Source organism: Microtus oregoni, unplaced genomic scaffold (genome assembly GCF_018167655.1).
Source record: "Microtus oregoni isolate MIOR12 unplaced genomic scaffold, Mior012 000009F_ref0000495, whole genome shotgun sequence".
NCBI classification, from domain to species: domain Eukaryota; kingdom Metazoa; phylum Chordata; class Mammalia; order Rodentia; family Cricetidae; genus Microtus; species Microtus oregoni.
Window position 1 is genome coordinate 53,844,376 of NW_024543068.1, and position 144,179 is coordinate 53,988,554.

The 144,179-nt window shown below is 41.2% G+C and overlaps 1 protein-coding gene across 3 annotated transcripts; it reads right to left on the reverse strand.

The window, feature by feature from the left end:
- Positions 1 to 27,131: 27,131 nt before the first annotated feature.
- Snx13 (sorting nexin 13) lies at positions 27,132 to 119,760 on the reverse strand. Of its 3 annotated transcripts, none has more exons than XM_041657976.1 (26): positions 119,634 to 119,760; positions 87,502 to 87,614; positions 84,204 to 84,306; positions 81,685 to 81,774; positions 80,633 to 80,754; positions 75,919 to 76,040; positions 75,735 to 75,836; positions 74,498 to 74,586; positions 67,919 to 68,002; positions 65,114 to 65,252; positions 64,676 to 64,764; positions 62,359 to 62,458; positions 59,960 to 60,153; positions 58,698 to 58,802; positions 58,023 to 58,155; positions 54,838 to 54,875; positions 50,330 to 50,399; positions 45,623 to 45,762; positions 41,944 to 42,051; positions 40,283 to 40,393; positions 37,899 to 38,060; positions 36,901 to 36,972; positions 33,901 to 34,046; positions 33,619 to 33,687; positions 31,894 to 32,006; positions 27,132 to 30,500 (listed from the first exon to the last, which is right to left on the reverse strand). In XM_041657976.1, the coding sequence occupies exons 1-26, from the start codon at positions 119,646 to 119,648 to the stop codon at positions 30,253 to 30,255; spliced, it is 2,877 nt and encodes a 958-aa protein (XP_041513910.1). In that variant the 5' UTR covers positions 119,649 to 119,760; the 3' UTR covers positions 27,132 to 30,252. The 3 variants fall into 3 exon arrangements, with proteins under 3 accessions (XP_041513910.1, XP_041513909.1, XP_041513911.1); XM_041657975.1 differs by having other exon boundaries at positions 45,623 to 45,795; XM_041657977.1 differs by lacking the exons at positions 87,502 to 87,614; positions 119,634 to 119,760 and having other exon boundaries at positions 45,623 to 45,795; positions 81,685 to 81,767; positions 84,204 to 84,232.
- Between the last annotated feature and the right edge of the window lie 24,419 nt (positions 119,761 to 144,179).

Consider the following 144,179-nt stretch of genomic DNA (forward strand, 5'->3'; position numbering starts at 1 on the left):
TAAAAGAGAGCAGTTGCTTCCCCTTCAGTTAGAATCTCCGTGAGGTGAGATGTGGAAAGCGTGACCTCTGAGGAGGTAGGGGAGCCGGGAAATGGTCCCCCCCAACCATGGAGTTAAGAGCATGCTAGGAATTAAACTCCGGATCCGGTTTCTAGTCCAACAGCCTCACCCGTCCGCCCAAACTGCACGTGTCTGAGGTTGGCTCCGGGAAAACAGCTTTTAAAGGAATCACTAATGAATCCCCTCTGCTGCAGGGTAACTGTGGGGAAAGATAAACCTTTATTCCTTGTTCTTAGACCCTGTCCCTTCCTAGCTATGCTGCTACTGGTTATTTGCTTAAGCTGTTCCACCAAGTGAGGCGACACGCAGTGAGAGAAACCAAAATCAAAGGCTGTAGGAGCAAACTCTCCTGGCCATCACAGTGGTTGGTGTGACCCTGGGCCCTGGCTGATTGTGGCCAAGCAGGTGTATGAAAAGGTGTTCAGCATCGTTAACCATCAGGGAAAGGCCAAAGAAACCACAGTAAGCACACACCTGTTAGACTATTGTCAAAAATTTACAAAAATAACAGGTGTTGGCAAGGATGTAGAAGTCAAATTGTCCTCCAGCGCCACTGCTGGGAACAGAACCTGGGATAGTCACTATTGAAATCAATAAGGAGAATCTCAAAACTTAAAACTAGAACTTTGACACAGAATTCACCACTCTCATTTCCGCATAGCCACTCAGAGGAAATAAAATCACTATCCCCAGGAGATAACTGTACTTCCAACATCATTGCAATGTTAGACACAGTTAAGATCAGGAAATGTATGCACATAGACACATACATGTATATAGGTAGGCATGCATACATAGATATCTATACATATGCATAAATATAAAATTTGCCTAGCATGGAGAGAGACAGTGATAAAATATGGTCAAGATGGTGATAAGTACTTGGGGAAGTTAAAACTTCAGTGGAGTCTTCAGTCACAAATGGAACATTTAAATCAATTGTATACATGGTTTCCTGAACCAGCTCCAAAGAAGGCACAAAAAGATTGTAAAAGTCAGAGGTCCCAGCCTGTCTTCTGGACACAACATGACCATTACACTCACGAGCTTGGAGCAGCTATGGCTGCCTACACAAGCCCTTCAAGGGTCAAGCCAGACAGCATTCTAGTATGAAGGGGGAGTAAGGAGCTTCCTGAGTTCCCACCACAAACTGAGAAGGTATGAACAGTCGCAACATCTGCTGGGGAATGAGTCAGTTGTCTTCAATGATGCAGCCATGGTAGGTTGAGCCTTCGCCCACACCTAGGGCGGCACAGATTGGAATCCATGGTTTTGTTTTATTTTGTTAAAAGATCCTGGTGAGCTGTGTAGAGTAGAAGGTGGGATGAACCTAGAAGGAGTTGGAGGGATGAATGGTGTCGTATACAATCAAAATACATTGCACGATATTCTCAAAGAATTGATAAGTACTGTATTAAAATGCCTTATATTATTGCTGCTTGAAATAGTATTTATTCTTATTAGGGGAGAAAAATGTGGAAACAAGCAAATGTTTTTCAGCATATGAAGAAATCAAGAAAACATTCATGTCTACACAAAAGAATGTCACAAAGCCATGGACAGGAAGGAATCCTGCATCCAGGACAACAGGACGCTAAGGGACGTGAACAGGCAGTGTGATCTCAGCTACATGGCTACCCGGAAGACATCAGTCTCAAGGAAACAGGGTAGAGTAGTGGCTGTCAGAGTGAGTGACTGGCAGACATGGGTATGATGCCAAAGGGTCCATATATAAGAGGGTGCTAACTGCAAGGGAGGACGAAAGGATTGGGAGGAGGGCATTTACCAAACATACAATATATGTTGTATGTAAAAGGTGTAGAGAAGACAGGGAATCGATCTAGGTACCTATCGATGGGTGATAGGTAAATTAAATGAACTCTCTATAGATCTGAGAGAGAAAGACAAAGAGACACGATGAGAGATGGAGAGAGAGGCAGAGAGAGTAGCTGCCCCAGGAACACGCTTTCTTCCACTGGGATGCATCTTCCAGCAGCTCAGCTGTGGGATCTAAACAGCGCTCAACAGCACCACCAGCTGGGGACCATGTTTTCCGCACATGAGCCTTCTGGAGGATGTCTCCTGTGTGAAGAGGAGAAGGGCCACACACAACAGCTACCGCACAAGGATGGAGTGACATCAGCCATGGTGCTCCCTCCCTTCTCTGTCACACCTGTTTGCTCTCCTGCCAACAGATTCAACTCCTGCACACGCAGCACAGACACAAACTTATAACGTGACTCAAGCGGTCGAGAAATGCCAAAATGAAAATATATAATAAACGAAAGACAAAACACCCCTCCAACTGGAACAGCTGCCGTATCTGATAGGAACACAAAAGTCATAAAGTCAGCACAGATGCTCAACAAAGATCCAGGAAAACTGAGCACAAGATGCCTGACATGCCACCTTTGGTCTTCATCTCCTCCTGTTGCATACCGGAAAGACTTAGTATTTGTAAAATTTGGGGATATTGGATTGATGGAAACTGTTTTATGAATCACTTATTCCTGCTCCCAGGAGTCCTGCTTCCAAGCTTCGCCTGGAACTGCTGAACATACTACCTCTCCCGCTTTTAGGGAGACGTCCTTATCAACTTGAAGGTCTCCTTTACGCCTTGGAGGTTGTGACACACAGAAAGGAACCTGAGGTCTCTTTCTGAGGCTCTAAGACATTCTTGAAAGCTCTGTCCCTGCACTTACCCTAGATCAAGATATCCAAAACAAAGTAAACTCAAAAAGGTCAACAGAATCGGTGGCCTAGAGGAGCTGACCACAGCCAGCCTCTTCCCTCAGACACTCAGGCCGTTGCCTGCATATACAGCCACAAAGCCAGGTTAGCTGGTCACCTCTGCTGGCCTCCCAGCATCCAGCTTTCCTTCTGCCATCGTGCAGACTGCCGCTGCAGCGCACTGCACCAACTCCTTGTGTAAACAAAAGCACCGTGCTTTCCGGCTTGAGGAATTAGCTGGAGATGAAGGTGGAAAAGAAGCAGGGGTGGGCGGATGTTCGCAAGGTCGGCAGCCACATGCGGGAGACCTTAGAGTAAATGCTTACTGCACGGAACCCTGCCCACGGGATGGGGCACCAGGCCATGGATTCCAAGGGTGTTGACAATGCTGTTTTATAAATTTATGAGGAATAATTCCTGATGTTTTTCTTGATAGTTGATCAATTTACTCATTTCATGACTCTTTAAAATGTAAAAAGAAAAAAATTTGAGATACTATTTTGCTACTTAGCCAAGGCTGGCTTCCCCGTCTCCAAATCCCGAGCCTCCTGCCTCAGACTTTTTGAGCGCTAGGGTTCTAATCATGTGCTACCTCAATCAGCTGAGAATAAGAAAAGTAGTAAAAGCAAGGCTTGCCACAAGGCCTGGCATTAAGTTCATCCCAGGGACCCACATGGTGGAAGAGAGAACCAGCTTTGGAAAGGGGTCCTGGTCCTCCACCGGTGGGCGTGGCCTGTGTGCCTCCCCCTTACACACACAGAAATAAACATCAACTACAAACCTCTCTCTAATGGTGGAGACAAGGCCCCATCTATGAGAAGGACAGACGTGTTCCTTAAGCCACCTTCTTACAGCCAATACTTCAGTTTATCGCGTTCTACCTGGAGAACAAGGCCGACCTGGATGCAAGGACCACGTTTCCCAGTCACTTGCTTTGATGCTTTCTCAGTCCCTAAAGGAAGCTGGCGGTCTGTGCCTTACTCCCAGTGTCTTCCATTTTCTCCTTGTCTGCTGTTGGAGCACTCTCGCTGAGGACAAAGCCATAGCTGCTGCTCTCCAGCCACGTTTGGTGAAACACATCGGAGTTTTCGGGATCTAACAACCCTAGAAAAGGGAAAGCGATCCTGACTGGCAGACACTAGGAACGTTCTGGTTCTTTGGGGACGGGAGCCGAGTATTGGAGGCACCGCGAACCTGTGCTGCACCTGTGGAAGGCTGGGGAGGTCCCCAAACTTGAAGTTGTAAACAGACCAATGGCTGTTACCCTGAGTCGTCTTTCTTTGATCTGGCCACTAGAGGGAGAAGCTGCCTGACAGTTGGAGTCGTCGGTTTGCAAGTCGCTTGGCTCCCCCAGCTGTCCATCAAACTAAGAATTTCAGTTTTCAGTTGTCCTGAGGCCCTGGCGTATTGTAGAGAAAATCTGATCAAACGGTGCCCTTTGTCTTCTTTGAACCCAATAGAGTGAAAAAAAGAATTCTCCCGCAACCCCAGTTTGAGAAAGGATGAGAATTTAAACAAGAGTGCCAGGGCCTGAGTAACCGGAAGCAGCAGATCTGGGAGATGCTCGTTGCTGACCTAATACCTGTGATAGGAAACCTGACAACTGCACTACTTCCTAGGAGACACAAGACACTTGGGACAGCGTCCCCAAAGCATTTCCCGGCCCTGTAGACTCCTATGGCGATTTTTATAGAAAAAAAAGTTGTATCTTAAAATAGTCTCTTTAGACAAAAGGAAGGTCCTTAATTGAACTTCAGAATTACAATGACTAAAATCTGAAGAATACAATTATCCCAAAATGGTTATTTTGAGAAGAAATGATTCTGTGCATCTTCCCTACCATGTGCAGAGGGCTCCTTGCTCCACTGCTGCACAGAGGTCTGTAGAGCTTGTCCCTCCTCTAAAGAGATGTCATCAGTTCCAGACGTATACAACTCAAGTGTGGAGCCATAAGAAGGACGCTTATGAACTTGATGTTTTCTCTAACACAAAGTAAATTGCTAACAAATCCTTGAGGAATTCTTCAATCAAAATGAAAGTTAATTCTTGGACAAAATATACTATCTTCACTCAAGTTTTAAAACTTCATTTACAAAAGTGTCAAAGTAACTAGGAAAAACTTTTTAGTAGGAAGAAAGATGCTAGGAGCTGGGGAGACAGTCACATGCTCGACACATAAGTATCAGAGTTCGGGTTTGACCCCCAACACCCACGTAGATGTGCACATTGAAAACCATTAACCCCTTGAAAGAAACCTAAATAAGTAGGAAGGAATCCCAAGTTCACACGCTTAAAGACATTCTTTAAGACCTTTCATACTGGTTAGGAAAGGTGGGCATCCTAAATTGACCTCCAGATTCAACCCCGCTCCTACCAAACTGTCAGCTGCTTGTTTTCAGAGATTAACAAATTAATCCTGAGCGTTCCATGGACATTCAAAGAATTCTTAGCTGTTGTGAAATATTACTTTAACTATGTAAAATGCATTACATTTTGTCAAGTTGCAGAATTCTTCTCTGACTATGTGAAGATGTGGTGCATTTGCATATATGAAATAAAATTAACCCGCGCTCAGAGAGGCGGGGTTAGCAACTAGCTGACAGGAAGTAGAGGGAGGAAAATAGGGAGGGGCTTTAAGTTGGGGCCCTGTAGAAGGAGACAGGTTTCCTGGGACACTGGCAAAGAGAAGATGTTAGGCAGAGCTCACAGGTTTTTACCGGAGCCTTTGAGTCTCTAGTTTTATTAGAACAACAGAGATTTAGTTAAAGCTACCTTTAGTGGTAGTAACAGAGCATTTTCCAAGGAAACACAATTCTCCCCAGGCCACTGTGACAAACATTGTGGAATATTACTTTAAGTATGTAAAGATTTGTTACATTTGTTTATGTTGTGGAATGTTACTCTAGCTATGCAAAGGTGTGTTACATTTGTTTCTCCTTGCCTGGGTAAGAAACCTGGTTTGTCTAATAAAAAGATAAATGGCCAATAGCTAGGTAGTAGAGGGATGGGGGGCGCTGACAGGCAGAAAGAGTAAGTAGGAGGAAAAATCTAGGCTCAGCAGAGAACAAGGAAGAAGAAGAGGGAAACCCCAAGGGCCAGCAAGCCAGGCAGCTGCCAGACAGTTGGTGGGGGGAATCAGGAAAGTGGGACCTACAGAATGAAGGGAAGGAAAAAAACCCAAGGCAAAACATAGATGAAGAGAAACTGGTTGAATTACGTTTTAAGACCTTGTGGGGCAAGCATGAGCTAAGCTGGGCATTCATAACTACTAAGTGTCTGTGTCATGATTGGGGGCTGGGGTTTCAGGAAAGCTTGCTGCATCTCATGGCTAGAGTCTCTGAAAAGGAGAACCATGTTGATCGTCACACACTCCCCAATATTGGAGGCCACTGGTGCTTCATGTATGTGGTGTGAGCAAAAGAACAGACACGCACATAGACAGCCAGACCCGAGAGGCCAGAAACAAAGCCGTGTGTTTATGATCAACTGGCTTGTGACTAGAATCCCAAGATAATGTAATCGGAGAGGACTTTCAATAAATGGTGCTAAAACAACTTCTAGCCATCTGCAAAAGAATTAATTTAGACCTTTTCCCACATCATAAAAATATAACTCAAAGCAATAGCTGAAAGTGAGATAGAGGACAGAATCCTGGGCGGGAGATGTAGCTTGTAAACATTCCAACTTCAAATGAAGCAATAGTTTCTTAGATGTGACAGAGGAAACAAGAAAAACAAATACAAAATTGCTTTTAACCAAAATTAAAATATTTTGTACTACAAAGTGAATTACTAGGAAAAAATTTAAAAGAATACTCGCAGACTTGGAAATATTTAAACGTTACATATCTGATAAAGGTCTATTATTGGAACCCATAAGGAACTACAGGTGGGTAGTAAGAAGGCAAATCTGTTTTTAATGGGTCCGAGTGTGAAATACATTTCCCCAAAAACGAGGCACACGTGACCAATGAGCATGAGAAGACATTGTCACCCTTAGACACCGGGGAATAGGAATGACAGCACAGTGAGGGGCCACGTGCTCCCCTCAAGGACAGTGTGCTAAGCATACACACTTGGCAAAGCGCAGAGAAGCCAGAGCCAATGCTGCTGCTGAGAATGGCATGGGCCGCCACTCCATAACCAAGCTGTTTGCCAGCACTGAAGGGGGCCAGAGGGATGCGCCCAACAATCCCAGGCCTGGGACAACTGAGGGTGACTGATAATGCAAAGTGAACGCAGGATACTCCAGAAGCAGAAGGTCACACAATGTCCTGCACATGAATGTGCACACCAGTGCCCATGGTGGCATTTGCATGGTCCCCAGCATGTTTAACTAATCCCAGTGTCCTCAATGGACACAGAGGACACTGATGAACTAATGTCCCCATGAAACCAACCCACAGAGCCAGGAAAGAATTCAGGGTCAAGCTTTTTGGCTTCTTTGTAAACTTATTTACTTACATAACGTAACTACCCCTATTGATTTTTGTCTTCACATAATGGAGTGTTAATGTGTGTGTGTGTGTTTCTGTGTACTATGAATATAACTGGGTTTATTTACTTTTTTGCTTTATTTTAGTGTTCTTATACACTGTAATGTGTGCTTTTAAAACCCAGTCCATTGAAGCTGTCGGTATATATAGTGGCACTCGGAGGGGAGTTGCTGTGAGAAAGGTAGATAGGAAAACTCCCAACGGAGCAGCCCGAAGACCAGGGTCAAACCATGGCACTCTTGATGGGAATATACTTGTTAGCAGCAGCCTGGAAAAATCTGCCTCAGAGGAATGGGCTTCTGAGACATGCTGAGACCAATAGCATCTTTCTGCCCTGTCTAAAGCTAGAGGGATTTATAAAAATTCCAGCCGGCTCGTATTTTGAAGCAGAAGTTTTGCCCAACTCCTTTGTTGACAGCACTGGCAGCCAAACTGTAAGCAAGCCACCCCAAGTGGCCGAGATACGCTTAAAGAACTGCTCAACATTCTTAGCCATTAGTGAAATTCAAATCAAAACGACTCTGAGAGGTATCATCTTATACCTCTGAGAATGGCCAAGATCAAAAACGCTAATGACAGCCTGTGTTAGAGAAGATGTGGGGTCAGAAGGTCCCTCCTCCACTGCTGGCCGAGTGCAAACTTGTGCAGCCACTTCGGAAATCAGTGTGACGGTTTCTCAGAAAATTGGGAATCAATCTACCTCAAGACCCAGTGGTACCATTCTTGGGCATATACCCAAAGGACTCAATCACACCACAAGGACATTTGTTCAACTATACTCATAGCAGCATTACATGTAATAGCCAGAACCTGGAAACAGCCTAGATGCCCCTCAACCAAAGAATGGATAAAGAAAATGTGGTACATTTACACAATGAAATATTACTCAGCGATAAAAATCAATGACAATATGGAATTTGCATTTAAATGGATGAAACTATAAAAAAAATATCCTGAGTGAAGTACCCCTGACCCAGAAAGACAAACATAGTATGTACTCACTCTTAAGTGAGTATTAGATGTAACACAAAGGATACCAGCCCACAATCCTCAGCCCCAGAGAAGCCAGGTAACAAAGAGAGCCCTAAGAGGGACACACATGGACCCCTCTGGGAAGGGGAAATTGATGAGATCTCCTAGGTAAACTGTGGCTGGTATGCAAAATTAATTAATTAATTAAAAAATTTTGAAACAATTATGTACAGATCTAAACATAATTCTCAACAGAGGCATCTCAAATGACCGAGAAGCACTTAAATGTTCAACATCCTTTGCCGTCAGGGAAACAGAAATAAAAATGACTCTAAGATTCCATCTCAGTTTTGTCAGAACGGTTGAGACCAAATACAAGTGACTGGACATCTCTTAGAGCCAGACAAGACTTCCAGTGCAGGGATTAGGATACCAACCAATTCACAACACCTTCAACCTGCAATTAGTCATTTCTACAAGACGTGCTTGTGAAGGGGGCACGTAACTCGTGGAAGCAGCCTACCAATGACTGGGCCAACTTGTGACCTAAGCCACAAGAGGGATCCCATGCCAGACATTGCCTGGAAGACTAGGAACCAAAGGCTGGCTAGCCCAGCGACCTAGAATAGGACCAAACACAATCAGCAAAACAGCAATAAAACAAGTCATGAAATGATTCCTACTGATGCTCTGCTATACTTGTGGACCAGAGCCTGGAATAATCATCATCCGAGGGACTTCATTCAGTAACTGATTGGAGCAGATGCAGAGAACCACAGCCAAACCTCAGAAGAGCTCAGAGAATCCTGAGCGAGAGGGCACGGGAGGATTGTAGGAGCCAGAGGGGTCAAGACACCACAAGAACCCACAGCATTCCTTGGGGCCCGCAGAGACTGAATGAACAACCAAGGAACATGCGTGGATCTGACCTTATCTTCTGCACATAAGTTATGGTTCTGTAGCTTGGTGTTCCTGTGGGACTTCTATCAGTGGGAGTAGGGGTGTCTCTGACTCTTCTGATTGATTTTGGGATCAATTTCTTCCTACGGGTTGTCTCGTCCAGCTTTGATATGAGGGGTGTGCCTGGTCTTGTGATAACTTGATATGCCATGTTTGATAACCCTGGTAGGCCTACCCCTTACTGAAGGGAAAGGATAAAAGGATGGGGAGAGGGGATAGGAAGGAGGATTTCAGTTGGGATGCAATATATAAGAGACAAATACATTTAAAAATAAATAAATAGCCTGGTGGGGGTGCGCATGCCTTTAATCCCAGCACTTGGATCTCTGTGAGTTTGACGCCAGCCTCACTTACAAGAGCTAGTGTCAGGACAGGTTCCAAAGCTACAGAGAAACCTTGTCTCAAAAAAATAAATAAACAAACAAATAAATAAATAATAAGCATATATGAATGAGAAAAAAATAACATATGGCCATCACATTTCTTATCACATAAGAAATAGAGCTCTCCAACCTCTCTCTGGAAAGGAGGGAGCAAAGCAACCCAGGCCACCTTGTCTCCCACCACAGCCAGTGACAGCAGAGGAATCCTGGGAGAGCCAGAGCAGGTGTAACTTAGCCAGCACCTGCAGCAGCTCACCCTGCAGAGACCTAAACTGGAAAGGATGGGGCGGGGGAGGGTGTGAGTAAGATTCCCCGTGTGGAGGAGGGCTTCGTGTTAGCACGGTGAGGCAGAACGGATGCCTGTGACAGAGTTATTGGTGGCTCTTTTGATCATCAAATGGAGCGCTGTCACAAATCACAAAGATAAAAGACAGTTTCATCCACAAGACTGCGCTGTCTCCAAACATCTGGCCTGGGCAGGATCAGGGGTGAGTGTCACTCATCCTGCTGTGGATGGAGCTGCCAGACTGCAGGTGATGTGGGCCAGCTGTGCAGGCCCAGGGATTAACGAGCAGACAGGAGGGCTGGTGACCTGGTCACGCTGGTGTCGCTCAGCCTGGCTGGAGGAAATCATGTCAGACTCAGGCCATCCCTTCGGCCCCTGTCACTCTGTTAAGTTAGTCTTTTCTCATTAAAAGCCATTGTGTTTCCCTCTTCTCCTCATCCGTTTTTAAGTTTTAATTGTAAATCGGACAACCTAAGCTTCACTGTCTTAACCACCTCCAACTGCAATGCTCAGCTCAGCTCAGCTCCACACTGTGCTGCTGCCTCGGGTTGTTAAGAATGGAATAATCATTTCACTCTTTAACATCAAGCTGAGGCGCAGCCCTCGACCAAACACCCCAACAGAGAAAAGCAAACACAAAAGACAAGGTCTCTAGCTCTGTTTTCATTTGTATCTTAGGATGATGAACAGACAGCATGAAAGAGCAAGGCTAAGTCAACATACACATTCATACACACATACACACATGAACACATATACACACACACTGAAAGAGTGATATACACACGTACACACACTGAAAGATAGATATACACACACGTGCACACACATGCACTGAGAAACAGACACACAAATGTACACACACATACACACTAAAAGACACACACTCATGCCTATACACACTGACACACACATAAACACTGAAAGACAGACAGACAGACACACACACACAGAATGACAGGCAGGCAGACAGACAGACAGACACACACACACTCTGAATGACAGGCAGGCAGACAGACAGACAGACACACACACGCACATGCACACACGGCACTTGGATCCCACGGAACACTCAGATGCTGTGGACTCTGTTTGGTTTGTGTTCTGTCTGTGTCGTGAGAGCTTATAGCTCGGAATCCCCAGTCCTCCAAGAACAAGCTTCTTTCCTTGGCTCAGGCTTCCCAGCAGTTTTGTGTCTGTGAGGTCTCGGGGAGATGTTCTGAGCTACCTTCTCTGTTTTATTCAAATTCCTTCTCAAGAAAACAACTTCTAAGCCCAGGGGAAGCCTGGACAGTTGTCATGGGAACCTCCATCGCACTTTCCCCTCTAGAGGCAGAACTTCCTGCTGTATCACAGAATGAGGAAGTTTCTTTATTACCCGGATGTTATAGCAGTGGCAGACAGCACAGGCTCCAACAGGAAGCTCCGCATACTTCCTGCACAGGCCAGGCATCTCTCACTCTCTCCTCCTCTGTGCGCTCCCAACAGTCCCTTTATCAAGAACTAGAGCCTACTGCCAGCATAGCTTAGTACTCAGACACTTTCTGCCTTTAATGAAGCCATGGAATTACACTGCATCAGACTCCAAGGCCTACAGCCACTCCCCAGGCACTACCATCTGCCCAGCTCCATGCCCGCCAAACCAGACCTGAATGAAATAAGTACACACTGCGGTGAGATGCTATACCGAGACAGCTAAGTCAAAGTTCTCTGGGTCTGTTTACATGGGTCTTCAGAGACAATTTTATTCAGACATTCTCGGCAGCCCTTGGCAGGGAACCGGTTGCCTATCATTGCCTTCATTTACAGACCACCAAGTGTTGCTCAAGGAGGCGTGGACGAAAGGGCTAGAAAACTAGTGTGCCATGGTCTCTGCGGAAGCAACAGAGAAAAGGAACTTGGCCTGGCTGCTCACTTTTGTACACAGGCCCACCCTCACCAGGACCGTTCAACACTGGGCCGAGCCAACTGTCGTCTGTAGAGACAGCAATTGTCCTCGCAACCAAAGAACGGCATCTCCAGGTTTAGAGCAACCCCGGCAGGTGAGAGGCCACACTGCTCAGCCAGGGGAACCAACAAGGGCTACTCTTGTGCGAGAGGCTGACTGTTCGCCCACAGCTAGTCTGGGCTGGTGCAAACCAGAGGATTCTGGTCTCACCACTCCATCCTCGACCAGCAGAGGGGCCTCCGTCACCACCCATGTCAAAGACAAGAGGCTGGACTGCGATGATTGATTGATTGATAAGCCTGAAAGTCCTATTGCTTAAGAAGTAAAGGAAGCAAAGCCCCCACACCCATCCTTAAGGAATCTGCTTTACCACTTAATGTTGGAGGCCAGGAGGTTTGAAGGTCTCCAGTTTTCATCTAGATTTTGCCTTCTGTAACGAAAGACATTCGTTAGATTGGGGAAACCAACCTGTTGCTTTTGTTTACCAGAAGCAGCAAGGGAAACCAAGAAGTCTGCTTTTAAATAATTGCTATCAAGCAATATCTAAACAGAAGCACACAGGATCTAGACAGGGCTGGCAGATAAATGGTTAAATTATTTGGTAAGTTAAAAAAAATCACTTGAAAATAAGAGGTGAGTCCACATGAATGCCACAACAGTGTTCATGTAGCTCAGGGGAAACAAGGCAAGAAAGAGCCTCCTTCGGGTCTCCTTCAGGTCTTCATGAAGAAGCCATTAGGACCTACAAATGACCCTGGGGTGCTGTAAAACAGAGACCCCATTTAATGTTTATTTGATAGTTTCTGGTTTCAAATGCCTTTAAAAAGCCAGGGCATATACTTTTCTTTTGGAAATCAAAATGCAAAGAGACCACATCAAGTTCCCCAGCCTGAACCAGTCTGAACTCTACAGTTAGTATTTTTGAGTGGGTCAGGGAAGGTCGGGAGAAGCAGGTGAGTGATGGTGCCCTGGGAAAGGAGGCCTTCACTGCAGCTCACTTCAAAGGGTGTGCTGGGAAACAGGTGCGCCGCCCTGTAGGGAAGGTGAGGGACATTGACTGTGTTGGAAGGCACACGTGGCCAGGCAGGCAAATTAGGGGTTCAGAAGATCAAAAGGAAACCTGAAAATCACAGGTCACTCCAATCTGTCCCTCCCCACTAGGATTACAGCGCCAGGCAACTGAACGCCAGCACCTGACCCCTTCCAATCCTTTCAAGATCAGCAGCCGGGACTCCAGCGCATCTGTAATGGATCCCATGCTGTCAGTTTCGCTGCTGCCAAGGACAGCATATGTGGCAGCTGGAGAACCCAGCTCCATGGGCTTCAGATTCACAGAGGTAACTTGCATTCAACTGGCTTCTGTGCTTGTCTGTGCATCCCCCTAAGCAAAGGGTCTTTAGTCCGCTCACCAACAGGACTGGAAGTTTCTCCCAACTAGTTTGTGAATGCCCAGTTTGAACGAGAACAGCCTTGTGCCCTTTTGCCCTAAACATAGTCTACACACACATACATACATACACACACACACACACACACACACACACACACACACACACACAGCAGAAACATTTATAAATCTTTCGTGTATAATGGGATCCAGTTCCGGCACCTTACTTGCTAAGCCCCCCTGGTCTCCTCCCAGACATGGTGGGGGAGGCAGACAAAGGGGGAAGGTACTTTTTAGGTTGATTTAGATTTAATTTCCCACATGCAGTGTTAGCAGAATCAAGGAGTGAACGGCCACTGAGACTCGGCAAAGGGCCTGCTGGGAACAATTTCCTTGCACCTTATGAAAGGCGAAGTAGCCGACTCACTGATTCCTCTGATTACCTTTGTGAATACAAGCAATTCATAGGCTACTCTGCCCTCTGCTTCTCCCTGGCTAAAAACTTATACTCCCCATGGTGCAAATGAAAAATGTTTGCTAGGTCAACATAACGTCTTAAATAGGTGGCTCAAGGATTAAAAAAATCAGCGTTTTGTTCACGTGTGTCTTAATAGATCCCATTTCCAAAATTAAATTTTTGATTGACTTCTACTGTTTTTCTTTAACTACTAACATTGAAAACATATGTAAAATGTAGTCACAGTTTGAGGCCCCGTGAAGGAAAGGCCCTCCAGGCTGAAAAGAAGTCTTGTCTCTGGACTGGAATCACACTTGCCTGAGTTATAGAAGCTCCATCACACAGGCCTTCTCCTCCGCAGCCAGTGCCACGCTATCTGGATGGGCTAGAATAAAAACGGACTTCGTTCTGTGGCTAATGTGTGCAGTTTATCACACTTCCTATCTCATGTTGCATGGTTCAGTGTGTCCATCAGCAAAAGTTTACAAAATAACAAATCCAGCCCAAATCCAGCAGTTAAGCCCTGTTCTCGCTGCTCAGGGCCCTAGTCAGGTTTGCTTATTTGATTTGATTACAAAAGAGCAAATCAATAAAATGCTACCACCAGAAAAAATCCAAGCTGTGCCTGCCCAATAAACATATCCATTCTGCCACCAGAAAATGTGGCAGGATGGCTGAGAGAGAATTTACGTGATCAGATTGCGTGGGATTAAAGCTGACATGTAACCAATGAGGGGGAAACACCAGTCCTGGGTCATGAAACCCCACAGGGAAACTCCAATCACAGGATCATCGAGTGTGCTTGATTATCTTATCCTTCACATGACATCCTTTTGAGTCACCAGCAACTTTCCTTCCAATCCATTTCAACAGACCACTAGGAAAATTGATTCCTTATCTGTTCCAGAAGCTTTTCTGTCTTCCACCTGGTCCTACAGCTGCGTTCAAAATCACCACTCAGAGGCTTAATATTAATTATAACTGTTTGGCCAATGGCTCAGGCTTATTGCTGGCTAGCTCTTACATTTAAATTAGCCCATTTATATAAGTTTATATTTTATCACAAGGCTCATGGCTTGTTACATCACATCTTGCTTCTACGGCGGCTGCTGGCATTTCCCTTGACCCTACCTTCTTTCTCCCTGTATTCAGTTTGGCATTCCTGACTAGCTATATTCTGCCCTGCCATAGGTTGAAGCAGCTTTATTTATCAACTAATAAAAACAGCACATTTTCACAGCATACAGAAGGGCATCCCGCATCACTTACCTGAGTACTGAATATGCATCTTGTTCCTAATGGGAGCATGCAGGGAGCTTCCGTCCTTGGCTCCCTCCTCAGAGGAACTGGGTTTTCTTGATTCAAATCACAAGCCTGGAGTTCAAGTTCTGGAGAGTCTAGGCATAAGCACCAGAGCCTTCACTCCAGTGGGCACCATCAGAGTTGATATCACAGCCTCTCGGCGTCCATCTTCCCGTGCATCAGCTTGCAATGCACAAGCCCACGATGCCTCCGGCTCCAGCTCGCCTCTTTTCCTCCGCAGCCTTCTCTGTGTTGTTGAAGCAAGGGAAGCTACATTTCTTTAACGGTCAAGGATGTGCCCCCGAAAATGTTAGGGCCGAGCAAGATAATTTTCTACAGTTGCTAGCTCACGCATGCTCTCAGAAACCAGTCTTTGAGACAAGGCAGTGAGCAGCACTGGTGTCAAATGGGAGCTCGCTCGAGGTGCCCTGCCTTGAGGCCCTTTCTCGGCAGAGTCGGTCCTATTCCCTCGCCTCTTCTTCTCTGGAGTGTCTCCCAAATGGTGCACTCAAACACAAGTTTGGCTGGCTGTATTTTCTCTAGAAACTGATCAAAACCATCCCTAATATTTTAAACTGTAGCATGTCCAATCTTCATCTTAGATCGCAGCCTTACCCCTTCATGTCCCCCCGAGTTAAAGATGCCCTACACTTAAGGTGTGTCTGTTTGGTATTTATATTGAAGGATTGCCAGTTGGTGCTACGATTCTGTCTCTCTCTGCCTTGTCCTTTCCAGAGTTGCCCATCTCTCAGTTTACCATGAGGTCTGACAGGCCAGCATGGGGACAGGCTGTTTGCTCATTCCGTCCACACTGAAATTACATGGTGTTTGTCTGGGTCCAGATCCTCGAGGATGCATCACACGCTTGGGCATCACAGAACCGTTTCTAGTTCCTGGAAGCCCTTCCGTGTCTGTAAACCTGCCTTTTCAGTCCGGTCCTTGTGCACACGTTGACTGATTTCACTCAGGTTTACCATGACCCAGGCAGCTCGGTTCCCAGGACCGTGGATGGGGTAGTGAGAAAATGAAAATGGACAGACACACGGACATGTGTGTGAAGCTGGGGTTAGTTGGGATTCTTCGGCCACTACCACCACAATGGGGAAGCTCGTCAGGCACAGCAGAGGGGAGAGGTTAGGTGGTCTGGGAAGGAGGACTCTCAGGTGAGCCTTCTCAGGCTGTGAGCATCTGAGGGAAGAGCTGCGGTTGCTACTGCACACACTGGACAGTCATCCACAAACGCTCATCCTGGGACCGCTGAGGGGCATTTCCTCATCTCTCTCCAGTCTGACAGATACTAGTACTGGCTTTGCCTATCATCCCATGGGTCTGAGGCCTTCAGGGTGCTGTGCCCATGGTCAAAATACACATCCACTCTGGACTTTGCTTACTTGGGAGCTTCCATCTCCACTCCCTACAAGGGTTGATAATGGCTTCCAACTCTCAACCCACGCAAAGCCTGCACACTTTGACATCACAGCCGTCTACGGAACCCGTCCTCTGGAAATCTCGCTTCTCTTTATTCACTGAATATTAACTAAGGTGGTTGACCACAGGAGATTTGTCCCCTTAAGGCACTATGCACCTAGATCATGCTGACTCTGTCCAATGATTCAGATAAGATGTCTGTGAATGTATTAACCACCACTTCCTCTGACCATCAGTAACATTTCCCATCTTCCAAAAATATTGATGGGAAATAATACGAACAGAATCCTTGCTAATTGGCTGTTTTATTATACATGCACTTTTTGTCATAGGGGAGATAGTTAAATTAAAAACTAATCACGTGGCCACAATATAGCACTGAGGTCTTGTTATGGTTTCTACTGCTGTAGTAGAACACCACGACAAAATGTCACTTGCAGAGGGAAGGTTTATTTGGCTTATGCTTCCACATAGTACAGGAACTCGAGCAGGGAAGAACCTGGAGACAGGAGCTGATGCAGAGGCCGTGGAGGGGAGCTGCTTACTGGCTTGTTCTGTATGGTTAGTACAGAACCCGGAACCACCAGCCCAAGAGTGGCAGCACCCACAGTGGACCGAGCTCTCCCCCACAGATCACTAATTAAGAAAATGGCCTACAGCCCAATCTTATAGCAACATTTTCTTAATTGAGGCTCCTTTCTCTCTGATGACTCTAGTTTGTGTCAAGTTGACATAAAAACTAGCCAGCACCAGGCCATTACGGAATACCCTGCTTAAAGCCATACTGGGCTACATATGGAATTCTTTCTCAAAAATCCAAGGTCTGAGCATGTATCTCAGTATTAGTTCACTTACCTGCCCTGCACAAAGCTCTGGGCTTGTTCCCTGGCACTGAAAAATAGCAACAACAACGTCCTTACGCTTTAAGTTTTCTGTGCCATAAGTTGCCCCAAGTCACATGAGCACACCTGCACTTGCTTGGCTTCCCAAGTCTGAGGCTGTCCCGTGATCCTGAAGTTGCTTAAGGCCATGAAGTAATCAGGGTGCACTGGACTGAGGTCCAGATAACGCACCTTCCTTATCTTGCAGATATTTGAACTCAAGGATGTGGTAGGACAGAGAAGAGCAGAGGGAAGGCAGACTGGTCTACCAGCCGTTCATACTGGGTATTTCTGGCATTTGCTCAACTGTGCTCACATCCACAGCCAGTGAACACCACCCACAAGTGCTTGCCCTCTTGAGAGGTTTTCATCAAGCTAAGGGCACACTGCAGGTAAATCAGGAATATACCAGTCCTCTCCGATGGAAAGCAATGCCTATCCCAGATAAGACTGCTGAAGAGAGAAACGCAAAAAGTTAAATGTAAAATAAAGTCAGAGATGATCCAAAGCAATTCCTCACAAATTAATTTGTGACATGATGGGTATGGGAAAGTCACATACAGACTCACAAAGTTTGCTTCAGAATATCTGCGTCCCTGCCATGGCCTTCATTCTCTGTTTAAACTGGCAATAAGACAGTTTCAGTTTCATATCCTGGTTTTTCAGTAACAGAAACCCACTATTATGTTTTACACTGTCTTAGTGGGCAAAAGCCAGGGAGACACTAGCTCCTGATAATAAAGTATACAAATCCCACTCTCTTCAGTAGGGACAGTGCTGTTTGTGGATTAGTTTACAAATGGTGCATCTTTTTGGTTGTCCCAGTAACGAGGGAGCTGTACGGATGATATTCAAGGAGAATAGGGACTCAGGCAAGCTGACAACAGAAAAACTCTAGAAAATCATCCTTCTGTACACTGTGAGAATGTGTTGATATCCCTGTTAATAAAAGGCTGATTGGCTGATAGCTAGGCAGGCTTTTTCAGGTCAGAGAGAATGCTGGGAAGAAGGGCAGCGTCTCAGGAGTCAGGAGCAGATGCCGAGGGAAGAAAGAATGTACTGCCATGTGGCAGAGGGTAGATAAGAAATATGGGTTAATTCAAAACAGAAGAGTTAGCTAGTAACACACCTGAGCTACCAGCCGAACATTCAGGAGCGGCTGCTGGGACACAGAGAAACTCCACCTACACAAAAATGCATCCCACGTTCCTCAGAAGGTTCAAATATTGATGCACTTCCATTAATAAGCAAAAATACCCTATATTATTGCAACTGTCTCTAAACACTCAGATTTGGATCTATCGCTCTTTGCTTTATAGACAGTGCACATCAACATGCTTCTTTGAAAACTCAGAGACTGCAGAAGGTGTGTACCAAAAGGAATGAGAGCACTCAGTATCTTAACAGCTACCAGGTTGAGATGGTACAACCTAGCTGAGGCTCCCAAGGGTGCCTCTGCCGCATCAGGGCTCCCAGGGTCGCTGACTCCTGTCCTTGACATTGGTGCTCAGAATGGAAAGCTTCCGTGCTGAGGGTGCAGAGGCCTATCCATGCCGGTCTTAATTCCACAGCTCACTGTGCATTAGATCTGACAGTTTGGAAGCTGCCGGAGATTTTACTCTCTCAGACTCACAAACCTTTCAGGATAATGACTTTGCATCACAGTTTGTAACTTGCAATTAAACTGTCATTTCTTTTTATACTAATTCCTAGCAGAGAAAGTGGATCATGGAGATCAAATTTCCCATCAGAAGGGTAATTACAACAGCCAGGGTAATGCATTCATTTTAGAATTTTTTTTTTTTTGGTTTTTCGGGACAGGGTTTCTCTGTAGCTTTGGTGCCTGTCCCGGAACTAGCTCTTGTAGACCAGGATGGCCTCGAACTCCCAGAGATCCACCTGCCTCTGCCTCCCGAGTGCTGGGATTAAAGGCGTGCGCCACCACCGCCCGGCTAGAATTTTACTTTAACATTAAAAAAAAATTCATCCAAATATGTAGGTATGTTTTCCATAACAGCTAGCCATGACATACATTGGAAATACTTTGTGTCGGTCTGCCTGTCTGTCTGTATGTATGTATGTGTGCAGGTATGCATGTATGTATGGCGCTTGCATGCTCCAGGGCACATGTGAAGGTCAAAGAGCAGCATGCAGGAATCAGTTCTCTCCTTCCACCATGTGTGTTCAAGGGAAGGAACTCACATAGTCAGCTTGGCAGCAAACTCCATATATGCTGAGCCATCCTGCAAGATACACCATTCTTCCACAGCTCAAAATAGAATCTATAGATGGTCCTGAGACATCTTCCACTTCAAGAAACCTATGTAAAAGACCATGGTTGGATATTCCTTAGCAACGGTCACTTCAGAAGGCATCGTGGTCTGTCCAGGGGTCCTCAGGCACCTTTGTCCCCCTGCAAGGCCACAGTGCTTCTGTGGCCCTCATGTTGCCAACGTCCCGACGTGGAATTGAAAGTGGACCATCCCATTTGTCTCAGCCTTTTCAAACAATGGGGTCCTCTCAGGGCACAGTTCTGTGAGCAAGGGTTTCACTGCCTTAAGTCATGTGCAGGATGGCGATGAACCCTCAACCCCAACCAGACCCTAAAGGCCCCTCGTTTCATCTCTTGACACTTCAGTGGCCTATGCTATTTTTAGGAATCATTAAATCAATCTGATCTCTTCCTAGAAAACAAAGATCTCATTCTAAATTAGCAGTTAGGCTTCTAATCCTGTATCTCAGTATCCACACCTTGCGAATGATGGCCAAGTGAAGAACTCTCATCCCAAGACTGGCAGCACAGAGGTGCAATGCTGGAAGGAAGCCCTCAAGCAGCAGGGGGTGCTCTTCCAGATCAGTGCCACAGGTATGGCTGGTGATTCATTTGACAAAGGCCTCCAGCTGGAAAGCAGAGCACACCCAACGCTTTTAATGTCACTATACACTCCTATTGCTAAGTGTTTTATTCTCTCTCCACTGGTTAAAATTGCTAGAAGTACACAAGAGGATAGCTGAATTCCTAACACTAACCTTCAAGTTTAGGGACCCCTTGCCTCTTCCCCCTAACCCCAGGCATGGCCCACAGGCTCATCACAAATCCCAAATCCCACATGCTACAGGCCTTGTGCATGAAGCCAGTCCCCTGGAGCATGTGAGGAGAAGCGGGTTTAAAGTAATTTGCATGTTTGTGCTTCTTAAAGGAAGTGTGATTCCCATTTTTGTCAAGTTCTCCAACCACAAGGGCAAATATGAAAATGGGCAGATGGGTCACCCCATGGGCAAAGTCCTGAAACTGCAAATGAGGTTTGCCTATTTATGGATACCCCAAAAGGATCTCAGTACTGTCTACAGGGAGGAAACCATCTGAAAATAGAATACAGATTCACACAAGCAATAGGAAACAGCAGTTAGATGGAGTGGGGGGGCGGGTACAAAGCCCAGCCCTCTTTGTATTTTTAATTTTGAGACAGTAAATCGGCCAGGCAGGCCTTAAGCTTGCCACCCTTCTCCCCAGTTTCTCTTAAATCTTTTGTAATAATTAGTCTTGTAGGACACAGGGGAGAGGGGGTGGAGACAAGGGCAACAGAGCGAACGTCAGTGATAACCCCAGGATGTGTTGACTTGGTTTACAGTCTTCGAGAGAGACGTGAGTGCTTTGATGCTCAAGTACAAGGGTCACTGGCAGGAACCGCAAAGCCAATGACAGGTCTATAGAACACCAGGCATTAGCAGTAGCCCCATCTGCACTTTATGTAAAACTGTCCAAGCATTTCTCTATCTACAGGTCTAGAATCACGGCACATTAGCATCGGGCACACTGAAGTATTCAAATATTAGGTGAATATTGAGAATTTGTTTAAAACTTGATATTATCATAACTGATTTAACTTTGAAGGAGAATTAAGTCAGATATGGTACATACCAGTAATCCCGGTACTCAGGAGGATGAGACATAAGGATCGTGAGTTTAAGGACAGCTTGGGTAGCACAGTGAGATAATGTCCCGCAATGGGTCCTCTGGAGCCCTGCTCTGGGATCACCACACCGTGCACACATCAGCCTGTCATTCCCCAAGAGTTCAAAGGCCAGGAAGAGACTAGCACTCCCTGAAACCCCTCAGTCAGCAAGGCCCTGTGTCCTGAGACCTATCAGCCATTACCAGGACCTCTGGCCTCATTCACCCAGATGACAAAAGTCCCATGGTGCTGTGTGTCTGAACCAGTGTACCTGGAATGCAGCCAAGGTGTCCACTGTTTCAACAGGGTCAGCAGATCATGCTGAAACACATCAGTCTGTCGGGGCACCTGGACCGATCCCAGGACATGTCCTCTGTGATGCACCAAAACTTCTGTGCTCTGACCATCCATCAGGCCGTTTCCACGTCCTCAGGCCACTCCTCAATAAAATGGTGAGCCAGGGTGATTTATTTTAGAATTATGGCTCCACCCCCAGTCTAAGAACATAGGTCCTACATTAAAGCCCCTTCTAGCTACCTCTCTGTGCAAACAAAGCCTTGGAAGATCACACTGTGGTCAGCATCCAAGCTTTGGAGCTGACCACTGCTTTAGAGCATTGGCTTTGTCATCAGCACGGTGTGGCCGTCAATAAATACAGGAGCTTCAGTTATTAAACTACCACGTTATCTACTTCATAGTATTAATTTTTATCTTAATAGTCTCACTGTGATTTAGTTACATTTCAAGAATACAGATCAGGGCTTGCAGAATGGCTCAGTGTACAGAAGCACTTGCATGCTGGCGTGACAACCTGATCTCAATTACCAGGTCCCACATGTGGGCAGGGGAGAACCAACTCCTGCCAGCTGGCCTCTGACTTTCAAATGTGCACTTTGACATATATGTCCATCTACTCCACTGCTCGATTTCATGCCCCTCACACACCTCTCTCTCCCACACACAATGAATAAAATGAGTAAAAATTCAGTTTAACAGCAAATTTATAGAATTACACAACTCTCACCCTTACCTAATTTTAGACTATTTTCCTCACTCCAAAAAGGAACTTCATATCAATTAAAAGTTCCATCCTGTTATTTTCTTGCTCAGACCCTGGACAAGGCGACCCAGCTCTCAGCTCTGTGGGGTTCCTTCTCTAGAGCTCACTGAGACAGAACCGTGCCTTAGGTGCTTTTGACGCTGCTTTCTTTCCCTAGAGTGTTCTCAGGATCGACTCATGTCGAGACTATCACAGTACTCCACTTCACAGAGCTGGATAGCCCTGCATCACGTGAACATACCCACTCCTCTGCTGACATCTGTGCTGTTTCCATCTGGTGTTCTTATTAGAAACACAGTGCTGGGGGAAAGATTTGATAGTGAGGTTTTATGTGGAAGCAATTTTCATTTATCATGAGTACCAACTTAGGGAGAGAATTGTTAGCTCTTGAGATAATCCTCACAAAACATTTTGAAGAAACGGGCAAAGGGATTCCCAGAGGAGCATTTCATGAGCCGGTCGGCAGCCTCTCTCTCTCTCTCTCCCTTCTTGCTAATGTTTCTTACTGAAGACACACTGCTGAATATGGAGCCGTTTGCACGTTGGCTTCGTTCTTGCTCTCCTCACGCATCCTGACGGTTTCCATGTTCGCACCCTCTTGTGCTCCACCTTGAGGGACATCAGTCTATATCCCTTACCATAATTGTGCTGGGCAGTTTGTCTTTTTCATCACTGAGCTGCAGTTCTTCGTGATTCTGGACACACGTTTCTTAATATACACAGGAGCTGCAAATAGTTCCTCCCTGTAGGCTAGTGGTTCTCAACCTGTGGGTCATTACCCCTTTGATAAACTCTATCTCCAAGGATATTTACATTACAATTCATAACAGTAGCGAAAGTACAGTTATGAAGTAACAATGAAGTAATTGTATGATAGGGAGGGGGTCCCCACAACATGAGGAACTGTGTTTAAAGGTCACAGTGTTAGATGATGTGGGATTCCCCTCTGTATGCTTGATTAATCAAGAACTGCTTTGAGCCCATAGCAGAGCAGGGAAGAACAGAGCTAGGCAGGGAAAAATCAAGCTGAATGCTGGGAGAAGGAAGGCGGAGTCAGAGAGAAGCCATGGAGCTGCCACAGGAGACAGATGTGGTAAAACTTTGCTGGTAGGCCACAACCTCGTGGTGATGCACAGATTAATGGAGATGAGTTAAATTAAGATGTAAGCGCTAGAAAATAAGAAGCTAGAGCTAATGGACCAAGCAGTGATTTAGATAATATGGATTCTGTGTGGTTATTTCGGGAGTCTGGGCAGCTGGGAAACGGACAAGAAGCCTCCTACAACAGAGAGGAAGATGGAGAGCACACTGGGGGCTGCCCTTTTTCCTCAATCGTGGTCTTTGAGCCACAGCATTTTCATTCTCATGAAGCCCACTTTACTTTTTTCCCCTTAGTTTCTTGTGCTTTTAGGGCCATATCTCAGAAAACACTGCTCAGTCAGGTTAAGAAAGGCCCCGTGTAGTGCAGGTCTGGTGACAAGCGGTGGGATGAGTGTCCATAAACTCTGACCATGTAAATGTCAGCAGAAAGCGAGCAAGCATAGCAATGACACAGTCATTTGGGAATTCCTCCAGCTCTGCCTTCCACCTTGATCTGGGTGGCCCGGGTTCCAGGCCACTGTGCTCTGCCAGCTTCTCCCTTGGTCAAACAGGCCGGGTCTTTGATTTCAGACTGTTCTTAACCGGCTGTCTCTGGTCACCACCGGATCTTTAGTGAAAGCAGTGGGCCCCTCTCCTTGCTTACACTGGTTCTGGACTGTCCAGAAGAGGGCAACAGTCAGCCAGCAGAGACTCCCTTGGCCAGGCAGAACCCATCCTTCCCTGTGAACACACTCCCCTGTTGACGGAGGCTAAGTGTTAAAAGCCACGGGGTTTTCAGAGAACGTAAGACGCTTTCTCTACATTTCCAGCCCAGGAATTGACAAGGGGGTTTGATCAATTACAATGCATGTCACTTTCTCACACACCACCAGCTTCCGTTCTATAGCTCAACAGGAAGTCTCAAACCTTCAAACTCTCCCTTTTCTGTGGGATCTTGAAGCAGCCTTATGATGCTAACATGACTGTGTCAAGAAAACAGCCACAGGGCTGAGGGTTAGAAATGCCAGCCCCCTGACCGCCACAGAATGAGGATGCACAAAGTGCACAAAGGAGCACTGTGCGGAAGGCAGCTAGGAGGGGATTGCAGCTCAGCAGAATCACCAGCGCAAACTCTGAAAGCTTGCAGCCCGTGTCTCCTCTGGACCGGCTGATGGTGTTACAGAAAACCCATGGTTTACTTTTCAAAGACCCGGAATCTGGCCGATTTCCCTAAGGCTTCATACTTTAAAATCAGAGTCATCCACCAAAGGGGCCGGGGGCAGTGCTTCCTTAAAATGCTGCCGACTATCCACAGTGCAACCCAAGCAGCTTTATTAAGATGCAGCTCCAGAGCCTGGCCTCGCACGGAATGTTCACCTAAAAGGCCAAGGCTATAAGAGTATGGCTTCACCATTGGGACCCACATTGCCCAGTAAGGAAATAACACCACACACGTACTCGCACGCACACACACGTGTGCACACACAGCACACACACACATGCACACACAAGTACATGCACACACAGCACACACACATAGACACACAGAGAAGTCACATGCACATGTACACACACAGCACACACATGCACACGAACACACACACAGCACACACACACATATACACACACACACAAAGCAAAATATACTTGAACTTCTGTCAGGGTAGGTGGTGCCTCAACATTATAAAGGCAGACTGTTGCATGGCTTTGTCATGTAAACACATTCTGTTCAGTCCAGATAAGACACCAAGATAAGAGCAAAGAAATTACTGCATTGAAGTCAACCAAAATGAGTTGAACATCCAGTGGTGTGGGCAACTCCAGGGCGGTAACACCAAGCAAGGGCAGTCTCCTCCTCAAGGCCATCATTAGGTCCTTAGTGTTTGCAGAGAGGGGCAGGGAACGCACACTGCCTCTTGAGCAGTGTTAGTAGGTCCAACCTTTGTTCCCCCGCAGCCTATGACATCTGAGAATGGTCATATTGTGCTCGGAGAAAGAGTTCCATAACAAGGCAGAAGTTTATGAAATCAGCAAAACTTTCATTGTTTAGAACATAGCCATGACCCTGACGTTCCCATAATATTTATCTGAGGCCAGATGTTATTGAGTCCTTTATCTATATATCAACATGCTGGATAATCACAAGACAGTCCTGTTGACACTATGAAGGTCAAACCCTTTGCAGAAACCAGGCTGTGAACTGATGCTCCCCAAATTAGAAGCCACATCTGTGTTTAATTCTCTGCAAGGCAAACTCGCTGATAAGAGAACCTCTGCAATTGTCGAAACACCTACTATTACATAGGTCAAAGTCAAACTATCTTGGGCTGGGTCTCAGCTCCTGTCCTAGCCATTCATAGTCCACCTCTGAGTGCGAGCTAACAGCCAGCCTTCTGATTATTAGAAAACTATTTATGAAATGTACACATTATCAGCTTCCACTAATCCAAAGGCTAAGGATTCACTGGACTGTCTGAATCTTTAGCAGTCTTTGGCATAACCCACCTTATAGTCCCACCAATAAAACTGAAATATGTCTTGATTTATAAAACCTTCACGAAACTTACATGAGAACATGGTATTTTGAGTACACTAAATGTGTACTTCAGGCCACAGCCAGGCATTTTCAGCTCCGGAAGAAACTACCTCCTACTTCATTCGAGATAAGAGCTGCACTTTTGTGCCAACAAGGCCAAGGCCATGTAGACTGAAATCAGTAGGGCCAAAATTAGAACCCTGCGCAGTTAACTCCAGTCTGCACTCTTAAAAGCTCCAATACTTCCTTCTGGGAAAAACGATGACGCTGAAAGGTGGGGGAAGTGTTTTTATCAAAAGTTGCTGGTTAAAGAACTCATTCTCCACAGGAAGCGCACTATGAAAAGCATGAGGCTCCCTTCCGGAGCTGAAGAGCGCATTTTAATTAACCCTCATTTCATGTCTCTGGGATTCCCCATTTCAGGGACACCAAGGAATTCTCCGAGCAATGAAGCTTAGGAAATGGGGAGGCCCGGCAAGGCGCCCTGAACAAGGTTCTGGATGTTACCACTGTAGTATTCTGTGCAACACTAGACTCCCTGTCACAGCACATCCTAAAGGGACTGATAATTAGAGCATAGTTCTAAGAAATATTATGCCAATTCCTAGTGAGGTATTAGGTATTTATTTGATGTCTGAGCAGTCTGTGATCTAGGCCAAGAATGCTAAACGCATCTTAACCAAGCACATTATTGCATGCCGCATCAACTGTCTTTGAGAATAGAACATGCTGGGCGGTGATGGTGCAGGCCTTTAATCCCAGCCCTCAGGATGCAGAGGCAGACAGATCTCTGTGAGTTCGAGGCCAGCCTGGTCTACAGAGCGAGTTCCAGGGCGGCCAGAGCTACAGAGAAACCCTGTCTTGAAGAAACAAAACACAACAAGGCAAGAACATGTCTAAAATACCATCCAAAATTTGAATCTCAAGTGACATAAAATACAACTCGCTAATGAATTACTATTTCTCAATCTTTGTGTTTTGGAAAATCGCTATATAATTTTAGGTGAAAGGACAATATAAAGTTTCTTTAAGACTGTGTAGCCATAAAAGGAAAAAAATCAAATTCAGCTAATTTTCACTATTCACAGTAGCTCATCTAGATTCTTCAAACATGACTGTTCAACTTCAAATTGAAATTAAAGAACACAGAGATTGTAGAAACAAGACCATTGAGCAGGCATTTAAAAAATAACACGTATTACCAAGTAAACTCAATGAAAGTGTTTGTTAATACTTTATTAGTATTTTCTAATGGACAGAACATAACACAAACCAAATAAAAATTTTCATCTTTTTAGTTAATAAAAATAACTGACATTCTGAGGATTCCCCTTGTCAGAGGAGGGGAGCAGTGACAGAGCAGGTAGGCACGACCAACACGTATGTACAGTGATATGCACAAGGACATTTGCTAACAAACCCGAGAATGTGCTCTTTAGTTTTCCCTTAGAGTACAGGAGCCACGCTCCCATAAGCAAAATTTTCTACTGATAAAAGAACTTCACAAGGACTGACAAGACTTATAAAACAAGTCCTCAATTAAGGTGCAGCAACAACAGAGTGAAGTTGTTGGATTAACAAGACAGAACTACAGATCTCAAAACATTAAAAATGTACTTATTTTACAATTACTCAAATAGACATGCATCAAATAAAAATATTGCACAAAATTAAAACTGTGGATTGTGAAATTTAGGGTGTTCTTAATTTTTTTTTAAAATCGGTACACTTTTAGGTTACATTTAACTGTTTATTTTTCCCCAAGAATCTGCAGCAAAAACTTATAGTGATCAAACTGAAATATTCAAGAATTTTTTGTTTGTTTTAAATTAAGGCTAACGAAGTGCATCCATTGGTCAATGGCACGACTGTTTCCAGGAACTACATAGAAGACCCTAATTATAAGAAATACTCATCTGAGTGCTACATTTAATGTCACACAATCAGATTCTAGGTGAATGGGCTGTGTTGGTTTCTATGTAGTTATATATTACTTGAAAAAAAATCAGAAAATCCAAAAGAATGATTAGTTCTGAAGGTCCTTGCCTAAAGGCACTACTGACTTGAAAGCATTCAGAAACTCAACATGAGAAGACATAAAGCTTCTTCGTGTATGCTCATATGTGCAATAAATGCCCGAGATATAACAACGTTATTACATGTGGCACAATGTACTTGGCGTCTGGGTTAAATACACAGCTGGACCAAGTCACTCAACAGGTAATCCGCAGCCGTAGCACGGCTACACTCTCCACGGGAAAGCACAGGCAAGCAGACACATGACCATTTGACATTTCTGCTCCTGAAATATAAACTCTTCTCAAAAACTTATTTTAAAAACATTTGCTCAAATGGTTGTGTTTTCACTGTTCTGTTTTGGTATGGTTGCAGTTGTCTTGCAGGGCTATTAGGAGCACGTGCATTTTATATGACCTTTTTTCCCCTGGTTAACGGTCAGTTTTCTCATTTTACATAAAAATGCATTTCACATGTACACAGTAGCTCTTGCATGAATCCTTCTGTATATACTAAGATTTATTCATGTAAAAATATAATTGGAACGGGCAGGGACATGTATGAAGATCACTACTCTGGTGGCCACGCTGGCTCCCTACAGGTCTGTCTGACACATCCATTAAGCCTGGGGTAGAGGAAGGAAGGGGCTGGCAGGGCAAGGGCAGGATGTAAGGTGAGGATAAGAAACAGTTCTCCCACCAGAGAGACAGGGGCTTCTCCTTCTTGACAGTTGCAAGGAAAGGATTCTTATGCAATTCTGAAAGACATGCAACACGTTCTGAATATGTGCATAAGAGATATGCACAACAGCACTGATGAACATCAGAGCTTTGCGGGAAGGCTCCTCTCTGTTCGCAGGCTTTCCTGGGTGAGAAGGATCTACGTGAAAGCAAGACATGGGTATACTGTCCCAATCTCAAAGCTCCCAATGACCGGGACATCAATACTCTGTCTGACCTTTACTGTAAGCACCCAAACGTTCTAACTCCAGGATACTGGCTCGTGGTCTGAAAAGTAGCTTCACTATTTTAAGGTTTTAGTGTTAAATATTTGTAAAACAAAAAGAGCTGATATATCCCAAACCCCTAGTCATGGGAAGTATTTAAAAGTACAGAAATCCTGCATACATGGGATATGAAGACTTCTTAAAGGACAAATGGGGAACACCAGGAGATGTAAAGGCTTCAAAACTGGAGAAGGTATTTTGCTTCACTGATATATAAAATTATATTAGGGAGTTAAATGTATACACCAAAGGGTTTTGTGTACTAGCTTTATTTAGAATTTTACATTATGCGAAATATAAATAAAAGCATATTTTAAAAAATAGTACAGTTCTGTTTTCATTATTTATTTTCATATATGTACATATAGTAGAATTAGGCATTTGTATGTTTACATAGGACTATAAGCTCATTAATCCTTTGATTTGCTATGTCGGTAGTTACCTAAGGCATGTCTAGATCATATGATTAAAGTTATCATATGGTACCTTTTAATAGAGTACTGTTTAAATTTCCAATTTTTTGAAGAACAGAACGTATTTGGCAGTTCTTACAATAAATAATTCCCCTTCTATATAATCAGTAATCTGTTAAAAGATTTTTAAAAAATTTGAACTTATAAGAGAGCTACCACATGCTTCTTCTGCACAGAATGCCAAAGGAAAAGGAGAGAGTGGAGTACCATAAGAGCGAGTTGAGCCCTTAGAGCACATAAAAATCAATGGGGATTTATACCAATGAGTAATAAATCCAATCAAATTCTAGTTTTGATTGGTTCTATTTTATAGCGCTTTACTTTACACAACCAAACTGTAATTCTGGGGAAGGGTTATTCCTACACTAAGGGCGTCCTGTCACTTTTCCCAGACCTTGAAACATTTGTTATAGAGATGCTCACCTGCTGACCCACGTGACAGCAGGTCACCGAGGGACACAGCCCTCTCTCCCCCAGCCACACCGCAGTGTGCACAGTTAACAGGCTCGTGGCCGAGGACCCACTGCTGTGCGCTCCCTAGCTCCTAAGAGCACTCCGGCACTTCACCACTGGTGGGCAATGTTGATTCGTTTGGAACTCCAGTCTTGAATGAGACGGGGCAGTATCCTCTCAATGTTGCAAAGTATGCACCAAATCATTTAAGACACAGGATTCTCTCTTGGTAGTGGCTGGATTACAGGTGAGATGAGAAGGCCCAGTCTCATGGATGGACTAGGTCTGTCTGGAGACACGGTCTTTACTGGTGTAGATGCAACAGTACGTGAGTCACACCATTAGTCCTGGAGAAAAGCACACCAGGTTGACAGGCTCGAGTGTCACCTTTTCTGTAAAGAAGGCGCTTGAGTACTTTGAAGTTTCTGTTTATATTTCTGCATCTGCTTTGACCTTGAATGAAGTTTGTTGAAAAGTTCCCGGAATTTATACTGTGGAAATAAGGTTTCTAAAAAGCCTTCTAAGAAGACATACACCATTCTTCTGTTTAGCTGGTTGTGCTGAAACATTTCAAAGACACGAAGAATGCCTTTCCGTGTGGTCTCCGCTCCAATGATGTGCTTCAGTTCATCTGTAGGGAGCAGAGGAAACACACACCTTCATTCCGCAGACATCATGATCACGAACCCAGAATGTAAAGAGCCAGAGCAGAGTGAGATGTGAACAGCACCTGCATCCAGCACCGCCTTCCCACACTAGAGACAGCATGCACAGGAGCGTCAGAGCCGAGCTCTTAGGTTCCAGATTAGAGTCACGATCCTAATGCTCTTCCCTCAACCCCACGAATGAAGATTTCTAACAATCAATATCCTTATAAACATACAGATGTGTACAATTTTAGTTAAGCTGCTCACGGTGTGGAGATGCTTACAGTGAAACAAAGAAAACGTCCTTTGGACAACAATGACTGCAGCTGATTTTGTTCCTTGGGCAGGACAAGGATAGGGACAAGGAAATTAAGGATTATCCTGGGCAAACAGAACTTCAAAAAACAAACGAGAAAGAAGTAAATAAAAAGTGGTGAGAAATGAGGGTAGACAAACGGGACTGGGGTTTAGAGTTCCAGCAAGAGAAAGTGAAGAATAAAAAAGTTGCCAGGAGGTGGTGCCCTTCACCTTTAATCCCAGCACGAGGAGACAGAGGCAGGTGGATCTGTGAGCTTGAGGCCAGCCTGGTCTACAGAGTGAGCTCCAGGACAGCCAGAGCTGTTACACAGAGAAACCCTGCCTCGAAAAACAAAAGCAAAAATAATGAAACATTGTCACGACTATGAGGCAGGTTTGCTGGAGCTTATGTGGACAACATCAAATTACCACAGACAGAACGCTGGAGAGCTGTCTTTGAGCGTCCTTGAATTATTCATAAGCGACCCCAAAACAAAACCATTATTTTGCTATTAGAAATGAACAGAAAAATTTAGCAGTTTGCAGACTTAAAAGGCATAATACTAAATAAGCAAGAACCCCCCATGTTATCCCTCATACGTGGAATCTAGTCATCTGCGTGTCTGTGTGTGGGGGGGGTCTCAAGTCAGCCAGGCTGGTCAAGGGTCAGGGATAAAAAGCACATCTGTGATGCCCACTATATGCACTGCTTTGTGCATGCCAGGCAAGCAGTCTGCCAACTATACTCAAGTCTATCCTTAAAATAACAACAAACACGAGGCTGTCCCTACGCCGTGACCGACAGTCCATCCATCCGTCAAGTTCTCTTTACATAGCTCCCTAAAGGTTTCAAAGCAGCAGTCAGAGTCCTGCTGCTAACCACAGCTCTGGGGGGGCAGGGCTGTTGCAGAGGACGGCTCGGAGGACTGGCTAGGATGGACACAATGCCAAGCGCACTGCCCAGCAGACAGGAAGCCACTGTCTGGCAGTCAACAGAATAACAAAAATGATGTCAATATCAAAAAGTAATGTCAGAAAAAATACAAACACATCGAATTTTAATTAAAAGTGTTCACTCACCTGGCATAATTGCAAACAATTTTGTTTTTCCTGCAATCCTTGTTCTCATTCGGATTGCTTTATCTCTGCATGGAACAGTTTCTGCTAAAATGCCATTGGGCCAAAATGCATCTCTATTTAAGAAAATTAAACATTATTTGTAAAGATTTCATTTTGTAATGACAATAGTTGATAACATCATTACAAACTGCTAAGAAATGAAAGACTCAAAGCAAGACAGCATTAGAATTTTATATAGACAAATAACAAGCATAATCCAAGAGCAGGATTCAGTTGAAGTATAAAAGAATATACACACAAAGTAGCAGAAAAATTCTGGGCCCCTAGTACTTTGCAAACACTAATAAAATGGAAAGTGTGGATAAGCACATGACAAAGCAAGCACCTACTAAGCAAGCATCTTATACAAATGCACCCACAGCACCCTGAACTTGGAAAGCCCAGCAGCTTAACAGCCAGTCTGTCTCGGCTATGCCATCCCAATCCCCAGCTAACTCAGACAGCGGGAATCTCAAGTTGATGTCTACTGTGTATATGCCACAAACAACTTGTTCTCCATCTTCTAGTGGATTTCAATCCTGTTTCTTGATGTTAGTTCCAAGGGGACCTGAACTGAAAAGGTCTGGAGGAACGAGACTCCCTAGACAGTCAGAGTCTACCTTTTGACCCTGAGGCGTCCTCTCAATACTGCCATGTACAAATACACTAACTAAGCCCCACCATCACCACTGGACATGCCTTCAGAGAAATCATCTTAGTGAAAACTAGAAACACCTTGGCTATAAGGAGATAAAACCATCTTTGCTGTGTGAATGTTCTACATACTAAGACAATCAATCCATTCATCTCTAGAGAAAGGGTCCACCCATAGCTAAACTTCCCCAGTTAAGTACAATCTGAAAATTCATCTGCCCTAACTAAAATGAACAGGAGCTCCTATGCATGCCTGTCTTCATAGTTACAGAGGGGCTCACTTCTTTATTTGCTTTCTGCCTTACTCTGAAGAAACTGCATCTTATCTCTCCCTTCTCAGGGCCTGACAGGCAGAGTGGTCAACAAATTCTGGAGTATAAACGTAAAAATTACTGTCTCAATGTTGTTTAATTTGTACTGTCCTCATTTAAAGATTAAACCAGTGTCAGATACAATTTTCCAAAATCTTCACTGAGTGATTTCTATGATAAGAAATGTTACAATGTGAAAACAAAATAAGAAATGTTACACTTTTGAAACAGGGTTTTCAAGTGCCAAGGCTGGCACCTGAATTGACAACATAGTCAAGGCTGATCATTAACCTCTGATCCCCTTACCCCTCCCCTCCTCCAAATCCCACCAGACCCAGGTTTCTAATACTATTTCAACAATCTTAAAGCTATCTATGGGATAAAATCTCAGCTATCACTTTAATCATTTGAAAAATGTTTTCTTTGCACCTTTGCAAAGTTTAGAGAAGTCCATAGCTCCACAGGACAAGTGTTTGTCAGTTATCACATGTGCATATGCATATGTATATGTGCAGGGTGGGGTGGGACATGGGCCACAGTGCAGACACAGAGGACATCTGTTCTAAGTATCTCACCAGTCTCAAATATGCTTATAATTCTCATATGTCTTTGCTCATCAAAACTAGTGTCAAGACCAGGAAAGAAAGGAAGGCATTACGTTAAAAGACAATACGTATAGCAATTACACTCTGACTATACGGAAGAGCGTCTTAAGACATACCTGAATCGCTTCACCGAGTCAGCTACCTGTTCGGGCGAGGTCATCCAGTCAACATGGTCAACTATTTTCCTGGAAGGAAAGAGATCTGAATGAGCAATCTTCAAGTCTCAGCAGGCGAGTAGAACCACCACAAGTCTCAGAGCGACACTCTGAGTGGGGAGAATGGTCTTAAAAAGTTCTGAGGAAAGAGTCCCTGATCACGACTGACCCATTCATTCCCTTATGGAGGTCAAGGTTAAGGCTAGTCACCGGGCTCTCCATAAGGAAGCAGGGAGTGGCTACCTGTTAATGGTGTCCCCATACGTAGCTCTAATCAGCTGCTGCAGTAAGTTTTTGATATTCCTTCGTAACCACTGGTTTCTCTCTTTTAAATCAAACACTTCATCCATTAGAAGAAGCATTACCCGAAGTGGAATATTGTCATCTACCTGGAAAAAAAAAAAAAAAGAGAGAAGAAAACCCACAACAACTGGTGAGCTTCAGACTGTAAATGACTGTTGTACTGAGCAAACATCACCACTGGAGATGCCAGAGGAAAAGCTGACACAACATCTTAACTCAGGGAAAATGTGCCTACACATGACAGTTCTACATACTAGAATTTTATAACCCTGCAATGTTAAGTAATTTCTAAGATTCATGATGATAATCTTATAGAAATATAAATTAGTTCTAGCTTTTAGCAGTCTGGCAACATAATATTAAAATAGGTAATAATTTTCTGAAAATATTTTTTCATAAAATAAAAAAATTTTGGCTGGGCAATGGTAGTGCACACCTTTAAACCCAGCACTTGGGAGGCAGAGGCAGGCGGATCTCTAACTTTGAGGCCAGCCTGGTCTACAGAGCAAGTTCCAAAGATAGCCAGGGCTACACAGAGAAAACCTGCTTCTAAAACAAAACAAAAAAAAAAGGAAGAAAAGTATTCTTATTTATATTTAACAGCTGAAACAGAAAAAGAATATGTTTTTGCTTAATTAATGCTTTATATACAGTTTTTACAAACATATTTATGTATATATAAAACTATTTTCAGGAAAAAAGTTAAAGTACAATCTAGTAAATAATTAAACTATTATTATAAAACATATAATTTTTTGGAAATTTTATGCCTTAACTGGCATAAAATACTATGCTATTAATACTTTATATAATTGGAATAATTAATTAGTAAATGAAATTAGCAACCCTAAAAGAATGTAATTAGTACACCTACAAGTTCATATAATTTTTAGAAGACTTTTAGTCTCACATTGCTCTCTTTAGGCAGTTTTTATCTCACTGGTCTTTTTCTTGTACATTATGATTTCCAATTTTATGTTTTTATGGTTTTGTGCATGTGTGAACTTCTTGTGTTTTTTCTTCTTAAAAATTCTGGGTGTTTTTGTTTGTTTGCTTGTTTTTTTTTTTTTTTATGTGTAGCCTAGGCTGGCTTTGAACTCGTGATCTTCCTGCCTCCATCTCCTTCAGCAAATCCTACTGGTGTGCACCACCAAAAGGAGTGCCTGCTTGTCTTCTACAGAAAGAAAGGGAACACAGGTGGTAGAACTGGGTAGGTGGATTGTGGGAAAGGCTGGGACAAGATGGAGGAGGAAAATGCAGGATCAGAATATGCTATCTGGAAAGTTTTTATTAATTAAAAAAAATACTTTAATCACAAAAATCTCCAGTCAACAGTGCAAACTAATAATAAAAGGCAGCTGGAATGCTCTCACATGGGAATATGCGTGCCAGCAGAAAGCAGTTACTGACTAGGAACTTATCTAACTGCTGGCCATCTTCAAATTTCCAACAGTTTGATACCACTTTCCTGATCAATTACGTACCTTAAATAATGAGAAAAGGCAAGGATTTTACATTTTCACTACTGTGTTACAAGCACTGATTAGTGTAGTTCCTATGCCACAAATGGATAGATTATAACTTAAATACAGCTGAGGGAAGAACGACACACTTCATTACCGTGGTACAATAAATACTGCTAAATTATCTGAAGAAATAACAACATAAATCTGAAAAGACATTATAAAAAACATTAAACTATAAAATCCACCCACATAGTAAAAGATGTTACAGATAATACACATTAAACTCATGAAGTATTCCAAAAGAATCTTGAAGCAAAAATAATAATAATCAAGACAGTTTATTATAAACTAATCCATCTGGAAACTTAAAAGTGAAACTGTAACTTTAAAATAAATCTGCCTAAAAGACCAGAGCCCATAAACAAATCAAAAAACACAAAAGCTGAATCACACATAAACCAAACAATGGGTAAATGGTGCGTAGGCCAGCTGAGTGCTTATCCAATCATCAGAGAGGACGTGCAAATTTAAATGTTGCCATGGTAAAGCAAAGGGTTTGTAAAACCACAGGACAGCATCACTGTGACCCCAATGTTGGTAAATTTACATATAGGGCTCACACGCGCACGCGCACACACATGAGCGCACACACACTCACGCACACAGCAAAGAACTCGTACTCAGATTGTATCCATACTAATGAAACACACAAAAACAAAGACAACTGTGCCAATAGGAAAAGGGATGAAAGATTCAGACACCCACAAACAGGCCACTGAATGGGTGACAACATACATGCATCTACGTCAGTATGACCATGGCAAGGTTGAATGACAGATACAAATGCAGGCTCTCTGCAGAATGCAGGATATTAAAACTCTCACATACTGCTGGTGAGAATGATAGTGGTACAATTAGTTTTGGAAAAGTATTTAGTAGCACATATTAAATTTTAATTTATATAATTTATATACATTTTCGGACTCAGAAATTGAATTTCTAAGTAGAAGAATGTGTATTTATCTTTTTCAATTTTAAGATATGAACTAAAATGTCCATAGAGTTCTATGCATAGTCCCATATACAAACTTATAAGATTAAGCACACATCCTACAAAGACACAAACTCTGAGAAAAAACAACTGAAGGACACAGCACAGAAGACCTCACAGAGCTGAGCAGCGACGCTGGCCACGGAGCACCCCCTTTGTCGTCTATTCACAAGTATAAAATAAAGTATGAAAACCTCCAAGGCTATACTAGCACAGGAGGACAGTGGTTTCTAGGGTCCTGGTAATTTCTGGGATTTGTTTTTTTTTAAATGAAGAGTGCTGATATCAGAAATATGTTCAGTCCCTAAGGATTCACCATGTTTAACCCAACATGGGAATCTGAATGAATGATACACGCACATTTATTTTAGAAGCTCTGCCACCCTATGCTAAAACAGAACCACAGAGTAAAGATGAACTCACATTATCATCGAGCTGAGCTGAGACTCGACAATGCTCAGGATCTGAATCAGTCTTCGTAATTAAAGGAGGCACCTATACATTTAAAATGATAAAAAGTTAACACAGTACCCAGTGAAGTAACCCAACAGCATCATAACTCAAAGCAAAGGCAAGCACTGGATTTGACTTTTGGAGCAAATATCAACAAAGCTGAACATTGTCGACTTTGCACTGGGGATGGCCAGGAACAGAGCTCCAGTCTGCTCTTTCTTGAAGACCCTGGGAAGCGTATTATCAGGGTTAAGCAATTGACCAGTGATGTGATGAGCAGAAAGGAGGAAAACATCGACCATGTTTACAGCCTGGGAATCTGCTGGTGCTCTGCGCCAGAGGCAGCACTGCCACTCATGCCCACGTTCCAGTTGTCCACAACCACCATGAGGACAAAGCCCACTGAAAGTACAATGTTTAATGAAAAAGGAAATGCCTCTACCAGTAAGAAAAAGAAATCTTCATTCAACAATTATGTGTCTGTGTCATTCAGACTCACATGGAATTAGTTTGTAATTCAAGTGTTAGGTTTATGGGTTGTCTTTTACAGCTCTGATAACATACTTAACAAACAACTACATCAAAATGATTTTACGAGTGTGAGAAATGCAATAAAGGTCTCGGGATGTATGGCCCGGGGTGTATACACCACACTGGCCAGGGAAGACCTCTCCTGACTGACCTGATGGGCCTCCACTGTCTGAATCAGGATAAATTAAACTGTATATCTGAGTGAATATTAAGTGTAACTCATCCGCAAATACAACTTATTTATTTGAAAAGAAATCTACACCATTAGAGAATCAATACAGTCCAGTGTAGTAAGTTGATGCAAAATATTAACTTTGCTAAATTTACTGTAAACGAATTTTTAAAATTTTACGACAGACTGATGAGTGAATTCTTAGTGTCCCTTTAGCTTTTCGCTCCTAGAGACGTATGTCTGGCAGTTTGGGGAAGCTGCTTACCTTAAAGAAGGACTGCTTTATGTCCTGCCCTAACCTCTCAGACATTCTGCCTACGTTGTCGGACATTTTTGTCACTCCTTCTGCCAAGCTATCAGGAAGGGATTTGACTGCATTTGAAACATTCCTCATAGAGTTGCGAAGCGGATTTACAAAAGTGTCCATCTAAAGCAAAAAAGAAATTATATTCAGATCAGTTACACAACTCAGGAGCCTAAGAAAATATAGAAATATACCATGGGAAGACAAAATAATTTTCTTGTCAATAGTATGCCATTGCATTAAACATTACACACATACATGCACGCACACACACACACCTGTTGACTTAGTGTACTTTAGAATGTATCTTTATAATTCATATATGTGATTTGAAAATCTCACTGAGGATACTGTTAGGAAAGGAATATAAGCCTTCATTGTTTAATTATTGAAATTCTGAATACCTTCCCAAATATTGATACAAATAGAATTAACTATTGCAAACTTCCACCATAATCCAAAGCAATAGTGAAATATGAGCCATAGCATAAGACATCTGCCAAAGGGCTACAGAGAGTGAGATGAGTCAAGACAGACGCCCACTGCAGTGGACAAAGTCAGAAGGGGGCAGCCACCTGGGCCTTTTGATGTCAGACATGGAACTAGAGTTACAGACTCATAGTTTCCCTCCTGGATTTCGGTCTTGCTTTGGGATGTGGCACACTCTTTGTATGCTGTGAATATGTTTTATTATCATTGGTTAATAAAGAAGGTATTTTGGCCTACGGCAGGGCAGAATATAGCTAGGCGGGGAACTCAAACTGAATACAGGAAGAAAGTAGGCGGAGTCAGGGAGACACCAGCAGCCACCAAAGAAGCAAGATGTGAGGTAACAAGCCCTGAGCCTCATGGTAAAATACAGACTAATATAAATGGGTTAATTTAGGTTGTAAAAGCTAGTTAATAAGAAGCCTGAGCTTACAGGCCAGTTTGTAATTAATATTAAGCCTCAGAGCAGTTATTCAGGAACTGGCGGGTGGGGAGAAACCTCCAGCTACAGCTTGGATCCAACATCCCTTCCGACCCTCCTTCTGGAATAGTAAGGTGTATTCTGTGAAATCACATGCTGGAAGTTTGATGTTGGCTTTCAACTCTTACAGGGGTTTACAGTTAAAAGAATGCCTTGAGACTCAGAAAAGACTTTGGACATGGAGTTGAAACTGAAAGCTATGAAGACTGAATGCATTCTGCACTGTGTATGGCCACGAGCCTATGGGGGCCAGAGATGGAGTGTGAGGGTCTGAGTGAGAGCGGCCCATATATCTGAATACCGCTCCACAGGTGGTGAACTGCTTGACAAGGATTAGAAACATGGACTTGGAAGGAGGTGTTTTACTGGGGTAGGGTGCTGAGGTCTACAGGGTCAAGCTATCTGCAGTGTTCTGTCTTCTATTTGCAGATCCAGATACAAGCAGCCAGCTGTCCCTGATGCCATGCCTCTGCTCTGACACCATATGCTCCAGAGAGTCGTCCTGGTCTTTTACCACAGCCACAGAAAAGTAGGACAGCCACCAGTGAGGCTGAGGCTGATGTGCAGGCTTTATGGAGTATTCCTTCTTAATCAACAACACATAGGCAGAATTCCTTTTCTCTTTTGTTTCTCCAAGACAGGGTTTCACTGTGTAGCACTGGCTGTCCTGGAACTCTTTCTGTAGATCACGATGACCTGAACTCAGAGATCTGCTTGCTTCTGCCTCCTGATTCCTGGGTATTTAAGGTCTGTGCCACCATGTCCAGTTTGACATGTAGAATCCTAAAAACAGGACCTGGAGAATATCTACCAAGATTCACATTGAAAACAGGACCTTAGGAGAATATCTATCAAGTCTCACATTGAAAACTGCCTGTTCTGGGAAACAGCAACCACATCTCTGTTTCCAAGGATTGTTATCACCATCTTATGACCATCTGGTAGTCAGGTCTTCATTTCAAGTTAATGCTCTCCCTGTGTACCTCCTACACCCGCCCCCGATTTTGCCCACCAAATCTGCCACTTGGAAAGATTCTAGCCCTGAGCAATAAAAACCTTGTTTTCCTCCCATCCAATGCTGATATCCTGAACCCGACTTTTAGAGAGAGAGCGAGTGAGAGAGCGCCCATACACACATACACACAAACTTGTCTTTATTAACTGCTTGATTAATGTGGTTATGATGATTTGGATTGGTGGTCTTTCTCCTCCATCTTTAGGATTAACAGATATCCCAGGCAACAGTGCACGGACTGAAGCCAAGATGCCTAGATACACTTAGCATATCATTTTAAAACGTGTAAATCTGTATTTTTCTTTTATTAAAAAGGAGCCATGAAAGAATATCTTAAAAGGAAATTAACACCATGCTTACCTTGCGAGCAAAATCTCCTTTCCCTTTACTGTAGGCTTTGTTCTCAAGGAAATCAAACACACAGTGCGCCAAGGCTGGGGATGCTTTCATCATCTCAGGAGTCAAAAGTAGCTAACAGGGAAAACAAGGTAGTTCAAGAGGGTAAGATATCTTATAATTTAAGAATATAAAATACTTTATTTTCTGACTCCACAATTCAAACACAGTAGAAAACTGTTTCATATAATTATGCTGAAGTTTAACATTAATAAAACCAAAATTTTGATATACATAAATAAAAACTTTCAGGTGTTATTTAAAAAGTACAAAACAAAATACTGCTTCCACAAATGCTAATGAACTTAATATAGTCTAGCTTAGTTCGTTCTATACCACAAGGTGTGATACATCAGTTAAAAGTATACAGTAGAGCCACCATTAAAAATAGACTTTTAGTACTTCATTTGGGAAAAGCCATCAACGGTACAAACAAAACTAGAACCAAAACTGAATATTTTTCAGGCAAAATGTTTAAGAAGAGTTTTAGAAACGCAGCATTCATGCGTTCAGTTTCGAGTTCTCTTCCTGTCCTTTCAGTACAGACAACAGGTAAAAACAATTACAGTCATAGCAAAGCTAGTCACAGGGGTGAGTGAATATTTAAGAGAAGACATGAAAGGAAACGCTGCTAAACAAAATATTCAGTATATTATCTTTTAAATTTCACTCGATTCTAAGGGGAGTTTCCTAAATCTTTTTCTAAAAGATTTTTTTTTCTAAAAGAGCCATATGATAATTACATAGGTTGTGACCAATGAGTCCCTACCGTAACTATTCAAGTCTCCTGCTTATGAAGAAGATGGAAGGAAGAAGGAGGAAGAAAAGAAGGAAGAAGGGAGGGAAAGACGGAGAAGAAAGAAGGAGAGAAAGGAAGGAAAAGAAAAGAAAAGAAAAGAAAGAAAACAGCTACAGGCAACAGACAAAAATTCTTGCTCCCAAACAGGAGGAGGAGGAGCTGAGCAATGGACCCTGTGTGCCCTGGGGACGTCCTTCTGAGACACGAACTAGGATAAACTCCACCTGGGCTCCGCGTATTCAGGCGTAAAATGCATCTCTGGGCATCCTACCAGCCCATGCAATATGTAACATGTAAAATATGTTTTGCTGTTTCCTATGAGGAAATTTTACGACCAAGATGACGGATCCAAGAAGCATATTCAGGTCAACTTCTCTCTTGAACTATTTGGAGAACAAAAAATTGTACTGGTTTTTGTGGTCATGTGAAAAGTTACTATGTATTGAACTGGGAGCATTTAACTGTTGGGTATGGCATAGATGTATCTACATACAATAATCTGAAAAACATGCTACAAATACTCATCTAAACATAAAGAAACAAGTCTTGGTGCTTAAAAGAAAATGTTTACCACTAAATACAGAAATAGTTAATAAACTATTTAAAAGACTACATGTCAATTTGATACACTCCTCAAAATCGATTATTAGTCCACTATTACAGCCAAAATGCTCAGCTGTGTTTTCGTTTTTACTGCTAAGAGAGGCAGAGCCCCGGGTCACTGCAGGCCAAGCACATGCTATATCAAACTAACTCAATGAGGAAATCCACTCCACGTTTGTATCATCGTGAATGAAATCTATGAGAAATGGGAAAATGGCCTTACCTGCAAATAGGCATTTAAATCTTTTTTCCTCTTTTCTAAAAAGTCTCTGTCCATGTTGTTAAAAGTCTTTTTACCAGGGAGTTTCAATATGCTCGACAGATTTTCAAACTACAAGACAAAATACATTCGGAAGTTCTATTTTTAAGAGAAATGATTTCCACATAACAATTTCTCTACATGTCAAATGTATCTTCAGGTAATTTGAGGTTATATTTTCTTACATTAAACAAAACATCACAGAAATCATGTCCCCAAAGCCAAAAAGATAGTAACCTTTTATTAATAATAAAGAATATCAAACAAAGAGTAACAAAGGCAGGTAAAAATAAAAATGGGCATATGCCATATGAAGTCTCAGTTTGGCATTCTAATTTTCAGATTATTCACAATTTCATAGTAAAGCTAGTACTTTTCTTAGCAACTATTTGACTCATGAACAGAGTATTAAAGATTTAAAATTTAAAACCAAAGTTATGACATTATGGCTTTTTAATGTCATAAAAACTAATCTAATATTAATGATAATAAAATAATCACTGTAATATATTTCTTTAAAAAGCAGAAAAGACAAATTATTAAGTATAGGCAGCAACCATATTACAGCTTTGTATACAACTATAATAAGCATTAATAATTTTTCCTCACCATGGATTACACTATGAAAAAGCAATCCGGCAGCCTAGCTGCTACAGACTTAACATTTGGGTGCATCTTCATGGTCCATGACAGCAATCTGCTGCACCTTCTCAAGCACAAGCTCTTAGTACAGTGCTTGTTAACATGGTCTAAGAGCAGGACCTGAAGCTTCAGGTAGTCCCTTCCCTCTTTCCATATTAAATACACTGAAGTAAGCAAAGTTTTTAAAACCATCCTTTTTAAAAACTACATTATTTCAATAAAGAAAACTGATTCCTATTGCAGATCAGAGAAAGGGAGAGAGAATGAGGTTAAGAATCATTTGCATCTCAAGCTGGAAGATTCTGACAAACTGACACAGCGAAATATTTAATGGCTGTTTGGAGAGAGAACATGAGCCCGTTCACTGCACACTATATATGCAAAATAATTCCTTTGCCTCAGTCATTATCAAGAAGAAACAAACGGGTAGGGACAATAAGTTAAAAGTACAGTGCAGTAATGATAACTCACAAATCTGGTTATAAATAAGTCAGAAGAATAAGTCTTCATAAAATACAACATGTAAAACAGGCTGTCTGGTGCATCAATACCCCTCCCTTTTTTTTTAAATTACATTGTGGAAGTGAACATCCTATGCTATTTTAAAAGATAGACAACCTCCTAAATATTATTTATGTATATGACTCTAAATTACCCACTTGGCTTCCTTTCTTACCAAAGTGCAAGGGTCTGAACCGTTCCCCCAAGTTCACATGCTGAAGGCCTTGGCTCTGGACCCCGCACATAATCATACGTTCAAGACCAGGCCTTTCGTGAGGTCACTAAGTTAATCACTAAGTGGTAAGTAAAGCTGACTCTGCCATCCTCAGGGGAGGACAGCACACACACTGGGAGAGGCCATGGCCTTGTCTGAGACAACCTGGAAACCTCAGAAACCAAACCTGTCAACCCTGGACCTCAGGCATCCAGCTTGTAGAATGATTTCCAGCATGTGATTTATGAACAGAAATGCCAGCCGTCATTAAAATAACAATTTTTCCATAAACTTTAAAATGGTAACAAACAACAGCAGTACTTAACATCACAAAACAGAAAGTCTATGTTTTAAGGACACAGTCCTTTCTAAGTTATCTGCCTGGACATCAGCATTCTATATTACTATCATGAGAAAAGGCAATAAATTTTATATAAGCTATAAACACATACAGGATTATTTTGAAAAATAGAAAAATGTCCAAACAAGTAAAAATTGACACATATTAAATTAGAATGTCCTCTATAAAGAACTGCTATACTAAATATAAATCATAGACACTCTAAGCTCAAAGATTTTATCTTTGAACATTAAACACATTGGGTCTAGATTCTTAATACACCACTAAAAATTTGTTGAAGCAGGTTTGAAGTTATATTTTAAAAAGTCAAAATGTGTTAATTCTCAAACACATAACTCCCTTATTCAGTTGTAAAACAAATCTTTAATAACATCACTGGCACCAGTGTTTGTGCGCCCATGCAGACACGACGCTGTCTACAGCACTGTATACTCCTGGAGCAACGACGCTGCCTGTCGGCTTCACTGCTTCCCTGGAATTGGGAAGAGTCAGGCATATAAGACAAACTTAATAAATCTTTCAAAAATAAATGAATGGACAATTCTAGTCATCTTAAAATGCATATAACATTAAATTTTTAATTTTTATCGACCTGTTCATAAAGACTATTTATTAAGGTCTTTAAAGAAAATGATAGTTCATTTACTTATACTGAGAAAAAATATTACTCATTAAATTAAACAAAATGAAACCAATTTTAAAATCATTTCACTTTTAAGCACTACTTACTTACTTGTGCTAAGAGAAAAATAACAACTATCTGTCCACAGAAAAAATGTTCTATAAACCAAACTCCCACCAATGCACACTAAGTGAAACTGCTTTCGGTCATTAAGTATTTATGCACTGCTAAGTAGTTCAAGTGCATGAAGAGCTATGTGAGCTGCCTGCTTCTAGACAATGATCTGATACATAAGAAGTAAACAGCTTTTCTCTAACGGGAGTTGGAGAGTCCTTCATAAAAGATCTATTAACACAGAAAAATATAAATGAAAAGACATGCACAAAGATAATTACTTATTGCATTAAAAACAGTCCTATTACCAATAGAGAAGTTGATCAACAACCTCTTGTTTTTAATGTCAAAGCTCTTAGTTTATCCTACTCTATCTACTAAATATTGTAATGAGACTATCATGGTACCAACCATATTTTTTCAAATATATTAAGTCTTATTTCTACAGTACAATGTTATCTAAAATTCAATTAGGCATTATCTTAATTTTATTGACTTGATAATACTTATATAACTAATATTTAGATCAATCAAAGACTTTCAACGGGGAAGATAGCTCCACACATTACCTATTACATCTCTCATCTGGTATTGTTCTAAGAAGAAAAAATAGCTTTTCAAAAATAATCAAGAGAAACAGTTTCTTTTCATTCAACATTAAGTCTTTATAGTTACTTCCACAAAACAAGATTAAATTTAGTAAGAACTTAAAACAGTATTTGGTTAATGTCAGGTTCATTTTAGACTGTGGTTCAAAGTAACTTAAGCAAAGTGCCCAGGTTTCAGCAACATTGTTGGGTGCAAGTACCATTCAAAGTAACTGTAGCTTTAAGTTATGCCTCTGAAACCCACCACCGTGTTCAGATGGTCTTAGCAGTCTTCTTCCCCTCTACAAACCACCACATCTGCAGAGATCCCCCTTGCCTCCATCCATGTCCAAACTCTTCCAGTTTCAAGACCATGGTGCTTTGTTGTTACTTCGCAATGAGTGAGTCTGGTTCAAGTTTCTACATCTGATTTAGTGGTTCACTGCTTAAAACCATGCCACCAATTATACCAGTTATATAAAATATCAGTACCTTATTTTCTCTCATTAACTTTATACAATGTGAACATTCTTAGAGAAATGTAGATCCAAAGCTGAACCAACAAACAGTATAAAGGCCACAGGCTTTACAAACCTCATTACCTGCTCAGTGATTCTCATGTGGAAGTCATGGAAGTCACTGTAACGCCGGTAGGTTTTCCACATCTCCTCGGTGTTTAGGTTGCGCCGGTGTACAGTGATGGCATACAGCGCGTATGTCTTGCCATGATCATTACAAACGCCTGCCACAGCATATGGGTCATAGTCAGCATATACTAGTCATTTCAAACAAAATGAAGAGAAACAAAAGACACAAAAGGAGGAAGATGAAGAACAAAAACAAACAAAAAAGACACCATGAAATGAAGAATTTGAAATGACAGATGAAAGAATGCCATCAGAGGATAAAACAGATTCCAGTGCTCTGTGCTCACAAGTTCATGGTCTTCTAACAACTACAACGTAAGACAAGGTAAAGTCTAGTGATGCCAGCGGCCACTGCAGCTCTTCCCGAGAGCTTTTAGTCATTATTAAGAATGTTGCCACTGTCCACCGTACTACTCAGAGTTGAAGCAGTGGGGTCTCCTAAACTTCATACACCAGGAACCCTGGAAACATAACAATAGCCTTTACTGTTCATTTGCAGTTAACTAAAACCTGTCCAACTAAAGAACAACAAAAAAGCCAAAGGGTAAGGCTCATCTCCTGGTAGTTCTTTCCTTAGAACTACCAATTACATTCACTAACTCACAAATGGAGTTTGTTCTAGAAAGTTGGCAACAGCAGCAAGCAATAAATAAATAAATAAGCCCTCATCCCACTGACTTTCCATATACCATATAAGTCAGTGAGCCTTTGAAGGTGAAATCCTGTTCTACTTTGTACTAAATCAAGCTCTTCTCTTTCTAAGCTTACTGTTTGACTCTAGCTCAGTAAGGGTTCCTATGCTGCAACCCTTTAATACAGTTCCTCATCATGTGCTGACCCCCAACCACAAAATTGCTTCGTTGCTACTTCATAACTAATTTTGATACTATTATGAATCATACTGTAAACATATGATATACAGGATATCTGATATGCAACACCCAAAGGGGTCCTGACTCACGGGTTGAGAACCACTGCTCTAAGTCTCCAAAACTTCAGTGCCTCTCATGTGTATCTAGTGTGTATATACCTGCAGTAGTGCAAGCATGTGTGTACATTCATGTAGAAGCTAATGACCAACCTCAGATATGTTTCTCAGTCTCTCACTGGAGCTGTTCACAGAATGGACCTAACCTAGCTGACCAGCAAGCCTCACGGATACTCCTTTCTCCAGCTGCCCTGCAAGGTTTCCAAGAGCACACTGTACTGCTATGGTTTGACAGGATGCTGGGGCTCTAAGTGACCGCCCTCATGCTTCTGTGGCAAACACTTTACCAACTGAGCCATCCTTTTTCCTCATGGCCTATGGCACCTGCACACTTCTTTCCGCCGTTTTCACAACATTGCCACACGTGGCAGCCAACATGGAAGTTTGGCCCTTCTGCTCAAGTTCTTAACTGGACATCCATCTCAGTTTTAGCCACTGTATTTCTTATTTTACGTTCTCTCCTTGGTTCTTCTTGTCATACTTACCTTAGGATTTATTCTCCTGAATATTTTCAATATATCTACACATTACTAAGATTGTCATTTCTGATTTTTCAAGAACATAACTTTCCTTACTGTGGCTCCTGTTTCCTCCTGGAGCTGCTTTCTGGGGTTTTTTTTTTTGCTTTTTTTCGAGACAGGGTTTCTCTGTGGCTTTGGAGCCTGTCCTGGAACTAGCTCTTATAGACCAGGCTGGTCTCGAACTCACAGAGATCCGCCTGCCTCTGCCTCCCGAGTGCTGGGATTAAAGGCGTGCGCCACCATCACCCGGCTTGAAGCTGCTTTCTGAAATCCACTTTCAAGCTCGGCATCTCAGAGCTCTGGGCTTATGAAAGAAGTCATAAGGAAAGCTGTTGCCACTCTAAGTGATTTTCACAGCTAGCCTTCTGTATACTTCAATTTAAATGTGCTTGTACTGGTATATACAGACTTTTTTATCTTTGTTCTTATTCTCTAGCCACTACGGTACATCAGTTGTTTATATAGCACTTCATTGTACTGGGTTTCCAATCTAGAGATGATCAAAATATATGGGGTCAAACGTGAACACTCTATGATTTCATGTAGGAGAACAGAGCATCTGTGGATGGTGTGCTATCTGAAGATTCTGAAGGCCAGCTACACTAACGCTCTCTGGACTGAGACGCTGGGTGTGTGATGACAAGGACAATGACACTCATGGTGGCACATAACTGGTGCTTTGCTTTGGAGGACTATCAGATAGCACTCCCGACTACGACTTTCCATTTCTCAGTTTTCATACATGAATCTAAACTAAGTCCTCCTAGTTCTTGTATCTCATCAATCTGTCCTCTACGCCACTGAGTGAAGGACACAGTTCTGCTGTCCCTAAACTGAGGGCATAGAAAGGTCATCCAAATCAGGACCATGGTCTTTATGCTACTGGGAGTCTGGCTGGGCACCACTGCTTCTTCACTCCCAAGGGCTTCTTTCTCCTCATGGCCATGGTACCTGTACACTTCTTCAACTAGTTTTCCAACACTGACATATGTGGAAGGCATGGCAGCAGTTTAGGCTATAATACTAACCAAAACTCTAAGACTGATATAATGATAGATTACAATGATCCATTGTGAAAAAAATGAAAGAGAGGTTTTAGAGCTCGCTAAATGTTTTGCTGTCTTTCAAATCATCTCACAAAGGAGTTCTATATACCTTCTTAATTATTTCTTAATTATTTTAAAAACATAGAAGTAGGTATCTATATTGCAAAATATACATGAACAAAGCCTCATGCTAAAATGTGCACTTCCTACTTAAAATTTGTCTTTCCTTACCTTTACATATATTATCAATATATTTTATTTGGCCAATGATAATTATACTGATGATAATATTAGTAACAGAAATGCTCTGATCATCACATACTACATACACATTTTAGCAATATACAATGCTCACATTATACCGTCAACTTGCTCTTACAGACTTAGGCATATCAAATAATAAATGACTTTTTCATCAAGCTAAAGATTTGGCTTTTTAAAACACAGTGGCCAGAACAATCAAGGATTGGCTTTATCAATTGTGCTCAAGGGCTATTTGAAAAAGATAGCATAGAAGCCAATCAGGCAGCTCACTACAACCAACGATGAATTAGTGAGAACAAGGAGACACCAAAGATCAGAAGAGACAGTGAACATGTAGCAAGACACTAGAGCAGCAAGGCATTGAACTGTAGTTTTATGCTAAGGTCATGAGATCATGGATCAGTGTCCAGTTGGAAAAATAGATAAATAAGCACCCAAAAATGATGCCTGTCACACAGAAGCCATTACCAGTAGTTAGATACACCCACATAGCTATCCTATGAGACAGGCATTTCTACCAAGGTTCCACTTGACAGGACAAGAAATTCTAGCAGAGACCTCACAGGAGCTCCTCTAACTGGAGCTACAGAATGAAGTCTGAGCCCAGCAACTGGTCAAGAGCTGTGCTCTTAATCCCACAATATGATACTACTTCCCCAGAAGTTCTGTATGTTTGAATGAGGGAAAAAGCAATTTACTAAAAACGTTTTGCTTTATGCTTTCATGCATTTAAAGGATATATTGTTAAAAATAAACAACTGATAAAACAACAAGAAACTTAGAACAGCCTAAAAAGAAAAATATTAACACTAAAGACATGGGCACAAATGTTCTCTTCTAGACATAAAATTTAGTATTTCTAAGAAATAAAAATGCCTATTACATGAAAAGACATGCATAAAATTAGAAGACAAGCCAAGAGAGAACATGAAGACTTTCTCTAATTCTTTAAAAATCTATGGAAGAAAAAGGTGGGACAAGTGCTTTAAAAGTTAAAAGGAAAAATAACCAGACCTCTACTTTAATTGACAATGTGTTCTCTAGTGATATCCCCAAAGAAAGTAAAGTGTGTATTCACTACTCGTAAAAAGTGAAGGATCCACTGACTGATAACTTGTTCCAGAAATCTAGCAGAAAAGAGGAGAAGTGAGTCCTTCGCTTCATTAATATAAGAAAACAGAGCCATTTTTTAAAATGCAGATCATTATGTCTCAAACTATAATTACATGTCAAAATCTCTTTTCAAAATCTCAAATGTAAATTAAATGAAATTTAATTGAGACATGAATCTCTGTATAATTCATCAAGTATAGAAAATCACTCACTCCTACTCTCTAGGACAGTGAGAGGCTGGGGAGAAACCGCCATGAAAACACCATCAGCACCATGTAAGACTACCTATCGCAAGGTCTTAGGCTGCTCAACTCACGAGAGCATCTGCGAGGTTCCATGAGAAATGTGCACAAAATCCACCTGTCCTGACTATCTCTGCCAACTCCTGAGTGCATGAAAGCAAATACAGACCTAAGAGCTCTGTGAGAAAGAAGTGGGAATTAGGAAAGGGACTGTCAGCAAGACTCAAGCACAAAGAGAAAAAGACTGGCTCTGGAATTTACTTTAAACGATAAAATGCTTAGAAAGTAAGCATTTTCAAATGTGGCAACCCGAGAGAAGAAAAACATCCAAATACACAAGCAACCAAACATCACAGGACTTAATCAATTTGTCTTAAAAAAAAATCAGAAAACAAGATCTCAAAACAAGCTGAACGCAATACTAAATGTGCAGGTAACAGGGCTGTACAATAACCCGTCTTTAGTGGGAGCAGCACAAGGCCTCTTACCAGTGTCGGAAATGTAGGCATGAAGCTGGCCAGAATCGTCAGAGGACATATTTGAAAGGTCATCCAAAGACTGGAAAAAAAATTAGGGAATAAGCTTTACAGGAGAAGTACGAGGCATTCTGTATCAAAGGTCTACCATGTGCACGGCCACACACCGAGACCAGCAGACTCTGCCTTTCTCTGAGTGAGCTAGACGGGGCTAGCTAAGCTCCTGTGCTCCTGAAATAGGGAGACTAAGGCTGCAGCCTTGAATCGGAGGCCTGCCAGAGCCACACCCAAGACCCAGTATTAAACAAAATAAAAAAGAAACTAAAAAAACCAACTTAACATATCACAATAGTCTCTTCATTACTTATCCACATACAGTAACTTAGTTTCAATTATAGACAATATAAAGGAAGAAAATTAAAAATTAAAACTCTTTATAACAAGAATTCTTAATGGTGAAATACACTTCAGACAGATACATTCCTTAGCATTTTCATTAACTGAGAAATAATCAGTTAACTTATCTTACCTCACACAAAAGGAGGGTAAAGACACCTGCCTCACAGGGTATATGAGATTGAGAACATATGTAAAGTATTTAGAAAACTATTATAATAATTAGCCATTGTGACTACTTAGCAAACGGATGTAGATCCAGACTAAGACTTTTGTTAGTAAAGTTTATAATGCAACAAACAAAATCATTACTGATTGATCAACAATTAATTTAACTATTAAACTAGGAAGCTCATATTTTAAATCACTTGGTCACATACATATGCACCCCCACACAAACATATCCAAGGCAGACAGGACACACAGAGACAACAAAACCAGGCAACCTGAAGCTGCTCTCTGAAGACCCTGCCTGCAAGGTCCTCCCTTGATGCCCCCACTGCTCGGACACACCGCTCTTCTCCACCTACTCCTTCTGCACAAGGTGCTTATCGCAACACTGTCTTTCCTTTTGGGCACAGGATTTGGTACTTAGCAGTGGAGCATGCACTTTGCCATCTGGCTCCAACAAAAACCCCTCTGCAGCTACTCTCTCTCTAATAAGATTTACGCATTAGTAACAGTCCCACCTTTGTTAGGGCACAGAGAAAGTGAAAATATTTAGGAAAGACGTGAAACACATATGCTTTAAGTGTTCCTGTGGCTCATACTACAATGTTTTCTAAACAGAAAATGCACAATCAATAAATTATTTTACATATTCAATATCTACCTGTAATTTATAAACTATACATTCTTTCAATAACAGCACAGAAATTCACAAAATAATTTTTCAAAAATAAAGCATAACAATCCTCTTTTATATTACATATATGGCAAAATGATAAAAAAAACCCTCCTAAATGTTGTTGCAATTATCATACATAAGTAAATAACAACTAGACTATGAAATTCTAAATGGTAAAACAGTATTAACTCCAGAGTCACATCTAATTTGGAAAAAGTACTGTTTGGGAAAAGAAAATTGTGATTTTAAAACAAGCGCATTAATATCACCCTAAGATCATCAGTTTATATAGTAATCCCTGAGCTAACATTCTTAAACATCTTGCACGGAAAAGAAAATGGCTAATTTGTTCGTTTGTTTTCTAATTTTATGTTATGGCAAAATTTAGACTTCGAGCCGGGCGGTGGTGGCGCACGCCTTTAAGATCCCAGCACTTGGGAGGCAGAGGCAGGCGGAGCTCTGTGAGTTCGAGACCAGCCTGGTCTACAAGAGCTAGTTCCAGGAACAGGCTCCAAAACCACAGAGAAACCCTGTCTCGAAAAAAAAAAAACAAACCAAAAAAACAAAAAACAAAAATTTAGACTTCAACATTTTTACTCCCTCTTCACTGCTTTTACGGATTGCTGTCCAGGCTGACACAGTCTGCAGATGCCACTGTGCCCAGCTAGAACTACAAACTTTGTTAGCTCAGCAAACACAAGCGCACCACAGTCTCTGGTGGAGGTGGCAGCAGTCATGCACCTGTTGATCTCAACGGTCATATGTCAACAGTCAAAGCATTAAGTGCTTTCGCTGCTCAGTATATTACAATCAACAACTACGTTTAGTTCATAATTCTATTTTTTAAATTTAGCTAGACACTAAAATTTGATTCATATCATAAAGCAAATATGAGTGACTCCAGCTACACAAAAGCCTAAATTTAAAAGATGTATGAGCTAAAGATAGCTCAGAGGTTAAGAGCACTGGCTGCTCTTCCAGAGGTCCTGAGTTTAATTCACAGTAACCACATGGTGGTTCACAATCATCGATAATGAGATCTGGTGCCCTCTTCTGGCCTGCAGGCATGTATAACAGTAGAACACTGTATACATGATAAATAAATAAATCTAAAAATTTTTGGTTGAGTGGTAGTGGCACACGCCTTTAATCCCAGCACTTGGGAGGCAGAGGCCAGTGGATCTCTGTTAGTTCAAGGCCAGCCTGATCTACAGAGTGAGTTCCAGGACAGGCTCCAAAACCACAGAGAGAAACCTAAAAGCACTTACTTCAGACATGAAGAAAAAAATATCACATTTTATTACTGCTTAAACATTTGTATAAACAATATAAATATGAATATTAGAAAATTTCAAACTGAGAAAAGTTTCCAAGGTTTGCAAAGTTTATAGGTATATGATGTAAATTATTGCTAACACTGAATGCTCTAAAAACAATTCTTTTTCGTTATGACACTCTGAAATATAACAAGTGAAACATTTATAAAGCATTTTAGAAGTTATAAAGAATCTGGCATGCCTATGGCTGCTTTGCTTCAGCTGTTTTGCAAGTTATACTCTATGTTGAAAAAAACATTTACTCAATGAAGTTATTTCCAAATAAGGAACAGTATAATTCCAATAGATCTCTAAACAAGTCACAATAAACCTCTGAACTTATTAGAAAATTTGAAAGAAAAAAAAGAAAGAAATGCAGGAGTAAAAGTCATCCTTCACCTCTACACTATGAGCTGAGCATTTCACAGAGCACTAGACTCTCTTCCTAACAGTACTCCAGGAGACACGTCATCCAATGGCAAGAGCAGATATACAGGAGAAAGACTATGTTCATTATGGAAGATACAACCAGTTATTGCCAGGGAATTTATATGCTAAAAACTATCATTCTTAATTCTCTTAAATAAGGTATAATTGATAGAAAATTCTGACTACAAAACCCTTTTTGTAAGAACTTGAATTGTTTTGGTGCACACTCTATACATATGTGGCAGCCTGAATGAGAATGTCCTCCATGGGTACACGTGTTTACAAGCTTAGCTCCCAGTTGGTGAGCTGTTTGGGAAGGAGTAGCAAGTGTAGTCTTATTGGAGAAAGTCTGTCACTTGGGTGAGCTTTGAGGTTTCCCAAGACCACCCCAGGCCCAGTCTCTTGTTTTGGAATACTTTACTGTGTAAAGATGACATTTGTTCATGCTGCAGAATATTACTTTACCTGTGTAAAGGTGTGTTGCATTTGTTTCATCTAGCCAGCCTAAGCCACCTATTGGTCTAATAAAAAGTTGAATGGCAAATAGCTAGGCAGGAGAGGTATAAGCAGGGCTGGCAGGCAGCATAAATAGGAAGAGAAATCTAGGCTCCAGAGAGAAGAGAATTAGGGAAAGAGAGGAACACGCCCAGGGGAAGTCAGCCAGGCAGCTGCTGCCAGCCAGCCATGAGAAAAACAGTGAAAGTAAGGTAGACAGGAGGGAAGAGAAGGCAGTAAGTCTCGAGGGAAAAGGTAGATAAAAGACAAACAGGTTAAATTATGTTTAAAGAGTTAGCCAGAAACTCTAGGCTGAGATTTCAAAACTAATTAGTTTCAATGTCATAGATTTGGGAGCTGGTTGATGGCCCAAAAAGAAATGACCTGGTACAGTGTCTGTCTCCGCCTGCACATCAAGAGGATGCTCTCAGCCACTTCTCCAGTACCGTGTCTGCCTGTCTGATGCCACAATTTCCCTGCATGATCATATGAATTAACCGTCTGAAGCTGTAAGCCCTCAATTACGTTTTCTTCCAAGAGCTGCCTTGATCAGTGTCTCTTTACAGCAACACAACAGTAACTAAGCTGAAAGTCATTTAACAATTCACTATTTCTTTTGAAAGTGAGAGAAAAGTGATTTAAAGCTTTAAGGGTAATAAATATATGAATATACCGTTTAAAAATGATAAAAATAATTCCTTTTCTTTTTTCTTTTAAAGACATGGCCTCACTATATAGCCCTGGCTGGCATGAAACTATGTAGACCAGGCTGGCCCTGAGATCATAGAGATACCCCTGCCTCCAATTTGGGATAAAGAAATCAGTTCCTTTATAAAATTCAACTGCAGCTATGCAGGTTTGATCTATTCACCATTTCTTAAAGATGAAACTCGAAGTTACAGATGGATGTCTTACAAACTCAGCATTTCTTTTAAAACCACAATGTCTTTCCCCTCTGTGGGGCAGCTTGACGTTTCTCACGCGCACCAAAAGCCTGCCACGGTATTTTCATTACAGTACCTATAAGTAGTACTTACCAAATTTATACTTCCTGTAGGAGATCCATTAAAAGATTCTACAAAAGAAAAATAAAGATTAACACACAGCAAAAAAGTTCAAAGTTGTTACTTTATGTAGGTCTAAAGGTCAGTAATACAGCTCAATAAGAGCAGAGAGACAAAACAGAGGTGTTTTACACTGCTAAACACCTGACCCTTAACTCTCCAACTACCATGCCAATTTAACACTGAAATGAGAATCTGCACCCGACGGCACACACTCCCGGGCGAGCACTAGGTCACAACCCTGACTGTTGTCACTCGGTCTCTCCTGTGTCACACGCTGTTTAATGCAATGCGAGTGTCTCCGTTTCCAGGCAAGAACCTAGAGCCAAGCACACTAGGTAACTGCAGAATTATTTCTGACTTCTGACTCTGGGGATTAAAAATATATCAATAGTATCAGTCTTCAGTGTGAGATACAAACACACAGGTTTTTAAAATATCTAATTGTTTCATCATAAATTCAGCAAAAAACATTGCAGTCTAGTTGATGAAATCATTGCATGTAATGCCATTTAGTTAAGCAATCATGATGAGAAAATAATTTTGTAATGAATGTTGGAAGTATATAGCTAGGCTTGATGATGTGCGCTTATAGAGACAGAGACAGAGACAGAAACAGACAGAAGAAAAGTGATCACAAAAATGCCAAGACTCACAACTTTGTATGTCTATTTGGGGGAAAATGCAAGTGTTAGAATAAAAACAAAAAAATGTAAGTAAACATTGGCAATTAAGTAGCAACTATTAACACTAATGACGAACAATGATGTTTTCTTTCCCTTTGGGTTTTACTATGTATCTAAGCAAATTAAACTTTCAGTTATGGTGTCTCTGCTATGGTAAAACATTACTCATATACAATTTAAAGTTAATCTACCTTTTCCAGGTCTTAGTAAATGTATAAATTTGATTAGTTAGATGAATCTTCAAATAGACCACACTACTTGTGCAGTTCTAAGAGGAGTAGCTGCTATCGCCTTCTACCCTCAATAACTTGTTAAACAAAGAACATTTCTTAGCTCCCCAGAACTCTGATCACAAAAAATAAAAATGGGAAATTTCATCTAGAAATATTCTTGGTTTATAATCAGATGATTCCTAAAGTAAATAAATATACCGACTGTTTCCTGTCCCTTCTGTGGCGTGGCAATCTCTTTTGTCTTGTCACTAGAGAAAGGTTTCCAAACTACGTAACAGTGTACAGAGATGTAAGAGGTAGGAGCTCAAGAGAATGTGAGGCCAAGGGGCTGAAACCCATGGTTAGAAGACAATAAAGCTGACAGCCATTTAAAATCATGGTGCAGATTACACAATTTTATAATTTAAAAATTTTATAATTTTAAAACTGGCTTTCAAAATTATTTCTGAGTATAAAAATCTATCAGTTAAGATATGAAGGTATCAGAAAGCACTGAAGCATTATCCTAAAAAGACACACACATAAACATGGGTAAGCAGACGGCTAAGTTAGAAACCCAGAACAACAGCTGAAAGGAGAGAACTGACCTGCAAGCAATACTCCTGACATCCACAGGTGTGACATATGTATGACACACAAACACACACTATAGAATTACAAACTACAATTAGTGATTTAATCTGGATTCAATCAACAACTGATGCATGAGAGAAGAGTGTTCACAGTCTTAACCTAATTTTTTTATATTTACTTATTTATTATGTATACAATATTCTGTCTGTATGCCTGAAGGCCAGAAGAGGGCACCAGACCCCATTACAGATGGTTGTGAGCCACCATGTGGTTGCTGGGAATTGAACTCAGGACCTTTGGAAGAGCAGGCAATGCTCTTAACCACTGAGCCATCTCTCCAGCCCCTCCCCTATAATTTATGTTGACATAAGTACACGGTTTGGACTGACTGGGTAGAAACTGAGTTAAAACAACATGCCAATTCTACCCACATAGAACATATAAGCTCTATTAGTATCTTCAGTCATATAGCACCTAAGGTAACTTGATCATAACTCAATTTATCTTGTTCCATTCCGAGTTACACAACAAGCCCACTTTAAAATTACTAAGATAATTTTCAAATGGATGAAATTAATAGTAAAGACTTTACAATAGTTATTTTAGCACGGTGAGCTGACAGACTGCTTTCTCAAACTTCACAGAAGAGCTACCATTTTCCAGCAGCAAAGAAACACAGATAAACTGTACAGCTCCACTCCTCCTCTCCCTCCCTTAGCTACACACTCATAGTTTGAACACTCCAGTGGATTAATGCACGGAATCGTGGTGTCCAAAAGTCTATGCACAAGTAAGTGATCATAATCAAAAGATGTAATTAGTTCTACATTTTCCAATTTCCTTTATCTTTACATTGCTTATTTATTCAGAACATAGTAGAAAGCCGTTCAAATCTTAGATAGCTAATTGCTCCTTAACAAAGTTTCCAAATGTAATCACAGTAAAACAACCACTGGACCTAGGAACTCATGTCCGAAGGCCTCATGGTCCACCAAAACAAGGATTTACAGCCTTTATGTGTGTGCTTTAACTCATAAAACATTTTCACACAGAGAAGTTTGTTTAAAAATGATGAGTTAATTACTGTATGATGATAGGACAGCACAACTGAGAAAATGAGGCTTACAGTGAATAAACTATCTGACATAAGGAGTAAACCATAGAACCACGGACCGACCTAAGCACACCCTGCGCTTACATGTGAACATCACTACAACAGGCTGGTAACTCTCAGGATCAGCATTTGAAAAGAAGTAAGCAGCTGGAGAAATGGCTGGGGGTTTTCTAGGTTGAAAGAAGGCGCCCACAATGTGTGAGCTCTAGACACGGAGAGGAAGCAAACAGCTCACATTGCACACGGCTTTACAGCGGGCAGCTTCAGAGCGCCCGCTCTCCTCACTTGGTCCTCACGGTTACTGAGTACAAAAGGGAAATCATCAGAAAAATATTTTGGATGATCCATGTTAAAAAAAAATTCTTATTCTCATATTCCCTTATAAGCTTTAAAATATAGTACAGTTTACATTTGGGTTTAAAAACAACTTTTATCATGTTTAAAAGGTCACTCTTTTGGTAATTAGAATGCATACTGAGACACACAAACACACACACCAACACACACACACTCACACACACTCACAAACACACTCACTTGCTACCACCTTACCTCCATCCCCATCGTCTGATCCTCTGAAACTAGGATCTTTTAACATGTCAAGCTCAGCTAACATCCGCACATAGAGTGCATTCTGCCTGAAGGAAGGATAAAATCTTTCATCCCGCAGCATCAATTCATATACCTGTTGAAATAATTGAGGTATTCAAAATGTAATACATATTAATGATTTTGCTACATAAAGTATCACATGGCTACACTATTTTTCTATAATATATCATAACTTAAAAGGTATCAACAATAAGATAGTTTAATAACTACTATGATATTCTGAACCCTCCAGCGACTAAAAGGTTCCTACCTTAATAAAAATTATGTGATATTATGACATTTTTATGCTATGGAAAGTAGTGCTTTCTAAGAAACAAACAAATACATATATGAAGACATATTAAGATGAATTTTTGAGGCATGCTTTTTTATATACAGGTATCTATTTACTGAATTCTTAGACAAGTATCTGGCTCTTACTTCATATTAAACAAAGCAACCCAAAATAAGGATTTTTCTAAATGGTCATTCAAAGAAATAAAATAATCATTTATATTGCTGCAGCTAAGAGTTTTTACAACTCTAGTACCTTTCTAGTAACTATTCTACCTAAAAAAAAAAAACAACTTGTATGTACACAGAAATACTTTTTCAAGAAACATGAGATATGAATACCTTTCTTTGAATGTCATCAAAGATTTCTGGAGTTGGATCTTCATGATTCAAAGTATCTGCTAATTTTGCTACTAAATAGTCATCAACAATAACTCTTGGAGATGCCTAACAGAGAAAAATATAATGATCTTTGTAATTCCTAAATATACACAGGAGATAAGAGAAGTTAATAACAGGATCACATCGCTTAAAGTAGTCAGCAGACAAGAAGCTTTACCAAAGGCACTGAGTATTTAAGAAAGCTAAAATAGAGCTACAGTGCTTTGTTCATCCTGTATGTTGCAAAAGACTAACAAAGAATTTTTTAAGACTTGCTTAATTATGTGTCTAAGCATTTCTTTTGTGTATTCTATGTACTCCTAGTGCCCAGAGTTCAGGAGAGGGTGCTGTACACCTGGGATGGGAGTTCCAGACAATTGTGAGCTGCCCTGTGGGTGCTGGGGATCGGCCCAAACCTTCTGGAGAACAGCCAGTGCTCTCACCCGCTGAGTCATCTTGCTAGCATTGGCAGACAGATTTGTTCTTGATTTTTATTGAGCAAATTTGTTTATACATTACTCCAGAACTGGAAAAAATGGAGATAATTCTACCGAAGGTTATTCAAAATCACTATTAAGGATTAAGGAAGATTTACTTAAGACATAGTTACACAGTGTTAGGCACACAGGATACACTATTCCCAGGAGTTAAATCAGTCAAGCCGTCAGCAGTTGGGTAGGTATGACAGGACTGACTGATTTGACACCAGATAACCCTTCCGAGTGTCTACTAAAAGACTACCATTACCCTAAATCTACTTTAGTGACCAGTGTTGGAGGCCAAGTCCCAATGTGATATGGGAACAAAATAAATCTTAAAGATAAACCTTTCACTAGAATGTTCATTTCAAAACATATGCGACAGATGCAGAAATACAAAACCTGACCTTTCTTTTCAAATGGTGCTGGGACTGAGCTGAAGGCCTTGTGCAAGCCAGACAACTCTGTCTGCGGTCTCCTCTATCCTGCTGACTTCTGCTGGCATGGCCATGAATCTGAAGGAACTACCAGTCTCGACTTCCATGAACTTGGACATCCTAATTTGATTTTATAAAACTGGATTCCTCTCCTAAACAATGAGAATCCAAATGCACAGGAAGGCTATCCTTAGGGTTAACCAAGGTGGGGTCACTGAAGCCATCATGCCCAACACAGTAAGGACCACACTGAGTATTATGAATGATACTGCCTAAGACAGAAACAGTGACCACAATAAACGCTTACCTTCTCAGACAAATACTGTTCATAGATTCCAACAGCAGCTGCTCTTAGCAGACCTTTGGTTTGGTTGGTCTGCTGTTTCCCATCTCTCTGATGACTTGATAAAACCTCTAGCTGCTGCTGAGCTGTAACCCGGTAGCCTTCTACTGTCATCCAGAAGAAGAGATGTGCCTGACCTCCAGTTTGCTGCATGTAATCTACCAAACAAAAGCATAGCAACAGTTATTAACGTCATACTTTAGGTTCATATTACTGTTTGAAAATAAAAGGGTTGTAGTTTCAAATATCCAAACTCTAAGTGGACCAGAGAAAGTCCACGAGCACCCAGTCAACCCTACTGAAAGAACTACGGGCAAACAACTGAGGAAAGCTGAGGTCAGGAGACAGTCTCTCCAGGGTCGTCTAATGCTAAACGGTCAGCCCTGAAAACAAACCTGAGTAACCACACAGGACGAACAGCGTGCATGCATGTGTCAAGGAATATATATGTATATGCAGATCGTGCAGAACAATAATTAATGCAAACAGAGATCACTAATTTGAAAGAGAGCAAGGTGGGATATATGAGAGGATTTAGAAGGAGAAAATGATGGAATTATATTAATCTCAAAAGAGAAGAAACAAGTAAAAACAAAAGGTTTAGAAAATCTCTAATGTCAAAAAGTAACTATAAATTGGTTAAGCTAAATAACAATTACATAGGAAACAGGAAAGCTTTTTGTATTTGTTTTTGAGATAGAATCTTGCTAGCCGTTCAGGCTGGCCTGCAACTTAAGGTCTTTTCCCACCTAATCCTTCTGAATATGGGCATAAATGGGATGTTTTGAGGATAAAATTCCTACTGAACTTGCTATGTATGATTTTATATAAGTAACTACTTCATCAACATTTATTTATTCTGAATAAAGATTAGTAATAACATGTAATTTTCTAGGTATATTAAAATTAAGATTAACGTTGTATGAAACCACATAGACTTTGATCACACAAATAATGATTCAAAGATTCACATATGCTGGTTATGTTTACCAGATAAAAATAATTTTAATGGCCGGGCGGTGGTGGCGCACGCTTTTAATCCCAGCACTCGGGAGGCAGAGGCAGGCGGATCTCTGTGAGTTCGAGGCCAGCCTGGTCTACAAGAGCTAGTTCCAGGACAGGCACCAAAAAGCTACGAAGAAACCCTGTCTCGAAAATTAAAAAATAATAATAATAATAATAATAATAATAATAATAATAATTTTAATGTCATATTAACAAAATAATATGTATGAATTCAGGGCCAGCCTGTTCTACGGAGCTAGTTCCAGGACAGCCAGGACTGTTACACAAAGAAACCCAGGCTCGAAAAACCAAAAAAAAAAAAAAAAGAAAGAAAGAAAGAGTAATAATAACCATTCAAATTCATTAATATTTTAAATTGTTAAACTTCAAGCAAGATAGCGGAATAAAAAGACAACTCCACCATGAAGGACTGGCAGGGTCTGTCTGATGGAACTCTGAAAGGAAAATTCTGGGGTGAAAGCTGGATGGCTGAGGTAGACTGAGGGGCCACTGGCAATGGCACCAGGATTTATCCCTACTACTTTACTGGCTCTTTGGAAACCCATTCTCTTTGGATGGATACCTTGCTCTGCCTAGATATAGTAGGGATGGCCTTGGACCTTCCTCAAAGCAATGTGCTTTACCTTCTCTGAGGAGTGGATAGGGTGGGGAGGGGGAGAAAGGTGAAGGGAATGAATGGGAGGAGGGGAAGGAGCGGGAAGTGGGATTGGTATGTAAAATGAAAAAAAAAATAGTTTGTTTTGATAATAAAAAAAAAAGAAAATTCTGAAAGCCAGGATAAAGATCTGGAGAGGATAAACTGGCTAAAATGTAAAATGGTACAATCTCTGAAAAATAAGTATAGTGGTTTGTCAATGAACGAGCAAGACAATTATGACTGACTACTTCCACATACTGTTATATACGTGAAAGAACGTAAAGAAGAATCTCAAAAGGCTGCTTCTGCATACATACATTACAAACTCACGCTCACTAGAAGAACGATGAAAGCAACCCAACATTCCCATGGGGATAAATGGATATACAAAAGGTACTGAGGGGCAGGGGAGGTGAGTCCACATGTGTGTGTATGTATGTGACACCCTGAGAAAGGAGGAAAATTCTGACATATGCTGTAACATGGAAGACACCTGGGGATGTGCTAAGAATGGAAGCTGATCTCTTTCAAAATTAGTAACAGAAGAACCACTTTAGAGAGATGGCAGGATATTAAATATCACTGGACTATATACACTTAAAAGTATCATATTTTAGAGTTTTTGGGTTACTTGTATTATACCACAAATTTAAAACCAAAAGAATTAATGTCTATATTATTTAAATAAAGTTTTACCTACCCATAAAAAATTGTAGTGCAACATTGTCTACAAGAATGCTGTCCAGAGGGACTGTACAAAGTTTGCCAAAATTTGCTGCCAGCTTCACAGTATTTATTTCCTACAGACACAAACGGATCATCAGTCATTAGGGTCGGATGTTTATAGAAATATAAGGGCAATGGAACATTCTATCAAAATGTGACAAACACTCCCCTTTGCATGTATGTTGGTTCCCAATAAAATACTCTGTTGAGAGACTCTAAATCAGTACTCATTTTAAGGAAATGTTATCAAATAATCACTTAAAATGTAATAAGCGTTAATTGTCCCCAATATAAAATATCCTTTATCACTGTATTTTCATGTATTCTCTATTTCCACACATTCAGTGTACAACAAGCACCTCAGTAGATAAAGCCAAGAGTATGTTTGAAGGCTTTTCATTTCCATGTGGAGGTGAGAGGTTACTTCCGTGGCTGCTCTCTACCTAGCTTGAGAAAGGACCCGCGCTGACCCTGAGCTCACCACCACCTACAGTAGCACTCGTCACTACTCACTACTACTCGTCACTACTCGTTACTTTAACTTCCATTAGCATTTATCCCATAGAAAAACCATTTCCAAAGAGCAATGCTGCTTTTAACAGAATAAAACCTCTGCTACTGATAAAGAAATTTTCTTTTCAAATTATATAAATAGTGAAGTACATAGTCAAAGCAATAGAACAAGATGGCTACCTACAGAGAGAACTTTAGAGAAAAGGTTAAAAATGTCAATAACATCTGGCGTCAGGCACTGTGTTGCATACAGCGATCCTGCTGGGTACTATCACACCTGCTTGTACAGACAAAGAAAACAAACATCAGAAAGGCTGGCAACTGTCATAACTGATGATGCACATGGCAGGGCCCGGCCCACTGTGGGCAGCACCATCACTAGGGAGTTTAGTCTGCGCTGTGTAAGGAACTAGCAGAGCAAGTCAAGGAGCAAGTCAGGAGGCAGTATTCGTTTGTGACTTCTGCTCCAGTCCCTGCCCTGCCTTCTCTTCATTGTGGACTGCGACCTGGAAGTGAAAGTCAGAGTCTTTCCTTCCTCAAACTGTTTCTGATGAGTGTTTATCAGAGCAGCAGAGGATAGAAGACACATGCCTTCCACGCTCGTCTCCAGCCCCCTCCAGCGGTCTGCATGCCGACTCACTCAAACACCGTGGCTAGCAGCAGACCAACATAGCATGCTGCACCATACCTGGCAGGACGATGTTCACATTAGATGTTGGCAGTGCGGTGCTGATGTTACACATACTACCACATCACTCTCAATAAGCTCATCAGCAGTCCCACAAATTAAACCTCTGTGGCTTCTAACAGTCATGGTCAATATCTGGTGCTTCTGGGACAGTTATCAGCTGTAGTTGGGCGCCAATCTGTAGTAATACGAGCGGCGGGGCTGCATCCCCAGCACCCCGGCAGCCTGGCTAGCTTATGCTCCGAAATAACAACAAACAAACTGTATTCATTTAATCACTGCTTGGCCCTTTAGCTCTAGCCCTTACTGGCTAATTCTGATATCCCGATCAACCCATCTCTAATAATCTGTGAGCACCGGTCTTACCGGGAAGATTCTAGCCCACGCCCATCCTGGTCGGAGCTTCATTGCATGTGTCTGCCCAGGAGCTGGGAGCATGGCGTCTCTCTGAGGCGTCTGCTCCCGAGAGGAGAGCTGTGGAGTCTGAGCTCACTTCCTCTTCCTCCCAGCCTTCTGTTCTGTTTACTCCTCCCACCTATCTTTTAACCAATGAGGGCCAAGCAGTTTCTTTTTATTTAACCAATGACCTTCCTCCATCAATCAGCGTCACCTTCTCATCATCTAAACTTCACTTACTATCACTTAGGACAGACCTCCAGGTCCATGGCTCCACAGATATCCATCCACAGGCCAGGAGCACTTCCAGGCAGTGCTGTAATCAACCTTCCTGAACTGCTTTACAAAGTATCAACTGTGCTCTAGCATATGAAGCTATTTCTTTGGGGGGCAAGCTCCAGGACCTTAGTTCAGATCCCCAGGACTCACATGACAAGGCTGGACACAGACTTGTATCTGCAACCCAAACACTGGGTGGGAGCATACACACAAGGGTTTCTCAGAGCTCAGCGGCAGGTGAGCTCCAGGTTCACAGTAATGTAGAAAGCAACCATGGAAGGCACCTCTAGTCTGTACATGGCCTTGAGCATGTGTATGCACATACCCACACGTTTTAAGTCCTACTGTGACTTTTTGCCACAGACTGGGGTTTTATTTACAACTAGGCATTATTTCAAAAGTATTTTATACTTACTTTGCCTGACTGTAACCGCTGTATTCTTGAGTCACATACTTTCTTTACAAATAATAAGCTATTTATTTGATTTTTAATAGTGTTAATATCTGAAAGAAAAAAAATCATTAAGGGCTAAAAATGGTTGTGATATTTCAAAAGTACTTAACACACACTTATTATTTACAAAATAATCAATAAAGCAATTTTGCTTCAATAAAAAAACAATATGAAACTTTTCATAACATCATTTTCTTTCAAATAAACCATACCTATTATCTTTAGGAACAACTGCAATAACATCATCTTCACGTTCACTCTAAGAACATGTTAGTACAGGAAGGAAGACTGAATTTGAGCTTTAAAACTAGAAGTTGACGATTCCATTACATAAATTAAAATTGTTATTAAGGATCTGATAGTCTTTGAAGAGAGCCCTGTTCAGAGTGAATCACTTACCATCACCAGCTGTATCTAAAGATCTAAGGTACTGTAGTTCCTCTGCCGCCTTATCTCTGACTGCTTCTAACTCTCCAATATTGTCACTTAATTTAATAATGTTCATAAAGGCCTCATAGTTGCAATTTGAATCACGGATCTGAAAATAGAGTTTTAAAGGACAGGTAGGAGAGGATTACTTCTTAGGAGAAAAGTACAGCACTGAATGAAACCATAGGTCAGGCACCACAAAAAAAAAAAAAAAAAAAAAAAAAAAAAGACTGTACCAAAAGGAAAAATAGTACATTCAAGCACTTACATTAAAATGGGTCACATACCATTAACAAAAATGATTAAGCTAAACATACTACAAACTGAAGAGCACAGAGTCGTGCTCAGAAAGAGTGCTGACAGCAAGGAAATCAAGGTGGGTGGAGGTGAAAAGGGAAGGCCTGAAGAGCAGAGGGTGAGCAGCAGGGATGGAGTAGGAATTCCATAGTGTTACAAGGGTTCCAGTTTTGGCTCTGAAGGAAATGAAGACACTAGGCTTAAACAGAATAGGACTAGAGACAATATACTATGCTGCTGTATAAACACCAAACGCAGGCAGTAAGTAGAGAAGAAAAGGAGAAGGCGCAGGTAACACATGCAGCAGGAGTAGTGGGGGCTCTGGTAAGAAAGGTATGATAATGTTCTTTGTGCAACGTCTTAAAGTTAAAATGTGTTTGTTACGAAGAGTACCGAAGGCTGACAAATCAGAGGAGAGTGGGGAAGGAAGCCACAAGGGCTGCTGTAAGCAATGGCCTGAAGGACAGTGACGCTCAACCTACTGCAAAGCAAGACAAGAGACAGACCACAAGAGAGGGTCAGGGAGCCATTAAGTGTCCCAGTGTTAACACTGAGTATGCTTTAAGGCATTATTCAGGAAAATCAAGGCAAATATGTGATTTACAAGTCACTGACAGAGAGATGAGAGTCAAGACCAGGAGGCTGCATGGGAAGTGCAGAGAACGAGTATGAACTGAAAAGGGAAGCTGTCACAGAGCTAGCAAACTCAAAACAGCAAAAGACAGAAAGGGCAACATTTGAAATAAAAGATGCAGTGTGATAACTAAGTGTGGTGTGGTATTTCCTCCTGAGAAGCATTTCCTCCAGGAGGGAGAAGAAGGCTCACGGGCCTGAGAAGGTAAGTCAGTCTCATGCCTGGGAAGGCTGTGTCTTGGACGGTTCTCTAAACCCTCTCTCCAGCTCTATGGAGCAGGCAATGACTGCTGGATGAGGAAGAAAAACACAGACTAGCCCAGACCAAGAGGTTTCTCATAGACTTGCAGAGCTGCCTCTAAGATCTGCAGTTTTTTTTAAGTCATCAACCATGTTGGGGTGGTCTATTCTGTTCTGCACTGGCTTTTAAACGTCCTGTTCCCTGTAAGTAACCTTTTGCCCGCTCCCCTACTAGCAGTCCCATAGAGACTCACTGGCTCCTTTGGTGTAATTCTTACTTTGGTCTGCCATGGGCGCCCTTTCTGCAGTAGACGAATGCACGCTGCGGCTCCCAGGAAAAGTGTCCCACATAACACCAAGACAGTGTTGTGTGGAGTGCAAGTGATGGGAAACCCACAAAGACTACAAGGCGGAGTAAGCGCAGAGACAAAATGAGCATCATGACCTTGTGATGAGGGCAGACGCTCTCACCACAGCACACTCAGCAGCTACTGGAGAGGAAGGGAGAATAAAACTATATTAGACATAATCAGGCTATGCTATCAGTCGGTGAACGACGGGACATTTACAGACTAAGAATAGTCCCGACTAGGCACAGCCACACGAAAGCAGCAGAGCACCTGTGCCGCCTGTCGTTCTCATCAGAAAGTCCGGAACCACAACAGCAGACACAGTCGTACCCTGACGCTTGCTTCTCCTCAGAAAGTCCAGAACCACAACAGCAGACACAGTACCCTGACACTTGCTTCTCCTCAGAAAGTTCAGAACCACAACAGCAGACACAGTCGTACCCTGACGCTTGCTTCTCCTCAGAAAGTCCAGAACCACAACAGCAGACACAGTACCCTGACGCTTGCTTCTCATCAGAAAGTCCAGAACCACAACAGCAGACACAGTCGTACCCTGACGCTTGCTTCTCATCAGAAACAAGCAGAGCAAAAAGACAAACTTATTTTTCCAACCACCCATCTTTAAAACTACTAAAAACTGTCGAACACTCTAGAGGAAATGGAAATATCCTGGAATCGTACAGTAAAACCTATTTTATGATAAGCAAAGGTTCAGTGAGCTTGATGTCAATTATGTCCATAAATCTTGAAAATCATACAAATACTATAGGAAACTGTTCAGAATAAAATAAAAACAAAGTGATATTTAGAATTATAAAAACTAAAGATCATTAAAAATGCTACATTTGTGGTGGGTACTCGAGTTTTATTTTTCCTTAGGTTTTTTTTTTTTTTAAAGAAATTATAACATAAAAAGTCTAAGTTGCACTACAGGGTGAATTATCTATGTCCAGATAAATAAACACACAGGACTAGAGTTCACAGCTGAGATGCTCCTGCTGGCCAGGCTCACACTGGATATGAGAGGGTGAGGCACTGCTGGATGCATTCATTGATGTGATTCATTACAATTTTTACAGCGGCCACTAAAATAGCAATAGTAACGCCATAATACTAAAGAAGATACTAGACATGTAAAGACTAGATAGCTTCATTTCTTTAATATTCTGTTGATTGATCACTCTGATCTCCAAACTACATTTTTACTGCTAAAAACCTGTTTCAAAGACAAGTCACAATTTTAAGAGGTACTTACCATCCATATGACATATTGATTAATATAATCAGGATCACTGAGTTGATTTATTAATGGAAGAAGAATTCCTCGTGCAAGGATTTCCTAAAAATAAAATTAAAAAACAGACAGCTCAATTGTCTTCTCAAATCTAACCAGCATAAATTTTCTGAAACTACAGTAAGTTATGGAACATGGAATCACTGCATTATCAAAGGTGTGCTACCACGCCCACGCTAATCAGCGAGATAAAAGTATCAAAACCAACTGAAACGCATCCCTAGGAGGCCCACACTCAAGAGGGAGCCCATGCCTGATACTACCTGGCCAGGAGCCAGAGGGTACATGGCCCAAAGACCAAGGATAAAAGGAAACACGACTGGCTAAATAAATAAATAAAATAATGAAATAAGTCCTAAGGATACTCTGCTGTACTTGTAGACCAAAGCCCAGAATAACTGTCATCAGAGAGGCTTCATCCAGCAAATGATGGGAGTAGATGCAGAGACCAACATTAGATGGAGGTGGGAGAGAGAGATTGACAGGAGTGGAGAGGGGAAACTGAAATCAGGATATAATATATGAGAGAAGAATGGAAGATAGATAGATAGATAGATAGATAGACAGAACAAGCCACAACACTATGAAAACCAGAGGGGAATGAAAAACAATAAAAGAACACCTCTGGAATATTAGTATTTGTGTGAATTTTTAAAAGACAAAGTATTATATAAAGGTCTGTATGGATCCAAGCATCTATACAAATGTATTTTATAAAAGGAGAAGTCACTCATCACTTTCACAACTGTCCACCTCAAGTGATGAGACAGACAAGCACCAGGTGGGGTCAGCACTGGCTACATCCGGGCAGCTGGTATACAATGTCTTCTCTACCTGACTATTTTCCCAATAAAAAACGTGAAAAGTAAATGATAAAATCTACTCACATACTCTACATACAGTCCCATTTTTAACAGTTTTTAAGACATTATCTATTAAAACTCTGTCTTCCTCCTAATGTCTTACTAAAGAATCAATTATGCTTTGTGTCTTTCACACCATGCATTTCCATCCCATTCATTTCCCCGGCCCTTTGTATCTACTCTGCCTTTGTAACACGCCCCCACCAAATAAAATAAAACTTCAGAGGAAAAAAGGAAAAGAAAGAAAAAATAGTGAGTCACACAGTAAATTCTTTTATCCATATACCTGTACATGCAAGTGTTCACTGCAAACAATAAATAAAAATGGAAAATTAAAAACATAAAATTTGCATATTAAAAAAATACTCTGGGCAGCTGCGGGATATCCCAGAGGAGTGTCAGTGAGGATCCAATGATGATGGTATACACCAGACCCAGGACTCACTGATGGACAAAATGATATGCTGTGTGACACACTCAGGCTCCCAATGCCAGAAGGACGGATGGAGAGGTGTTGGAGAGGTGGGAAAGATAGAGAAGCAAAGAGAACTTTTTGGGTTTTATCTTCTTTGTTTGCCTGCTTGCTTTGGTTTGATGCAAAGGTGAGGGGAGGATATGGGGACATTGGAAGGTGAACAGAATTAGTGTGCATGATATGAAATTCCCAAAGAATCAATAAGGAAATTATGCTTTTAAAAAAAAGACTCAATTATCCCACTAAGTCTGCCCTGATCCTTTTAGCTAAAAGGTTTTCCATGTCCAAGTTTCAAACACATCTGTATAGGTTAACAGAGAGTCATCTATAATAGTCAAGCTTGTAGTCATGTTAGATTTTTGAGATGTACAGAGATGTATAGGGATTCTTCAAATCTTTCAGAGACCTTCAGAATATGGCATTTAAAGTGTTTTAAGAATTTAGGATGTTTCATGATAGTGAGACACTCTGCTCTTGGTAGCACAAGAGGAAGATGGGCATTGAAGAGGCTCCTTATGGAGTTTGTTAGCCATCTGGACAAGAAACTGCTCTTGCCTGGACTGCTAGTTGGCATGCTATGTGAACTGAACATGCAGGACCCACAGAGAAAAGACTGCTGAACTTGCCTAAAGGTGAGACAATACTTTGGGGTTCCTGCTTCATGAAAGAGTCTGCAAGTGACTGACAAATTGCCAACATAGAGAGAACTATCTTTGAAATTTCCTGCTTCATGGAAAAGACTGCTGGATACTATGGGCCTGTCGGCTGAAGATGGATGTCCTAATGGTACAAAAGAACTTTGGATGACTGTCCAGGCAGCAAGATGTCTCTGTCAACTCTAGAGTTTTGGAAATTGCTTACAATGAACTTACTGTTAAGAAAGAAATGGGTTAAATTAAGATATAAGTGTTAGCCAATAAGAAGTTAGAGCCAATGGGCCAAGCAGTAATCTAACTATTGCAGTTTGTGTGATTATTTCGGTTCTGGGTGGCCGGGATGAACAGCAGCTCCCTTCAACACAGCTGTGCCTGCATTTATTGTGTTTGTGTCAGCACTTTCTCGTCATGTCTTACATCTCTGACACCGCAGCACTACCTAGGAACTGGTGTGTAAATGGAATTCCTTGACTGACCTAGCTACTTACTTTATATTTACCAGTCCTCTGCGATATTTAAGTCCAAGATGGGCATTTATTTACATGAATGGCAATGAAGGCTTAAGAACTTAGGACTGATGCTACTAACACACAAATTTTTAGTGGCATAACCATTCCTTGATGCATGTGATACGTTTAGTTATCAAAATTCATTTTTTGAGAATACTGGTGATGTTAACTTAATATTCACTTTCCTAACTAAAAGCCCAATTGATTCTCTTGGCAGATCTCTAGTTTATCAGTACCATTTGTTTTCATATACACATGAAATATAGTCATATATATGTTTATATACACACACATACAAAGACGTCTGTCTTTTTCTTTAAAGAAATATTTTGTATAATCCTGCATGAATAAACAGTTTTGCCAACAGCTATTACCCCATGATAAATTAATAATTTTAAAACAAGCAGTAATCCAGGTACCAGTAATTTCTAGAAATTGAGATTCTTTAGAGTTCTCGATTGTAAGGAATATAGTCAATTTCTAACTTTTTGTTTCTTTATTTTACTTCTAAGACAGGATCTCAAGAAACAGAGGCTACCTCAAATATTCTATGTTGATGTTGTATGCCCCTCTGCATGCTATGAATATGTTTATTAGTATTGGTTAATAAAGAATCTGCTTTGGCCTATAGCAGGTCAGAATGCAGCCAGGCTGGAAGAGAGATCGAGATAGAGTAGGTGAAATCAAGGAGAAAGACGCCAGCTAACAGCCATAACTTTACTGGCTGGCCACTGCCTCATGGTAATACACACATTAATGAAAATATGAAAATGGGTTAACTGAAGATGTGAGACTTAGATAAAAAGAAGCCTGAACTAATAGGCCAAACAGTGTTGTAATTATAGTTTCTGTGTTATTATTCAGATCCAAGTGGCTGGGAAATGAAAGAGCAGTCTCCATCTACTCTATGTAGCTGAGGATGACCCTCAATGAGTAATCCTCCTGCCCAAGCCTTCTAATGTTCGATACTACAGGCATGAGCCACAATACTCTTTTTTAAAAATATATTTCAAATTTCTTTCTTCAAATTCTGTTTCTGACCCACATGTTCAAATTTTAAAATGTACTTTCTAAGCAGAAAATTCAATCCCCAAAATCATTTTTCAGAGTTTCTTTTCAAAATAATAGATTGAAAATAATTGTGATTTTAGGCTTATTATTTAAAAAAAAATCAGTGCAGCAGTCTTAGAAAATTACTATGGTCTTTGAAACTCTCCTTATACAATCTGGCTAGTCAGTTTGTTACAGGACTCTACTGCACCCTGCAATCCATGCAGCGCCACAGCAGGTAGCCTCTGGCTTGCAGTTCTGAGTTGAAGACCCCACATACCTCTCACTTTTTTATGACATATGTAGGAGTGCACACAGAAGCACACAACTCAGCACTTGTAGAGGGCAGAGGAAAACCTGCATGGTCTCCTCCCACTGTGTGGGCTCTGGAGACTAAACGCAGATCTTCAAGCTTGGTGGCATTTCCCTTTACCCTGTGAGCCTTCTTGCTGGCCTAAGACCTCAAATTTCTAAAGGGCTGCCCAAATGCCAATATGAAAACCTCATATAAAGTTACTGAAGCCATGACTCCTTCAGTGAATAAAACACAGAATGGAGACAATGGATATCCATTTAAACAGCAATATACTGCATTGATACAATCTATGCAACAACAACAAAAATCAATACACCAGAAAGAGATTTTAACCTATTATTGAACCTAAGCAAAATATCTGCTGTAAAAGTTTGAATTTAAATACTGAGAAAGAAAACTGACAAAGGACGAAAAGTGCAATGAACAAAACTGACTGGTTGAATGCAGTGCTGTAGTACACTAGATTTGACCAAAAAGGATGAAATCTGGCCAAAAAGCAATCTATAGTGAGACAATGGCTGACTACCTTCCTATATATTTTTAAACAGCAGCTTCACTTCACGACACAGCACCTCCATTCTTGACTGTGCAGGAGCACGCAAGCCACAACCAAGAGGGGAGCCGCTGTTTTGGTAACTGCTATGTACCACACACTGTGTTAACCACTAGACTCACAACAGTGTAGATAAATAGTAGGCATGGCCTCAGTTTACAGTTCATTATGGAGAAAAACACCAAGTTAATAAACAATAAAAAAAATTATCACTTAAAGGGGATAAAAACTAGGCACTGTCTTCAGTACAGGGAAATGTCACAAAGGAATCTCTAATGAGGGACACTGAGACACAAAACTGAAGACGGTAAGGCTAAGAGAGTAACAACATCATTCTGAGTAAGACCAGCAAAGGCATGGCACAACTATCGATGAGTGAAACAAAAAATGGTACTTCTTGGGGAGAAAATTTGTGCAACTAGAGCTGACTGGTGACGGAACTTTTATCCTCAACTAAACTCTAGCTGCTTACTTGAACCATCTTCCAAATTAAACCTCAACCTTCCTTCATCTTTGTACCTTACATTTTAACAAGAATCCACCCAAAGGAGTTTAGCCATAACGTTCTCTTCCGCACTCTTGGTGTCTCATCATCCTGGCCCACCTCCAACAAGAATCCTAATGAGGTGTCTACTACAAACCCTGAGACTTACAAAGGTGACTTGCCTGCATGATGAGCTGGTGTGATCGATAATGGTGCAAATATTCCAGGTATAGCCAATCACTTTCTAACTGGATTCAAGACTGTCTGTGTGAGACTGGAACCCACACCTGACACTGGTATAAGGGACAAGAACCTGAGAGTAGACAGATCATGGCTTAAAGGGAAACCTACTACTGTCCTGCTAAAGGAATGTAGCGGTAAAGTGACTGCTGATGGCATACTGTTATACCCTGACCAGAGAAGATTCTTGTTGCGGTGGAGTGGAATTAACAGAGATCCACGACTGGATAGTGTGCAGAGACTGAGTCTTTGGATCACTCATCTGTAAAAGTGGTGTTTTCACCAATCCCTTCCCCTCAGAGCTCAGGGAGCTATGAAAAGGAGGAACCAAAGGATTCTAAGAGCCAGAGGTGATAGATGTCTTCAAGGAATCATCTTCCAGCCACAACAGGACTCACATTTGAACTCAGAGACGAGACAGCGTACATGAAACCTGCACAGGTTCCAGACAGACGGGTTCCAGCACTGAGAGGGGGAAGCAGACACAGCATCCCACCTCTAACCAAGAAACTGTCTGTAACTGATGCCACTGCAAAGAGAAAACCACTTTTCTCCAGTGGAGTGTCACTGATCTCTCAGCCACACTTCGGGGAGGGCCCCACGCCTGGGAAGAGCTGAACCACAAAGAACAAACTCAGCAGGATGTTGCGGACTTTTTGTTCCATTTTGTTTTGTTCGGCGTGTTTTGTCATGATGGACTTTGGTGTGATTTTCCCTTTTGTGGGATTTTTCTGTGTTCCTTGGTTTTCTTTTGTTTTGTTTTGAGAGAGATGAGAGACGTAAAGAGGAACATAAAGTTGGGTGGATAGGGAGGTGGGGCGGAACTTAGAGAGGAAACGATGAAAATATATTGCATGAATCGTTTTTCAATTAAAAAGAAAAGTCTGTCTGTATGATAACCAAATATTAAAGTTCCTAGCTCTAAGGCAGCTCTCAAAGTATTGGCCAGTGACTTCTGGAGAATTCAGAAAAGATCCCCAAGTTCATTTCTCCCATTCAAATACTAACCAGGCCCAACCCTGCTTAGCTTATGCGATCAGACAAGATTGGGTGTGTTCAAGGTGGTATGGCCATAGACCCAAAATCCTTTCTCAAAGAATGAGCTGAGCCAAAGTCCACTTTCATAATGATACCAAGCCCTTATTTACATTGGCACGCTCATGGGACAAGAAGGCATTCAATGATGTCACTGACCTACCAGCTAATGATCTTCTGCTTTAAAATTTGTTTTTGTATTTTATTACACATACTTATTAAAGATAAAGAATTACATTTTAAAAAGCTCCTCAATGTTTCCATAATTCTGAAGTTTAACTGGGTCTCAAGGCCAAAGATTTTGAGAACTACTGCTCTCAGTTCCCTTACATCATTATTGGGTATGAGTTTACGCTTACCCTGACAAAGTATCGCATGATCTTGTTCTGGAAATCTCCAGGAGGTAGCAATAAATATAATAAAACCTCACACAAATCCCTTAGGAATCCTAAAAACAGAAAAATTAGCCATAATAACATTAGAAAATCTAAAGTCTCTACCTACTCTTATATAAGACACAGTTTTAAAAGGCTCGTGTTCATAACAGCTTCCTGCTTCAGTACTTACACATCAGCATTCACTAAATCGCTGTCACTGCTCTCCAAATAGTTACTACTCACTAATCAAACTCACATCAGTCTGAGCCAGGCTTACTAATCATGAGAAACTTTAAAGACAAAATTGTTTTTCTCTAAGACAGCTTTAAATATACAATATACTTTTCATTTCTATTATGTATTACTTTTGCATACTTAGAAGGTTCCTATGCACACATTCAGGAAAAAGAACCACTTCTACAGTAGCAGATGTGTGAACACTGCAGGATGAGCTCCTCCAGTCTACTCATTTAAGAAAGCTCTCCCATGCAAGTTCTTCACAGCACTGTAGGTACTTGTTCTTTAACTATGACTTCACACACCACTAATCAACTGGTGGTGAAAATTAAACTTAATAACAACTATAAACAGGAAACTATAAAGAAGAAAAAAGGGGAAAGAAAATAATAGAAAAGGCAAGAAAATAGTTTAGCACGTTCCAAACCTGAAGAAAAGCAATGCTTCCTTATGGTTATTCCCACACAGACACTTCCTGGGAAACAATTTAATAGCTAATCCCATTGGTAAAATTACATTCCAAATAGTAAAGATCTAATTGTGGACTAAACTAAAATTAAAACAAAAAAAAAATCAAGAAAGAGCAAAAATTATCTAACTTCCCACCAAGTGAAATTTTATTGAAACAACAAGAAACACTTATTCCAGTAACTAGTAACATAAAATAGCACATAATAATCTAAATATTTTATTTGAAATTAATTAGAAAAGAGTTTAGGGAAACAAGTATACTCTTAGGGTATAAATAATAAATTGAAGAACCAGAAATTACTCTAATTCTTAAAATGTTAAGCGTTCTGCTGTTTAAAAGGTAAGCTTCAGGATGAGAAACATACGTGGAGGCTACGTGTAAGAGTTACAATAAAGTCGTGTCTTCTCTCTGCAAGCTGTCTTGTGCAAGAACAACGCCACCTAAGATTTGTCCTGCTAACTTGCCTCTAACCTGAGACTGTTCACAAAAGAGCTATATTAAAAATTAAACCTTCTTCATCTTTGGGAGAAGTGCACACTAGGTCCCGGCAAACATCCTTCTCCATTTCAACTTCAACTTCAAAAAAGGTCTCCACCAGATCCTCTGCTGTACCTAGAACAACAAGGAACAGCTGAGAATGTGCAGAGAAAAACGACTGTTAAATCCTAACATTCAAATGAAATGAAGTCAGTACCTTTGACTTGATCATCTTTCTCTGTTGCTCTCTGCTGAGCCTTTCTGAATACTCGCAGGTGAGTGCCAAAGTCATCAACAATGCGTGTAGTAAAATAAGGCTGCCAGTCTATTTCTTTTGACCTTATAGGAAAAAACATTAAATCATTATATAAATGCTTTGCAGACACGAGTCAGACTCCCTGGAGTTACAGGCAGCTGCAAGCTGTCGTAGTGGTAAGAAGCAAAGGTCCTCTGAGAGATCCTCCAGCTCCTCAGGCTCAGATTTTGTTCCTTTCATATTTTAATGTTTATACCTTAGATGTTCCTACTTAAGACTCTGAGTATATCAGCTCTTATTTCACTTAGTCTTCTGACAATATATTTTAATTAGTATCAAAAGGCATAAAAAAACAATTTAAATTCTTAAAAACTGGTAAAAATAGTAAAAAAAAATAGTAAAAAAAAAAGCTGCCCATGGGTACATCTTATATTTCTCACCCCAGATACAAAAATACCTGAGAGATTCAGAATGTTTCTATCTGCTTAGGAGTATTTCAAACACTTCTTGGTTTCTTCTGAATCCATTCTAAATTGTCCACTCTTTTTTCTTACATATACTAACATTTAAAACTATCACCATTAAATAACAAGACATATAGAACCACTGGGCTAAAAGGTCATGATAAGTATAACATGTATAAAACTCTTCAGAATCAAAATGTTGAATATGAATCTTATGAAATCATTTAGTGCTCTATCTCAACAGCAACAAACTTCAAAAAACAATTTAGTAACTAGTCAAACAAGTAAGAACAGCACATAATTCTGTTAACAGTTTCAGGAGTATACCTAGGACAAGCAAAGTAAGATTCTGGGCCACAAGAGAACCCAGGGCAATGGGAGCAGAGAGAACATATTCATTGACCCCTGGCGATACATATACAATGAACACCTTGTGGAGATGTTCATTTCATGGCTGGCCCTCTTTATTTATTTTCTATCAGAGGCTTTGCATTTTAGTGAATAAACCAGTCTTAACAAGGAAGAAAGAAAGAAGGAAGGAAGGAAGGAAGGAAGGAAGGAAGGAAGGACGGACGGACAGTGACTGAAGAGCACAGTGGACGAGTGACAGGCAGCATGCACGCTCTGCCTCTGCTGTGCGGCCAGCCTTCCACAAAGCGGTCTGCTGCTCACAAGGAAATCTCCATAAAATCCACATCCAAACCCAGCTGTTGTGAGGGAACTGACAGCAGCAATGCACTGAGACCGTACAGACCCCTTCCAAACACACCTCGTCTATGCGTCGTCAAGGCACTGCTAGAGTTTGACAGGCACAAGAAGGCCAAATCAAGTACAAGGAAGCAAAAAAATGACAGTGTCCTCAATCTTTAGGAGCTGAGAAAGGATCAGCACTCTCAAAATATAAGCACATTTTTAGGCATGCAAACAAACCTGGTAGCAATATTATGAGTCTCTATAAAATCTGAAACAAAAACTTAAGCCTAGAAGTCACCAGAGTCCCATCCCTACTACCCCCATTCCCTTTTTCAAAAATAAATAAATAAACCCAGCTTCTTTCGGGTCTTGGCTCCAAGACAACCAGAAAAAGAAGGAACAACAGTTGCGCCAAAATGGACCACTGCCATGTGCAGCCAATTCGCTGCACTAACTGTGCCCGCTATGTGCCCAAGAACAAGGCCATTGAAGAAGTTCGTCATTCGGAACACTGTAGAGGCTGCTGCTGTCAGGGACATATCCAAAGCAAGTGTCTTCAACTCCTATGTGCTCCCCAACTCTAAGTTAAGCTGCATTACTATGTGCACTGTGCTACTCACAGCAAGGTGGTCACAAATCGATGTCATGACACTTGGAAGGACTGAAAGTCCCCACCACAATTCAGACCTGCTGCTGCTGCACCCCAGTCTCCACCAAAGCCCATGTAAATTGGTGGCTTCATAAAGACAGAGGAAGAAAACACCTTGGAAAAATAAAATGGGACTTATACTTAAAAAAAAAAAAAGCTCAACCCAGCCATGTTGACACATGTGTACCCAAAGCAAGCAAAAGCTGAAGGCTCTCAAATCAGAGGTCAGCCTGGGCTACACAGTGAACTAGAGACCAGTCTTGACTATACAGTGAAATGGTGACCTTAAAAACCATTTAAGTCACAATCAACATGAGCAAGTTTCAGTTTTGTAAAATATAGCATACTCACTACAGGATAAATTATTCCCAAAAGGTTTCTTGTAACTAGTTTGGAAAAAATGATACAGAGAATTGCATATCTGTTTTCCTTTATAGAACAATGCCATTTATTAATTTGCTGAATTGCTCCAAAAATTAGAAGCATTTCAAACTCATATCAATTCATCGGAACATCTGACATATAAAATAAGACCATCATGTAATACAAATATTTAATATAGACTATTCAAACATTTAAATCTAGATCTCTATTTTTCAAAATGGGAATATGTTAAGGGTTAAAAAAAAGAAACCAGCACACCACCTCTATTTGACTTTCTTACAATTACATGTAGTCTAGACAAAATCGCAACTCCCAGAGAACAAGAAGGACAGTACTACTGTTTTCTATTGCAAACAGGAGGGCTACACTAAAAATGTTTAATGTCTATCTTGACAAAGGCGGGCAACAGTTTAGCAATGGTGTGCTCTATAAAATGGTACATGATAAATATGCAAGAAATGGGCCATGAGCCTGGGGGTGGAGGCACACACCTTTAATCCCAGCACTTGGGAGGCAGAAGTAGGCAGATCTCTGTGAGTTCAAGGCCAGCCTGGCCTACTGAGTTCCAGGACAGCCAGGAAAGACACACAGAACCTTGTCTCGAAAAAACAAAAACAAAAACAAAACACACAAAAAAAAAGAAGAAGAATGAGACAAGATTGTTAATAAAAGCCACTCGGCTACACATTCATGACCTCAACCACTCTAAGTAAGGACTACGGGCTAGGCCCTTTGTTCACTTTGTTTACAATACTCCTAACTACTGTGCTAAAGACCTATGCGTTGCTACCCAGGAATCTAATCCCCCCTCCCTCTCTCCTTCTCCACCCCCTCTGTCTGTGTCTCTCTGACTCTGTCTGTCTCAGTCCCTCGGTCTCTCTCTCTCTCACACACACACCAAATAAAAATGTAATCTAAATGGCACATCTGCATCATATCCTCTTCCCTCAGAGAGGGAGCAGAACACTTGTAAGATCGAGAGCAAGGGGAAGATCAGCAGCAAAACAGCACCCACCAGCAACAACAGGGCAGCAATACACACAGACCTGGAGCTGCAGGGCTGCACGAACATACAGGACCTGCACAGATCAAGGCAGCCACAATTCTGTTTTCCATCTTAAAAGAGGGCAGGAGAACATAAAAGGACATCTTACATATCTTCATTGCTGCTCATCATATGTTTAATTGCCTATCTATGACTATAAAGGAAAATGCAAGATTTATAAAATGTTATTTTCTCCTTTAAATTTCTTGAGTTAGCTATATTTACCCATAAACTGAAAACCCAAAATTTACTGTATTTCCGGCATTTTTTGTCATTGTTATATATAATATTTACAAAACAGCTGAAATTACACAGCACACTATTTTGTAAGCCTTCATTTTAATAACATTTCCTACATACTTAGTGTTTCTTGAATGTCTGAATGGCAAAGTTGGAGAGAAGGCTCATCCGCTGAAAGCACTGACTGCTCTTCTCGATGACCAGAGTTCAGTTCCCAAAACCTACACAGTAGCTCACAACTGTACATAACTCAGTTTTACGGGGGCTGGAGCGATGGCTCAGCAGTAGAGACCAGCAGCTACTCCTCCAGAGGACCTGGTTCAATTCCCAGCACCCACACGGCACTCGCAGCTCCAGGGGCTCTGATACCTTCACACCAATGAATATAAAATAAATTTGAATAAATTATTTTTAAAAAGTTTTAAAACAACTTTTAAATGTCCTAATGGTGACAAAAGTGTCTACTCCTAGATAAGTAAATTTCTTTTTTTAATAAGACAAATAAAGAGTATACTATTGGACGCCCTTCATCTCTGTCACGGCCAGTCAACTATGCCAATTCACTACAAACACTATGAGAGGAGTACAGACCAAATGGAGAGAGGCTCTCTGTCTACCTGGCTGTCCTGGAACTGGCTATGTATACTGGCTGGCCTTGAACTCACAAAGATCCCCTGTCTCTGTCCCCTGAGTGCTGAATTATAGGTGTACACCACCACGGCTGGATTCAGTATTTAAAAAGGCAAAGGCAAAGTAGAACAGCAATAAAATACAAGCAACCTCATTTTTAGAATAGAGCGAGGGTGTGCCTAGGCACTCCTTAATGGTGATATACAATGGCTGATCAGAGAAACTCAAGACAAAACCAAAAAGATAAGCTATCTCACATCTACTAAGTGCTATAATAAAAACGGATGGACAATGACAACTGTGGACAAAGACAGACAAATATGAAGTTGCTAATTAGAATGTAACACAATGCAAACACTTCAGAGAAATTTGCATTTCCACAAAATATTAAGGACATTTGTCCAAGAGAAATAAAAGTATGTTTGTGTAGATAATGTGATAACATCCCATAATAACAGTCCACTATTTAACTTACCTTTTAGCTAAAAACCCCCTCATTTGGAAGTTGTTTCCTACTGTAATACATGACACACCTGAATTGTTCTGTGTAACTCCAAGCAGCAATCTTACCTAGTAGCAAACTGAATGAGTGCATTCTGAAGAGTCTGCCTAATCTCAAGAAGAAACGACTCATCGTCACTCAGTGTGTAATACCAGTACTGGACATAATCCCTCAACGAAAACTGGATAACCTATAGCAAAACATTAGGGAAAAAACAAATTTTTAGGTTTTAAAAACAGGAGCAAAAACCAAAAACGAGACAATTATTGGCCAACTTATATTCTTCTACACATCTTAAATTGTGATGGTAAATTCCTCTCTTCATTATCTCATGTTAAAAACCGTCTCAAAAAATGTTTGTACCCCAATTCATACACCTTCAATTTTTGAGAAAACTAGAACATTATCTATGACTACCCACACTCAGTGCTCTACTACGCTGAGTCCGACTCAGTTCCCTGCGAGGGGAGGTAAATAATGCCAGCAGACACCAGGAGCTCAAGTGCTTCACAGATCCCATCAGATCCACTGTCATCTAAGCACAAAACTAACTGAATCCTATTAATACCTTTGATGCAGCCAGTACTGTTAGTCCATAACATCAAGATTATGATTTCTACAAGCCATATAAGTTAACTACAGGCTAATTTATAAATATTAAAGTTCAAAGTATAAATTATTCATAATGATCATATAATCAAAAACATGATCAAAAAATATTTGAGAGAGGGATATCTACTCCCAATTCTAATTAACACTTTTAATCAAACTGGTGATAAACATCTTTAAAGGAATAAAACTAACTCAAAAGTCTAATTTATCAAACACCGAGCTTGAACAAGACTGATACATTAATATTTTAAATTATAAAATTACTAGAATATCAGATGTCAGCAAAACTTTTTTTCTAATAGCCATTAACCCATAAATGCTATCATGTTAAATAAACTGCCTCATTATAGGCACCTAATAAATATAATTAGTATGTATAAAATTCAAAGATAGCATTATCATAAAATTTCAGGAAATTAAATAGCTAAGAGGTGCACCTTAGTATTTCCAAAAGAAATATAACTCAAATACAAGAGATGAAATCCAAATACCACATACTGAAACTCACTTGCTGGAGAGGTTCATCAATTATATTGGCACCTGTCAGTCTTCTATCGATCTTAATAGTCCTGGCTTCTCGTTTCATTTCTTCTAAGCACTTAAGGAAAACCATAATGTGTTACTGAGTGTTTCCTTGATTTCAAACATCTGCAGTGTGCTTCAAATTGATTTCTTTTTATACTTTCCCTTATTTTCCAGGCAATAAATAATTTGTTAAAATAAGTTTAAGTCAAACTTCGTTTCTCAGAGTAACAAAATTAGACATCTAGGAAAACAAAAGCTATTACTATTTTCTATGAATTTGACAAGAGGTGATTTAAAATGGACAGGTATAATAACTGCTATTGTTCAACCAAACCTCCAACTATGAAGCTAACATTTCTGATCTGTCAACTTACTGTCTTTCCTAATACTCTCTGTGAGCATATTAACTATCAAATGAATTCACTTTAAAGTTACTTTAATTAGAGACAATTAGGAACAAGGGAAATGTAGTTCACTGCATTTCAGTCGTTATCAGAATAACCACTAGCAAGTGAATAGGGAAAGAAGTGGGAGCCTCTTGAACAAATCTAAGCATCAATATGCAGTTATATAACAAATGCGAGGCACAATGACGTTAACAAAGTCCTAGCACAGGGAAGAAGCAGAAGAAAAGAAAACTACGGTGACAGGAGAGACAAGCTGGTGATTCACAGCCTACGGCTGATTAGCAGGTTTCACAGACTTCAACAAGTTCCCTTAAAAACCTTGAAAGCAAGAACCCAAACACTAAAATGTTTTTATTGAGCCACATTTTTTTTCCTGTTATATATTCCTGCCTAATCTAGAACTCACCATGTAGAACACAATGGGCCTCAAACACAGAGATCCACCGGTTAGACCACATTTTCACTGTTTCATTTCATGGTCTAGCTAATGCAAATACTATTGCTCTAGGGTGATCAGAGTACTCAGTACAGAAACATAGCGAGCAGCTCAATGCCTAAAGCAAGAGACAGGACACACACACGAGGGATGTAGTAGGCTACATCATCTACGTAGGCTTTACACATTCTATGATCCTCAACTGAGAAAATGCCTGAGTAACGTGCTGCTTAGAATGCAAACTTATTGTTAAGGCATAAGTATATATAAAATGCATGTTTTAGGTGTACTATGAACCATTAAGTTCTTTTTCATAGACTATATTTACCAATCACATTTTTAAATAACAAGTCAAAACTATTTTTGCATCCTTTATGAAAACTGGATTATAAAAAAATTAACTAGTCTTGATTTTATTACTATATAAAATCTTAATTCTTCAAATGTTTTCTATTCTGTTATGTAGCTTCCAAATGAATGAAAACTACAAATGATTAAGAGAAGGACTAATTCCTTAGAGTTTTGTAAGCAAAATCAAAGAATATGTACTAATGAAAGTTCTACAGAAACAGAAAGAAATGAAGGAGAGGTAATTTTAAAAAAAAAGTTGCAAGCATTCCACCTAGCTGCAGCACTCCATGGTAAGGAAGTTATGTCTGTATTCAGAGATGCCTGTGTAGTGACGGTTACTGCAGCGCTGCTCACAACGTGCAGGATAGAGCCAGGCTACAGATAGATAACTTAGTGTGGACATGAAAGGAAGTACTACTGTACATAAAGAAGAAGAAAAGCAGGCCCTCTGCAGAAAAAAAAGGACAGATCTTGAAGACAATGTATTAATCAAAATAAGACAAACATAGAAATACAAGTGAGCAAGGTCTCATGGTTTCTCTCCAAGAGTGTAGAGGGGTTCCGAGGATGAGGGCATGACTGGGAGAGAGAGGATCCGAAGGGTGGACGGGATCAAAGCATACCTACACAGAAATTTCAGAGCGACCCACTAATGTATATAATATATATGCACAATAATTATAATAAGCAGTATGAAGAAAACATTATAACATGTAATCATCAAGGTGATCAAAATAAAACACTCAGAATGAAGTGGAATTCTTTCATTTCTACAATATAAACTAATACTGTACATGACTTGCTTCATTTATATTTTAGTATAAGTGACTTTAAAGTTAAATTACTAGCATTAGATTCAAATCATTTGTCTCTCCACATGAGAACCCCATCACACAAAACTTGAGCATATAACAACTATGAGTTCTACATACCCACAGGATGCAATACCTACTTCATTTACAAAATCTGATACTTTAACAGAAAAATAGCTTAATTCAGAATGATAAAAATAAGACCGGAGTTCTTAAAACTAGATATTCTTTAGATTAGTTGCAAAATATGCTTTTCAAAGTAATTAAAAAGTGTACATTTTATGATTCTTAATCAATTTCTTTCTCATAAACCAACTATTCATTGGTCTTCTTATAAATTTTTATAAATTATATAACTGACAGTTTGATATTAAGACAGGAAAACAAACTAAACTAACCAATTTCTATATTTCCTTCAAAGCTGCCTTCCAATCTGTTCACAAATCATACTAACAAAATTCTCAGGATGCCGTGTCTCACCCCACCCAGGACCCACCTTGGGGACCCCGGGCGGCGCTGGAGGAAGGAACGAGTGCTCGCACAGCTCGAGGTGCTTCTCTGAGTTTGTCTTCCCATACAGGAGAGTGACCACTAAACCCCTGGGGGGAAATAATTGTAGATTAAAAAGACAAAGTATTTCTATGTTTTATCAAATTTGTTAGTGAATATACTGCTCAGACTTTATGAGTTTCCATTTCTTAAAAACTAAGTCTGGAAATTTGGAAAATTAAGATTGACAAATTTTGTTAGGCTTTGAAATTTAGAACAGCTAGAAATATTCAGTGAATTATATTGTATTTTTGGAAGTTTTACTCAAATAATTTTTATTTAAAAAAACCTTCAGCCAGGTAGTGTCGGTGCACACCATTAATACCAGTACTGAAAAGGGCAGAAACAGGCAGCTCTCTGTGAGTTTGAAGCCAGCCATGACTATGTAAAGAGACTATCTTGAAAAACCAAAACAAAAGGCAAAGGAGAGGAAGGAAAGAGGGTAAAACAACATAGATGATGTCTAAAAGAGAAATTGCATTATTATTTATTTACCTAAAGTTACATATAATACATACAAGCCTCTATGTATGTGTGTGTGAGTGTGTATATGTGCGTGGGTGTGTATTTTATGAGTATATATGTATGTGCGTCACGTGTGTGTGAATGAGTGTGTGCTTCTGTGAGAGTATGTATGTGTATGTATGTGTAAGTGTATGCCTGAGTGTTTGCAAGTGTCTGTGGTGTGTATGAGGGTGTATGTGTGTGAATGTGTAGGTGTATAGTGTGCATAGGTATGTGTGTACGTGACTGTGTGTGTAAGTATGTGTGCGTGTGTGCTAGTGCATGTGTACGCTTGTCTCCAGAGTTCGTAATACCTATTACCTGTGGTAGGGCAGACATTCTTACTAAGATTCAGTTTGGACCTGTTTCAATTTAATCTGATTATGAAGCGCACTTACAAAACACCAACAGTTGGGCATTGTGGTTCCTGCCTTTAATCTCAGCACACGAGAGGCAGGGAGATCTCTGAATCTACAAAGCTAATTCCAGGATAGCCAGGGCTGTTACATAGAGAAACCGTGTCTTGAAAAACCAAAATAAATAAATTAATAATCTACCCAATACATACAAAGAAAGTCCTGAAATAATACAGTATTGACAATATTCCAGGATTTTATAAAAATACATTGTGTTTTTTCCTCAAAAAGTTTTCTTAACAATTGTAGATAAAGGATTAGCTTTAAAAAAACTAAGAAAAATGCCTACATCATCATCATCTTAGATGGATAAACTACAGAACACTTCAAAACCTGTTCTTTTATCACAGAGCAAGATGGGCTGCCCACAGGAAAATACATTCCTTCCAAACCCATTAAGTAAATAACAAAAACACATCTTTAAAAACTTAATAATAATTTAATTAATAAAACGGCAGAGCCAAACTAGCAAACAACTCTGAACGTAAGAAGTGTCATCATTTGACTTTAAAAATGTATTTTGTTGCTTAAATTTACAATCCACTGAATGACACAAAGTTTCCCTGCAGGGGCAATCAGTCCTCAGAATCAAGGCCATAAAAAGGGAAACTCAGAAGGTGATGAGCTTGTTGAGCAACCCTGAATACTCTGAGACAGTCTCAGGAGCTAATCCTCTTCAGCTGGGTACAGAGGAAACAAAGGACCCTGAAGACGGGGCCCTAGCAGGTCGGCACTAGTTCAGGGCACAGCAGTAGCCTGGAGTTTCAGACTCCATCCTATGACTCTAAGCAATATCTAAAGAGGTTTTACTAACCTCACCATGCCTTCCAATAACCTATTTTTATCTAAATTTTTATACAATTCTAAGTATTCAAGCCATTTTTTGAAAATTATTCCCTGATAAATTAGCGAATTTAGAAAGGGGTCAATAAAAATTCTAGTACTTCTGTAGTGAATAGATGGTCACCCTTCTGTGTCTCAAATCTGTATTTACTGTTAAGAAGTCCTTCTCAAGTCTGGTGGAGGTGGTTCACACCTTTAATCTCAGCACTCAAAGACAGGCATATCTCCAAATTTGAAGCCAACCAGAGTGAGCTCCAGGACATCAGGGCTCACAGAGAAACCCTGTGGGATGGGGGAGGGGCAGAGAACGCGCTCTACCATCTTAGAACTGAGCTTTGTCTCTAAAGCTAAAATTTCCCCTCTTTCCAAAGTGTTGGGAAATATTGACAAAAGGCTTATTGGGAAAGAGCAGCCCCACCGTCAGTGCAGCTGGAGGTCTCCTGGCTGCGCTCCTGCGTCTGTTTCAGACATCCAGTCCCAAGGATACACCTGACTCCTGGGGCTAAAATAGATTTCCTTCTTTCTTTCAGTAACAAGATACTCTGTCTACACAATTACAAAGAAAATACTGAATCTAACAAGAGCTACAGTTTTGTGGGGTCTATGACAGAACTGCTCAGTCATCACTGTATGCTCCCTAGAAAACGAACATGACTTTCAGACCTATGGCCTGAAAGAGGTGATGGGTAGTAGGTGCCTTCAGAAGTCACCCCTCAGTGTCTACAGGCTCTGATGTGTACAGTCAAATAAATCACCTGAAATCGGAAGCTCAGAAACTCCTCCAAATGTTGGGAGGTTTCAAAATATTTTCAAAAAGAACTAGGAAGTGTAGACCATACACTAATTACATCACAATGGACTTTCTCAACACACATCAAGAACAAAATACTCATCTGGCTGAGCTGCACTGGAAAGTACTACACAGGCATGGGCCCCATGTGGAGTCTAATACCAACTGTTCTGTTACAAAGCATTAATAACGCTTGGCTGGAATCTTCTTTGTAAATGTTTGTCAATTCAAACAAAATCATAAACACTGCAAACCAAGTAACCATAAAGAGAAAACTGTAAAGGCAAGTATTTATCTGCACTGTCTACAGTAGAAACATTCATCAGAAGGCACAATTAGTATCCACCATCCGGTTAATGAAATAGGACCTCCTAAAAAGTAAAACTAGATGTGTTATCTCAGCTGATCAAAGCATCACAGCAGATAATAAAATTCTAACCTTAGCCAGGAATTACATCAAAATTTTTCATATTATGAAAACCATTTTCATCTTTAATCATTGAAATTGCATTTGTAAAGATAACCACCACATCCAAATGGGTATCTTAATTTTACTTGTTTTTTTTAAGCTTTAGTAAACAAAATTTGAGAAAACAGCATTCACAAATAAATTATACTATGAGTTTTAAGTCATTTTATTTCAATTTTAACAAATAACACTAAGTTATAAAATTATCGTTGTGCATACTTACCCTCCCATAAAGCAGAGGATGTAAAATGCCAAATAAAATATTACAAAGGGTCCAAAGGTTACTAGAAAAAGGACAATGCCAAGGCTTCCCCATCCCCATATGGATAGACTGGCCTGAAACAAAGCAGAGACAAGAGGAGGAAAAGGTAAATAAAAACCAAAGAAAGAATTCTTCATATGAATTAGCAAAAACAATTTCAGTAGTTTTTAATTTCTTCTTTTAAACACTAATGATTTTAAGTTTGTCCTTTTATACATGTATGGTATCATTTCAGAAAGTATTAAAATATTTACTTTTAGAAATATATCCTTGGATGTTTATTTATTTCCAAGAAACAATACACAGAGATTAACAGAGATCATCAACAAATATTGAAAAAAATGTGATAATACTACTGAATGAAAACCTTGCATGAGAAATAAATTATATAATAACTGAATATTTATAGTTGCAAAAGCATACAGAAGAGTTTGAGTAGCATGACTATCTAGTTTACAAAGTCATTATTATTTATAATACTTTAAAATTTAATCTCAAGAATTATAACACAAATATTTTTAATCAAAATTTTAATGTATGTAATCTATCTCATTGAAAATTATGGCATTTTTGTTTGATCCAAATGCTACACAGAAAGTTATGAACATAGACTTGAGAAAATCCCAACATGCACCACCAAAGCTAGCCACACGTTTCACAAAGCATTCCCAGTCTCCATCCCTAGAAAGAAAAGCTGTCATAGAGAATCACTCTGTTTTATCCAGTGAACGTATTCCTTTGTTAAGGGCAAACTGGATTTCAGCAATGTAAGTCAAAATGAATAAATAAAGATATTCAATTCAAAAAGTGTCTCCATCAATTTGCTGTGTACTGTGATATATACAAAGACGGCATTTGTCTTCTGTCATCAAGAAGCACAGAGAAGAATGTCTTATAAAACAAAACAATTAGACACTGAACCAAGAGGAAAAAGGGATAGAAAGCATGGCAAGATGTTACACTACACAAAATTACCGACACCAACCATAGCACAGACACCCACATTACAACTGTGAATGAAAGAAAGGGTCTGTGCCCTCCAGTCGCTGACTGCTTCCTATGCAATAAGCTCAGCTCAAGGTGCTGACACAGAGCTCATGTTATATACTTCCACACGGGTACAGTCGTGAGGGGGAGCACACAGACAAGGGAGCACACAGTCCACCAGACAGAGAAAAAAAGCAACGGGATGGCTCAGCAGCTCCACTGGTTAGAGAACACAGGAACAGAAAGCTTCTCCACAACTTACTTGGAAACAGTATTTTCATTTACTCCTGTCCTCTCCTATGCTCTGCGTCCGTCGTTCTTTATCTTTATCGTCTTTTCTCTGCATCCTGACCACTGACACCTTTAACCAGGCCAGAATGGCTGTTAATTAATTTTTTGTTCTGCCTCCCCATTCTCTTTCTCGGATCAGGTGGGAGTAATATTTCACCCACAGAAGTGGTCACCTGCCCTTCCTCCTAAGAACTCAAAGTAGGGCAGTAATTGGAAATAAAGCAAAAAGCAGCCTGATCCCTCTGATTGTCATTGAGCTCAGCATACAACACCTACACCTCCCTGCAATACTGCCCGGTGCCTAGCAACAAGAGACATTCTGTTTCCCAAGGTCCCCCAAACTGTTCACCAACCTCCCCAAGAGCTCTGATAAACTCTCCAGAAAGGTGAGAGCAGACATGGTGCAGGCACTAGCCAGCCCACCTTCTCCAGTGCAGTCTGACTTCATCTTAGTAGTGCTGCCATTTCTGTATACATATATGTATGCTTGTTTGTTTCAGAACTAAATAACTGGTTGAGGAATGACATTCATACACTTTTAAAACAGTAAAATGCCTATCACAGGACAAAAAGGAGCCTGAAACTGGAGAGAGGAGAGCCTTCACAGATACTCTCTACCAGGTTATTTGGTTCTAATTATAGAAATCTATTTAGTCTCATGTTGTCACACCTAAGGACCTGAGTTCCACATGCTGTCTTCTCCATGTGTGTGCTGTAGCATGCTTGAACACACACAAAATAAAAGAAAGAATGGATAGATGGAAAAAAATAATAATACCTGTTTTTTAAAAATAAATAAATAAATAAATTTTCAAAGAAGTAATCCCAAATAATTGATAGGACTGTACTCAAGACTGGCTGGCTAAAACTCTGGGAAATCCTCCTGTTTAATTTACCGAGGGCTGCAAAGGTAAGTGTATGCTCTCAAATTTAGATTCTTCCAAGTCTCTAAGTTCTCATTTGAAAGACAGCAACCCGCGCCCCCAAAAATAGGCTTCTCATTCACTCAAACAAAATTTAAGAATCACTATAATGTACAAGATTCCAGCAATCTAACAGAAATGAATGACTGTTGTGGGAGGTCCCCCTTTTGTTTAAGTAAGAGAGTTCTAAACCTACTACAAAATTATATACAATAAGTACAAATATCCTATTTTAACTAGCTTAGGTCTTGTATAATAAATAGCTTGGCCAAGTCATGAGTGGAAAGTAACTACATTTATATAGTCTTCAACCCCACCGAAGATATGAGAAGGGAAATAATGTTACCTGAGTAATTAGGAAGTGCAATCAAACAACTTCCAAAACATGCAACAAATAACACAGACAACTGGCTACCTGGGCAATCACCCAAAGTCACCTTTGCAACGTTGAAGCAACCAACTTCGGCTAAGGCTTAACATAACTGACATACCATTTTCAAAGGCAAGCAACTTTTCAAAACTATCTTACCCTGTCTTGGCAGGATATGACAGTCCTGTTTTATCCATTGATGCACGCTCTTTATCTCTGTCAGTAGTTGAGGTATGGGCATTTCTTTGCCCAAAAGGCCTGTTCTGCCAAAAAGAAAGGCTCCAGGTGGAGTGTCTTTGGTGCTCAACATTCTCTCGGGAATAGAGTGGTGGGTGTTGCCAGGAGCAATTGTGTCTCACTACCACAAAACTCTGAGTTAGATTAAAGGCCATTTTATACAGCTCTTTGAAGAGGTTAAAGATTTTCTATCTACACTGAATATAATCTCTATGTATCTAAAGAACCTGATTAGTCTAATTATAAATGACAAGCTCAGAATACTATTGATCTATATAATTCTCAATATCTAACTTAAAGACTAAGAAAATAAACAACTGTGAAATAAATGAGGACAATGACCTCCAAATATAAACAATGTACAAATATACATTGCAGTATGGTAAATATATATCAATACACAAACAATATATAAGTATCTTAATCAGAGGTAGAAATGTACACTGCAATATGGTAAATATATACTATATATATATATCAGTACAATATATGTCAATACATAAAAAAATGTTTTAAACAGAGGTAGAAACATGCATGCATACAATAGTCAATATAATTTAACTGTATCAATATATAAGAATCGATACCAATATATTTGTCTAAAAACAGTAACTCACAATTACAGATCTATTATCCCATGTGACATTACATACACATAAGAAAAAGTCTACAAAGCAGTGCTTTGCTTAACTAAGGAGAGAATTTTTGTTTTGTTTTTATTTATTCTTTTGCAATTTCACTGTGTGTTTGTGTGTACATTTGGGTCATACTCTGCAAAGCCAAGGGTCTCACCCTCTGCCCCGGCACTTCTTCTACCCTAGGCAAGCACAGTGCAGAACTGTATCCTGAGACCAGGGAGAAACATAAAACCCTAGAGAAGTAAGTCAAGTGGTCGTTTGCTTTGGTGTTACTCTCCTACAACTATCTGCCAATTTTAAATTAAAAATTCCTTATTGAAACATTATCCAAAAAAGATTTTTATTGAACATTTTATCTAATGCCAGTTAAAAATTTAATTCTAATTATTTCCCAAAATGATCAAGGATAATTTAATTTTGCACTATGTCAAAAACCTTCACAAATTTAAACAAGCATTACCTAAAGATAAAACAGAAAAAAATCTACAGGGCTCATAACATTAAAATAATCCCTAATATCTCCCCCCCCCTTTTTTTTTTGCTAAACACACATAAACTTTAAAATGTCTTTGCTGGTTATCCATGAAACACACACAACGCTAAGCTGGTAACCTTTAAGGTCATCCACAGTTTCACAGGTTTCAAGTACCTAAGCTTCCATTCACAGCATCGAAGCTGAGGTAGCACCCAGTGCTTTTCTTAACCTGTCAGAATCATTTAAGCCTTTTGAATCAAGAAAATTTTAGTTATAAATCTTCCTAGTCTCCTCTAAACGCTAAAAGGCTCTGTAAATCAAGTTCAAAATCATCCTCAGCTACACTGAGTTCAAGGGCAAACTGGGATACAAGAGACTACACCTCATTTAAAAAAAAATGACACACACACATACATATAAACACGCATATATTAAAGATATTAAGGTATAAAGACGTTTTATAATTCACAAGGTCACACACCTAATACTGTAATGGGTGGTAGTTAAGACAGAAATCCCTAACTGGCTAAAATGCCAAGAGTCAAGTGTTTGATGATAAATGGAATACATACACCACGAAAGATGGAGCAGGAAAACGTGAGCGCATGAGGACGGCAGCATTGCAATGAGGAGGTGTCTTCTGGACAGGGCACAGCCACTGAACTTACGGATTCACGACAGCTGTCATGTATGACAAGACTGAACCCCTAAGCATTTTATCATAAATGGGGGAGAGATCCATGAGGCCCCATCCCTCAAGACCTATTGACAAGAGTGGCTACCAGAAGACGGGTGCGCTTTTCTTCAGTGGGGTAGCCTGATACGCTACTCATAACCACTACTCACCCACACACCTACAAACAATTCTAACTAACTCATTGGGGTCTACACAAAAAGGAAAGCTTGATGGTAGGGGTGGGACCTTATTAAGGGGTTAGTGGGAGAGAGGAAGAAATGAAAAAGGAAATAGGAATTTAAAAAAACCTCAAAGTCCTTATTATGTACATGAAACTGTACAAAGATTTTTAAAAGACAAAAAAAATTATTCTTTCAAAGTCTCAGAATCAAGAAAGAAAAATTATCATGTATGCCTCTTGATAATACAGAGCAAATAGAAACAAATTTTATGTCTATCAAAGCCAACTTATGTTCAAAATTTAAAATTCACCACATACAACTAATACTAGAAACTTTATGTATTTCTAGAAACTCACTAAGACTCTTTTAATGCAGAATTCTCAGAATAGATCATCTCTCAAGTTAGTCTGACCACAGCCAATTAATTAAGCAGCTTTGTTCATAAATGCACAGCATATTGCATTATACAGCAGTCCTAGAATATTCTGGCATGTAGGAAGTAGGGACAAGTGAAGACAGCTGTTCAAATCAGCAGGTGAACAAGCTGTCAGAAGCCCACATGAAGTGCCTTGGGCTCTGATTTGAATGACTCTCGAAAGGATAAACTACTCTTAGGGTATAAGAAAACAAGTCTATTTTTGATTGTTCTATGTATTTACTTTTTATGGGTGCTTTGCCTTCATGTGCATCACATGTGTGTCTGGTGCCCACAAAGACAAGAAGAGGGTGCCAGATCACCTGGAACTGAAGCTACAGACAGTTGTGAGCTGTCGTGTGGGTACCAGAAATCAAATCCACATCCTCTGAAAGAGCAGCCAGTGCTCTCAGCCTCTGAGGCATCTCCCCAGCCCCAAATACATTTTATATACATTACATGGCAGAGGGTAACCAGATAGGGCCAAGAATCTCAAAAGTTTATACACATTCAATGCCATCCTTAAATTATATATAATTCAACAACCAAAACAGCCCTAAAAATGGCATTCTCATTCCTCCAGCCTTACTCTATCTATAGTAAGCTGAAAGCTATTCTCTAGGAATTTCAATTGAATGCTATCTTGACAAGAGACCGAAGCCTCTCTTAAGATTAGGTCTGGTATATCCAAGTCAGTTTACTAAATATTCATCTATTTACTAGCTAAAAAGCAAAAATAGAAACTAGAGGAGAGAAAATAGAGGGCAGACTACGGGGAAAGCCTTTGGAGAGATCCTAAATGCAAGCGCTCCTCTTCACCTGGCCATATGGCTTGGCTTCAGCATCACATGGTCCTGCCAGTACAATCCATGCCAACACTCCACCCTCCACAACAAAACCAATTAACAGCGCCCTCCTCCTTCTCCCCAGGGAATACCACGTAAAAATAGCAGCAAGTTCTCAGTCAACCTATCTACCGCCTGTGATTTCCGGGGGCAGCAAGGCAGGAATCTAAAGTGAACAGCCCAACCTTCTCTTTCATGTTCAGTAACAGAAGGACAAACAGGCTCTTTCACTCTCTCCATTCAAGGTACCTAGTGGACCTCTGGAAGGAAGCCTGACGATGGTGACTTGTACAAAGTTTTCCATACTTCTGTGAAGTAGGCAGGGACAAGGACCATGCAGACAGAATTTCAGTCAGGCACTTCCGTGTGAATACCCTTGGGTTTTCCGAATGGGAGGATAGCCACAATGAGTAAGTTATACCTTACACATACATTCTGGTTCTTTGGTAATAGAACTGCTTCCCTTACACATTTCTAGGACAATTACTTGCATATATAGATGACTTCCAAGTCCTTAATTTTGGGGGTTTTGTTTTACTTTTTGAGTCAGGGTTTCTCTGTAGCTCTGGAGTCTCTCCTGGCACCCACACTGTAGACCAGGTTGGCCTCGAACTCACAGAAATCCACCTGCCTCTGCCTCCCAAGTGCTAGGAGTACCAGCATCCAAGTCCTTAATATTTTTATCAAAGCAGTGACAATAAATGATCTCTCCCTAGCTACCAGGACTCTAAGAATCCAATAATAAAGAAAATATAAGAAAATCAGCGGCTATGACCTCAGTGAGTTTGCTATTCCTGTGTGCACCTGCTGCGCACGCACTTGCCCCACCTGTGCTGGGTCCTGGGTAAACTCCAGTTGTACAGCAGCTCCTTTACCACTGAGCCATCGTCTGCTCACACTCTTTCTAAACTAGACCTATCAATTCTACAATACCTACACAGAGTGTGCAGCTCCAGCAGGCAAAACACTCCTCCGTGCTCCCACAACACAAACAGTGGAATCAATGATTTAGGGACCAGAAGCAACTACAGTATTAAAATTAAATCAGAAAATCATATTTCCTGAATGTTTTCTCTGATGCAGAAAGAACAATAAAACTACATAAAACGCTTATGAGGTTGTACAGAAATAAACAATCCTGACAGACCTGCCACAAATACTCTGATTCAAAAATGCAAACCCGGTTTGCTACAGTTTTCTAGATTTCTGACAAGAGACTTAGCAGACAGGCGAAGGAAACAGACTGATCAAGAAACTACTAGAAACCTATTTCTCTATCATAATAATAAACGTAAAGATTTTTTAAAATAAATTTTAAGATTCAAAAATTTGTTAAAAATTGGCTTGAGGGCCGGCAAAATAGCTCAGGGGTTAAGGCACAGGGAACTCTTCTAGAGGAGCTGTGTTCAAGGTTCCCGGCTCCCACAGTGACCCACAACCATCTATACCTAACTCCAGGAAATCTGACACCCCTGATTTCCCTGAACACCAGACATGTAAATGGCACACAGACATATGAACAGGCAAAACACACACATAAACAAAAGAGTAAATGCTTGTAGGCAGAGATTGCTCAGACCCGAGTAATAATCACACAGAAACTATATTAATTACAACACTGCTTGGCCTATTAGCTCAGGCTTCTTATTAACTAACTCTTACATCTTAAATTAACCTATTTCTATTAATCTGTATATCGGCACAAGGCTGTGGCTTACTGGTAAGGGTCCATCTTTCTCCTTCAGAGGTCACATGGCATCTCTTTGACTCTGCCTACTCTCTATATATCCCTTCAAGCCTGGCTATATTTTGCCCTGCTATAGGCCAAAGAAACTCTCTTCCCCAACCAAGAAAAGCAACACATATACAGGACATCCTACATCATTTTTTTTTATTTTTAAAAATAATTTATCTATTTTTACTTATTGTGCAACAGTGTTTTGTCTGCGTGTTTGCTTATGTGAGGGTGTCAGATCCTCTCAAACTGGAGTTACAGACAGTTGTGAGCTGCCATGTGAATGCTGGGAATTCAACTCAGGTCCTCTAGAAGAGCAGCCAGTGCTCTGAAATGCTGTTCCATCCCTCCAACCCCATAAATAACTTTTTAAAAGAATAAATTTTTTTAGCACTCTCCAGAAACCAAAACACACACACATTAAAAACAGCACTGCCCTCACCTCTATGGTATGCCACAAATGCTAACCCAGACCCAGAAAGACAAATATCATATGTACTTACTAATAAGTGGCTTTTGGATACAAAGCAAAGAAAACCAATCTACAATTTACAATCCTAGAGAACCCAGATAACAATGAGGACCCTAAGAGACACATACATGGATCTAATCTACATGGGAAGTAGAAAAAGACAAGATCTCCTGGGTAAATTGGGAGCATGTGGACCATGGGAGAGAGTTGAAGGGGAGGGGAGATGAAGAGAGATGAGCAGAGAAAAATGTATAGCTCAATAAAAACAATAAAAAAGACAAAAAAAATTACAACACTAAAAAAACTGAAAATAAATTTAAAAACTGTCTTCAAAAAGCAGTTCTATGGGCTGGGAATATGTCTCAGAATAGAGTGCATACCCAGTATACAGGAGAAAAGACACAGACTCAGTCTCTAGTACCAAAAATAAAGCTGAACACAACACAAAAGACACCTGCAGTTCAACAACAATAAAAACAAACTAGCTTTGTTTTGCTAAATGAACATGTTGTCAAACTGCCTTCTAAACATGTGCTTACACAGAGTGGTTCCTCTCTCTATCCCAGGAGCTGACAGAAAGTGAAGTCCAGGGCTCAGTACTAAACAGGATCTCTAATGCCCTGTCTCCCCAACCAAGACTCAGAGAACATCACGGAAGGGGGCAAGAGTAGCGTGAGAGCCAGATGATGGGAGAAGAGCTGTGGAGCTGTCTGCTAGACATGACCCGGCATGCAAACACTCCAAACACTCCCAAGTGTTGATGCTGCACAACACTGAGGCTCACAGAAAAAGAAGATGAGGAGATATAATGTGAAGGGCAGAGGAGGAGGTGCTGGGAGTCAGAGGGAGTGGAAAGGGAACTGCGGGTGGTATGATTCAGGCAGATCAAAGAATAAAAAAAAGGTAAGAAAAAGCCAATCTCTTTCCAGGAATTCAGCCGATCCCCTTTCCACTACTGTCAAGAATATTTCAAAATATCAAAGTAGATGATGCTGGCTTGTGTTTATTACAAAGAATTTAAAAACTGAGAAAGAGATCAGAAAGCTGGTCCATTTCATTTTTCCAACATATATGTTTTTCTTCCCTTATAGTCTAATTTCTAAATAAATATTTTAAAGCCATTTACAAATTGAGGTTCTGGAGAAGAGGAGGGGGGAGGGGGAGGGAGGGAGGGAGGAGGAGGGGGAAAGGGAGAGGGGAGGGAGGAAAAAAAGGAGGAGGAGGAGGAGGAGGAGGAGGAGGAGGAGGAGAAGAAGAAGAAGAAGAAGAAGAAGAAGAAGAAGAAGAAGAAGAAGAAGAAGAAGAAAAGGCAGCAGCAGCAGCAAAGAGAACAAAGAGAAGAGACAAGACAAAAGAAAACTCTGGCTGGGATCAGTGACAGACGAAGCCCAGCAGTGGTGTCCACCAGAAAAATGAGCATGGTTTGTAGTAGAATCATGACCCCTCCATGTGTTCTAAAGATGTTTACTTGATGCTGAGGCAAATTTGGTTTGAAAAACAAAAACGGTCTTTCAATAGGTTATGCACTCTGGCCTTGAATTCCTAGCCTCAAAAGTTAGCTTCCTGAATCAGTCACAGGAGGAGCAGTCATGCTGCAAAGATATAACTTTACTCCTGTTTGACTAAAGAACAAGACACTTATGTGTACCTAAGCTAAAGATCATCGTGGGCAAAACTCAATTCACTGCTTTCACTAAATGTCCCCTTTATTCCCTCCCTTAAAAGGGAGTAATGCCGATCCAATTACTACAAGGAAATGTCAGAACTGTGTTAAATGACCCTCTTGGAACTTGCTCATCCAACCAGTTAACAAAGTCTGCCACATGTTTTGTCCTTAGTATCCCCTGGAGTCTCCTCTATTGCCAAAGCCTGAGGCAAATTCTTCAGTGTAGGTACCAGACTGTAGGACTGTGGTGGTTTGAATGAGAACGGGCCCATAGGCTCATATATTGGAAAATTCGGTTCACATTGGTTGACTGTAGGTAGGATTAGGACATGTGACCTTGCTGGAGGAGGTGTGTCACTGGAGGTAAACTTTAAAAACCCACACCAGGCCCAGTCTCGATATCTCTGCCTCCAACTTCCGGATCAGAGGTAAGCTCTCAGCTACTGACTGCTCCAGTGCTATGTCTGCCTGCCAGGCACCGCACTTCTGCCATGGTGATCACGAACTAGCCTTCTAAAACTATAGGCAAGTCCCCAGTTAAACATTTTCTTTCATAAGCTGCCTTGGCCCCAGTGCCTCTTCAGAGAAGCAGACTCCTACATTCTCCTTAGTGCCAAACAGTCTGTGATAACCATTGTGAACCTGGCTTTCCCACAAGCACGACCAGCTCGTTCTCTTGCTCCTGTTTCCACTCCAGCAAAATTTCCTCCCTAGCAAGTTCTCTTCAACAGCCAACAGCTTTTTCCATAAAGAACGCTTTTCCTTTCAAACATCCGTGCTGAATAGTCTAAAGCAACTTGACACAAGCAGAATTATCTAAAGGAGGAAGCTGAGAAAGCACACCCACAAGACCCCACTGTAAGTCATTAACTGCTAGGTGTGAGGGCCCAGCCCACTGTGGGTGGTGCCATCCCTGGGCTAGTGGCCCTGGGATATCTAAGAAAGCTGGCTGAGCAAGTCACGGGGATCCAGCTCTGCTTGAGTTCCTGTCCTGACTTCCTTCACTGATAGGAAGTATAAGCCAAATAAACATTTCCTCTCCATCCATTAATGCCACAGTGACCCGAACGAGGACACCCACTGTGCTTCCTTACAGCCTTACCTTTAAAAAAAAAAAAAGAGCCTAATATTTTTCATAATGTAAGGTAAAGAGGACTCCCTGAGTGAAGCCCTGGGTTTATGTGTATTTTGACATGGGCATAACCTGTTGAGGACTCCAAGACCAAGTGGCCCATGGAAAACGGGGCAACCCATCATGCAAGGGCCATTTTCTCTCAGGGGTCCAAGTACGAGCATCTGCGAGTGACTGATGAGTATGAGAGAAGACTAGCAGCTGCAGCGTCCTCCTCCTGAGGACTACAGTCTACAGAGACCACCTAGAGAGACCAGTCAGCCCTGCCCCACCCTGTACCTGATTCCCTCCCCACCTCAGTCAGTGGTAGGTAAGGAATACACAACAACAATGAATGGAAACCAGGGGCCATGACTTTGAAAATGAGCAAGGATGGGTATGTAGGAAGGTTTGGGGGGAAAAAAAGGGAAAGGGGAATAATGTAATTATATTATGATCTCAAACAATTTTTTAAAAATTTAAAGCTAAATGCATCCAACAAACTTGTCTATAGATCTCTACTTTTTAAGAACAAAAAGGAAAAAAACCTCCACATCTTTACTAGTACTACAGAAACCTGTGTGTACTTATCTAAACTATTCCAAGCCTTTCCTATGTTCCATAAATACACAGTTTTCAATGAACACAGTGAGAAGGTCCTAAGTGGTATAATTTGCAATACCTCTTAGGTATTTTTTCAGAAAAAAATTATTCCAACCCCAATTCTCATACACAACTTAGAAATGACACAGTATAAATCTATTTCCCCTTTATTTCTATACATTTTTATTAGTTGGGTCATACAGTATAAAGTAAATATTTAACCATGAATAATCCATCCATTTAGCAAGAAATAATGCAAATAATATACTAAAATTAGTCTCCTATCAGTAAAGCTACGGACAAAGAAAGAAATTAGAGAATACAACCATGACTAAAAATAAATGAAAAGTAATTTTAAAACAGAGAATCGAAGATGGTTGGATTAAAATACTCACAGGTCTTTACCCAGTACCAACCTTTCACGGGCTCTGAAGGTGTGGACTCTCTGATGACTGACAGCCACACGTGGTGCGACACTTAGTACTCATCTGATTAGCACTGATAAACCTGCACCGAGGCTCAGCTAGGCTGAAGAACTAAGGCCCTGACCACTCTGCCTTCCTATGGATGGAGACATGTCACCAGCAAGTCACATCACGTAGTGTAACCTAACGATGTCACCCGTCACAGCCACGGCAGAACCCTGAACCCGAGCTTTACAGCTAAGCCTGCACAGTGCGCCCCACAGAGCTCTCCAACAAATAACCATGGGGTTTGCAGAAGGGGAGAAGAATCCACATCTACCTGAGCATCAGATAAAAGAACGGAATCAAGAATTAAAAGAAAACCACGTATTGCTGCTTGGTTTTCATCTTGCAAGTGAGCATACCTAAAACTATGACTACAAAACTTACATATAAACATCACAGCCCATAACCCATCACAGCCTCAACAAGCTATTCTGAGTTTCATAACTTAAATACATAATTGAGGGGGCTGGAGAAATGGCTCAGAGGTTAAGAGCACTGGCTGCTCTTCCAGAGGTCCTGAGTTCAATTCCCAGCAACCACATGGTGGTTCACAACCATCTATAATGGGATCTGGTGCCCTCTTCTGGCAGAACACTGTATACTTAACAAAGTCTTTAAAAATAATAAAAAAAAAAAAAGAAAGAAAGAGGGGTGCAGTTTGAACCCTAAGGGACAGCCATCCTCTCTATTCTCTTAAAAAAAATACATAATTGAAATTAATTAACTATATACAAGATCATCTGGTTAAACAAAATAGGGCCAGTGAAATGTTTTGGCAAGTTAAAGAACTTGCCACCAAATTCTCCAATTGGAGCTTACTCCCTGGACCCACGCTGTGGAAAAAGAAAAACCGACGATCAAGTTCCTCTTTCCTCCAACACATTATATAGCATGTGCACACACACAAAATAATTGTACTAAATGTTCTTAAGTATAAAATGTTTAATCATGACAAGCATTTTGCTTAGGAAATGGGTTTTAATTACTAGTTAACACAGAGATACTCTAATTACGTGCAAGTTGTGTTTTCACAGAGTACTATTTTCTTATTTCTCCTATAAGCTATTACCAAATTTACTGTTTTACAGTTTATCTTATTCTGACTAAAAATACTGAAACTGTATGAAAATATTGTGACTAAAGTCCTGATTGAAAAGCAAATTCTCAGTCATCATATAGCTGCTTTTCTTTTACCAATATGAATCAGTATCAATCACAAATTTCCAGTCCCATATAGCTTTTCCTTTACTCTAAGGTTCTTTATAAAACTTATTTCAAATCGCCATGCAGAAAATCCTAATGCAGAAATAAGAGTAGTTTGCCGAGATATGATTTTTTTTCTCACTCTGTCTTAAATCTATACTATTATACATTAGAAAAAGTAAAATCTTAAATGAGTCCAGGAAAGCAGCAAATACAAAAGCAAACCACACTCTAGGCTTCGCCACTCATTGCCAGGCAGAGACAGAGCAGACCCAGGGCAGCGTCATGGGTGAAGACTGGTGTGCGAGGCCAAACTCAAGCTTGGAAAGGCTGAGTCTTTGTCAGAACTCACTAGGGAAGCTGTGTGGCAATAGTCCAGACCGTGGGTCTCTCTTTGGATCCCACAGAATCAATCCACTCTTTCCAGAGGACACAAGGTTGGAACTTCCTAAGATCTTCAATGCATCAAAGGTTTACACTGGCACCTGAGGACTATTCATCCAATATCCAATTATAATCCACCACAGCACGGGTACACATAGTTTTTAGACTATTTCTGAACCTGGGAGACCTGTTACCATGATGCAGTAAGTTTACTGTTGTCAATCCTGCCCTCTACACTAAACACATCCTTGCTCTTCATCCAATTTCCCACTTCCCTTTAGGCTCACTCTGCTTGACAGTACAAACACACACTTCCATAAAGAAAAACTGCTTCCTCTGAAATCTTCTCCAAGACTGCTTATTGTTTCATTCATCATTATTACCATATTTTGCATTTATCATTATCGTCTCAACTTTAATTCACAGGTCATGAGAACATGAGAAGTTTCCTACAAACACAAACACACACACACACACACACTAGTAATAACCTCTGCTCCCAGATAATTCTTGTTCATTAGGAAATACTTCAGGAAAAGGAAAGTAAAGAGGAATTTTAACATTCTACTACCAGGCTATGAAGCCTACAAATTACACCAGAAGAACAGAGGATGGGAACCGTGGTTTCACAATTTCCAATGTGCAGCACAGTTAAGGACAGTTTAGAAAATTCTCCAGGTGACTGCAATCTGCAGTCACATACAAACTACTGGTTCCCAAAGCACAGCTCACCTTTCACTGCACATGGATACATGGAATCCAACACACCTTTACCCCATATACTAGATAACCTGAGTCATCTCAAAATACACAAGGAGGACCCACCTCATTCTGTCTTTAATAAGTGTTTCTACATTAGCCAACACTCTCTGCAACTCTACTTTAAGTATGTAAGTAAGACTAGCCACCCCTTTCACACTGTCTTCTGAAGAGGAAATGCAAACACTTCCTATTTTCTTCTCTAAGCCCTCTAGCGCTAAAGGTTGTTTGTGCCGACTGCTTCACGGCTGGCCTCCAAGGCCCACCACGTCAAAGACTCTCCTGCCAGTGTCGTCATTTATCACCGCAACTGGAACTGTAACTTTCCCATGGTTACCACATTGTAATGAGTTTTATTTATAAAGACCTAAAACTGAGTCTGCTCTGTACACTGCTGTATACTTGATGTGGCACATACAAGACTCCTAAAACTATGTGCTGTGTAAGTACAAGCATAAGCAAGGGCAGATCTGCTGAAATCAAGACACTTCCTCCAACTCCCAAAGATACACCCTCATCACCTTACTTCCCTTCCTGAGAATTTACTAACATCTGGGTACTCGTCCTTGAATTCTGTGTTAAATCAATTTCGTAAGGAACTACTTTTTACTGAGCAGGAGTATAATAATAAATAAAAACTACCTAAGAAAGTAGATGAAGATTATCAAAGAAGACAATTCACAGCATTATATTGAGTCATTTTTCTAAATTTAATGAAAATTCTCTCATACGCATATACACAAGAAAGTAATAAAAAAAAAGGTGATGTATAAAATAGAAAACTAGGGACTATGGAGATGAACTCAGATCCCCAGTACCCAGAGAAAAGGCTGGGCATGGCAGGATGAATCTGATCCCAGTAACAGAAATCAGGGAGGCAGATGTTTGGGACTTGCTGACCATCAGTCCAGCCAGCCCAGCCACATGATGTGCTCTGGATGCAGTGAGAGATACGGTCTCAAAAACTAAGCAGAAGGGGCAGTTCAGTGGTGGAGTGCTCGTCTTACATGCATTAGTCCTTAGCCCCAACCTGAAACCCCAGCACCACAAAAATGAAAATTAAGGTGGAGAATAATTGAGGAAAATATCCAATGTACTCTGGCGTGGGTGTGCACACTCATACACACACACAGACACACGCATTCATCACTCACGTGTGCTCTCTCTGTTGTTCACTCACTAGCGTACACACACATACTCATGCACATCCCAGAAAAGCACTTTCAATACCTCTTTATCAAGAAACATGAAGTTTCTTCCACCTTTATTCATTGAGTAGCATGGAATTTTGAAAAAGCAAGATACTGTAATCAGCATTGTATTGTTTTACAGTGGGGTAGGCCACTTTTCCCACAAAAACTTCATCTTCTTAACTCATGTTCTGTGTCTTCAATTAACTACCAACCTTTAGTATGCAAAGAAACCCAAAACTTTAGAGCAGGATTATAATTTCTTCACTTCTAGGATAAAAATGAAAATTTTTAAATTGAAATTGTTTTTTAAAATGACTGTAAAATATCATGCCAACATCTGTTTAGACATAAGTTGTTTTAAATATTTATCTATGCCTTTTTTCTATTAAACATACTTAATCTGGAACAAAAAAGTTTCTATCAAATGTCTTCTGGACATTTATTATAATATTCTATTTTTTTCTACTAGACAATTATAAGTATGAGTTTACTATCCAGTACTTAGACATTTTTTTCATATCTTCAATGAATTCTATTTAATTGTACAGGGTAGATTTCCTTTAAGGTCAGATCAGAACAATTTCACTTGTAATTCCACATGAATGTTACAGCAAAGGTAATCTCTAAACCTGAGATATATTAGATACATTAAGTGAAAAGATGTTATAAATTTGCATATGTATAAGCCCTTTTTAGAATATAAACATATCATAAAACATAATTATTTGTGACTGCCTGAAGAAACGAAACCTCCATGTAACACTTGAACTTTAAATAGAAGCAAGTTGCGGAATTAAAATGATGTAATCTGCAAGTTATGATGCTTCCTCACATAAAGTCAAAAAGAGAAGGAAAAACAGCTGGATTTTCGTGAATATTATGTGAGATTTTTAAAATGTGGATAGGGCTTGGAGGGGTGGCTCAAAGGTTAAAAGCTCATGTACTCTTACAGAGAAACCTGGGTTCCATTCCCTGAACCTATGTGGCAAATCATAATTCTCTATAATTTGTTCCAGGGGGTCTAACAACCCTCCTCTGGATTCTGTGGGTACTAGGCGTGCACACATGTCACACACACATACATACATGCAAGCAAAACACAGATACAAAATAAATCTTTTTAAAAATTAAAATGTTAAATATCATATTTTAAATACATCCCTACAAATTGACCCAGCACACTGAAATGCGCTTCGGACAAACACCTAGCAGCAGCAGCTTGAACTACACCCAGTCTTCTCCAGAGACTACTTCTGAGCAACAGGCAAGGTTTTGAGTCATTATGTCCTTGACATAACAAGAAATTGTTTCATAGAGAAAAGGACTGTTTCAACTTTATTTTTCATAGCAAAAAAGGAAACATCAAAAACGAAGTTAAAATCTTGGAAAGCCATGTTTCTCAATCAGTTCCTATTCTCTAAGACTGTTCTCTTCAGATTTTTCTGAGTAGTTCAGAAACTACAACAGATACATAACAGACATGACCCAGCACTATGTCTGGCAGAAACTACAATAGATACATAACACACATGACCCAGCACTATGTCTGGCATGCCTAGTTAGCATGTGGCTTGGTCTGCTCACCTGGGGCCACCCTGCAGCAGCTAAAGACACTGGAAGTCAGTCACCCTCTGCCCTCATCTGACTCTAATAGCTCCAGTCCTAGGGAACTAAGCTCACACACTTTAGCATGACTAAACCCAGTTTACACAACAAAGCTTCATCCACCAGTTGTGGTGGTTTGAATAAGAATGCCCCCATATATTCATACATAGATTTGAATGCTTGGTCACCAGGGCATGGCACTATTAAGAGATGCGGCCTTGTTGGAGTAGGTGTAGCTTTACTGGAGGAAGTAAGCCACTGGGGGGTGGAAGCTCAAGCCAGGCTCTCATTCTCTTCCTGTGGATCCAGATGTAGAACTCTCAGCTCCTTCTCCTGCACGGTGTCTGCCTGCATGCCACCATGCGCCCTACCATGATGATAATGAACTAAACCTCTGAACCTGTCAAACAGCCCCAATTAAATGTTTTCCTTTTTAAAACCCCTAAGACACCAGGGTTCCTCTCTAAGGACACAAAACTTGTATAACAGCAGCAGTTTGGGGCACAAAGCAAAACCAAACATATTCATAAAGGGCCTATGTTTTTCCTTCATCCATATAGACTATAATGCTGCAGAACACTGGGCTGCAGAGATGGCTCAGTGGTTAACAGCAAGAATTGCTATTGCAGAGGACTCTAGTTCAGTTCCCAGCACTGCTCTGGACAGCTTAAATACCTGCAACTCCAGCCTTGAGGGAAATCAGACAACTCTGGCCTTCACAGGCCCTATACGCACAGCACATACCCACATATGCATGCATGGCCTTAGTTGGGGTTACTGTTACTGTGATTAAACACCATGACCAAAAACACAACTTGGGAAGAAAGGGGTGTATTTGGCTTATTCCTGTATATCACTGTTCATCACTGTCCTGAAGGAAGTTTCAAGCAGAACAAGAACTTGGAGGCAGGAGCTGATGCCGAAGTCATGGAGGAGCGCAGCTTATGGGCTTACTCTCCAAGGCTTGCTAAGCCTGCTTTATTAAAGAACCCAGAACCACCAGCCCTGGGATGGCACTGCCAACAATTAAGAAAAGGCCCTCCAGGCATGCCTAAAGCGCGATCTTATGGAGGCATTTTCTCATCTGAGGCTCCCTCTCTCTGTTGATTCTAGGCTGTGTCATGTTGCCATAAAATTAGACAGCACATATTTACACACAATTAAAAATAATTTTAGAAAAATCAAAAAATACTGAATATTTCTGTTATTTCCAATTCTTAGTTTCTGGGGTTTGTTTGTTGGTTTTGTTTTTTTTTTCTGTAATACCTATTCAAATGGAAATCATTTCTTTAATGGTAAGCGGACAAAGTAAGATTCGCACTGTGCAAACCTAATACTGGTAACCCTAATTCTTTTCCTACATAACAGGTAGCGTATGTTTAACACAGCAATATGAGCTACCACTCACTAAGTTATCAGGACCTTTGCTAGCTTTTAATACAGCTAACTCTAAGAACCCTCTCATGAGTAAGTTATATTAACAACTATACTCTAAAGATACAGAGAAAGATAAAAACAAAACAAAAGGTCACAGAAATGGTAAAGCCATAGAATGAGAGAATGAACTAAGCTTGATTTTAAAATCAAGGTACAATGTAGACTATTATTTTGTAGACTGCGAAGCAGTTTGTTTGTTTAATAGGGGACAGGTATTTCTGTACAGTAAATCTGCATAATCAAAGTAATTTTGCAAGACTGAAAACTTCAATTAATTATAGGGAAAAAACAGGAGTAAATAAGCCAGCACCTTAAACTCCTGGCCACTCTTTACGAATGTTCCTGGGAATCTGCAGGTATTAAGGGAACTTTCAGTGTTCTGGCGCTGTCGGAGTTCAACATAAGCTGCCTTTAGAAGGCTAAGGTCTGTATGGTGGCAAGGCGAAAGATATCAAATCAATAACTAACTCTGAAAGTACAAGGAGCTTCATATAACTCAAAGATGAGCCTTTTTAATCAAGATAAATTTAGGGAAGAGTCATGCAATTACATTGAACTGCAACTTTAAGAAAAATGTATAAATTATTTTATTTTTTTCATCTTGCAAATAAACATGAAAAATATTTTTATACTCAAATAAATATAACACAAAACATAAATATTATAAATGTTAAATATTCTGTGGAGCCTAATTTACTGAAGGTAATAAAAGGGATGAAGGTTAGGGAGAAAATTCCTAAAAGGGAAAAGTGTAGGCCTTAAATCATGGACAGAAAAGGAGAGTTGGGGAGGGGCCAACAACACACACAGTAACAGACAAGAAAGGGAAAGTCAAGTACAGAAAGGAAGGAGTAAGACAGGCTTCACCACAAAGGGCCTTGTGGCAGCGGAGAAAGTTACTGTAACAGAAACAGTGGCTCCCTGAGAACAAAACACTTCACTGTTACATGAGCCTGCCTGCAAGACTGCTGTATAAAGAGATGAACATTATCTATCTGCCTAAATATTCAGCTTTCATTTATGTAAGCAAAAATTTTATTTGCAATAACATGGCCCTTTATACTGTGAATATTGGAGGGATTAATTTTACTGCTCCTCACTTTCTGGTTCCCTAAAACAAATGTTAATAAGATTTAATGAATTATAAAACACACATCGACTTGACTTTCTAAGACTTTTATTTCAATTACTGGGAATGACTTTACATGAAACTTCATCAGGCTGACCAGAGTCCCAGGCTCTGCATGACAATGACACTGGTGACATATGGGATGAGTCGTCTACAATTTCCTCTTTCCTTTCATCTAGAGTAAAGGGTTTGTGGGCCAAAGACACATAATTGTTAACCAAATTTTCTGATTATGACCAATTTACATTATACAGGTGTCGTCCTTCTTGTTTTCCTCTTGAAAGTAGGTATGAATCTAATTCTTAAGATTTACACTAGAAATATAATACCTACATTAAAAGTTACTAAAAACTTTCAAAGGAAAACATTAAATTATATGGCTCAAAGAGAATGATTCTGTTTAGCATTTTCAAGCCTCTTCAATGAAACAAAAACAACAGAAGACAACTCAATAAATTCTAAGTCTGAAAAAGAAACTTCTTGCTATTTACAGCTAAAGAAATAATCATGCAGCAAAGGACTCACTCAGTGTCAGTTCTAAACAGGACTCAGCATGGACCACTTAGTACTCACCAAAACCCACGGGGCAAGCACACCAAGTAGTGGAGAAAACTGCAGTTCAGAAAGGCTAGGCACTTCACCAAGGTCAAAAGATGCTTAGAATGACAAAAGTTGTCTTCAAACTCAAGTACTCTGGGGCGGTCACCGCTGCTAACCAAAAGCACCCAGCTCTTAAGAAGGTCTGTGACCTGCAGAGTGCCTCTCAGCCACTCTTCTACTGCTGTGACCAAACCCCTGGCCACAGCAGCTCAGAGAGCACAACCCTGGAGCCCACACCCAGTGACACACCTCCTCCAACAAGGCCACACTTCCTAGTCCTTCCCAAACTGTTTCAAGCCATTCTCATTCAAACCACCACAAAACATTAGAGGACCTATACAAACACAATCTAAGTTCACAAACATTCATGTTTTACATGAGTGTTAATTATTTAACTTTTTAAGTTACTAGACATTCATTCAAGGGTTCTTGACTGTAAAGTGAAATTTAACAAACCATGAAATATTGTGAAAGCCTAGGATCAAGCTACTCCATATTTTGTGAAGAAAGAAAGAAAGAAAGAAAGAAAGAAAGAAAGAAAGAAAGAAAGGGCAACACATTACACTTATTGTAGTCTGATTAAGCATCAGTGTTGTTTGTTGTAAGAAAAAAGCAGGGTGCTGGAGAGATGGCTCAGTGGTTAAGAGCACTGGCTGCTCTTCCAGGCATGAGTTCAATTCCCAGCAACTACATGGTGGCTCACAACCATCTGTAATAAGATCTCACGCCCTCTTCTGGTCTACAGACATACAGGCTGGCAGAATACTGTATACATAATAAATAAATTTTTTTTCTAAAGTATATCTCAAGTTCAGAAATAGAAATCAGAAACCAACTACAAAGTACCTTATGGCTTGTAGAAACACTAGGTATCATACATCATCATATCTTGAAGTCACATCATTACCTGATAAATTTGTGTAATAACTGAAACACCCTGAAATTTTGTTTCACAATTAGCTCTTCCATTGAAGTCTATTTTACAACCTCCAAGCCTCAAGAGATGATGACCTGAAAGGCCATTTTTTGCATATGTTCATTGTTAAACAACAATGAGAAAACTTAAAAACACACAAGGCAAGGGACTACATATCTATCTTGTTCCAAACCACAAGCAGGCTAAAAATAGTCTCAATGTTTCGGGAACGAAAGCGATCCTAGATTAAACAGAGCAACATCCAAGGACTTTTCAGAATACCAGGTTAAGGTCAAAGAGTCATAATTCACCTTTGTGTTTTTCAGAAATGCATGAGACTGAACTATGTCAGTAAACTGGAGAAAATGGTGTTATAGAGTCAACAATGATGAACTATCTCAGTTGACATACACTAGCTTCTCATGCTACTGAATATGCTATGCAGATCATCACAGCTTCAACAGCTGAACAGAGTAGAAATGGATTATTAACAGCAAACTCTCCTGGTACATTATTATTCTGTAAACAATGGGTGAATACATGTACAAAATGACGCTCAGTGCTCTGTGTAACTAAGAAGCATTTTAATCTGAAGAAGGACGCTTAAAAGAAATCCCACACTAGCTCAGACGGTTATTTATTTAGGGGTAGACTCACAAGTCACAATCCTCCGCTGGCATGGAGAACAGCAACCGAATCCTGCAGCAAAAGAGGCCGGACGAGCGCTTTACATCGGCATAGTATAAGAGGGCACAAGTAAGTGGGCAGGTAGTTGAAAGGCCACTGGCAGTAGGAATTCCAACACTCTCCCCTTTGTTTAAATAAGAGAGTTCTAAGCCTAATACAAAATTATATACAATAAGAACAAATATATTCAATAATTATCCTATCCTAATGAGTTTAAGTCTTGTATAATAAATAACCTGGCCAAGTCATGAGAGGAAAGTAACTACAACTATCTAGTCTTCAACCCCATCGAAGACCTAAGAAGGGAGATAATATTATTTGAATAGGCAGGAAGTGCCATCAACAACTTCCAAAAATGTACAACAAATGACAGAGACAACTGGCTACCTGGACAATCACACCAGTCTCATTTGCAACTTTGAAGGAACAATCTTTGCCTAAGGCTTAGAGTAACTGACAGACCATTTTCAGAGGCAGGAAATTTTTTAGAACCGTTTTACACTGTCTTGGCAAGATTTGACAGTCTTTTTCTTTGTGTCTTGCTTATCCATTTCCAGATACCATGTACCTTGTCAGTGGTTGAGGCATGGGCAGTTCCTTGCCCAAAGGTCAATCATGCCAAGAAGAAAACAAACTCTGAGTTGAGTGTCTTTGGTGCTCAACATTCACTTGGGAATAGATCAGTGCACTGTATGGCAGATATAGCTTTTACTCAAAAAAAAGGGGGGGGGTTATAGGCTGCATGGTGCTACCCAGAGTTTAGGTAGTGAGGATGACTCCCACCCCGCAGTCCTAGAGGGAGAGGTGAACTACATCCACCATATTTAAAACCTGAGAGAAGCGGACCCAGCACCCAGGGCCACTGAGACCAAACTGCTTAGCATTTTAAGAAACCCTTCTGATCAGAAAATAATTACAGATATGCAATAAAGAAAAATCCAGATAAAAAAGACCTCTAAATGGGTCACAGTGTTATATCCTTCTGGAGTCTTTGATGGAGTTGAAGAATTTATAGCTATAGTTACAGTTTTCCTTAGTTATAATAAAAGATAAAGTAGATATAAATACTGTAACTGTAATTCTTGCTTGGTACCTGTTTTGTCATATGTAAGTTTACTATTTTGAAGTTAAAGCTTTCCTTTTTGTTTAAACAGAAAAGGGGAAATGGTGTGGGAGGTCCTTCTGTCTGTGTTGCTTTTATTGATTAATGAATAAAGAAACTGTCTTGGCCCATAGCATGGGAGGAGGAAGGCAGAGTTGGAGAGAAGCCATGGAGCTGCCAGAGTCAGACACGCCGAAACTTTGCCAGTAAGCCACTGTCACATGGTGATACACAGATTAAAAGAAATGGATTAAATTAATATGAGTTAGCCAATAAGAAGCTAGAGCTAATGGGCCAAGCAATGATTTAATTAATACAGTTTCTGTGTGATTATTTCGGGTCTAAGCTAGCCGGGGGGCTGGAAACCAACAAGCAGCCTCCTGCAACATTAATCCAGAGAATCTGATAGCACCTGCACATTTTAGAAGTGTGCCTGCCCTCAAATTTCTATCTCTGAAATCAATGACTACATTTTTATCCACACACATATATTTGTAAACATTAACAGCAACATTAAAAACCATTAAGCTGAAACATTCTACAAAGTACCATGAAAATCATTAGAGATAATTTAGGTGTGTGTCTAAAGATGTATAGATGTGCCAGGCAGTGGTGGTGCACGTCTTTAAGCCCAGCACTCAGGAAGCAGAGACAGATGGATCTCCGTGATTTTGAGGCAAACCTGGTCTATAAGAGCTAGTTCCTGGACAGCTAGGGCTGTTGCACAGAGAAACTGTCTCCAGACACTCACAGATGTGTAGATGAATAAAAATTTTAGGGACTCATGAAATCAGAATACCATGTAATCAGAGAAACAAGATAAAAATTTACTTCATCAAATTCATAGTTCATTACAGATAAATTACAACCTGTTATATTTTTCCCCTGATGAAGAAACAAAGACACTTACATTCCTAACTCAGGCCCTCCCTGCTCAACTGCCTCTTTTCTTTTCCTCACTATTTTTTACAGAGGGGGAGGTGGAAGTAATCCAACTATCTAGAAATAAAATGGTCAGCCCATGTACTTAACTATATAAAATTTCTAAGACATAAATATAAAAATAATTATTGTGATACCTTAAATTCATTGTAGACAATCTTATCTAAGTTATTTTCCACGTGTATTAATTTTTCTTGAGGAGATGTTTAATATTTATTCTGTCAACACATACTTCAATGTAAAGTACCCAATTTAAAGTGCTATTTAGACTTTGGGGACACAACTTTAATGATCAGTCTCAAGTACTCACACTTACAGGAAAATAAATAGAGATCAGACCAGAGTACATGCACTATTTTCACTAGGGTAATGGGATTTGGCATCTGCCTGTAAAATGTGATAAAACCACTCTAAGGATACATAAGAGTCTTTAGAAAAAGAAGAAACAGACTCAAAGGCCTTACGGGTTAGTTTAGTGGCAGACAGCAGACTCCCAACACCACAGAATAGAGAAAGAACAGACCAGGGCTCACGGGGCTCCTCCTCCAGCTCCTGACTGCTCTTCAGAGCACCTGTCGGGAATTGTGGGACGCTGAATCAGAGCTGCCAGTCACCATCCCAATGCAGGAGCAGCTGCACCTGGCCTTGGAGGGTGAAGGCAAGTGATACTGAACTCTAAACCACAGTCTCCAACCTTCTTTCCCTCTTAATTTTACTCTTTAATAAAATGCCTTGTTTCACTCTGACGACAGAATCTGAAAGGCCTCAGTTCTGACGGCCGAAGTGGCCCAGAACTAAATTTAGCCATGACAGTGAGGTTTCTGAGCACAGGTTTCCAGTGTGACCCACATTACCAGATCATCTTCCAAGTCTTCTAACACAAAGTAGCCATACTCTCACTTGGTAAACAGGTCTACCTTTAACACAATTTTAACTAAGGCCTTGGCAATAGTATCTACAACAAGTTTCAGTTTTCTTTTTATGAATTTACCAAGGTATTATTATCTCTGTTTTACTGAGAAGGAAACCAATGCTTACAAAGTCCACAGGACTACTTCAGGATCCACCTTACACAGGATCGGCAACTCGAGCCTCTGAACACTCAGCATACAGGTTATTTGCATGCTGTCTTCCTAATGAGATTGGTACAGACTTAAGGACACATCACCACTATTCCAACATGTGTGTTTGCTTAACTATAACCACCTTTCAAAGTTTAAAATGATTTAAAAGCTATCATTTGCTTCAATTCAAAGTTCCCTTTCCTGAATATTTAAGAAAATATTTGCATAATAAAACCTGACTCTGAAACTGAATTCTAGAGTTGTGTCAAGTGACGAAACATAACAGTTTGTGAAACCACAGAATTTAAGACACAGTTTGTTTAAGCTGTAACCTGAGAAACTTGCTCAGGAAAAGAAATCTGTGAAATCCTTCATCTTTCCCATCAAATGGCTCATCAGCGAGCAGCCCAGGAAAATGCAGGGCAGACCTAGTTTTCCCTTCCTAGCTCATGTTCCCTAGTGTTCACTGCTGCTTAGCTAAGTCGCTCTGTTGATCCCGCTATCACAGTCTACCTCAATATGCCCTCAAGCCTTTTACTGTAAACTAGAATTGACAGAATCATCAGGAAGCATGAGGACTACACACAGCAAGAATATTAAATCAGAACACAGCACCTTTATCATCTGCAAGTGGGCATGGACATGCAGGTCGTGTTTACATTCAGAGTTGTACAGCAAAGCATTCTACAATGATCATATGATGTATCAAGGTCTGAAAACTCTTAAAGCTTATTTCCTGCTCCCACCTGACATTGATTTCCCCAAATAAACTATAGAAAAGTTTGTAAATACATAACAATTAGTGCCATAGTGCTTCTCATCATAATCTAATAATATACCAATTATACAACCCTTTATCAATTTCTGAGGGAATTGATCATCAAACTAGATGGAGATTTACCTAACACACAAAAGGCCCTTAGGTTTCGGGTTGTGGTGTTAACTAAAATATCACCTCGTTTTGCTTTGTTTGCAATCATATCACCTCTGAATATACAAGAGTCATGGTGACACATTCTCAGAACCCCAGCTCAAAAGACTGGAAGATCTAAAATCTATGGCCCACTGGTGCTACAGGCTAAGGCCCCACTGCAAAACAAAGGAATTAAAAATGAGAGAGAGAGACTATAGGCATGACAAATTAAAAATAATAAAAATAAACACTTTATGTTAAGTATCCAATCTCTGAAAATTTGGAAAAAATGCAAAAGTTAAGTCCTTTAAAATTCTTGAAAATAGGTATACCGTAATTATTTTCCAAGTAAAAGTAAATCTTAAGTTGGGGGCGGAGCATGCACATGATGGAGGGAAACATGCCTGCCACAGTCTGAGATCCAAGGAACAGGTTGTAAAATCAGTTCTCTTTATCCACCTTCACATGGAGGGAAACATGCCTGCCACAGTCTGAGATCCAAGGAACAGGTTGTAAAATCAGTTCTCTTTGTCCACCTTCACATGAGGAGGGAAACATGCCTGCCACAGTCTGAGATCCAAGGAACAGGCTGTAAAATCAGTTCTCTTTATCCACCTTCACACGAGGAGGGAAACATGCCTGCCACAGTCTGAGATCCAAGGAACAGGCTGTAAAATCAGTTCTCTTTGTCCACCTTCTCATGAGATCTGCAGATTCAACTCAGGTCGACAAGCTTGTACGACAAATGCTTTTATGTGCTGAGCCATCTCACAGGACCCCATATGAAAGTTCAGGGATGGGGACTTCAGATCCCCTGCACCATAGAAGATGATCCTAGCAGCACATACCTGGAGTCCGGCAATGGACACAGGAGATACAAGCGGCTCACTGGCCAGCTAGGCTAGCAGAGTAAGGGGGTCCAGGTTCAGAGAGATTCTGTTTCACATGTAAGGCAGAGGGCAGCAGAAAATGACACCCTTCCAAAACCCCTGGGTTCCACAAGCACAGGCAAGAGCACACACGTATGTGCAAATGCTCATGCATGCATGCACACATACAAACACAAGATAAATAAATTTGAAAGACAGAAAACTCATGTAACAATAGAAAATATTGGCAAACACGGTTCTGATAAGGGGTTACAATTTAAAACACAAGGGATTCCAACCATTTAAGAAAACAACCTATTCCAATAGGATATGAAAGACCTACTATGGTCAACATGAAGATGAAAAACTGTTCACCATCAGGAAAATGCAAATTAAAGCTACAATGAAATATTACTTCCTATCTGCTTGTTAGAATAGCTACTATCGAAAAGATCAAAGATACCAACAGTCCCATGGAAACTAGCATAGCTGTCAAGGAATAGGATACATGGCCATTCTTCAAAAACTGAGGCAGAACTACTATTCGCTCCTGCAATACAAAGAACTCTTTGTCAAAGGGGTATGTGCACTGTGCTCATGACAACACTTCTTGTAGCATCCAGAGAGGTGATTACCTTCAGTGTCCATCAGGATGAATGCACAGGGGAGGGTTTTCTCCAAGGTGGGTGGGCATGCAAGCAGGCACAGGAAACCCAGCCCACCAAGCCAGGGAAAAAGCCCTTCAGTCTCACACAGGGAAGAGATGTCCGGTTGGCCTAAGGCTACAAAGTTTCTAATAGGGAGATATTTCGAGGTGAGCGGCTTAATCCCAGCTCTCCAGAGGGAGAAGCAAGCAGACAGATCTCTTGAGGTCATGATCAGCCTGGTCTACATAGTGAGTTCCAGGACAGCCAGGGTTTTGTGGTCTGTATAGTGAGACCCTGTCTCAACAAAACAAAGTAATATTCAGCTTAGCTCTTCTAAACACACCAAAGAAGGAAAGTGTACACTACCAACCAGGGTCATTCCAGTGAAAACCTTCTACGCCCTTTGCAAAGTCCTTTCCACACCTCTTCACATGCCGCAAATACCGATAAGCCTCCAGAGTTCTTGCTCTGGTTAGCAGCCTTTACAATGCCATTAATTAATAATTAAAGAAGCAGCTCATATAGTTTAAGGATTAATCGATCCCAAGAGTATTTCCACCATAAATATACTAATCAATAAATCCAGCCATAGTATTTTACGTAGTACTACAGGCAAGTGTGTGTGTGTACAGTCAGTCATGTACGTAAAGGGTCCCTAGCAGCTCAGACCCTTTTTTTCCTTGATACCCAATCATCCACAAGCATTTCTGGAAGTCTCCATGGCCACATAACTTTGCAACAGGCTATAACTGTATCACTTTGCTTCTGAGTCAATCACCCATGGAAAGCAATGAGCAGTCCTCCAGAGAGGAAACTGATTTCATTTTCTCTGTGCAAGTATCATCCTAATTTATCTAAACCACAAGCCCTTTTCATTCCTTAACAAGTTGGGACTTCTAAGAGTCCTGCCATTAAGGCCTTTTCCATCTGTTTTGTGTCTGCAAACCTTGAAGTAAAACACCAGTACTCATATCTAAAAATCGAAAACACTGTCATAAACTCAGTGCCACACACTCACAAATCCAGGCACTTCTGTCTCTCACTGTCTCTCTCTTCTAGTTGTGGGTTGTCTGTTTTTGAGGAAGGGACTCCCGTAGCCCAGACTGGCTTTAGAACCAAATGTCGGCCTTGCTCCTCGAGTTTACACTTCTCAAGTGCTGGAACTGCAGGTCTGAACCATCCGGCCCAGTCACTATTTGTGCACTCACAGAAATGACAAGTACCTGACAACTGATCACACAAACCAACGGTACGCCATTATTCCCAGAATCAACCTGGCACATTTCCTCCACCGCCTATACCTTTACTTTGCTGTCAAACTACCAGAATCATAGCCCTAGAACAGCTTCTAAAATAAAGAAAACCTTAAAAGTTTACTAATGAAATTCAGTGATATTTAACAATATCTTAATACTGAGAAAATTCACACTAATTACAACACATTCTGAAGTTTAAAAAGTCCCAATATTGAGATGTAAAGTTAACTATTAATGCAAAAGGCCAGAACCTATTAAGCAAATAATTTTCAACCATATCATGATAAATTTTTGCAAATCTTATGGGAGAAACATTGAAAATACTAAGTCTTAATAGGGACCAAAGCAGAGGAAGAAATCTTTTTTTTTTTTTTTTTGGTTTTTCGAGACAGGGTTTCTCTGTGGTTTTGGAGCCTGTCCTGGAACTAGCTCTTGTAGACCAGGCTGGTCTCGAACTCACAGAGATCCGCCTGCCTCTGCCTCCCGAGTGCCGCCCGGCCAGAGGAAGAAATCTTAACTGCATATTAAAAAGTAGTTTCCTCACTCCTGCTGGAAAACATGAAGACACACGAATACACAAAATGAACAGTCTTCCAAATAAGTCAACTGCTTATTTAAAAATTTTTAAAGCAAAAACTGAAGCCAAAAGTTAAAAACAAGGGCTGCCTAACTAGGCCTATACTTTCAATTCACAGGAATGTCTTTTCACAGGCTTCCAAGTTTGATGTATGTATTAGTTTGCTTAATTGAGTAATGTTCCCTTTTGCCTTACTTAAAACAGCTCTTAACGAATAACTCACGCATTATCTCATTTCCGCCGTTTCAATTAAATCTATAATTTGATAAATGCAGAACTGGATAGTTTCGTGTAAATGCTTATTATTGATATTACGATCACATATCTATGTATGCCCACTTCGTTGTTTCTGTTTTTAATTAAGACCAGCATAGTGACAACATCAGAAATGGAAAGGACGTAAAAGGACAGGAATGGAGGGAAGGAGGGAAAGGAAGCCGGGAAGGGGAGGACTCCACACTGTGAAGAGACACGGCACAGAACTTGAATGAGAGCATTCAAGTGTGACTCTAACTCTCAACCTGCTTTGTCAGGAAGCCAAAAGTGACAGCCTCACTGACCTGGGTTCTGACCAGGGAAACACCTGCTAAGCGTGACCAATAAAAAGATTAGGAAAACCTTTCAGGAGGCAGTGCATCCCTATAGATTCGGAGATCTAACATTAACTAAATCATCCCCTAAACCCGAAGACCTGGTGGCTGGTGTTTCCACTTGCAGACAGACATACGTATGCGTTTGCACACACACACACACACACAGACACACACACGAAGTCATTTGTATCTAAAACACTTCAAAATTGGACTATTTACTGGGCTTTAAAAAAAAAAAGCCAGAGAAGTGAAGTTCAGCAAAAAGCCTCAAGTAATGAATTCTCTTCTGTTCAAACGCTGACAATATTGAGAAAAGGAAGTAAGATGTTTTCAAACTGGTCGAGAAAGCTGAGCACTACTGAGGACAGCTGAGCAAAGTGGTAGGTCCTGAACAGAGTCAGGACACCAGGCTCCTAGCTCCAGCTGGTTCACTAACAACTGTCTGACCTTGGACATGTCTCTGGACTTCAGTCAGTTTGTCTACAAAATGTCTACGGAAAATCACAGATGAGATCAAAGGACAATTTAATCTGAGTTTTACTTTAGAGAGGCAGCCCAAAGTAGTGCTTGATAAAATAACTCCATAGGAACTACCAACAGTGGAACACTACCAAGCTCTGCCACTACCAAGCCCATGTGCTGAACACACACAGGTACACACACAGACCCATGCTGCAACAAAGGAAGGTTTACTACTGTGACCTGTTTAAAACACTTTACTGAAGCTTAGAATGAATGCTCGGCCTATCCAAACCAAGACAGTTACGCTGGCATTAGCTCACTATTTTCATCGTGAAAAGATCAAAACTCTAAAAAGTCCTATCAAAAGGACATGCCATACTACACAAACACAGGCAACTCTGAAAAGTTACTAACACTAATATAAGGCACCTTCTCGCCGAAATATGAGAATAAAAGAAACTGAACTGCTACTTGCTTTTTTAAATATACAACTAATGACAAGTTACGGTAGACCACATTCTGTGACAATGAAGGTAGCCAGAAAACTAAAAATAAAATGTAGAACTGGGAAACGTGAGGTGAACTTCTAACAACTAGAAACGCGTGGTTCCTTAGTTAACAGTCAACCGGTAAGGATTTCTCAGGTGCGACATATATGCCAGGCTCAGGACACAGACGACAAACGAAGCTGCTGCTTCTTAGTTAGCCAAGTTCCAAAGGCTTGGAAAGTTCAGTGTGTCCTATTATTGTACCGTCGCTCAGAGCACAGTAAAAGCCACTTGTCTCAAATATTTTATTTCCCTTTCAGGCCAGTGTAGGGCTGCTTCCCAATGATCACTAACGCTGCTTATGACCCTCACAGCAGCTCACAAGAATGCCCACACCTGTCCCTGACATCGGGATCCTCACAGAACATCAAGTGCGCACGGTCCTGGGGTTTCCCTAAACCCACAGCGTCAGCCGTCCACACATGCACGGACCATTCGCACAGCCATGTCACCTCCGGCCACTAACCGAGCAGCCCCGAGAAAGTCCTACCCCGTAAGGTTTTGCCAGTGCAGGCAAACTCTACTTCTTCAAAGTGGGCACTGAGAAAAGGGAAACCGATTGGTCCATCGCCGCTGCCCTACTTCCATTTCGGGACACAGGAGAAAAACTGTTCCGAGGGGGTCATGAAGGTGGACGCACGGCCAACTGAACTTTGGGACAGGGGCACCGACTGCGGGAACGCGACGGGATGCGGGGGCCGAGGCGGAGGGCGCGAGGCCGGCGAGTCGAGGCAGCGGCAGGCAGAGCGGCTAGGGCCGGCTGCCCCAGGCAGGATGCTGGCCCAGCCCGGGGAGGCCGAGCAGGCCCGGTAGCCCGGGGACGCGGACCGGGCGGAGGCCGGCCTCGGGCACCGGGACGCGGCGGGGGACACAGCGGCGGCCGCCTCGGGGCAGCGGGGCGCGGACGCCGGGAGGCAGCGGCGGCCGGAGGAGGTGGAACTCTGCCGAGTCAGCACCGCGCCCACTCGGGGGCACTTGTGGGAGCCGGCGGCCGCCCGTGAGGGCCGGGTCGAGCCGGGTCCGGTGGAGCCGCCGAGCGGGTCGGGCCCAGCGCCGGCGTCGGTGCCGCTCGCCCGCCCGCCTCTCAGGTAAACAGTGGGGCGCCGCTTACCTCTGTTAACATCATTCCACCCCGGGGGAGTGAGGTCCTCCCTAACCTCGCCGCATGGCAGCAGCCGTCGCAGCAGCTGAAACGACCCGGGTCGCCGCCAACGGCGGCAACTGCTGCTTCAGTCCCGTCCCGGGCGGCGGCTGGACTCGGCTCCGCTGGCTTCCCCCCGGACGGGCCGCTCGCGACGGACGCGCCGCCATCTTGGAAGAGCGACGTCCGCGTCTCCCCGCGACGTGCGCTCCTATTGGCCGGCGCGCCGGGCGCGGGCGTCTTGTGACCGTCTCCATGGCGCCGGCGCGCGCAGGGGCGGAGGCGGCGGGCGCTGGGCCGCACGCGATCGGAGTGCTGGGCGGCCGGCGGGGTCGGGGATCCCAGGGGAGGCAGGGACGCGGGCGGGGGTCGCGGCGGAGGGACGTCCATCGCGCATGTCCCGCGACGGCGCCGAGGAGAGCCGAGAGCGCTCGGGACACGCTCGGGACGGCGCCTCCGGGCGCGGGGACCTGAAACTGCAGCCGCCCCCGCCCGCGCCGCGCTGCTCCCCGAAACTTGGGCAGAAACTTGTCGCCCTACCTCCCCAGCGCTCCGGATCGAGTCGTCCGCTGGGCGAGCGACAGGTTGTCGGTGTGATCCCGGGCGGATCGTCTTCTTCACCCCGATCCTGGCACAGTTAGGGCTGCTGCCTCGCTGATTGGCCAGAAGCTGCCGAAGCTCTAAGGCTTAGGGTTTCTCCCATAGAGACTCCTAAAAACCAAGCGGCTTTTGCCCGGCAGCTGCAGTCTCCATAGCATTATTGGGGTTTATTTTTAAAGTTGTATATAATTTATATAATGTGTTTATCTGCCCAAAGAAACTGGTGTCAATAGATGTCTCCGTCAGTAGTCCCGAAGTGAATGAGAGCTGCTGAGACCAGGGCACCTCTCTCAGTCCACCTGTAAGGTGAATTCTAGTAAAACAGCGCCCACTTCTTCCTGACTGGCCATGAAGGAGTTTTCCTGAAGAACCTCGGCCATTACCAACGAATTTGCAAGGAAACTGATAAGTGTTTGGACTTGGGAAATAAAGCACTTGCATCGCGTTCTCACAAAAGGTTTATTATAAAAGGGATTGTGGAAAACTAAAGCCAGCACTTACTTCCTGTGTACTGGAATCTTTGCCCTTAACAATGGTACTATTGTGCTAAATGTAATTTAAGGATGTGCTCGTAAATTCTAACAGCGAGGAAAGCAACTGCATTACAAACCCTGTATTATCTCCCTTCGCTTGTGTCCACCCGAAGGAAAATTGATTTAAGCTATCATGTACTTTAAAAAAAAAAAACTGCTCCATTTAAAGTAGTAGCAAAGAAGTTTTTGTTTTACTCTGCAACTTATATCTAATTTCTCCTTTGCCGGAACAAGGGCATTCTAACTTCTGCAATACAATAAAATATATTTCCGGTGGTGACAGATTAATCTATAAATAGGAAGCAAGACTGAAAACTACAAACTGCATTGATATTAAGAGAAACCAAGTGAAGAGACGACAAGGAACCTGGAAGAAGATACTGTTCCAACCTGTAAATAAGAATGCAGAAGGTTCATTAATGTTTAAAATAGCAACTAGTGAATTAAAACTTTAATTCAGGTGTCTGGCCTGAGTAGTGTGTTCTGTTTTTCCATCGTTTTCCCTTCCTAGAAGCAAGATTCTTTCACTTGGTAGGAAGGAGCATTTCTTTTCTTTTCTTTTTTCTTTTGTTTCTTTCTTTCTTTTTTTTTTTTTTTTTTTGTTTGGTTTGAAACAGGTTCTCTGTGTAGCCCCGGACCCTGGCTGTCCTTGAACTTGCTCTGAAGACCAGGTTGGCCTTGGACACAGAGACCTCTCTGCCTCTGCCACTGCCTCCTGAGTGCTAGAATTAAAGGTGTGCTCCACCATCGCCAGGCTGTTTTCACTTTTTTTAAAAGTAGTAAATTAGGAGCCCTCAATGAGCACACGCAAAGCCGGGGGTTAACTCCCCAGCAGCACAGAAATCAGGTGTCTTAATAGTTGTCTGTGATCCCAGCTCTTGGGCTGTAGAGCCTGGAGAGTTGGAAATTCAGGGTTAATGTTAATTTAAAAACAAATAAAGCAAGTTCAAGGCCATCCCAGGATAAATGAGAGCCCCACGTGACGAGAGAGGAGTGGAAATTTGAGTGTGGGCATGCCATTAGCATTCAGAACTTTGTAAGTCTGGGAACAAATCACAATTCCCAGCCCTTCCAATCTAATTTCCCAGCCAGAATCTTTTAATATGACCTAAAAATTCCTGTGCTGATTGGCATCCCGGCCTCCACCTATCTTCTACCCCCCAACACCTTCCACACAACTGTTTCTATTAGGCACTTTGTTCTAGCTACACAGGCCGATTCCCTGCTCCTATAATAACTGGGCATCCTAGTGCCCAAAACCCTGGCACAATGAACTCTATCTGGAAGAATCTTACCAAATACCAGCAGAGACACCTTTGCCTCCCATCTAAAATGTTGCCCCTTCCCTACCATCTTCTCCTCTTTGCTCTGGTCTCTTTTTCATGGTAGCTGTGCTTGCGAGTTTCTTCTTATTTTCTGTCTCTTAGTAGAATGCAAGCTTCGAGGAATCAGGAATTTCTCCTATGTTCTGTGATCTCTCCTTAGTGGGCCAAGTGCTGGACGGGTTAGTATGTGGCACAGAGAGGATGCTCAATGATTCTTAAATGAACAGTGAGACATTGCCCAAGAGACCGCAGGAAAACACCCTAGTGAAAACCAGAAACAATCCCTTTGTGTTGAAAATTAAACTACTTAAAAACTAAGGTTGCACATTCTTATTTTGCAATTCTGAACTATATCTCTAGATGTCTTGTTACTCTTTGATAGAGTCTCAGTGTGTTCCTCTAGCTGGCCATGAACTCACTTTCTAAGCCAGGATGACCTTGAATTTTCAGTCCTGCCTCAGCTCCTGAGCAGCTAGGATTACTAGCCTGTCCAACAAAGCCTGGTTTCTCTTGACTGTCTTACACATATGTTGGATGTGTATCAATTTACTAGCAAGGGAAGCAATCAAGTAAAATACATTATTGCAGAAAGTTACGGAAATTGAGTTATGTAGCTGGAAAAGAAAATGCTTACAGAAGCAAGTAACTTAAAAATCTAAACAAAGTAAGCCCCGGTTTAGAAAGGGTCACAACTTCTTTCCGCGTGGCCTCAAGGACATCCTATTCCTATTCCTATCAGCTGCTTGGAGGAAACCTGAGGCTGGAGGATGCTGGACTGGCGATAAGAAATTTAAAACAAAACAAGCTTTTTTAAGAAGCACATGACCCTGTGAAAAGGCTGGTCCCACAGCTGTGTGGATCTGCCTGGTGAACCCTGGAGAGGATATCACAGAAGAGGGGCTAGGGGAGTTAAGCCCTAGATACTTAAAACAGGACCCCGACCTTGATGTCAAAGCCTTCAGAGAGTGAATGTCCATTGCCAATTTCTTTGGTTTTCAAACAAAAACTTTCTCTACATATTGAGCTCCCCACAAATTGGATCTAATTTCATTTTGAGAAACTGAAAAAGCATATGTCATTTACTTCCCAAATGAATTGCATCTCTCCAGCAATTTTCATGCTTACATTTTAGCAGCATAGGCCAATTTTAGTTCTATTTCTAACTCACAATGATACAGACTCACAGTATACAATGTAGTGCTATGATACATGTATTCACTTAAAAATAAAATTAGCAAAATTGTATCTTGTATTATCTTCATGTTGAAACTTTCAATATCCTCACTTTTAACAAATTTGAAACAAGTTATACACTGATGGTGTACATGGTCCTTTCCTGAGCATTGAGTCTTAAACTTTAACAAAATCCAGAAACAAAACCAGGAAAGCAGAACTGGAGTAACATACTGGCCACAGCCATCCATTCTAAGAACAGACAACAGGGCATCCGCATTCTGCTCGATGTTAGTAGGATAATTCAAATCAGGCAAGCTTTGAAAAGCCCAGGATATCCTTTCCTTGTTGAGGATATACTGACCCGGCTCATTAAGACAGAAATAATATGGGGGCTTCTGCTACCAGCACACAGAACCCCAAAATGATAATATTCATTTATCTCTGCAATAATAGCTGTAAAATAAAATTACACTAAGATCTTTATAGAAGCACGTACTTTGAATATGTAAAAGCTGATACCTTAGTAGTATAATAATGGTGTTCCAATCGATGGTTTTATAAACAAATACTTTGGCCGAGCGTTGTCTCAATGGATAAAACGCTTGTCATGTGACCCCTAGGCCCTGAGTTCTGACCACCAAGAACACCATAACCCTGTCTCTCCTCCAGGGAGAAGAAGTTTGAAGGCCAGCTTGTCTGGTCTCTGCAACAGAAAAATACCAGAGACTGCCTCCAATAAAGTAGAAGGCAAGGATTGCCACCTGTGGTCCTCTGCCCACACGTGTGCCCTGGCACATGCATGCCGCCCCCACACACATTATGCAAACACAAGATTTTGCTTTGTGAATCAAAACCACAAAAGTTAGAGGGAGACAACTTTTCAACATTTTGTTCTTATTTACAGAAACTTTTCTTTGGTGCCTTTTAGTGCAGGCATTGTAGCGGGCAGGGAGCTTCTGAACGAGGCCTGGCAGATCCAGGTTTCAGGGGCGCTTACCAAGAGCACACAGACCTCACTGGAGCGGATGTGTGTATTGGTGAGGGGCTTGCACCTCCATGCTCTGCCCCTGAGGAGGAAGTCACATGCGCAGTCCATTCCTAGAAGACGGAAACGTGGGCCACTGCTCATCTCTGGGGACGGCGCACTAACAGATTGCGTGGAATTCTTTCCTGTGAGAGATTTGCCACTTCTCTATTTGGAAAAACTAGCTTGTTTGACAGTCTCACACATGAGTTTTAGTCACTTGAGTCCTTCTTTCGTCCTCTCTCCTCTCCCTCTTCCAGCAGTTCACCCTCACTCACTTCCATGTCTGCCTTTGCATCCATCTTGCCCAATCATGGGTGGGACGTCGCCTATAGGAGCAAAGGGAGCATCACATTACTTACATGGGTTCGGGTACATAGATACTTCTTTTATACTGCTACTTATAATCCAATACTAGTTTATTGTTCTCATCCTCTGCTTTTTATCCAGTGGAATGCATCTGGTTGCCTTTTGTCCCTTTGCATATATGTTCCTATCAGTGTGGGAAGAGGTGTTTTTGTGGTTCTTTGGTTTTTTGTTTGTTTTGTTGTTATTTGGTTGGTTGGTTGGTTTTCCTTTTGGCTACTTCCTCTACTTCTGGTCACATGGGCTGAAACTGGCTCTTCCTTGGCCTAACCTACAATCAGAGAAACCTCAGTTCCGTTTATTGGGAAATAATACTAGAAACAAGACCTGGACTCTAGAAGTGATGTTTGCTGCTCGGGCAAACATTATAGACTAGTGAAGAGCACATGGTGTCTATCTGTCTATGTGTTGCTTTTATTGGTTGAATAAAGAAACTGCCTTGGCCTTTTGATAGGGCAGCACTTAGATAGGCAGAGTAGACAGAACTGAATGCCGGGAAGAAGGGCAGACAGAGAGCTGCCATGGGAAGAAGGGAAGACGGAGAGCCGCCATGGAGCTGTCAGAGACAGACATGCTGAATCTTTCCCGGTGGGCCACTGCCACATGGTAATATACAGATTAACAGAAATGGGTTAAATCAAGATATGAGGGTTGGCCAGTGAGAGGCTAGAGATAACAGGCCAGGCAGTGATTTAATTAATACAATTCCCGTGTGATTATTTCAGGTGTAAACTAGCCGGGATGACAAGCAGCCCGCTCCTCCTGTAACACGCACAGAGTAACAACACAAGTTACTCTTCTTGTTGCTGTGAAAAAGGTTCCAATAAAAGCAGCTTAGAGATTAGTTTTAGATCAGTTTGAAGAAATACTACATCTTGTTCAAGGCAACCAACCAAGGATAGAGGCCTGCCCCAATCATCTGTTTCTGTCAGCCGTACCACACAGTCCTCAGGATTCCACATCCTTCCAAAACAGTGCTGCTTGGGTGGACATCAAGTGTTCAAGCAGCTGCAACCAGAAGAGAATACATATATATATACACCCATCTATACATGCTTGTATATAGCCATCTATATCTACACTAGGTTAAGCATAGCTGGGCATGCTAGTGCAACCCGAATCCCATCACCTGGGAGGTTGAGGCAGGAGTTCAGGTCAGCCTGGGGTAGATGACTCAGATCTATACACTAACAAAGGACATGCTAACCTCTCCAATCCTATCTGTTATCAGAAGCAGGATTCTAGCTTCCTTTCCTTAATTATGTGCAATTCCTCTTCCACGGTGAGAAGCTGGCTTCCTACAGCTGTTTATATGTACTTAATTGTTCGATTTCAATATGAGTAGAAAGGCCAAAGAGATAGCTCAATCAGTAAAGGGCTGATTTTGAAAGCATGAGGTCCCGAGTTGGATCATCAGAACCCATGTACATTCGCTGAGCATGATAGTACACACGTGTCATCCCGGCACTGTGGAGGCGGACACAGCCCACTGGCCAGTCACCCCAGGCAGTGGTGGGCTTCAGGGCAGACAAGATCCCGAAATAAGGAGGACAGCACTCCCAAGGGCAGCAGATGTCTTCTAGTGCACACACACACACACACACACGCACATACTCAAATGCACATATAAATAGGCACACATGTGCATTTATAAATGTGTGTATAGCAATATCAGAATTATTAGCATGTACTCTCATGGGAAACTTTTATCACCCAGAGTACAGAGCTGACGCCTACATAAGCTCTTTTACAGACCCCGAACATTTCCAAAGTTACTTAGTTCAGCACTTCTTCTCCCACAAGCTTCGGTGAGACTGTTTCGTGTATTCATAATACAGTTAGATTCCTGGTGACAGCTTGCTTTTGTCCCTGAGATCTAAATGGATGAGGGTTTTTGTTGTTGGCTTTTAGTTTTTTAATTTGTGAATGTTGCCCCGCTTCCCGTGCTGTGCACTTCCTTGAGTCTTCTCAAATGCATAATACCACGTACCCAGCATCACAGAATCATGCAGAATGCTCTCAGGGCCCTAAAATGTAAAGGGAAGGACATGAAAAGATTGTTTTTACACGTTTGTCTGTAGATCTGAACAGCCAATGATTTTATTGTATAAATATATTCTCTATAATACCCAACCACCTCATGCTTACTGAGTTTTTATTGTGTGCCAGATTCTAAGTGCCTCCCAACAACCTTTTAAGATAATAACAGTTATTATTCCCATCTTACAAAGAGGTAAAGCCAGAGAGTTCAAATATTTGCTCAACTTTATACAATAAATATAATAGTACAGTCAATAGCTGAAGAAATGTGTATGCACATATGTTCATATCCTTGATATATACACATATTATTTTACACAGACACGTGTGTATATCACAAGAAGTAGATGTTTTATGTTCGGATGCACTAAAGTAGCACCGGGCGTCAATCACAAGTGTGAAGACTCTGACCTTCTGTTTCTGTCTTCAGAGAAGGAAGTGACCAAGCCTGCTTCGCCTCCTTCTGTAAGGCTTACCTCAGCTACTTCCATGTTTACAGAGGAAGGGGGATATCAAAGACTGCCATTATATTGCTTCCTGTCTCTAGCCTGACAACTATGGCTGTTGGCTGTTAGAACTGTTTGTTGGAGGAGTTCTGTCACTTTTCCACAGCAGCACTGATGTTCGTCTGCCAGGCCTGCACCCTTGCATCAGTGAAATTTCTAAACTGAAAACTACTTGTAGTAAATATATAAACAACTAGATGGTGGAGAAATGACACAGGTGCCCCCGGAAGTTCTTGCCCGTGGAATAAAAATAAAGCCGGGAACAGAATGTTTGCAGCGTGGCCCTGTCTGGGTATTAATAGCCTGAAACCCTCCAAGTGAGAAATCACCAGTTAAGTTTTTGTTTCTTTTTCTGTAAAGGTTGAAACATACAGTTAGGTTAGCCCTGCTCTACGGCCCATGGCGCAGCATGCGATTGCAATCACTTGACAAAACCTAGGCCACAAATCCAAAGCTTCTTCGGGTCCTTCTGCCTTGAAACTCTGACTCTTGGCGAGAAGCGAGCTGCAGTTGCCTTTTCTAGGGCTTTTCTTCAACAGGCACGTTCATCACCACCTTTAACGAGATCTCCTGCTACCCAACAGTGGCACACGCTGCTGTGTGCTGTTCTGTGCGTTAATGGACTTGCATTGCCACCTTCCACTGCAGAGGAGACATCTCCTGCTTGGAAAGCCACGTGTGCAAATTCAGGAGCAGAACTCAGAAGAAGGGGGGGGGGGGGGTCAAAAACCAAACAAAGCAAAGGACACAAAAACAGCTACAAACCCTGCTGACATACAATTAAATAATTAAATAAAGGGCGTGTGAAATCACTCCCTTCTTGACTCTGTAAGGATATTTACCTCTTTTGCATGGGAAAGATTTATAATTTGTCTTGTTCATTAAATCAGCAAAATGCTGAGGGTTTCACATTTTATTTTTAAAAATAGATGTCCTTTTCGGGTTTTCCCGTTGCTGGGGAAGCGTTCTTTCCGTTGCTAACAGAATGCTAAATGTTCTGCCGTGAATGGGGCCTGTTTGCTTATATTAGTAGGAATGATGAATGAAGGATTATATGCTTTTTTTTCTGTTTCTATTTTTTAAAAAAAAACCCCACCTGCTTTGAAACACAGATTGTCTAGTTAGCAGGTAATTCTTTAATAGAAACAGGGGAGTTGGCTGATTTGTTTATGCATTGTCTGATTAACCTTAAAGTGGGCTGACTATTCAAATGCAAAGATTGCAGATGGCTGCGGATTTCACTCTGGGAACGCTACTATCGCTCACCGTCTGGTGATCAGGGCTTTGAAAGAAGGCATTTCTGCTCTTCACATTTTTGCCTGACAAAATTTAGCCTCAATTAAGGAAAAAGAAAGTGATGGACCCTGACTCTTCCTTCAAATCCTACAGTCATAGAATTAAAACACAAGCCACTTTGTTGGTCTTTCTACAGTTACAGTGTGCTTCCTTTCTCTGTGTCTTAGCCTCCTTTACGGGGCTACAATAAAATATCCCGACAGAAGCAAGTAAAGGGAGAAAGGATTTGTGGCAACTCAGCTCAAGGTGCAGCCAGTCCAGCACGGCAAGGAAGTCTCAGCAGCAGGAGTTTGGGTTTCTGATCAAATCACATCCACCATCAGAAGCCGGAGGGCAAAGGTTGCAGAGCTGCTCAACCCCCTTCCTGTTTATTCAGTCAAGGATCCCAGCCCAGGGAATGGTGCCGCCCACAGGTGGCAGATCTTCCCTTCTCAATTAATGTAATCAGTACAATCCCACAGGCTTGCCAGAGGCTTATTTCCTGAGGAAGTCTAGGTTTTGTCAATTGGCCACCAACCCTAACTATCACACTCTACGTAAGGAAGAAGGCTGGGGGGGGGGGGGGGATGTCACCAACAACATACTGTGATGTTTAGGTATGCACAGTGCTCAAGGGTGTGTGCAAAAGTAGCTCTCTGACTAGGGAGTCAGGGTGGACACCAAGGTAGGGAGAGCACCAGTTGGACTAACTTGGGCACATAGTTTGAGGCCAGCCTAAGCTTCCTTGTAAGAACCCTGCTAAAACAACACGGAGCTGAGTGTAGATTTGTGGCGGACACTATTGGGATTTCAGCACTAGGGACAGAGTCTGTGGCAGGTGGATCAGTGGAGTGCGAAGTCAGTCTAAGTCCTAACTATGGATTAGAGGCCAACCTGGGGTACATAATAAGAGCCCCCATCTCAAAATGAATAAAAAAAGGAAAGAAAAGACTACCTGATTATCCTGTGCTTAAGATAGGACTGAAGGCCAGGCTATCATGGTGTGCACCCTTAATCCCAGCATGCAGAAGGCAGAGGCAGGAAGATCTCTGGGTTTGAGGACAGCCTGGTCTACAGAGCAAGTTCAGGATAGTTGTCAGGGCTATGCAGAGAAGCCCTGTCCCAAACAAACAAACAAAACAAAACAGCAACAACAACAAAAACTGAGACAGAGAAAGAGAGATAGGAAGAAATGTTTGGGCTTAAAGTTAAACTATATATTATTATGGTTATGGTTATTATGATCTTAAGTATGGTACTGTGAAAGACCTTTTTTTTTCAATTTTTAAAATTGTGTATGTGTCTCGGTGTGTGTGTCTGTGTGTGTGCCTGTGTGTCTATATGTATGTATCGTATGTGGGTCTGTGTGTGTGCCTGTGTATGGGTCTATGTGTATGTGTCTGTGGGTCTGTGTGTATATATGTGTGTCTGTGTGTGAGTCTGTGTGTGTCTATGTGTGTGTCTGTGTCGGAATCTGTAGAAGGTTTCATGGGGGATCTGGGCGTGGGTCTGTGGGGGGATTGTGTGAGGTCGGTGTGTTGGGAGTGGGTATGTATGTCTGTGTGTCTGTGTGTGTGCGAGTCTGTGTGTGAGTATGTCTGTGTGGGAATCTGTGTGTGTGTCTGTGTGGGAATCTGTAGGGGGTTCCATGGGGGATCTGGGTGTGTGTCCATAGGGGTGTGTGTGAGGTCTGTGTGTTGGGAGTGGGTATGTATGTCTGTGTGTCTGTTTGTGTGTGCGAGTCTGTGTGTGTGAGTCTATGTGTGTGTGTGTGTGAGTCTATGTGTGTGTGTGTGTGTGTGTGTGTGTGTGTGTGTGTGGAGGGAATCAAAGAAGCTGACAAACAGATGCGAATGTTGTCCAGCTCTTCTGGATCTGACTAATAAGCAACTGTGAGTCCCTCCACCGAGTGCTGTGAACCAAACTGAGGTCTTTAGGAAGAGCGAGTGCTCTTAACCCCTGAGCCCTCACCAGCCCTAAGACCATTAAGGGTTATTTGTTTCACTGGGTTTTTGTTTTTGTTTTTTATAGCTTTGAGACAAGATCCCCTTTTGTAGTTCCAGCTGACTACCTGGACCTCATCATGTCGAATGAAATGACCTCATGAGATCCCCCTGCCTCTGCCTCCCCAGTTTGAAGATTAAAAGTCTATGCCACCGTGCGTGATCTGGGCTTCCTCCGGGCACAAGGAGCCGGCCCTGTGTAGGAGCTGTCATTATCAGGAAGAACAACAACAAAGTATTGAATTTATTTTCAGTGAAAGTTTGATCATTCTGTCTTTCTCTTATTAGCTTGTCAATCCCTTTTAGTTTTAAACCAGTTGCCTAGAAACATTTTTGTTGTTATTTTGAGACAGGGTTTTTTCTTTGTTTTTCTGGTTGTCCTAGAACTTGCTATGTAGACCAGGATGGCAGAGATCTACCTGTCTCTGCCTTCAGTGTGATACTAAAAGTGTTAGCTGACCTCAGAAATGTTTTAATACAATCGTATCTCCCCTACGTCTACATTTTTTGTCTTGTGTTTTTCTTTGTTTATCTTAAGGAATGAAAGCCAAGTGTGACAGTATCTGCCTTAAGACTTAAAAGCAGCAAGTTGGCACTCATCATAACATCAGATGAAATAATTACTAAGTGGTGTAATTGCTGTCTAGTTTCCAAGTTCATTTACTGCCCAGTTGTTCTCATTCATTTGTTTCTTCTGTTTCGTAAAGCTTCTGGGAGTTTGAATTACCAGAAAGTCACCGAGGAAGAGACTTTTGTTTTCATTGCTAAACACAATAAAATAAAAGAAATATCAAGTGTTCCTCGGTGGTATTCCTGTTAGTCTTAAACAACAAGTTAATTAATTATAAAAAAAAAAAGAAGGATGAACTGAGCAGCATGTCCAGGCTGTCCCGTGTCATGTTTTCCCTAGCACGGTTTTCCAGATTATTAGAGTATGAAAAAGACAGAAACCACAGAACGGGAGGGAGTCAGCAGTGATCATGCGCACTAGCCACGGAGCCAGAAAGGCTTTCAGACTGGCCGTGTTTGGCCCATTTCACAGTTAAACTACAAAAGGATAGAAATGGCACGTTTTATAAAGATGATGCAAAAAGCTTTTTAATCATTTATACTAATAAAAGAAAACATGAATTTGAGAAATTCCAAACAAATGAACACTACAAAATCTGTCAAATCCTAAAGTCAAACTGTTCCCATGAGAGCACTGTGTACGTAGATGCCCACAAAAATAGGGTGTGGAGCCGGGCGGTGGTGGCGCACGCCTTTAATCCCAGCACTCGGGAGGCAGAGGCAGGCGGATCTCTGTGAGTTCGAGACCAGCCTGGTCTACAAGAGCTAGTTCCAGGACAGGCTCCAAAACCACAGAGAAACCCTGTCTCGAAAAAAAAAAAAAAATAGGGTGTGGAGTCTCTTTCCCAGACAGAGCTCAGCAGAGCCACGGCGAGGAGCCACAATGTCAGCTCTCCAATTGCGGAGCGATGGTTTCAAGTTGTTTCTTAACTGGCCTTTTCCTCTTTCGGATTATGCAAGCCACCTGCTAGGATGGTTTTGAACTGGCTCACAAGGGTAACGGTTAAATTTTTACTGATTTTCTACATGATTTCCTAATATGGTGATTAAAACCTAAAGTAAAAAGCCAGGTGTGGCATTGTGTGGCCATCACCCCAGGAGGCAGAAAGTAGAGTCAGGAACACAAGGAGTTAATTTAAAGCCAGCCTTGGCTACATTTGTGAGTTAGAGACCAACCTGGGCAACAGGAGACCCCCTTCTCTGAAAACAAAAAACAGGAAAGAATAAATAAATACTAAAACTATAAACTTACAGTTAATAAGTTACAGATAAATGTAACAAACACTGTACAATCACTGCACTGCTCAGTGAGGTTAGCTTGAGGTCACTGCTGGTCATTCTACGGGGAAGCACTTTGAGGACCGCGCTGGAATGGAAAACAAAACCGGAAGCTCATCGGTTCTCCAGAGTTAAGAAAGCGGTCAGGAAACGCATGGCGAACTCAAGCATTTCCATGAGGAGTGCCACCAAAGCCTGAACTTTCTCCCAGCGTCAGCAACCCTGCTGCAGTGTAGCAAAGATACTGCTCCCACTCCCCGCAGCAGGAAAACCCTGCAACTCACTTGCTGGTAAACAGCAGGCAGTATTCATCTTTCTCCATCACTTTGTCAGTTTCAGCGACTTACTAAGAATACAGAAGTTCAGCACAAGTCAGCAAAGGCATTAGAAATCACAAAAGAATGCACGTGGTCTTATTTCAGTCGGGTGCCACTGGTTATATCAATAAAATACATTTTAAATGTATATGCACATATGCATATATCACATACGTTTTATGCATACTCCCTAAGTACCCCCAGGAAGCCAGTTTATCTGTACAGTGTTGATTGGTGACCCCTTCACACAGCCTCAGCTTCTCCAGTGGTTGCAAACCTGTCCCCTTCTCGTCAATCACCTCGTTTGAGTATTTACATAAAGATGAGGAAGATAATCACTTTACCATTTATCTCAGCTGTTTTTACCCCGATTTAAGGCCCTGAGATGTTGGCTACAGAATTTGAAGAGGTTCCATTTTCCTTCTCCAAACTCTGCCTCCCTGATCTCCCTGCCACGGTGGTCACAAACCTCTGACTGGGTTGGTGCTAGGCCGTGGTTAGAGAATAGCAGGCCCGTGTGGAGATGGACTCCTCTGGGTTTGTTGCAGAGATGTTGCCTCCTGTTCTCACAGAGCTGGATCTGATGGCGCTTGTGTTTGCTACCAGACAAAAAAGTGAGATCACTACACTCAACTCAGAGGAGCACACACGAGCAGCTGACAGCGTCCTGCTGGTGTTGTTCCTCCCGTAGGTTCTGCTGCCTGTTGTCACAGTTCTATCTTCCAAGCCTGAAGAGCCACCAAGCTCCCATACCCTAAGATGACTGACTGCCTCATGATAGCACGAACCAGTTCCTACTTGTTGTATGTTCCAACCCGTGCAAAGCACTGTGCAGTTGGTGGCATGCACTGGCGTCCCTGCAGACTTCCCGGAACTGCACAGAACTCTGTGCGGTTGTGTTCAAGAGCATTTGGCCCTGGAATAGGGTTCATGGTGATCAATCAGATTATGAAGGAACTATGAATCCACAAAATCCCAAAGCTCATGGGAATCAAAATAACCAAAAAATTAAATAATAAATAAATAAATAATAAAGCTCCGTGTGCGGCAGTTTGCTTAGCATCTTTTGCTCTAGCCTAGGAGTAACACACGCACCTGCAGATGAATCTGAGTCTGTCTTGACTTGATTTTTAATCTAGATTTGAGGCTTTCCTCAAAGTTGGGATTTTGTTTGATTTCATCTTTGTTAATTCTTTCCATATTAGCCTATTTGTGTATGTGTGATATTTTCAGTAATCTTCTCATGATAGTCTAAATTAGGAGACATTTTTATTCTCTTGATTTATGAAATTTTAAGGAAGATAAGGATCTAATAAGAAATTGGTGTCTTTATTTCATCAAAACTTTTAAAATATAGCTTCTGTGTATCCTTAGAAATAACTTGAAAGAAATAATGTTTGGTATTAAAATCAAATTTGAAGCGAGGCACAGTGACACACATCTGTTGTCTTAGCACACTGAGAATGGAGACAGGAGGATGGTGGTTTGAGGCTGGCCTGTGTTTACTGTCCAGGGTGACAAGTCTCTATAATGTTTTTCCTGTTGTCAGTAATTTTAAATTTTCTTATAAGATTTCTATGCTAAGAGGCCAAGTTATGAAGCAGTAAGAATTATTCCTGAGGACAAATTTAAACTGGACTCAGAATGAGCTAGAAAATAGTGAGATATATGAAACCTCTCTTGTTCTCTTGTGATGCCTGCCATCAAGCAGAAAAATAATTGAACCTGATGAAGAGCAAAAGAAAGTGTTCCCAATACTACACACTCAATATCTTTACTTCAGGAAAAGCCAAAGCAATTTCTGAGGTTATTTTTGTCTAAAAAGTAATTTATTGCTTGGGTAAGCATGACACACGGGGCTTTGTGAGCCCGCTCCCCTGACTGGAGCGGTGTTAGACCAGCCTTTGCGGTCTTGGCTCATTGTCCCGACTGAACAGAAAAGAATTCTGTGGATATAAAGTATACAATAGTATAATCTAGTGCTTTCATTGCAAGTCAATTTGGTTTGAAATTTACGTTTTTTGGGACTAAAGCACTACCTCCTCAGACACACGAGCCAACATTACAAATATACTAAAGCAGATCAGCTCTGCTGAAGGCTTCTGCTCCAGTACAGCTGGACTAGAACACCGGAATGAGCAAGGCTCCCGAGAAGCACATGGAAGCCAAAGCTGGGAAGTTAGCTGCACTGATTTATGAAGAAATTTGCTACTTTCAATGTGTATGATTAGTTGAAATTTAATGTTGCCTCTCAAAATTCACATAAGCTGTTAAGCTGCCATTTGACAAGCATCAATTATTGTCTGTCACAAAGAAAGAAATTCTCTTCCCGGTCCTTAGACCGCAGCTTGTACATCCGGGTGGTTGGATAGTCTGGCTTAAGGTTAGCTCCACTTCTTGGAGTATTCCTGTCTTCATCAATCTCCTATTCTACTACCTACGTTAATTTAAATGTATATAGGACTAGATTGACAGATAAGCACAATACTGAACCATATGGAGACAAAGATGAGATGCGTGTGTGCGTGCACGCGTGCGCACACACACACACACACATACAGAGAATTTAGTAGGTATGGACACAATGAGATGAAGGAATTGGCCCTCAGTTTTCCTTACAAAACTCAAATCTTCATTGTAATTCCTCATGGTAGATCTGATAGCTAGGGAAAGTCAAGCCCAAAGAACCGTGTTAAGAATAGCACTATGGAAGCCACTGTCTTTGTTACCTATACACTGACTTGTTAATTTCTTCTATAAGATACCTTACTGTGACATCAGTATTGTCACAAACTAAACAATGGAGTGTAAAACTGAGCTTAGATGGTAGAAGTCAGAGGGGGTGAAGGACACCAGGAGGAGGTGGCCCACTGAGTCAGCTAAGCAGGGCTCATAGACCCACAGACTGCAGCAGCAAACCCAGGGCCTGCGTGAGTCTGTACCAGGTCCTCTTATGTTATACCTATTATCTTGCTGTTTTATGGGACTCCTAAGAGAGGGTGAGGGTGTGTCTCTGACTCTTTTACCTGCTCTCAAGGCTCTTTCCTCCTGTTGGATTGTCTTGTTTAGCCTCAATAGGAAGTTTTCCCCTTGTCAATAAGTATCTTGCCTCATCCTGTATGGCTGATGTCTCTAGGAGACTGGCACCTTTCTGAGGAGAAAATGGAGCAGCAGTAGATTTGGGAGGAGGAGAGGGCTAGGAGGAGTGAATGGAGAGGAAACTGTGCTTGCAGTGTAAAAACAAAACGAAAAGATAACGCTCTTGGCACCAGGTAAGTCATTCTCCTATGAGACATGCAGACCGAGTTTAAGACAGCAAACCATCAGCAGATCTAAGTGACAACTCCTTACCACAGGCTTTATGGATACGAAGGAGCTTGAGAAACCCCATACTCTCACGCATAGGTAATGCGGTAGAGTTAATGTGGTCACCTTTGTACTGCTGGAGAGGAAGCTATGTGTCAACGGCACACACAGTTTGTCAGGCTTAGGACCATTGCCCAGGAAGTGTAGGGAAATATCAATAAAAAGGAAGTATGACCAGGCCTATCGGGCACACCTTTAACCCCTGCGTGGGTGGGAAGAGTTGAGAGGGTCTCTGTGAGCCAACTTGGTCTTCAGAGCCTGTTCCAGGCCAATTAGGAAGACTAAGACACTGTCTCAAGCAAAACAAAACAAAAGCCAGTAACAAACATAGGAACAAGCAACCGCAAGCAATAGCACTCCCACCGTCAGGAAGTTAACTCCCTAATAAGGAAAGAAAGTGAGCTCTTCCATTGCTGGCAGGAGTTCTGCTCAAGGCCTGCTGTATTGTCCTCTGCCCAGTGACTCTTGCCTGGTGACTCCTGCTTCATGTTCAAGTGAGAGCTTGTGCTTGGTGAAACATCAGCTCAGCCAGGTTAACAACCCTGGTTTCCTCCTCTCTTTGGTTTTTAAATAAACGTCTCACTAAGCTAGAAAGAACTATCTTGAAATCTTCCCGACAGTGTCTCCTGAGGGGCATCCTTCATAGGGAGTCCTTCCTAAGTATCAACCTTCATGCTTGGGCCTTCTGTTCCTTGTTTTGAGCCTTCCACCTTTGTTGTTCTTGGGTGAACACTGAAGAGACCTCAGACCAAGTAGCCAAAGAAGCCAGGAAGGCTAGACCCATTCAATGTGAAGTATGAAGGAGACCAAACGTTGATCTTGAAGTATCTGTCCCATGAGAAAAGTTCTAGTACACTCCAGATTGAAAACCCTCTTCTTTTCAAACCCAGCTGTCTCTTTGCCACTAACCTTCAAATCCAAGTTTCTTTCAGTCACCTTCAAAAATGCATGAAGATGAGAAATACAAAACTAGGAAGAAAGTATGCGCATTAAGGTCAGAAACATTTAAGATGGAAATAATCTAATAAAAATTCCAAACCCTTGCTTTCGGATTTTTTTTTTTTTACCAGGATTTGTTTTATAGCTAGCTGATTATCCTTTGGTCATAAAATGATTATGGAAATCACCAAATGAGTCATATTGCTTGCCTTAATCCATACAGCCATAACCATAGATGCCAGATGAGGAGGGACTGGGCAGGGGTTTCGATTTATCCTTAACATGTATGTAAGTGGGCATTTTCATATACATACGGCTACATGTTTTTGTGAGGTGTGCATGCACGTGTATGCATGTGGGTGAGAGGCTGGTGGTCAACCTCAGTGTCCTTCCACGGGAGCTGTCTTGCTCTTTGAGACAATGTCTCTCATGCAGATATGGGCCTCAGCTCCCTAGTTACAAACACATATCATCATGCCTGATTTTTATTTATGTGGGTGCTAGGAATTTAGGTGGTATCTTATTCAGAGTTTTTGCTGCTGTGAAAAGACACCATGGCCATGGCAGCTCTTATAAAGGAAAGCATTTAATTGAGGCTGACTTACAGTTCAGAAGTTTAGTCCATTGCCATTGTCATGGTGGGAAGCATGGCGGTACATAGCCAGACATGGTGGCTGGAGAGCGAGCCAAGAGTTCTACATCTAGATGGGCAGACATCAGGAAGAGAGTGAGACTCTGGGCCTGGCTTGAATGTCTGAAACCTCAAAGCCCGCCCCCAGTGACACACTTCTTCCTACAAGGACACACCCCCTCGTAGCCCCACTCCCTATAAGCCAATGGGGGCCATTTTCATTCAAACCAGCACATTTTTCTAAGGAAGCTACCTCCCTATGCCAGTAAATTTAAAATTTCACTTGGATATCATGAAAATGCCAGCTTAACATTGACTATTAATGGAAGCCACATTTGAATGATTTAAAAAGCGCAAGATACAGGCTTGTTGAATGCAACTTTCTAGCAGGAGTGAACTGTGAATGAGGCGGAGACATTCAACCTCAGGCAGAGAGGCGACTGATCCCACAAGGACCACACTGTAGCAGTTGCATTGAACACTGCTTTGATGGCGTGAAGGGTTTTGCCCTCTGCTAAACCAAGCTCTTGAGCTGAGAGGCCTGTCTTTATATGCAGAGTACTACACAAGATGCAGCTCAATAAATAGTTGTGCAGTTGAGAGGCCTGTCTTTATATGCAGAGTACTACACAAGATGCAGCTCAATAAACAGTTGTGCAGTTGAGAGGCCTGTCTTTATATGCAGAGTACTACACAAGATGCAGCTCAATAAACAGTTGTGCAGTTGAGAAGCCTTTATATGCAGAGTACTCCACAAAATGCAGCTCAATAAATAGTTGTGCAGTTGAAAGGCCTGTCTTTATATGCAGAGTACTACACAAGATGCAGCTCAATAAATAGTTGTGCAGTTGAGAGGCCCGTCTTTATATGCAGAGTACTACACAAAATGCAGCGCAATAAACAGTTGTGCAGTTGAGAGGCCTGTCTTTATATGCAGAGTACTACACAAGATGCAGCTCAATAAACAGTTGTGCAGTTGAGAGGCCCGTCTTTATATGCAGAGTACTACACAAAATGCAGCTCAATAAACAGTTTTGCAGTTGAGAGGCCTGTCTTTATATGCAGAGTACTACACAAAATGCAGCTCAATAAACAGTTGTGCAGTTGAGAGGCCCGTCTTTATATGCAGAGTACTACACAAGATGCAGCTCAATAAACAGTTGTGCAGTTGAGAGGCCTGTCTTTATATGCAGAGTACTACACAAGATGCAGCTCAATAAATAGTTGTGCAGTTGAGAGGTCTTTATATGCAGAGTACTACACAAAATGCAGCTCAATAAACAGTTGTGCAGTTGAGAGGCCTTTATATGCAGAGTACTCCACAAAATGCAGCTCAATAAACAGTTGTGCAGTTGAGAGGCCCGTCTTTATATGCAGAGTACTACACAAGATGCAGCTCAATAAACAGTTGTGCAGTTGAGAGGCCTGTCTTTATATGCAGAGTACTACACAAAATGCAACGCAGTAAATAGTTGTGCAGTTGAGAGGCCTGTCTTTATATGCAGAGTACTCCACAAAATGCAGCTCAATAAACAGTTGTGCAGTTGAGAGGCCTGTCTTTATATGCAGAGTACTACACAAGATGCAGCTCAATAAATAGTTGTGCAGTTGAGAGGCCTGTCTTTATATGCAGAGTACTACACAAGATGCAGCTCAATAAATAGTTGTACAGTTGCTTCATTGACTCTCAGACAACAAGGAACTGTTCACAAGTGAGAATTTACCTTCGAATCACTCCTGAAGGTTTTTATAAAACACATGCCCGCCCACCCCCAACCATCTACACATAAGCCTAGACTTTCTGATAGACATTCCATAACATGATGTATATACGTAAAGAATCCCTGAAGGCAGTCTTGTCAATGCTAAAAACAAAGCAGTGAAGTCACGCAACCAGGATTCGAGTTCGTAGCTAATTCTATCCAAAAAGAAAAAATATAAAGGAGAAGAATTGGAAGAATGCAACTACCTCATTACAACCGCTATGTTGGTAATCTAGAACTCAAGATAATGCTAAGGCTAGTACAAAATTCAAATATAAGGAAGTAGACATTAGATTAATCTAAAATCTGATAGCTTGCACAGATAGAAACAATAACCACTTAAGTTAGACAATTTAAGAAATGAAATATTTAGACTGCTTAAGGGAAAAATGTGCTAAATTTACTTAAGGAAATGGTTTAAAATATTCTTCTATTCAGAAATTAGACCTGAAATAGCTGAAAATCATTCCTTGATTTTGGAAAAAAAAAATTCAAAACAAAAAATTCTTTAAAGTTAGTATGTTTAATATGATTTTAATAACTATAATCTGAAATTATTATTGTTTGATGAACATAAAATTCATCTGAAAAAATGTAAGTATTCTAAATAAAGAAAATCTAATGAGTTGAGGCTAGTCTTACATGATATAATTATGCCATAAAGCTTCTATAATTAAAAAAAATGCACAGTGTGGATGCTTGAATAGAGAGGCCAGTGGAGATGAATGTCAAATCCAGAAATAGGTCCAAGCACATATGGAATGTAGGACATGAAAGCCATACCAATATAAATAAGCTGAATAAATGATGGATTTTAAAGAAAATATATCTAAATTCTAAAATTTAAAAAGATAAAATTAGACTCTTACTTCATCCATACAAAAGAGAGATTTCTAAATACATCTGGTATCCAAATTTGAAAAATTAAATTGCACAAAATCTCAAGGACAACTTAAATAAAGTTTATTTAAAATGTGAGTGTAAGTTAAATCCTTCTAGTCAGATTAAGATTTATAATCGTTAATAGAATATATTTTTCTTCGTGGTCCTTACTGCTGAAATGTTGGCCTATTCTCACGGGAACAGGAAAATCCAGCAGAAGATTTCTGGGGATTGAACTCCGAAGTCAACTGCAGGACTAGCTAGAGTTGTCCCTACGACCAGGCACAGCCATTCCTGTGGGCGCTGCCTCCTTCCATCCTCATGGTGCCACTCAATTGGGCTTCTCTCTTGCTTTCATATCCGATAGCGCTTCAAAACTAGAGCCTCTGCCATGATTTTAGCGTAGCCTTTCCTGGAGTCTTTTTGCCATAACCGTGTATATAACCCCTTAATTCCCCATAGTGTTAATTATTGACTGAGGAGCTGTTGTGAATAACCCCGAATCTGATGATCATCAAGTGGTTTCTCTCCGTGTATGCTGTGTGTATGCTGATGTGCTATGAGCCCTTGCTTAGCTCTGTAAGAGCCCTTGTCATCTCTATAATTACTGTGAGGCCTTGTCAGCCCAAACCTCTGAGTCACACCTGTCTGACCTGTGGGCATTTATAGTAGGCACCGACTTTTGTTACTTTTCTCACTACGGGGACAACGTTCCTCACGAAAGCTGTTCAAGAAAGATAGTTTTGTTGGTTTGAGGGGTGCAGCAGGAGCCCGAGGCGGCTGGTTGCACTGCTTCTGCAACAGGGGTGAAGGGGGCCAAGTGATGGCCCTCAGCTTGCTCACTCCCTTCGTTTGGTCTGGGACATCGGCCTTCCAGATGGTTTCTCCTACACTCAGGGCGGGTTTTCTTCTCTCAGCTTCTGTGGGAAAGCCTTCACAGGCGCCGTGGAGGCGTCTCCTATCGACAGTGCAGATACCTTACATTAAGAAATAAGTCAAGGCAGTTTAGTATATTCTCTCCTGACTGGTGTATAGATCATTTTTACATTCTTAGCTGAAAAGCATTGTGGAATCAAGAGCATGTTGTAGACACTGTGCTTAGGAGAGCAGAGAGACAAAAATGCTGGCTTTCCCAATATTACAATAGGGCTCATTTAATGCCACAATGTTGTGAGAGCCAGCAGGCAATGCGAGCAATAAATGGGGGAGCCTACATGGGAAGATGACTTGAGTCAAGGCTTCTGAGAAGCAGCTGTTTATGAGTCCAATCATAACATACAAGTAAGGGGCTGGGAAGGAAGGTCACCGAGGCAATCAGAACATAAAAGACGCAGTTCAGATGCAGGAAGCACAGGACGCCCAGATGACTCACCAATATATAACAATATACAGATTAGTATTTTGATATTTTGTTTATTGTAGCTGGGGCTGTCAGGCAGGAAGTCAGTTCAAATAGGAGCTAGTTCATGACGTAAGGCAAATTATGATTTTTATTTCTCCATGTCCTGTTTCCCCACTCTTAAAGATGAAAGCCCTCGCAGAGATGCCATCTAATTGACACTGAGCATTGCTCTGAAAGCTCCACGTCCCTTTCAAGCACGAAGCAGCAGCACAACTTTGTTGTGAGCCGTGCTCATGAAAGACTACATGGTTTTTAAATCTTCAGGTTTGGAGAGGGTGAGTGTTCTACTGAAGTGTCTTTAATGAGCTCAGCCTAAAGTGGATGGAAAAGGTACGGTGGCCCCGGAAGAAGAACTTCACAGAAGACAGGAAAACTTGGAAAGTTAGCAGCACTGGGAAAAACAAACACAAAGATAGCCTGTTGAACTCTTTACAGCTGAAATGCCTGTGGTAGCAGTGATAGTGGCATCTGGAAAAATCAGTGAGGAAAGCAGAGTTAGTGGGCGTGTCCTTGTTTATTATTACATGCAATACAGTCACATTTAAAAACATTTTAGTTTTAATTTTAATTATGTATAAAGTGTGTGTGTGCGTGTGTGTGTGTGCGTCCGTGTGTATGTGTGTGTGTATGTGTGTGTGCATGTGTGTATGTGTATATGCGTGTGTGTGTATGTGTGTGTGCGTCCGTGTGTATGTGTGTGTGTACGTGTGTGTGCATGTGTGTATGTGTGTGTATGTGCATGTGTGTGTGTATGTGTGTGTGCAGTGTGTGTCTATGAGTACAGGTACCCATGAGTCCAGAAGAAGGCATTGGATCCCCTGGAGCTGTAAGCCCCTGGACGGGAGTACTGGAAACCAACCTCAGCTTCTCTATAAGAGCAGTACACACTCTTGCCAGCTGACCCAGCTCTCCAGCCCTCTGAGTCATATTTTTAATAGTCCAGTCACAGACACACCTATAATGCGGTAAGGAGAATGGTAGATATTTACAGAACCTTTGCCATGTGTCCTGCACTGAGCTATGTAGCTGGAAGTCTTTTCTCTCTTCCATCTGTCCCCCCTGTACCGGTTTCTCTCCTGCCCACGGGTCCCCGAAGTCACCTATGAAATAATCATTCAGAGGTTTAATATTAATTATAATTGTTTGGTTCAGATTTCTTGCTGCCCAGCTCTACATATAAATCAACCCCTTTTTAATAGTCAGTATGTCGCCCTGCGCCCCATGGCATCTTGCTGCTCTGGTGGCTGCTGGCATCTCCCCAACTCTGCCTTCTTTCTCACTGCATCTCTGTTTGGATTTCCTACCTAGTTATATTCTGTCCTGCCAGGCCAAAGCAGCTTCTTTATTAAGCAATGGTAATAAAACATATTTGTAGTGATATTTCATTTGTATTTTAATAAATAAAACTTGCCTGAAGATCAGAGAGTAAAACAGCCACCCTGGTCAGCCTTTCAGACCAGGCAGTGGTGACACACACCTTTAATCCCAGTAGCCACACTAGTTTGCCACAGACACAGGGCGGTAGTGGTGCTCGCATTTTTTAATTCCAGCCCTAGAAAAGAATACAAGATGTGGGGGAGACAGCTCTCAGACACAACCTCATTCTGAGATTCCTGGAGGCAGGACCGCCATTTTGAACTGAGGTAGAGGTAAGAGCCAGTACCTGGCTGTTTTGCTTTTCTGGTATTCAGGTTGAACCCCAATATCTGTCTTTGGATTTTTATTAATTCTGCTGCACATATTCACAGCATACAGAGGGGCATCCCACATCAAGACTAAGTATTGATTTTTATTATCCCATCTAATCTTTAAATTTATGACTGATAAGATATATCCATGAACATACTTATGTGCTAATTAATTCTTTAATTGAAATGCGGCAAAATGTAAGCATGTATTTTCCTCACTTTCCCTTATGTACAGATTGCATGTTCTTATGGTATGATTATATGAAGACTTTATTTGATCATGCTCTATGATGAGCAATTTATTTACCTCTTTCCTATAGAAAATAGCCTTTGTTCTCTACATATTAACTAAGTTCTCCTAAGTTCTAACAAAAAATTAGTCTAACATTTAGTAGATGTTATCAAGAGTCAGAATTATCAGAATGAGAAGTTGGGAGAAATTTAACAAGAAAAATCTAGGACCCAGAGTTTAGCATCTTTATCAGTTCAATCAGTGGTCAGGCAAAAGTCAGAACCGGTGTGGAAAAGACATAGTAATTGGAATAGAAAGAAAAAGAAATCTTAAAAGAAGAAAAGATTCAGCATTGAATTTGAATCATGACACTGGTTAGAGGAAGAAAAAAGAATGCAGGAGGCCAGAGACCATCAACACAAGTGCTGGAGTCTAGGATTTCAATAAAACCCCAGATTAGCTTCTTCCCTCCCTCCCTCTCTCCCTTCCTTCCTTCCTCCCTCCTTTCTTCCCTCCTTCCTTTCCTTCCTCCTTCCTTCCTTCCTTCCTTCCTTCCTTCCTTCTTCCTGTTTTTGGTGTGCAATTCCCGTGCATATATGT

Excerpts from the sequence above, each read along its gene's own strand:
- Snx13 (XM_041657975.1), bottom strand. Across the intron at positions 58,803-59,959 it reads AACAGTATTTGTCTGAGAAG|GCATCTCCAAGAGTTATTGT; the intron begins GTAAGCGTTTAT and ends TTTCTCTGTTAG. Across the intron at positions 42,052-45,622 it reads ACATGAGAATCACTGAGCAG|TTTGAAAATCTGTCGAGCAT; the intron begins GTAATGAGGTTT and ends TTTGTCTTGTAG.